This window comes from Embiotoca jacksoni, unplaced genomic scaffold (genome assembly GCF_022577435.1).
Source record: "Embiotoca jacksoni isolate LCO1_2020_lvr unplaced genomic scaffold, fEmbJac1.0.p SCAF_20, whole genome shotgun sequence".
Lineage (NCBI taxonomy): Eukaryota > Metazoa > Chordata > Actinopteri > Embiotocidae > Embiotoca > Embiotoca jacksoni.
The window spans coordinates 3336006-3474763 of record NW_027185341.1 but is presented as its reverse complement, the minus strand read 5'-3'; the positions used below and the strand labels follow the sequence as shown (position 1 = coordinate 3474763).

The window sequence follows — 138758 nt, the reverse complement described above, 5'->3', positions numbered from 1 at the left end:
AGCCCTCCCTCCTCCGCCTGTGAACTCTATACGTGTTCCCAGTTCTGTACAAGTGTTAAGTGCCGTGGCAGTGCAGCTGCACACGTTGCTGTCTTATGCAACTAAGTCTGTCTCTGCTGACTTGCACGCCGCAAGCAAAGTGAGAGGGAGAAGGCGACGGTTGTCACTTAAAGACGGGGAGCCAGGGAAGATTATTCCATAAGAAGGTTATTGCCATCAACACCACATCCTGTGGGCTGCACAGTGTGTGCTGGGATGAATGTCATCCATTTGTGGGGACATAATGAAGTGAAGGATTCCACATTTACAGCTATCAGCCGTGCAGTGTTTGGTAAAACAACCCGAGATGGTTCGTGGAACTGTTATGTTTAAATAACAGACTGTGAAGAGTATCGAAAAAAAAATCCTGCATGCAACAACAGAACGTTCAATACCACGTCTGGTATTGACAGTGAGGACGTAATTAGCACTGAGCAATAAGGCTATTGGTAAAGGAGCTACGGAGTTGGTGTTAGCTGGGTACTTGTTACAGCATTAGCTAATAGTAATAATAGAAGTGGCAGCTGAGTTTCTGAATCCTGAATTCCTCACGAGATATAAATAGAGCAGGTGGCACTGTGCTGCTGGGCACGGCACCACAACAGCTTCGCGGCCTTTTTTTATGTCAGAAAGCCGAACAAACAGGTCCGAGCTCCCGAGTTGAACTTTGAGGGAGAACAAGAAGGGATGTTGGGGGGAACGCACTGGACTCCGCAGTGTCATCAGTATCCAAGTGGTACATTGGGCCGAGGAGTCCCTGGTTGTTCACACCATTCCGCACACTTAGGACTGTACCATATGAGCCACGGGGGGAGCCGGCAGAAAAGTGAGCCTGTTGATCAAAATTTGACTGCAGTGTCCTTTACTTGGCTGGCTCTGCACTTTTTTTTTTTTTTTTTAAAGGTTGATGCTGTTAATTGAATGGCAAAGACGTTTTATTGGGGAAACTCGAGGCCTGCAGAATCCAGCACAGTGTCCCGTTAGACCAGACACATTCAGATATAATTTAGCTGCCACGGGTCAGTTGATGTACAGTGAGTTTAAAAAGAATTCATTGCTTGATAAAAAAAAAAAAAAAAATGTTGTAGGATGATTGAAAGAATCTCCACAAATTTGCACAACGTCCAACTCTGCTATACGGAAGTTCTATCTATTGTCGTGTGAACCGCTGGGTGGGTAGTAACAAGTTACATCCACTGCTACATCACTACCAGAGTTCAAATCTCGGTCTTTTGATGAATTTAATTTAATTCCGTCCAATGTGTTGTAATCCCGTCTGAGGTTATGCAGCACTTTGGTCAACCAATGTGGGGTTTACATGTGCTGACATAACTGACGGGCAAAATATTCTTTTCCTTTTGGTAAATTGTGCTTGTTGAAGAGGTTTTCACGCAGAACACTTCATTAAACAAAAATTGTACTCCAGTAAATTTAGTCTAATAATTACATGGGACTATTGTGATCAGGCTTGAGACTATGAATTTTACTCTGGTACATATTTAAGTAATTTTCTAATCAGGATATTAAGATGTGAAATTTCAAATTCAACAAATATATTTTACTTTTTTTTTTATATATATTTTTTATATATTATTTATAATAATATATATATTATTTATAATTATTATTATTATAATTATAATTTATAATTATAAATTTTATATATATATATATTATTTATAAGTTTCTCCAGTTCCGTTTTTTTGTTTTTCAGTAAATACTTTTGTACACTTAATTACGAATCATTTTGATAAATTCATATTTTTGGAGTTAGAAATACTTTTGGGTGCAATTTTTTCACGTCTGCTGAAGCCCTCAATCTGAGACCGTAGAGTCAGCCTCACAATAAATGTATTGAAACACATCCATCGATTAAGACAATTATATTTGACATCACTAACAGTACTTTAAACATATCTGTTTGAACAGGGTTTTATAGATGTCTCATGAACAAACTCCTTCTGGAGTTTCATAATAGCAACCGTAAATTAAACAGCTCAGTATTTCAGGCCAGCATAGCTGTATGTACGAGTATGTACAGTATTTGGTATCATCTGAAAGATGAGCTCTTGAATATATACTACATCTTCGATGTCTTGTCTATTTTGAGTAAGCTACTCTTATCTAACCGAGACACTATTTTAGGGTCGATTGCGGCAACTGATGTGAATGTCGCAGCCACGCACGAACTGGACGCTGTAATCTTCGATGCATGAAGTTCGATTTTTACACTTTTTCCTCTGTAACAGTATTTAATAGTAGTAAATTTACAACCACCGGGAAGGAACAAGGTCATGTTTCAGTCCTCACGACTCACTGACTAGCATAGTATTTAGAAATACAATCCGATAGAAGCGCCACAGTTAGAATCCGAGACCACGCAGCCCGTGGCAGATTGTGACGACCCAGGGTGACCTTAAGTCTCCACTGTGGTGCTCTGAATGGATTGTACTCCTGAAGAAGAATGAGCAAAGGTGGAGCAGCCAACACCCAACGTGCAGTTGGAAGGTACATAAACACATTTTAGTGTTAATGGAATTATCTTACACACAAAGGTTCAACCGTTTCTCAATCGGGACATTATGAGTTAAAACAACTGTCATGAATTCATTTTCTTCTGTCTGATTTCTTAAGACAACTCTGGAAATCAGGAAGTAGGGCTTTTCATCGCACATTACAGGACTGGGAATATTTCGATTTCCGTCAAAAAAAAGAAAAAAAGAAGTTCTCCTTATTTGAAGAGCAAACCCGACCCCCTCAGTTACCCCGTCTCACCTCGCCGGTCCTGTAATAGGAAGGCACTCTGATGGACAGGCTGTCTTGACGAGGGGTGTTAATAACAGGAAGATGAATGAAGCCCGAGAAATGCTTAAGAAAGAAACGAGATCCCTTTTTTTTGATAGATATAGAATGAGGGCCTGAAAAGAAAGACAAGAGTTTTCAGCACAGAACACGTGCAGGTGCAGAGGGACAACTTTACTCTTATTAAAACACCATTTGATACTCCCATAGGTTTTATACAAAACCTTGCAACTACAGCGGCAGTGGAGTACCATAGTTACTTTCTGCACGAGATACTGAAATAAAGGAGGAAAATATAAAACATTTGTGAGGTTTTGTCTCGTGGATCTGTGTGGAGTCAAAAGAACTTAACACTGCCTCCCTGTGGAGAACAGGCAACACATCCAGACAAACTGAGCACACAAACCATTGACAGCAGGAGTTTTTTGTCACTTCAGTGTTTAAGAAAGCAACATTGTTTTTGTGGGTATAAAAGGCAAATATGAAATTTCAATTTTTATTTCACAGCTGACCTTTGTGCATCACATCGCAGCACATTGCAAAGTATTTGGTTGACCTAAATGCAAAAAAAAACATTAATAAAACATTATCTGTAATTTCATTCTGCTTCTTTAAACAATGAGTTTATCACAGGTTTTGATTTCAGATTAAATAAAGGTGACCTTCGACTAACTGCCGCCTTAATAGATGCAGAATATTGCTTTTTGCATGTAATTGTTTTTTTGGTGTGTATTTGATATGGTCTTGTTGTGAACATCTGCAATCTTATTATTTTAGTTCAACCCTGTTTATACTGTTGACATGCTGCTGTAATCCAGGATAAAAAACAAAATTTAAACAATGTGATTTTAAGAATTGTTAAAACGACGCTTTTATTTTGATTGCATATTTCACAGTCTCTTTCACCGTTGAAACATCAAACACTTTGGGTCTTCGTACTACAAGTGCTCCACACGGGTAAAGTGAGGAGCTGCTCGTAATGTTACGAACCCTGTGACCCCGGCACACAAGTTATTTGTTGGGGATTCACCACAAAACCCCGTCTCGCATGCAGAAGATAATAAAAGACCGGGAGACACTGCAGCTCAGATTCTCGCTTTATTGGTCAACTTGATGAAAGACTACAAAACGAATTCACAAAAAATCTCTTTCAAGTAATCAAATCTGTACAAACCTAAACTGCATGGGGTTTTTACAGCTCTGGCTCATATGAATCTGAAGAGTCATATGCATGTGTGTTTGTGTGTGTGTGTGTGTGTGTGAGAATAAGTGTGTGCTCGCTCTGATAGGGTGACATACTCAAATAGGCAAGACACTGCATGCACACATATACACACACACACACACACACACATACACACACACACACGCACACACCTGTGGTTGAGATTTTACAGTACAGAGGACAGGAAAAACAAAACACCCCCCCCCCTCCCCTCCACAAGTACACGTACACACACACACACACACACACACACACACACACACACACACACACACACACACACACACACACACACACCACCTGCTGGCAGGGGCTCGCTGCTAAATTCATCGCGTCAGCAATCTCCCGCTGTCTCCCAAACCCTGCTTTTTCAGTCAAATTACTGTACAGACAGACACTGTGGTTTCAACCTTTCCACGGGAAGAGTGGTCAGAGAAAGGGGGAAAGTATAAATCTCTAATACTCTCACACAAAATGTACACGTGCACACATGATTTTTTTTTTTAATGCTCCCCTGCAGAAGAGACCGCGCTTGTAGTCCGCGCACGCACGCACTCACTCAGACAATTCGTAACATTAAATGTTTTAAGAAGTACAGATAAAAAAGGAAAAAAGCCCTGGGTATAGTAGGTTTGATTTCTGGCTGTTTGGTGAAAGAAAGGAGAAGAGAGGTAGAGAGGGCAGGAGGGATGGGTCGAAGGTCAAAGGGCAAACTACTGGTGTCATTTCTTAGCTTTCCTGGGAGGAGTGACCGGGCGGCCAGAGCCCATGCCTCCTCCGCCGCCGTAGAACAACTTCTTGTCTGCGGGTTTGAGAATCTGTAACAAAAAAACAAAAAAAAAGAACAGAGGCAAAGACAAAAGAGTGAGCAAAAACTCAACTTCGAAAGATGATGTAAATCTTCCAGATCGGTCGGTCTGGTTGTTGCCTTGTTCACCTGGAATGAGCACATGAGAGTCTCATCTACACTCATCATTGCGCCGGCGTTGTCGAACTCCCCGCAGTAGTTTGGGGCTGAGAACAGCGTCACCAGCTGCCTCTTTGCGAAGAACTCGTATCCGTCCTCGACCACCTGGAAACAAACACACACAAGAAACAACATTTGATGAATCCCACACCGTGAATCGGCCACACAAACCTAGAATTGACTTTGCCCGGACATGTGGCTTGCCTTGGCTATGGATGATGATGATGATGATGATGAAATATATCACAAACACACTTCTATTACTCGCACAGACGACTTGGTCGAAAAAGTATTTTCAAAAATGCACCTTTAAAAACAACTATTATGAAATGTATCACATTTTTCGATCAACAAATAAAACCCTAGAGGCAACGTGAACGATGGACAAATGAACTAATTGTTTTTATATAAAATGTTACTCAACAACCTGCATGCATCAGTTGAAAAACACACGGTAGCCTCCAGCCGATTCAAAAATACATCTTTTTCAAAAAAGAAGGTTAAACTTGTGTGAATCACGCGTTGCTCTGCAGTAGAGAACATCAGTGGCTGCAGAACTCCGAGGCGTTTCGGAAACGACAAGAAACAAGGTCAGATCCGAAGACAGCAAAGTAAATTAACACTTGATTATTGGTGCTGGGCTGAAATATAAACGTGCTTAAAGGGCTTAACGGGTTTTCGTCAGTAACTTCCACCTGCAGCACTTAAACATTACACATTTTCTTTAAATATACTAAATAACAGCTGTAAAATGTGTGTTCGGTGAACGTGCCCACATTACTGTAACTTTAAAAAAGATTCAAGATAAATAGCCAAAGAGACGCCACCCTCTTTGATTTACAGGTAAAACGGCTCGTCATCGTCCTAAACCACAAGAACACACTCCTGTCATTCCACAGAGATTAACCAGCGCTTCCACACCCAACTTCATTCAGTCCCTTGTTTTGACTGATCTTTACTTGCCTGTACTCCCAGAACAGAAACATTTCAACACCTTTGAAAGGAGTCCCGGTACTGACCTGATGGGCTCGACAAATGAGGTCCATGTCATGTTTGTGGAGGAACTTTGTGACCACGTCGGCACCGAAAGTGAAGGAGACGCCGCGGTCGTTCTCCCCCCAGCCCAGCACGTCCTTGTCCGGGTCGGCCCACAGCAGGTCGCAGAGGAGGCCCTGGTCAGGCACATCAGTGGGGCGCATGACCCTTCGCACCTGCTCCATAGATTGGAGATCCGGGGAGAGGCCTGGAAAAGAATTCATGTGCGAGAGTTGAACATTACACGGCGGATGAAGGAGAAATTACCACCTGCGATGTCGCATAGCTCAACAGCAGGTTTGTGATGCCGAGGTTCAGTTTTAAAGCTGGATTTTTTTTTTTTTTTATCTTTAAAAGTCAGAAAATCCAAAACTAAGCAAGGAGGGGGACGCGAGATCATGATAACGAGCGGGATGAAGCCGTAGTTACAGAACGCACTTTGATGACTGATGGAGCCGAACAATAATATTCAAAACGATACCATGATACGGAAACAATTCAGCAACGGTTTGAATCATTTTTAAGCAAAAACACTAAATGATTCCCCATTGACAGCTTTTCAAATGCAAAATGTGTTTTGTTGTCTGGTATAATTGTAAACTTAAAATATTTGGGTTTCATGATCAAACAAGACTCAGAGGAAGCTTTTACTGACGATTCTGGGAAATTGATGATTTTTAAGTATTTTTTTGACCGAATGTTTTACCAGAATTATAAACGTCAGAATAATCAACAATATAAAATATTCCTATCTTGCAGCTTTTTAAATTAGGCTCCACTGAAACATGAAGTTTCAGATATATGTTCTACACAACAGACTTTTAATTGTACATGTATATTTAATGTTCATGTGGTACAAAGGGTGTTTGGCACTTCAACTGCTATGTGCTACATAAATGAATGACTCCTCTCTCTGTGTTTTGTCTTATGTAACTTTATGTGTTTGGAGCAGGAGGTGGCATCTACCCTCATGATTATCAGTGCCTGTTTACGTACTTTGCATAGTGGTGCCTTAAAGACACCACATAGCTGTGACAGAACACCGAGGTCCATTTTCTTTAAAAGTAATTTTTTTTTGCTTCCAGAAAAACTGTGAAAAATAAAACGCCATCTGTTATTTACTTTTGTGTTCCTTTCATTTCTGCTTTTGCCCGTTTTTCAGCTGCCAAGAGAGCTGCAAGGCGAGATCTTCTCCTTAATTCGTCTCCCTTCTGTACTGACTGTTTTGTGCATGATTAGATAAATATATTACATTTTGTTCAGTTATTTAAAAACACTTCCAGCTCACATACAGAACATTAATTTGAGACATGCGGACAATGTTAAATCCTACGTGACCAGAAATGACTGAATGTATCTGCCAAAATGCCAATGACACATTTAGTCCTGCAATGTCAGTCACAGGGACAACCTGTGTGAGTTGAATCTGTATATCTATAGACACGTCTGCTGAAAGGGGATATAAATATGGTCAAAACAGAAATTAAGATCCCGCACGGTCCTGCAGGCCTTTGACCATTATGTTGACAGGAACAACAGAGCACGAGTATACCTCCATGGCAACAGAAGATCTTCTCATCAACAATGGCTGCAACAGGCAAACAGTTGAAGCAGTCGGTGAAGGTCTTCCACAGCTTTATGTTGTATCGCCTCTTACCTGGGGAAGGAAACCACAATTGCTTGGTCACAATCTAATCTAGGGAGGTATAAATCAGCTGCATGTATTGCATCACATTGGGAACACTCTACATAATCCTGGCTCTGTGAATAGGGGGAAAGGTATGCAATTAATCACTGCTCATACTGCCTGCTCATGCTCCTTAGCCTGAAGCTTGGAATACTGAGAGGTTATCTACGTGTGCTTCTGTTGCACCACCGGGTTAAAAAAAAAATTAAAAAAAATTAAAAACAACTCTGATTCACAATGCATTCGATGCTGTTAGTGTTTTGTATGCGTATACTAAAATAGTTAACAATCTGTTAAATATTCACAAATCAAGGGCATATTTTTGTCTGATAACGGCAATGATAACAACAGCTGATCCATAGAGGAAGATATAAAGAAACCTTTGCTCCACAATAACTTTGTGACTCTCTGTCTGCAGATGTAGAAGGGGGAAATAGATGCTATAGTTAAAAAGCAGGTGAGTTTTGGCCAGCGTGGGCTGAATAAAAACATCTGGATAATCACGATGAGACAATATGAAACAAGCATTATTGTTTAAAAGCAGACATGAGATTCCTAATAATAAAACCAGGATCTTAAAGATAATGCACCGTGCACAAGCAGATTATCCCAAAAAAGACATTGTATAAACAATTCACGAGGGAGATTAGAAAAAAAAAATACAAATAGTGTGGTTAATTATCCAAAACTTCACTAATAATACTAACATTAGTTTTTGTTTACTCTTGGCTCGCTCTTCTTTTCAGTCTCAGCACAAAAAAAAAAACCCTAAATGATAATCAATTTGTGTTTTGACTTAATAATCTGGACTACACCAAGGTCAACTGTATTTAGCTTTAACTCCTGGTAACCACTGATTGCAGAGGTATATTGTTTGGATTACTGTCTGTGATTACTGTCTGTGTGCACGTCACATGACTTACACTCATCATAGAAGCCGTATATTCTGTTAATAGAGGCGCACTCGTGGTTTCCTCTCAGCAGAAAAAAGTTTTCTGGGTATTTGATCTTGTAAGCCAGCAACAGGCAGATGGTCTCCAGCGACTGCTTGCCTCTGTCTACATAGTCGCCCAGGAACAGGTAGTTGCTCTCTGGTGGGAAGCCGCCGTATTCAAACAGCCGCAGCAGATCATAGTACTGCCCGTGAACATCACCTGGAGAGACGAGGAGCGTTAGAGTGGAAACAGTGACAACAGCATGATGTTGGTCAAAGGTGTGATTATCACACTGTGTGTATGTGCACAACAAACGATAAGGGACTTGGATAGAGGTACAACACTTGGCACCCTGCAAATTAACCACAATGCTACATACCACGATTCACCACGTATTATTTGAAAAGAAAATTGTTATTGCGGTGTTGCTTACCTTCACTTCTTTTTTCACGATTAATATGCGAGCTTGCATTAAGTGTCGCAAAGCTGGTGATTTTCTTTCAACCCTGCAACCTTGGCCTGTTCTTAAAATTGGCAGGCTGTTACTTTAAACTAACATTCAATGTTAAGTGGCATCAGCAGCGACACACAGGAGGGTAACTCCTCCGGGGAGACTTCAAGTGCAAAACAGCACAGCCACTATCAGTTTATCCCTTCAGCTCTTTGTGGCAAGGTCACAGCCACGTACTGTGACTCTGTCCTGCAACATTGAACATCCCTGTCTTGTATTTTGAAAGACAGTCTGTTTCAAATCGACTGTAACTTGAAATTCCTTTAACATCTGGTCATATTATGTGCAGCGTGATGTGAATGCAAGCCTTCTCGTAATATGCCAGCACTCTAAGCTACAACAGCAATGTAGAGTGTTTGTAAATGCGATGTGACCACACTTGAGAATTCCCTCGACTCCAAAGAACACAGCTAAGCCTCACCACAAATCTTGAGGGGCGCCTCAAGTTCGAGCAGGATTGGCTGGCTGAGGAAGATCTCCCGAGATTTGAGGCAGAGACCACGGATTTCATTCTCTGTCAGCTGAACATTTTTGCCAGGTCTGGAGCCTTTCACTGCGAGAGAGAGAGAGAGAGAGAGGGAAAAAAAAAAGAAAAAAGAACAAGAGTCATAAACAGTGCAGTGAAAACAACAGCCGACTAACGGCAGATTTGATATTCATTCTCATTTTAATAGGAAGTGTGAACAGTGCAATTTCAGTGGGAATGGTAGTGAGATGATTTCCAGTATTTTAGAGAAGGACACATTGCATTTTGTTCCTAATTGGGAAAATACATTCACACGATATGCGCAAAATAGGACAAACTACCATGAACAGTTATCACCTTAAGCTTGTAAAGACTACATTGTTTATTCAATCTTACCGACAGAGATGAATTTGTAGATTTAATATTTTACATAAAAGATGATTGCTCATTCACAACTACAATCTGCAAAATTTATTCATAAAAATGTAAGATGCTTTTGTTTTTAGTTGCATATTCATGTCCAATCAAAGATGGCATTAAACAAGAAATAGTCATTTTGAGACCAATCCTGGCGCTGACCTATAAATTAACATCAGAGCAATCATACAACTTTCTGATAACACAGAAAGAGCATTTTCATAATTACATCTCCAAGCGAGCCATACAAATATCAATGAATGTAAATATTAAGAAGAACTAAAAAAAAAAAAAAAGCTGCCACAAAGCATGCAGCAATAAATATAAGCTTTTTATTTTTTTTAATTTCCAGTTTATGATGAGTTCAGTGTACTTCTAACATAATTATTTTTTTGGTGCAAAAGCATCCAGATAGCAAGGAAAGTAAATCTTGTCCAATGATCCTTTCACACATGTTAATAACCTACAAGTTTAAAAAGATGTAAAGATTTAAGATAAAATGTTAAAAGACACCAACATACATTCTCATATATAAATATGGTTTAGCAGTACTTTTAGCTGGGAACAAAAAAAAACAAACAAACGTGGATTTGCTAATGAACAAGCTTAACTGACAATCAACACCAATTAAAATCCTGAGATGTACTTGTTTTGGTTTGTTTGATATTCATCGCTGGTTATCATTAAAAAAATAAAAAAAATAAAATAAAATAAAAAGTCATTTTCTAACAATGACATGGTATTTTAAAAACAACTTGGGTGTAAACATTTCAGATACGGTCAACCTTGTGATTATTTTTGTATAAATATTATCTCCACACCTTCCTTCAATGTATTTCTACACAACTTTAAGTCGCCAAAGTTAATGAATAAAATGAATAGGAGAAAAAAAAAAAAAAAAAAAAAAAAAAAAACATCTTTTTCCACCGCTATTATCTCGGTCCTCGCTCTTTTAAATGGATATCACATCGCTTTTTTGTTGTTGTTGTTTACTTTAACGACACCTCTTTAAATTGTTGCGTGTTTGTGTGGTTTTGATCCTTTTCCGTGTTTCGACACCTTTCTCGCTGAATTATTGTGTCATAACATCTCGAGTACGGTCGAAGTGTAAATTCTTCATCTTCACCGCTTTATGTGACGATAAAGTAAAAAAAAAATACCCAAGGACGATGTTAAAACCGTGAATTATATATAAAAAGAAATAAAAGAGAAGTGAGAGATGAACTCGGGGGTTTTTTTTTTTTTTACTCAACGTAGCATTTTGGCGGCTATCGTTGTCTAGCCTCGGTTAGCTAAGATGGCTACCTCGGTGAATAAACACTGGGTCTTACCTTCCAGCAGACGCTGTATAATGGAGTCGATGTTCAACTTATCGGCTTCTGCCATACTTCTTCCCTTCTATTCCGGTCGATTTAAAAATGCAAATTGAAGTTGAGTTTGAACTCCCCCCCCCAAAAAAAAAAATAAAAAATAAATAAATAAAAAAATAAAAAATCACCAAGTCGCCGTTAAGCTCAACTCGTTCAGCGTTAATCGGCTATCGTTAGCCCGCTAGCTCGCTAACCTTGGGGGGGGAGGGGAGGTGGTGGAGGAGGAGGAGGGGGGGGCAGAGTCGACAACCTCGAGATTTTGAGGCCAGGATCTGAATTATTTTTTTTTTTTAAAAGATGTAACGACCGATATGTACTTCAGAAATTCGCATCAGTCAGCTGTTTTCCATCAGATGCCCGAATTCAGTTTAAAATATTTTTCCCCCCCGAAAAAAAACCCGTCTCGTGACAGCGCTCTTTCTGCCGGAGCTGCTAGCACCACGCCATCGACCCGAAAAAAAAAGGGCTCGACGAGCGTTAGCTCAAAAGCGAGGCTGAACGGAAGTGGCCCGGCTGTTGTCGAATCCTCATTGGTTGGTTTGCTCCGTGGGCGGTGCTTAAGGGCGCCCGATCTTCGTTTGGATTGGCTGCTTTTAAACGTCCGTCAGCATTTTTTTTTTTTACTTATCTCAAAACCACAATGTAAAAAAAAAAAAAAAAAGGGCAAATCCGTTCTCGGTTATGTTTCACGTTTTGTTCGTTGTAAACTGAAGATTATTTTTTTTTTTATCGAACATCGCAAGATTAAACCGCAAATTTCCGTATTTCATCAAATATCCGCGTTTGTATCGCTTTGTATTTGTTGCGCAGTAAAAGCGACACCCACGGAAGTGACCATGACGGGAAGAAGTGATGACGTATTTTGGCATGACGTAATGTCCTAAGCGCCTGGCAACCCGCGGCGACTGATTCATTCTGAAGTTTAGAGCTTGCCTCGGCTAGTGTGCCTTTTCACTGAAAATTAAACATGCCTCTAACGCGTATACACTTTAACTTATCAGCTTTACACTAGTACTCCCGTGTACATCGTACGACCCGACCATGAAGCTGCTTCATAAAGATATTGAGAAAGATAATGCCGGGTGAGTGAGTGAGTGGCTAACAGGCTAACCAGCGTGCTAATTCGTAGGTGACTGTACATGTGTCAAACCAAGTCGTTGTAAATGTTTATATGTGATTTACATTCACCTAAATGTGTGTGTGTGGGGGACTTTGGGATTAGTAAATATGTAATGACACAAAACACGAAACGTTTCTAACCTATGTGAGCTCAGTTTGTGCCACTCAGACTCTTGCTTGTAGCTTTAGCTTTAATGGCTGAGCAGACTCACAGTGAGTAAACAAAACAAACCCCACAGATTTGATGTGATCTTCATAGTTATTGCAGCAGCATGGAAGCCCATGCGTAACTGCACCATCCGGGTCATTCCCCAGACGCAAACAATGGGTGGACATCTTAAAACTAGGAGCACAGCCACTGTTTATATTTTTTTTTGATAACCACGAATGACTCCAGTGCAGAGGCCGCCTAATTGATTGCAAATATTTCTTCAGCCAGGTGACTCTGATGCCCGATGAAGCGGAGGACATGTGGCACACTTACAACCTGCTCCAAGTGGGCGACAGCTTAAGAGCCTCGACTATCAGGTAACTTCTGACCTCTATCACACGAGGGTGACAGCTGAAGCCCCGTAGTGCACACAGTCGGACAGTTACCCAGCCTCACTGAGAAGGATGTTGGGATTAGTTCCTATCTACCTTTGTTACAGCCGCCATAAAACACCCCAATACACATCCATTGCAATTATTATGTTGCAACAGAAAGCTTTATTTAGGTTAGGTTAGGTTAGGTTAGGTAGTTACTTACTTTATTAATCCCCGAGGGGAATTTTTTTTGCTACAGCAGCATACAGAAGCAATAATAGAATAATAGAAAAGCAATAAAATAGCAGTATAAAATATAAAATGCACAGTGTATACAGTACAGTATATATCTATATATATTATATACAAACAACCAAGAAACACAGACAACAGTGTTATTGTACTGTGATGGATTTTGCCAGAGGTGAGTTATTTTACAGTCTTATTGCGGTCGGCAGGAATGATCTCCTGTCTCTGTCCTTGTGACAGCGGAGCTGGAGGAGTCTTTTCGAGAAAGTGCTCCGCTGTCCCTGCAGCAGGTGGTGGAGGGGGTGGTCAGGATTATCCAATATGGATAATAGTTTGCTCAGCGTCCTCCTCTCCACCACCTTTTCCAGACTATCCAGTTTGTAGCCGATGATGGAGCCGGCCTTCTTAACCAGTTTGTTCAGTCTGTTGGTGTCACCAAGATTTGTTGGTGTTACACAAGATTACTTTTGCTATAATGCTGTTTTTGCAAGGCTCCACTCTTCGCAGTGAATCTCCGCAGCTCTAAAAACAGTTCCAATCAAACTCAGGCATGTATCTTGATTATTATAGCAATGGCAACTATATTTAGCAGGGGTTGTAATGACATCGAGGAAAGACAATGACAGTATATATTTTTTTTGAATATTTGTTATTTACTATTTCTTTCAGTGTCTATGTTAAAAAAAAAAAATCTTGTAAACATTATAACCATAGACAGCATATTTTTGAAATACTAGCTACTCAGGAAGTCGTGAATTAACGTAGCTCAACTTAATGCCTTGCTGTTACAGTTTGAGTGAGTGTTTTGTTCTGGAATACACACACACACACACACACACACACACACAAACAACTTGTCATCAGAGTCCCCACTAAAGCCCGTGTCCCCTGCTCCCACAGAAAGGTGCAGACAGAGTCCCCTACCGGAAGCGTGGGCAGCTCGAGAGTTCGGACTACTCTGACTTTATCTGTGGAGACGATCGACTTTGACTCCCAGGCGTGCCAGCTGAGAGTAAAGGGCACTAACCTCGAGGAGAACCAGTATGTCAAGGTCTGAGATCTCCAACAAACCTCCGGGGCTGGGTGACATGGCCAATTAAATCTTTTTTTCCCAGTCTCTTAGATGAGTCACAATCATATGTTTCTGTCTCTCGACATAAACTAACTTGACACAGCACACCTTTTTCAACTCACTGGGCTGTATGTAGAAGACCAGCAAAACAAAGTCACCACTAGTGCCTTTTACTTACTGTAAACATTGTAAATGAGGACACGAGGAGCAGCTGTGCAACAAAAAAAATAGAAATGGGTCAATGTAACCTCGGCACAATAATTTGATGCGGATGGTTCATACTTGTTTCCAGCATCTTTGTGACGCCAGGCTGGTTCCACTGTGTAAATGGGTCTTTTCTGACATAACATGTCTGTAATTTCCTTCCACTCACTCAAAGTGGTTGTGACAATGTTGTGTCTTCCTGTCCTCAGATGGGGGCTTACCACACTATTGAGCTTGAGCTCAACAGGAAGTTCACTCTTGCCAAAAAGAGCTGGGACAGTGTTGTGCTGGATAGAATCGGTAAGCAGGTGCTAGTGTTTAACTCCACGATTTGTCTTGTTTGGTCTGAGCAATCACAGCAAAAGCATTCACTCCTCTCTTTCTAGGTTCGTTAAAGCAAGCACTTCCCAATTGTACGTCAAATAGGATCTGTAAACAGTAATCACATGGAGTCACAAGTATCTTGCTCATGGTCTTTAGCAACTGCTCTCTCAGCCGTAAACATGATTTATTTCCAAATAACTAAAAAGCTGCAAGATGAGGTCATTTCTGTATTAAACTCATGTTTGTTCACATTAAACAGACTGCCGACAGCTCTCTTGATAGAAGGATCACATATACTTGTCATTATTGATCTATTACTATTTGAAGAGCAGCCAAGCATGAACAGTATTTATCTTAACAGGCCAAATAAAACCAAACCATGGAAACAGACTCTGACAAAACATAAATGTTTGCCTCTTTCTGTTCAGAGTCAGCCAATGAGATCTCGTTTCCAGATGGCATTAATCATAAGTTAACTACATATAATCACAGAGCGCTGTAATAGGAACAACAATACAAGATGTTAGAAATGTTCCTCAGACACTGGTCCATAGCTGCATCTCACAACTTTTGCAGATTTGTCAGATTTCTGTAATTTTCACCTTTCACCTTGAAGAATAAAGTCATGTTGAAATTCTACAACAACTCAGTTCATTTACAAGCAATAATTATAAATTACTTGAACTGTAAAATGCAATCGTTTATAGTATTGGAGAACTTCCTGAAGAACCTACTAGCACGGATGATCTTTTTTATAATCTCACCTTCTTCTCTTTAGAGCAGGCATGCGATCCAGCACAGAAGGCAGATGTGGCTGCTGTGGTGATGCAGGAGGGTCTGGCCAACCTGGTGCTGGTGACCCCGGCCATGACTCTGTTACGCGCAAAAGTGGAAGTTACCATTCCTCGCAAGAGACGGGGAAGCTGCACTCAGCACGAGAAGGTAAGTCGTCTCTCGGGTAACCGCAGAGCTGCTGACGAACCTTCAGAGCAAAGAAATGGAAGCGGAATGCCGTTTTTAAAAGTGCAGATTGTTAGAAAGGATCGAAATATGAGAACAGACTTAAGGGATGGCAGAGAGACTGATGGGAGAATCAAGTTTGGTTCCGGTAGTCGGTCGACCCGGTGACGCTCCTTGTTTCGCAACAAGTGTTTTTGAAGGTTAGACCTTAAAAAGATGAATCTCTGTCGTTTGCAACTTAATTTTCGACAGACGACATACCGCACATGGTGGTCAATGCTGTTTGGTTCAAGGCTGCTCCAGTCATTTATTTATAAATTAACCCGAGGTCTATGCCTATTAGGACGTGCCTGAAAACAATCACTAATGGCGTATGAAAAGACCCATATATTAATAAAGTGAATTTGGGACTGGTAATACCAGGCTACTTTAGATGCATATGTTTAATGATGAGAGCTGGTGTTATTTTTGTAAAAAAACAAAGTGTATTAGTGCAAATACGAAAATTGGACGCCTGTTACCTCGTGACTGGGACAAGGTGTAATCGTCATGCATTCTGTTTGATGTCCAACTGTCCGTCTCTGTCTGCAGGCGCTGGAGAGGTTCTATGAGGCCGTGATGCAGGCCATTCTTCGCCACATCAATTTTGATGGTAAAGCTGCTGTGTACTCGCTGACACACCTACGCATGTTCCTGCTTTTGTCCCGTGCTTCCCCTTATAAAGTTCGTGTTACTAATCAATTTGTGTCTGTGCTGCGAACCTCCCTTTCACTCATCTCAATGATGCCTTTCGTTATTGTTGCTGCCACACACCTCTTCGCCTGTTTTCAGTTGTTGTTTTTCTGAGATCTGAAATCAAACTAGACACTGGAGGTGTTTCAATTTTGATTCCTCTTCCTTGCCTCCGACAAGTGGTGAAGTGCATGCTGGTGGCCAGTCCAGGGTTCGTGAAGGACCAGTTCATCACCTACCTCTTTAAAGAGGCAGTGCGACAGGACAACAAGGTCCTGCTGGAGAATCGGCCCAAATTCATGCTGGTGCACTCGTCATCAGGCCACAAGTATTCACTCAAAGGTAGGAGCTGCTGGAACAAAGAGTGACAGTTAAATCTCATGATAAGATAATGACTCAGTAAAAATGAACTTTGATTCGCAGAAATCCTCTCTGACCCCACTGTGACGAATCGGCTTTCTGATACAAAGGTGACTATGTGTCTTGTGATTTCTCACATCATCCTATAAACTAATGCTTTAAGTTAAAAAAAAAAAAAATGGAGGGTCATGTGGTGAGGACAAATACTTATGTGAAAATATACCGTACACACTCATTGGCAAATTCTTTCGGTTTAATTTAAATCCCCCGTTAAAAGTTCAGAACCTGTGCAACATGTAGAATCAGATAGATGCGATAGATATTAAATGATAAATTGTCAACATGGACTTTGTGGTAGCTGCTGACAGATTACACCCTCCTCACAGTTTGCATCCAGTGCCAGCAGGCTGAGTTATGGAAGCCACAAGGACAGTTTGCCAATTTTTGCTCACGGTTCAGCAATCCACTCCCACCGTTTATTAACCGGTGTGCAGGGTTTGTGAATCCTTTCACTCTGGATATTTATCCCTTCACATGGATTTTCACGTAAATATTATTCGACCCCAGTTGGGGGGGGAGGGGGGGGCCCTCCATATATTATCGTGTAAACTGGTGTTCATGTATAACTCTCAGGCAGCTGGGGAGGTGAAAGCCCTGGAAGACTTCTACAAGATGCTCCAGCACGAGCCCGACAGAGCCTTCTACGGGTGAGTGACGAAGGACCCGGACAGTAAACCAGCCGCGCGCCGCAGACGCCTCATTTTACTCCCACTGATCATCAACAACCTTTTGCGTCTTTGCATCCTCGCAGAGTGGCTCACGTGGAGAAAGCTGCTGACGCCCTCGCCGTCGACACCTTGCTGATAAGTGATAACTTGTTCAGGTAAATACAGAGAGATACGTTTTCTGGTCCCAGATCCTCGCAAACGAGAGTCATCGGCCAAACCGATTTGGTCGAATCGGTTCGCCGTTTTAATGCGGATTCTCTCCGTCTTGTCTGCGTGTGCGTCCAGGCATCAGGATGTCGCCACGAGGAGTCGTTATGTTCGATTGGTAGACAACGTGAGGGACAATGGTGGGAATGTCAGGTAAGTTCGCGGGGCGCCAAGGATCGGCAGATCAGGCAAAAGCCACGCGAGTCGATGAACGATTCGATTTTAGGATTTCAATTGGTCGTTAGTCTTCATCATGGGCTTCGCATCTAAAGCACGGGTTGCTTGTTTAAGAGGGACGGACGACCGAGCATCTGTTAGTTTGTTAAGGAGCGCAGATGCGGGGTGTCGTAGGATGAGACGTTATGAAGGACATGTTTGTCGTGTGCAGAACATCCAGCTGACGAGTTTTCTCTTCTTTCTTTTTTTTTTTCATGCAGAATATTCTCAAGCCTCCACGTATCCGGCGAACGTAAGTGATAAACTACTTTGATTTCAGCGAATTATATTTGATAAAAACACACCAGTAATAGTTGTTTTACAAAATTATGAATCAATGAATTGTCTTGTTTTCTTGTCTTTGTCCGTTGCTGTTTCGGTTCAGTCTCGCAGCTTTTGAAGTGCTTTTTTTTCTATCGTAGCAGGCAGCTCTAAAATTCACCGTGCATTACCTGTCCAGCGCAAAATGGCAGCTGGACACAGTTTAAAGGCGTTGGTAGAGACCAAAAACAGAGCTAAAAGCAGAGCGCATACTGGACTTACATCGGACTCCTAATGGTAGCGTTGCTCTGTGTTTGCTGACTGTGAAACTGTTTGCACAGCCACTCAACAGTTGTTATGTTAGTTTTGTTGTCATGGTTCGTTTCTGTTGCCCCCCAAGTGGTTTATAGGTGGTTAAAAATACTTCACTGAGTTTTATTGTGTTTACATTCAGTGCTTCTCACCAAAGCACATTGTGTGTTGGATTGACTTCTTTTTTTTTCAAGCACAGAAACACTTGCACGAACAATTCTATTAAAAGCTTTGAGGCCGTCATTGTTTACATCCATGTTTGCCTGTTAGTCGTCTTCTTCTCTGCTGACTTTATCGATGCATTGCTCCTCTACTCAGCACATTACTGCCGCCTCAATGAAACGATATACTGTACTGCGCACATGCATCCGTGTCTGTGTACAAAACGCCAACAAAATGGGGACCCTCTATTAAAAATGAACATGTGGAGTTCTCTGGAGGGTTTTGTTGCATCTCCTTCAGTAAAATAATGCCAACGTACATCACCCTACATGTTTCATAACTGTATAGTTGCGTTACTGATGCCACATCAGCACACTGAATTGATAACACTCAGCACTGCACATGAAGTGATGACTTGACAGATATTTTTTTTTTTTTTTTAATTGATACCATTCTCAGTTGAAGAAGTCAAGCACTCAGGCTACAATTGCACCGGCTGCCTCTGTACACTCAGACATAAACTCCTCCTGCAACACTCCCTGTGTACGGTCACCTATTGATTTATCCTCCACTCTTTCCTCAGAACTGACTCAGCTGAGTGGAGTAGCTGCGATTTTGCGGTTTCCCATTGCCGACCTATCGGAGGCCGAGGACGACAGCAGCTCAGATGAAGACTGATCCACCCAAACGGACCAAGTAGCTCTTACTGGGGGTAAAAAGAAGAGGAAGCTCGTTCACTGTTGCAGATAACACAAGAATGCTTTGATCCCGTGTCTTGTAAAGCAATAAAGCTGCTGGTTTATGGTTGTGGGATTCAAAGCCTGCAACTTCAACAACGTTCAAAACTTAACTTAACTCACCCTTTTTCCTAAAGTGGCCATAATTTCGCATAATTTGATGCAGTTTTCGGTTCTTCCATGCTTTTGTTTTGAAGGTGATAGTGTCTTTGAAAGGTGCAGTTTAAGTTAATGCCAGAAAGGGATCTATTCATAAGATGAAAGAAAATGTAACGTGTTGCCAAATCCAAATGAAAACAGATAACTCTTGGAGTGACATTTAGCAATAGCAATATCAGTGATTTCTTTTTCCAAGTGTATATACAACTTATCTTTCTTGCAATTAAACAACAGAAGCATTCAACTACTCCTCTTCTTTCACTCTGTCAGACACGTCATGTACATCATGCATGAATTAAATACAAGTTAGACCAAGATATAAAAATATATAATTTATTACAGTTATTTCATTTTTAGATTTAAAAACTATTTTGTTATGGGTAGCGTGACCCAAAACTACTGCATATCAACAAACTATGAATCAAGTATGCTCAGGATGTTTGATTTGATGTGTTGGTATTTGAGGTCCACAGCTACAACACTGCAAGTTCCTCTTGTTCGTCTCTGGCAAATAGTGAAATTTTAAACTTCCTTTTAAAGAATTTCAGCAGCTGTAGGACTAAAGTGCATTTTAAAACAGCCTCCCTTCTTTGCTCCATATTTGACTCCTCCCGCCTCACTGAATCCTACATCTCATTTCTATCAGAAGCCTCGAGCGTGAGCGTATGAGAACTAGATGCCCCATTGGCATCACTCAGTTGGACACTGGTAGGTCTTGATCCAGGCTAAATCCTCCAATGTGCCCCAGTGGAGGTAGATAATTGAGCAAATAACCATGACATGCATTATCTGGTGGCTGTTGCCCCAGTTGTCAAACAGGCCCGGGCTGAAGCGCTCAGGGATCTGGATGATGTTGACCAGCCCTCCAACGACAGCCAGAGAGTCCATGATGACAAAGAGGCGCAGGGACTTGGGGCTGCCCACCCCGCTGCCATAAACCCGGAACAGGAAGAGGCTGAAGCGGAACAAAGCCTGCCAGGCGAAAGCTCGCAGGCGCAGGACATTTGTGCGGGCCGTGGTGGCGGAGTAGATCCCGTAGGCTGACAGGAGGACGTAGGCCAGCAGGGCAGCCCGTTGCACGGTTGGGTAGCAAAAAAGCGTGATGTAAATGATGGGGAGTGCCCCTGGAGAGGAAAGGGAAGGAGTTTGCGTTATTGGCACTGTTTTTGTTAGGGTTATTTTTAGGATACAAAAAAAAAATTCCGCAGACTGGATATTTGAACTTCAGTTAGAAAAGTAATAAGCTTAAAACTTGTTTTGACTGCCAGGACACATAGTTAAGACTCACTGAAAACATTAGATAAGAGGCATCCTCTGAGGAACACTAATGTTTGTCCATAACAAACCATCTGATATTGTTGAGATATTTCAGTCTGGAGCGAAGGGGCCCATGCAGAGTGTAAATAAGGACTTGGAACCTGGTTCCCACTGTTGTTTGATGAGACCCGAGTCTTTAAAGACTTAATATAAACCTTTTGACCTTGAATAATGTCTTCTGAGGCTGTAGTCAAAAAGTTTTTGAATGTTAAACATCTTGAGTCTGGCTCAAGACAAAGTATTTGAAAGACACTTGAAACGATGACATTTAATTTTACAGGAGACAATAGGTCTCGTGAAGGACGTTGTTTAGTTGCATCATGGATAATGTAGGATCCAGGACATGTAGCACTGTTGTGACTGTTCTATTTTTAAACTGACTTTCACATCAGTGTGCACTCATTCTTCACTGGAATACCTAACTGTGCCCCCAAAAGACTTGATGGGCAGCTTGATGAGTTTAACGTACCTAGGGTGTTAACTAGACAGACGCCAAACATGTCCAGGGAGAGCAGGGAGTCGTACACGTGTTCTCCTCCCACATGGTTCATAAAAATATGATAGACCACTGAGCCTACGGTGGGGCAGAGGCAGGCCAGGTAGTGAACTGCACATATCCAGACGTTGTCCACCTCCATCCAAGGGATACTAAATGGCAGCAGCACCAAGAAAAGGAAGAAAGGAATACCTGTAACAAAAGGAAGATGAGTCAAATGGGGAAAGAAGAGACATTTGGTCAAGAAAGAAAGGTAATTGTTTCAAATCTGCTAGATTGTGAGGCGATAGTTACAAATTGAGATTTGTACATGGATATTGCTGCTGCAGGTTAACAACATCTTTGTTTCTAGTGATATTTTGGACCTGGTATCTAATCACAACAGTTGCAATGAAACATCCCCTGATGCAAAACAAAATGAGGAATTAAATGGCCATAAAGTGGTTCCTCTGTTTGTTTTTAAATCAGGAACAGCAGTAGTTTGGCTCCACGCATAGCGAAAACAAGGCATCAGTCTACTGCTAATACCCTGCACTTCCTCTCAGTAAGAGTGTTAGCCTTAATGAACTTGTGGGATAGTCAAGGAGAAAATGGAGCTCGAAGATGCATCGGAAGTTCAAGGCTGGACAGTGTTTAGTTCACGCACCACAGAATTTCCATCTAATTTTGCACAAGTCAAGTCACACTTTAATTCTTAAGTCTTACAAGTAGTCATTTTAAAGAACCTCATTAACATACTATGATTCTGCAACTGCTCAAAATCTACGCAAACCCCGGTGTCTCCTTAGGATGGTTTGCTAAAGATACAAATGAGCAACAGAGAAGTATCAGTCCCTTTAAAGCCCTAGTTAACCATTGGATATTTCCAGGACTGTGATTCCCAGGGAAGATTACAGCTAATACCCTAGATCCTCATTACACAGCCTTGTCAAGTACGCCTGAAACTGGCCATAAGTGAGAGTAGTTGACATGTGTGACCCATATTGTTTGTACAAACCCCATAAAGACTAATAGGATACAAGATGTGAAAAACTTGCTTTGGTGTGAGGATATATTCTAATGTTAATTCATTTTAACATTAAGTCCAGAATGACCCTTATTGGAGTGGATTCCTAAAGAAAGAGTAGCAGCTGAAAGCAAAAGGTATGCGGTTACATTCTGGACTTACCATGGGTGTAAATGTTCCCCAGCTCATTGTGCATGTAGAAGAGGCTCCTGAGGCATTCCTGAGCCGTGGACACCGGCCGGTAACCCGTTAGGACATACTTGTTGAACTGAAGGTGATGAGGGGTCTTTGTAAAGTCCAAGAGCCGTGGTCCTTTGTGAAGCAGCATCATGACTTCCTGTAGCCAGCGTCCTTACATTTAGATGATGGTCCAAGTTCCTCACCATTTACATCCTAAAAGAGATCCAAACTTTCTGGCGCGGCCGTGACCACAGCCAGCCGGAAACTCTCGCCCATGAAACCCATCATCGGACAGGTGTAATTCCGTGCAAGCTACCTGTTGAGCTGGTACATGGCATGGTTTCAGTGGAACCAATCAGCAGACAGCTTTCATTCCTAAGCTGGGGTAATCCTCACAAACTGACATGTGCACAGCCGCAGCTGCTCCTTGTCACGGCTTATAACTAACTCGCACCTCAAGTTCATGATTCATATAATGCAGAATAATAATACAGAAGTATTTCTTTTGTTGTACACTGCACGCACGCTCCTATTACCGGGGCTCGTCTACAACTATGCTGCAGTCAGGATGATCGGGGGATTATAACACTTTACAAGGAGTTTGTTTTCTTCATGACTTCACTGGCATTGATAATTCCTCATGTAAATTTTAACATAATAAATCGATTTTTATATTCTGTAACATAGTTTGAAACAGATGTTTAAAGAAAAATGTTGCACTGTTAGGATTATTTGATGGTTTTATTCAATCAAATACTGTACAATAATAAACACATTATTGCTACAAGTTGTACAAAAAAACATGTTCCCATTGAAAATAAATTAGACTGAATTCATATTTTTTGTAAAAATATTCTTATTACCCAACACAACTGACTGCTTTAATAAAAATAGTGACCAAATGCTGCAGACAAACTACATCCACCTACAACTTGTTTGGATACAGTGGACAGTAAGTGCAGGACAAAAAAAAGTGAAAATATACAGAAATGTTGAAATGTAATATATGCTATATACTTACAAACACAAAAATATGGCTACCACTACTATCTGACAGACTGAATAGAATAAAATAAAAAATAATATACAAATGGGAAACAATCAAACTTAACATTTAAAGAAAGGGATTATATCGGTCATCAGCAGAGTCAACCTTTAGAGAGAAAACAAAAAGTACAGTAGAAAGGTGAGAGAGGAAAATTAAGCACAGTGAAAAACATTTGACTGATTCTGTTCTTACCTTGATAGCCACTATTCCCCAAAAAACCATTCAAATCATATTTGCCATTCTTTGTTCCTGAAGGGGGAAAAAAAAAAAAAAATGCAGTGTTATATAAAAGTTTTGACGTATTGTTTTTGTATTATTTAAATTGATTACTTATTATTACAAAGTACATCCAGCTTCTGCCCGCACTCATCTGTTAGCATGTTAAACTAAAGTTGTCTAATCAAATATCCCTTTAAAGTAATAGTATAACATTCTTAATGTACGCTTCTTTGGCTTTATTTGATGAGGGCCAGAGAGGAAAAGTGACACCATTCCCATATGCTGAATATGAACGGGAGTCAGTTCGCGGTTAGTTTAGCACGGAAAGTTGAAAAGAGCCAGTCTGCTCTGTGAAACCACAGCTGAACATTTACATCTTTGGTTGTTGTATGGATTTAAACAAACAATATGTTATGAAACAAAAATAAATTTGCATGCAAAAATTTAATTTTGTGAACTTTAGAGTTACTGATAAGTGGAATTTGCTACACTGCGAGAGGCTAACTGTTTCCCCCGGTTTCCAGTCTTAATGCTAAGCTAAGCTACCACTTGCTGGTGGCAGCTTTGTATTTAATGTGACATGTAACACGAGAGTGGCATCATTCTTCTTCTGGGTAAGAAAATGAATAAGGACATCTCCAAAACAATTGCTTTAAGAAACTCAAATCGTTTAGAAAATAAGTTTCTTATGCTAGTTCTTGAGGTAGTGAGGCTGACACGTAAACAACAAAAAAATATATTTCAAGGAAAAACACTGGAAAAGCACCTCAGTCCAGCTTATAAATATTATTCTGGATACAATCTTCTTATTTCCCCCACACAGTACTACCGACACCTAAATGTTCAATCTGTCACCCGGCCAGGTAAACCAGACCAGCATTAAATGGGATATGCAACCTTCCTTAACAGTTCAGTCTCTCATTTTCATTAGAGCCTAGATGATCTATCTGGCACCGCTTTCAACCCCTCCAGGACTTGCCTTGGGGATGAAAATGCAGTTTGAGCTGCTGCTGAATGTGGATCTGACGGGGCAGCTGGTCATCGGGCTGCTCAGGCACCTCAGCCACACCCTGCGCTTCTGTAGCGGGTGAAGAATCGAAGCTGTCTGTGCCCACTTCGTCGGGCAGGTCCTGACCATCCACTCCAGGCTCATCAGGTGTGAAGGGCAACTCAGGGAAATAGGAGGGGGCAGATGGGTGGGCCAGGGTGGGGCTGGGAGTAGGAGCAGCAGGAAATGCAGCAACTAGGGAGGAGAGCAGAAATGTGGGGAGGGGGTGTGGGGGATGGATACGGGTAGTAGATTAAGTTACTTAGATTTCCAATATTTTCTTTCGACTATTTGTTCAATTTAGATTTTTGAATTACCTTCTGGCTGCACTTGTCCGTTTATGTAGCCCACATTTTCTGAAAGACAAATAAAAGCAAAACATTTAACTGAATGCAGTGGAGCCACAGCAGATGCAGAAATACAAATTATACTTACCATATCTGTCAGTGGACTTCCCCTCACCTTCAACTGCAAGTGTCCCAGTCGGCACCTCTCCTTTCACTAACAGATAAGATGAAACAAATATCAGATAAGATAACCAGGAGAAGTTTTGGGTCTATTTGTGTTGTGAATGTCTCAGGAAGAAACTTCTCTTTCCGACGCACCGTAGGATTTTCCTGCTGAATCTGGCAGTGGCTCATAACTTAAATCAGCTGTAGACAAAAAAAGGAGATAAATGTACAATTCATGGGTACATTTCCAACTCGACTGGTAATGAGTTGCAAGAATGACAGAATATCATGTTCTCCACCAATTATATCTTCAGCTGCAGACTCAAGAGGCTGCGGCTGGTAAGCTCCCTGGTTACCTGTTGAGAGATCGATATTAAACCATTCAATGAACATGTTAAAACAGATAAATGCGTTCAAACCAAAACACAAGTAATGATGTTCTGTACCGTATTTCCCAGAAGATTTTGCTTCACTCCCAAAACCAAGATTCTGTTGAGTATAGGGAACCTCACCTCCACCTAGCAGTGGGCAACCGCACAGAGATGACAAGTAAAACCAAATAAATAACAACACGACACATAAAAAGGTAGCCATCACGTTCGCTCGGTCTCACCATATTTTCCTGTTGATTTCCCATTATTTCCAAGTCCAAGAGATTCAGGCTGATATGGTGACCCAGAGAGACCTAAAACAAAGTGAATAAATTCAATAGAAAAAATAAAAAAACAAATGCATGCTGTGTACACTGGTTTGAGGGCGTCCTGCTGCACAGTGGTTTCATGGTTCGACCCATGTTTTTGTATTTTTGTCGACTAATTATAAAAGCAGGGTTCAACATTCTTTGATTTCTTGTTGCGGCTCAATCCAGTCAACAAAATCCATCTGCCAGCAACTGTAAAACTCAATAATAAATATATTGTCCTTACAAAAGCCAAGTTAGATCACTGTAGCTGGATCTTTGTGATGACTTATGCCTTATCTAATAATCCAATTTCACTAAACCAACTTTTATGCTTTTATTAACCCTTCAAGGTTTTTACCATAAAGGCCAGTGGATTTTGCTTCGGGGCTCAGTGCAGCTGGTTGAACTTCATAAGGCATTCTTCCATAACCTACAGAGGAAGAGGAGGAACAGAGTAAGAACAGGAACAATGAGAGCTTAGTGGGGAACCGGATCACAACTGAGATTTTAAGTGTAACCAAATCAGCTGAGCTTGTTGCTCACCATATTTGCCAGGTGTATTTCCATTCCTGCCAAGACCAAGAAGCTGCCCAGCGTCGGGGAACCCACCGTATCCTGAGGACAGATGGAGACGGAATAGTATAAAGTGACCACGACATCTTACTTTCTCACTGTCAATTGTAGATTCTGAATCTGTTTTCATAACTCCATCAGCGCCTGCTGCTTTTCTAGAAAGACAAGTGTTGGCGACACAAAAACCCTTTTTTTTGTCATCAAACTGACCGTATCTTACAGGCGCAGGATCCCTTCCCATACCGGCACCAAGACCACCTGCAGGTATGTTAAAACAATGTCATCTAAAGCAGGGTTCGAACTACACTGTGGTGCATTACTCTGTGCAGTACATTTATGTTCTCACCATATTTTCCAGATGATTTACCATCACCTGCAGACCCATACGGGCTACCTCCATAACCTTACAGTTAGAAAGCAGACAAAATATGGGTGTAAGCAAGAGTGATACTTTGACTACGCATTAAACACACACAAATCGAGCCAAATCACGCAACAATAACAGACTTACCATAATTCCCTGCGCCATTAATTCCTGTACTGGCGGGTTGTCCACCAAACTGCAACCCACCGATGCCTGTGAGTGGAGCGTAAGGATGGATAGAACTTCAATAATGAGAAATTAACTTACTTTTGGGAGTTTAAGATTCATGAGAGTTCCGTGCTTCAAGAAGCAGCAGAATAATTTAAGCTATATTTTTGGCTTTTGCTTTCCAAGCGACTCACCATACTTGCCGTTTGATTTCTCTGCACCCATTCCAAGTGTCTGGCCACCAAAAGGAAAGCCACCCATTCCTGTAACAATGGAAGAAGTTCTAGCGTTCTGCATTTAATGCTATTCAGGGTGCTATTCATTTTTGAGGTGACTTCATAAAAATGGTTCTTCAAAAAGTGACTGCCATTTCTTATTAAGTTTTATCTTAATTATAAAGATCTGAATGTCTAAACTGATACATACCTCCATACATGTCGCCAAATTGAGCCTGAGGCTCAAACTGACTCATTCCTACATGAATGCACAGAAGAAATGTGTACATCATATTTGTTCACTTTTACACCTTCACTGATGAAAACAGGGAGATGACTTAAGAGCAAGCAAACACAAAACATAACATAAAAGCTTAGTCTGAGGAATGAAAACAACTGTTACAAGTTAGAAAGCTCTTTGCACAAATGGCACACTCAATGAAATCAGTAGCATTTCATCAGTCAAACTCAAAAGTTTTACCAGAAGGAGTTTTCTGTTATTTCACTGTGAATTACAATGTAGATTATTTTGCCCACTATCACAATCCTGCAATTTACACATGCTTAAATCAGATTTCCGTATGATCTTACCATCTAGTCCAGCAGGAACCACAGGGGCACCATTGTAAGGGGTCTGTTTGGCGCCACCTGTAGAATCAGCATCGAAGGATTATTTTCACTGTTTCACTACCCATGTCGTGTTGATCTGACTTCACCTTTTTTGTTTTATTTAGCTTTAACTGTATCCTCATTTGTACCTGATTTGCCATCAGCAGTGGGCACACCTTGGCCGAGACCTGGCAAAAACAGAAAGGTAGACTTTTGCGGTAATTCAGACAAAATGGAAACAAATCTTCCGATCAAAATTTCCGGTAATGCCCTTACTCTCATAGTTGGGTTGTACACCAGCACCATAGCCATTTCCATAACCTGTGAAAAATGATAAACTGCCTCAGTGCTCAGAGCTAGTAGCAACAACAATTGGGATAAAGCATCAACTAAGTTATTGACTTGTGTTAAATCCATTTATGAATTCAGTAAACAATCAGCACTACCTGGTTTAGACTTGGCTGCTTGACTTGGATCCGCATTTCCTGACAAAAATGGCAGAATATCAGTAAAATCCTGAAGACAGGTTTTTTTTAAGGATTTTTTTTTTTAAGATACAGTAGGCCGAACTAATCACAAGTTTATAAATTGAATTAAAAGGACATTTTTAAAGCTTTTCTGTTTGAAAAAGCACCTCCATAAGAATTTCCATTTCCGTGTCCAGCTCCAAGGTAGGCTCCTTGTCCATAACCTGAGTGAACACAAGCAAATTAATTCCACTCTTCAAATGATAATTTTCCAATGCCTTATCAGACTGAATTAGTTTTAGTTGAGAACATAAAATAATTTACCTGGTTGCTGCATTTTGCCTGCATAAGGATACCCCAAGCCTGCACACATACATTTAATGTAAGAATCACATCTAAATTTCATTGGAAGTAAAAAAAAAAGAACCACGAAAATATCCAAACATTCTTCATGTCATTTTAGACTGAGAGCAAATATTACCTGCTCTGTATCCATTGCTGAGTCCAGGGAAGGTGTATCCTCCTGCTCTGGGACCTTTGGATTAAACAAATCTTCATTCATATATATAAAGACTTCACATGTATTCACTGAAAAAACAAACAAGGCAGTAAAAATGAAAAAGAAAATACATGATTATTTGAATGGGTGATTACTGAATTAGAGTACGATTTTACTTCAATGACACTCAAACAACAGATGAAAATTAAGTCCTTAAACGTGTGGCAGTACCAAGAAGTGTTTTTGAAGTCAATAAATTCCATCTAAAACGAGCATATTCCTTATTTAGCAGGCTCTTTACCTGGTTTGTTTGCTTTAGCTCCTCCATTTGAATATCCCCCTGCACTGGCACCGTTTCCTAATCAATAATACAGTATCACCAGGTCAACAGTAATTCTTTCATTTATATGATGATTAAACCAGCAGCAGGTTTCAGTATTCATCAGTGAATTCCTTCACTGGGAGGATTTCACGCATCCAGAATATTGAGAACAAAGAATAAAAACAGATTTACCTTTGGGTTTAGCACCGTATCCATTTTGAGCCCCAGCTCCTGCTCCATAACCTCAAAACAAATTATAGCATCATAGATAAATAAATAGATAAACAATACGTATTGTTTTATCTATGCAAAATCCCATGTTATCCCTTGAATTGAGTCATTAGCGTACACGTACCTTTTGTGTTTGTGCCAGCACCTGCACCTGCATTATAACCTGAAATGATAACAAAAAACGGTTCCATTAGAATTCGTTTTCAATACTTTTTTAATGTAAAATTTTGCTTCATAATATTTCACTGAAACCTTGAAAAACTATCCATTTTTATTATTAATGTGTGTGAAGTGTCTGTTACAACACGACAATTTACCTTTGGGATGAATACATTACTTAATCTATCTTTTTAGGATATATTGCATGCACTAAAATGGAAATGCAAGAAAAATTTGACCAATGGATTTACAGTAATAATTTTGGAGCACATCACCAGTCCTGGATTTACATTCCAATTAACAATGAACTCTGTTTACCAGGTCTTGGTATTTTCATCCATTGTCCATTTAGTCCGGATGGTCCACACTCTAAAACATCAATATTTAAACATGGATTACAAGCACACTCGAGAATTCAAAGTACAACAAACACACAAATACATACAAGCAGACTTTGTGTTATCGTAATGTTACTCTAACTTGGCTGCATTTGGAAAAGCAGCAGTACTCCCCTGATTTGGACTCTTTTGATGTCCCTATTATGTCTTTTTTGTTCATGCTAACAAATGGTTATTTTTACAAAACACAAAAGATGGCAATGGATTAGTTTTGTGTGTGTAAACCAAAGTATAAATTAAAACGGAGGGCTGAAGATGGCGCTAAGTGGAAAGCTAAAGGATCATTCACAGGTTGACGTGACTTTCTGGTACCTTCGTAGACTAAAGCAGGATTTCCCCTCTGTTTATTGTTCAAAGAAAGGAGACAAACATTTACCCGGTTTGGCTGCTTTAGCTCCCTGTCCGTTGGAAATCAAAGCTCCTCCATTCTCTGAAAGGAAGAGACTAAAAGGTCAGCGCCTGGTTGGAAATGATCCAACAACTATCCCTCGTTGAAGTGTTTTTACACTTGCTGCATCATTTATCAGCAATTATCTGGATTCAGTGGGTTAAAGTTATCACAACCCATGCACTGAATGCACCAGATGGAAACTTATAAGGATAAAACACAAAATGTATAAACAGGACCATAAAACAAAGAGATATTTCTCACCTTCAGTCTAGTGTCATATTGTAAATTGGTTAAATTCTGATGTCATGTATATCCTAAAATTTTGACAACAGTTTGACTTGTGTAATATGTCTATTTACTCTCATAGCTGTATGTGAAGTCTGTAATCTGGGGGCAGCAGCCGGTTATCTTATTTTAGCATAAAAGCCAGAAACAGTGGAGAAACAGCTGTCCAAAGGTAACAAAAAAATGCCTATCAACATTTCTAAAGCTCATGAACCCATTGTATCCACCTTATTTATTCTATGAAAAGCAGCCTATTAGAAGTCTATTAGATGTGCTTTTTCTGAGCTTTTGTTTCCATGTCTTCATGCTAAGCTAAGTGAACAGTTGGCTAGTTTCATTTTTAAAAGACAGATTTGCGAGCAGTAGCCTATCAATCTTCTTATTTGACTTTCAGCAAAAAAGCTACTGAAAAACTACTTTAAAAACCTTCCAGAGGCAATATATTAGTCAAGTACAAAGTCAAACTACAAAGTCCAAATCCAAAGCAAAATATTAGAAAACAAACCGGCACTTATGCAAACTTTGAGAGGCTACTTATCGACTGTGCACTTATCTTAGCCACAACACAACTTTCAGATGTACAAGCTTTTTCTTGTATCTCTAATCTATGTCAGTGCACAGCACTCACACAGTGGTAACAGTGTAATGGAAAATTCCACAGCAGAAATAGAGTGTTTTTACATCACTGTAAATGTTGTCCTCTCTCTGCATGTCGAACATGCATATAACAAACATTTTATATCGCTACTGTCCCTGCAATATAATCCTATTCTTTATTCTTTTCCCCTAACTTTCCTTGTCTGTGTGAAACAAAGTAAAAAAAAATGAAATGCACTACAGTATTTTCATTTAAGACAGTAAAAACTTCAACTTATAACAGCACATTAAGCAAGTGAGAGGGGGAGAAATTGAGTTGTAAGCAGCAAAGTACTGTAACCAGAGTGGATCTTTTCTTCTTGCACAATTAGTCACAATGGTAACTGAGAATGTGTTTCCCTAAATGCGTGCACAAAGTTAGAAAGAATGACTTTTGTGACCAACTTTTCCTGTCAGGTTTAAATACCATAAAGGACAGGCACAATATATTCATGGCTTTCTTTTTAAATACCATTACATCTACCTAAAGGGACGACCTAACGAGCCAAGCCAATGAGGAGACTAACTGTGGAGTTTTATCTGGTACAGTTTCAGGTTCAGGGTACTTGCCTTGAGGGAAGACTGATGCTGGTTCTGGTGCCGGGATACTCTGGGGACCCACTGATCCAGGTCCAGATGTGGCTGCTTTCTGACCCTTGCCCGTTGGACCCACGGGTCCAGGTTCAGGTGCGGGCTTTAGGTCTCTGGCTTCAGGAAGTGCTGGGACTGGTCCTGGTGTGGCCTGAGGGATCAGCGGTGTCTGTTTGTAGCTTTTTCCTTGAGGCACAGGTGCAGGCAGCTTCTGGTATTTCCCTTGTGTCAAGAGACCACTCGTCGGCTCAAGGGCAACAGGCACTGCACCCTCAGTTATTGCTTGTTGAGGTGCAACACCCTCTTCTGTTGCTGCACTCGGCTGCTCAAGAGAGAGAACTCCCCCTTTTAGGCCCTGTCCATTGGATTCACCTGCACCCTTTACAGCTAGACCTTTTCCATTTGGCGTCGTGCCGTAACCTGACAACCAAACAGATATGTGGGTGAAAACCAAATTGTTCTTTAATGGGAAACCTTTAAGAGCAAAGACTGAACGATACAAACAACTCTACAGTGAAACTGAAAACATGAAAAAAAAATTCACTTATACACATCACACATGTATCTGCAGAAAGTTGTCAGATCCAGTGTTGCAGTGTTATGTAATGACAATAATGTTATGACATAAAGCTGACAAAAAAACATCCATATAAAGAGGGCTTTACAAGCATTAGCAACTTTAGCCCACTGTCCATTAGGTACACCAGCAGGACCATTATAACCTGTGAAACACAACATTTTCATAAGCAAATTTATACATCCCAAACAAACAAAAGGATGCTTAACATACATATTTGGTTTTATGTGCTTGCTGATAACATCATTATTACCGTCTCTTCCTGAATGCCACTAATGAGATGACAGCTCAGGTTGGTTCAGTTTTAACATTATACATAAATACATACATATTTATACAAATTATGCAGAAATCGTACCAATATCGAGAGTTTTCACTCCCTCACCAGGTGACACCGCTCCAACTCCTTTGGTAGCTTGTAGAGGTTTTGAGCCTCTGTTTGGTCCTCCATATCCTACAAATAATGTTTTAAATAAATGACACAACGTAAATACAATGACACTGTTTCAGAAGATTGACTTTAACGAATTAAATTCAGAGCTCATCATCATCATCTTCAATTTAAAAAAATCTGTCAGCTGACACTTACCATTAGGTTTACCTCCATATCCACCCAGTGTAGGACCATTTCTGATTCCATGACCTTGTGAGAAAAACAAATTAAAAATAAAAATGGAAATACAATTCACAGCACAATATACATTTCCTTTTTATGTATACATCTCCCTTGGTCAAACATAATGTTACATAAATATACCCTCACAGTAAACCAAGAAACAAAAACCATAATAGAAAATATGATCAGTTACCATTGGGTTTGTTTCCATATCCATTGGGAACAGCTCCATTTCCATAACCTTAGTCAAACATAATGTTACATAAATACACCCTCACAGTAAACCAAGAAACAAAAAACCATAGTACAAAATATGATCAGTTACCATTGGGTTTGTTTCCATATCCATTGGGAACAGCTCCATTTCCATAACCTTGGTCAAACATAATGTTACATAAATATACCCTCACAGTACCAAGAAACAAAAAAACATAATACGAAATATGATCAGTTACCATTGGGTTTGTTTCCATATCCATTGGGAACAGCTCCATTTCCATAACCTTGGGATCATATACATTTTTACAGACAGCTCCAAACTTTACTTACATTTTGTGTTTACAACAGAAGTATTACCGAGTTGGGGTCTCCCTGCACCTCCTCTGGGGCCTCCATAACCTGTAAACCATTCATAAAAGAAAATTATGTTTAATTTGATTCAGATGAAAAATGAAAAAAGGTGCGTCTTGAATCATAAGTAGATTTGAAAAGGAAATGACAGTCTTACTGTTGGGTTTGGGGCCATACCCATTTGGAATATTACCAAATGCTTTAAAAAAAAAAAAAAAAAGAAGACATCAGAGCTTTTCTAACGTTGTCAGCTGTGCTTCACACAAAAAGATCCACAGATTCAATAATATGAACAAATGAAAATTGTTTGACCATGAGCTTCTTCACCACTGCTTCTAATTATGTAATGACAGTTATAGTAAACAAACGACCATTGTTTTTTTTTAAAATTTTTTTTTGTTTTTTTTAATAATGATAAATAATTCATCTGTTTAAGATTCTTGTGTTAGAAAAGTAAAACCATACTTAGATACAAAAATAATTACGAGTATTTAATTGTGGCTCTAGAATTACCTGGTTTTGCAGGCCTGTTAGCAGCATCATTTGGGTATCCATAACCTTAACAGATTCACAAACAGGAACATTTATATTAATTTTACACTCTAATTGTAATATTAATAATTAATTTATTGAATGTTGACCCACCATTTGGCATGGCTCCATTTCCATTAGGTACTCTGGCTCCAGCATAACCTTTATATTTTACAGCAGGTGATTTTATATTATTTTTAAACCTGTTATATATATATTACTGTATGTGGTATATCATTATTATACATATTATATATATATATATATATATATATATATATATATATATTAACAGTATATATAGACTATATTAATTATACTATTATATCTCATGCTTACCATTAGGTTTTGGACCTTGTCTGCTGGGCACACCAGCTGCGGCACCGTAGCCTAAAATTTTAAAATGACAACATGAGTTCAGGGACTTGTGCTTAGCAGTACATCTAGGGACATGAAAATAATAAAATCAGTGAGGTACAGGAGTTTCACTGGGCAATAAGGATTGTTTTACCCTGCATAGGTCCCTTCATTCCCCCGTTTCCAAACCGAGGTCTCAAACCCAAACCAGCACTGCCATAACCACCGTTGTAGCCTTTAAACACAGTTCAGCCATACATTAACAAACAGGGTTTATGTTTCATTTTTCATGGGATGCAGTAAGTGATAAGTCTCCTGTATGACTCACCTCCCATAGGCTGAGCTCCGTAACCATTAAAACCATTACTGCCGTATGCTGGAAGAACAAATAAAGACATTATTACTGATGTATCAGGTGGTGGCTTCAGCACTGAGAAGTGGCCTTCACTTACCCTTCTCTTGGTTCCTGGAAAGCTGAGGTACTCCCAGACCTCTGGAGGGTCCCATCCCCACACCTTGTCCTTAAAATCAAAGAGGTATAGATACATGAATGTTGTATCAAGGTGAGAGTTTTGATTTCCTGGAAAACAAACAGAAGATAATTTACCTGCCCCAAAAGGTGGTCGGCCATATCCCTTCATGGGTTTACTGCCAGCTCCCCCTTGGCCTGTTAAACACAGAGCCATACTTAAGATACAAAACAAACAGACACACAAAAAAAAAATTGTTTTAAAAAGTCAACGTATTTTATCGTAGAGCCCATTCCCATGACCTCTCTCCATCTCTAAACATTTGGTCTTGCTCCATTACCACTGGATGGGCCAGCAGCTGCTCCTTGGTCTAAAGCTAAAGATTATTATATGAAAAAATTTGACCAAATGAACATTTATTTCTCAATTAATGCTTTATTTATTTTTTCAGACATTACCATTGGTTTTAGCGCCATTTCCATTAGGTACACCAGATCTAGCACCATAACCTGGAAAATACATACGAGGATTTTAGGAACTCCATCAATCCATCATTTACATATAACCTGAATAGGGTCAAATTCTTTTTTTTTCTTCAACTCTGACTCTAAACCAGTTGAAAACTTTTTTGTGCTTTCATCATATGCAACCAGATTATTTTAAGAGTATCCAATTAATAAACATACATTGGAAACATGCTTTGAGTAATACCCTACCATTGCCTTTTGTTCCAAGTCCATTATTTGCAGCAGCTGCAGCACCGTTACCTGCAAACACATACAACAACAGTTTTTCCAATATTTTTATGACCCCAACAATTACAGTAGCCAAATAGCTTCAGTGAATGCACCACACTTCTAAACTTTTTTTTTGCAAGAAAATGAATTGAATCCAAAATGGTTTAAATAGCATCATCTATATTTTCTTTTTAAAACTCTAACACATACACTCACAATGCACTTTATTAGGAACACCTGTGCTAATAGTTCAGATTCAATTTTTTTTGCTATTTTGCTGGTTAATGAGGTAGAAAAATATTAAGAACTCAAATACACCACCTGCTAAACCCTCAACAATAAACATAAAGTATAATTATGACCTTTCTGACAATATAAACAAAAAACTGGATAAGCTTCATTAAAGTACGATTAATAGCAGAGCTCTTGTATTGGTTTGATTTAAATTGCGCATGTGTTCCTAATAAAGTGCTCTGTACATTGAACTCAACCCTAAATCTAGCACATCATCACATCTCAAATACCGTTGCCTTTCGTTCCTTGCCCACCGTATCCGCCAGCCTGAGCACCGTATCCTGCAACAAGAGGGAGCTTTTTAAACTGAACCATGTAGTTGTTCAGTGTGTGAACATCCTCAGTGCGAAGATATGTATAACAGCACCTTTAATTTGTTGTCCATTGGTTGGGTCAGCTTTAACATTATATCCTGAAACAAAGTTTACAGAATAATTATAGGAATTTATCAATAGAATCACAAAGAATGATCTCTAACATAAAGATAAAGACTGTAAAAATGTATTTATCTACCATTCGATTTAGCTCCGTTTCCGTTGGGTAAAACTGCTAGATTTCCTTCATTAGAAACACGTGGCAAGCGGAAATCAAAGTCAATGGAAAGCAGTGATTCTGATATTCTGATTTGAGAATTTCATTTGAAAGCTGATCAGCACAATCAAACTTTCATTGCAACAATTCCAGTCACCTCAAAATGTGTTTTTTTCAAGCTTAGCTGAGTCCACATTAGAATACCTACCCCGTGGTTGGCCACCGTGTCCATTTGTCACACCAGCTGCTGCTCCGTAGCCTTAAAATACAAGAAGTAAAACATTTTTTTTTTTTTAAATCAGTATATTATTACACTTTTAACCTAATTTTAAAGAGTGACACGGTGAACTTACCTTTTGTCCCTACTCCTTTGTTCATACCAGCAGCTGCACCATAGCCTGAAAAATAGTATACATGTGGTTACATATACAAATGTTGCATCCATTGAGATTTTGCTAAATCTTCACAATTTTGAAAAAAAAACTTACCGTTAGATTTGGCTTCATTTCCACCTGAAACACCAGCTGCTGGTCTGTAACCTGAGTGAAACATTATTAAAATTACACTCTGAAATCAGTTCAAATTTATTCAATGTTCACATTGTGTAATCACTGACCTACTCCTTTTGTAGGATATCCACCATATCCATTTTGCGGCCGAAATGCCTGACCCACACCTTACAAAAGAGTAAAAGTAATGAGTCTCCAATTCTTGAGCAGTTGAATTGCGAAGCTGGCTCATAATTTACCTTTTGACGGCATCAGCAGTGATCCTACACCTACACCATTCTGAGGTTTCCTCCCTAGAAAAACAAAAACAAAAACACAACAACTGTGAAAACAAGCTTCTGTGGAGCAAATCCACAAATTACAGAAAGTGCGCAGAATGTGATGATTCACCGTTTGGCTGTGGCCCTTGTCCATTGGATACTCCAGATGCAGCACCGTAACCTTTAACACAACACACGCAGTGTAAAATTTCTATCAGGTTACAACTTTCTAATCAAAAATAAATAAAACATTTGTCTTAGTGACATGTCGCATCAGTTACTGCTCAGATTTAGACTGATGGGCATCAATGAAACAACAAACTGTAAAGTTCAGCCTTTTTAAAATGTCACAGCAATTTATTCATCAGTGATATGTTGGACACATAAGCATGGTGATATGAACTGTTCCATAAGTTTTCTTCTGTCTGTGACCAATTTAAACTTGGAACAGTCTTTCATTCGTCCATAGTTAACTCAAATTGAAAGTAGTAACTTATTAATATTAAAACGTTAAGTCTTTGTTCGCAGCCTAAAAAAAAATGGCATAGATTCCCTAAACAGACAAGAAATACTGTGACTTCATTCCAGAAGTCTGGAAATGCTTTACATTAACCTTGTTCTCTTACAATTTTGTTCACTGCACGAGTGAAGACTTTACAGAAGTCAATGGAGTGACTGTGTAAAAGCAGTAAAACCATTCTCTTCCCTTCTCACAGAGGGGTGTTAAATTTAGACCGCTGCTGCCACTGAAGCCGAGCTGCCTTTGATGTCACAAACTGAGACCGCTGGTGAAGAGAAAAGGGTGCATATAGCTCCTTCGCATCATCAGTGTCAAGGATAGTTGGTCGAGGTCCGACCACATGCAAGAGCTTTACAGCTCGTGTCACTAACATTTCAGTTTAGCATGATTGTTTGAAATTTGACAGACAAACCCGACCACCTGAAAGATATTTGTCTCGTTTCTCCTTCATGTCATCAGGACACTCGGAGGGCCGTAGTGTTTCACTGCAGAAGAGTGACAGCTGGTTTGGTTGAGATGAATGAAACTAACAATGGATAATAATATAAAATATTATATTTTTTTTTATCTAATCAGGAAGAACTTCAATAATTGCTTTAAGTGATTTCTGTTTAAATAATTTAACTGTATCTTAAATTTATCCGTAATTAAGGTCCGTTATAGGAGTAGATGGTGACTTTTTTTTTTAATCTGTTCAATTAAATTTGACTTATATTGCCCTAAATCACAAAAGTTATTTCAAGGCACTTGACCCTTAAAACATTAGAGAAACCCAACAGTTCAACAATTGCCATGTGAGTGTGGTCACTAGATCTCAATAATATCTAACAGCCATCCTTTTTTTAAGTGATGATACAGAAGCCGAGACAAAAAAACAAGTATTTCTTCGAGCAAAATCACCACCATTAAAGAAGGGGTCTAGTACAGGTATATTGAAACAATGCACGGTTCAATAATTGACAAGTGCACGATTGATTTAAATGCTGCAATTTGCTGTTGAATTTAAGATTTCTCGCTATGTCATGGCATTAACAACAGATTCTAGTTGTTAGAAGGAAATAATTCAATTAAAGCTAAATGTGAGGAATAAATATTCCGATTATTTGGTTTATTTTCTGATATAATCCTCTTTTAGGATATTGGTAAGGTTTGCGTCAAGTGCAGCAGCAGAGGAAAAGAAGAAATAATGTGTTGCTCAACTGGTCTGACTGTGAGACCTTAAATCATGTCTGATGTCGATACATAAAGCAGCTCCTCAGAGCCAACAGCAGCATCATCATCCTCCTTAGCTGCATGTCAGCTCACAATTCAAGCCATATTTTACCTTCCCTCTACAATAGACCAGAGACACATAACTGACTCCACTAAACATAAAGGAAACGCACTTCAAGCTGAAGCAATAAACTACACAGCTGAAAGTTTTCCAATAACTGTGACTATAAGGTATAATTTCCCCCTGACTTCATCACCCAGCGAACACAAGGCAGTTACTGTATCTTGAATTGATACGACTGATCAATGACTTCAGTTCTGAAGGCAGTTCACGTATCTAGTTCATTTAGAAACTAAATCTGACGAACGTGAACGTAAAAAGACACTCACCCCCCGTGTGTGCCGTCTCCACCAGCCAAAGAATCACTGCACTCTGAAGTAGTAGTTGTCCTGCCATCGTGGACCTGAGAAGCAGCGGCAAAATGTTTTTAGCCCCTGCGGGAAAATAAGGAAGCTGGAGCAGATGTGCTGGAGTGGGCAACTTACCCGAATTATGAGGGTCTCATATACACTCCGGTCAGGAGGCGCCCCTCCTCTCACCTCCTCTGCTTATCGAGGTTTCTGCTCCCCAGATCCTCCCCCGCTTGATGGGAGACACACTCGAGGTGTACTTGGACTAACTGAATAATTGGCCACTTAAAGTACATTAACACTTAAGGGAGAGACAGAAGCAAAGAGAGGGAGTCTAAATTGGACATTGACTGATGAACAGTGGAAGGTGTCTCCTACAGGCTGGATTATAGGCAAACAGAGTTGCTTTGTGTTGATTTGTGATCACTTTTATGGTTTAAAATGCACGTACAGACTATAAATCAAGTTTCTAACATTTCTAGCATGTTCTTATGTTTCAAACCGGTGGGGCACAATGAGAATACGATTAGAGGAGGGAGACAAGAAGGATTTTGATGAGTTTTTCACAAGAAAGTATGGGGTTTATGGGATACATCACTATTTACAGTAGTAAATAAGATCAATATATCAATTTGAGAAACTAAATAGACATGGAGCTCATTAGAAATTGAGCATTAAATCTCTCTTTTTCACCACCGATAGCCTTTATGACCTCTACTTTATTCTTAATCTTAGCAGAAAACTGAACAACTATGAAGTTACGTGTGTCCAAAAACACTGACAGTCAGACCTCATGTTTAAAAAAAAAAAAAAGAAGCACTTTTGGTCAGTAATATTAGGGGAAATTGTCCCATTTCAAGTGTTGATATTTTTGAGACAATATGGATTAGCTGTAAATTTCCATTTTGAAATGGCCTGCAGTGAAGTCAAAATAGCACGTAGAAGATGACAGACGTCTGTCTCACAAAACAAATGTGCAGTAAAGCATAAAAACAACCCTGAACAGGAACAGAGTCTGACATGGAAAAGTTGCTTAATTTAAATATAAGCTAAATAAGCAGTATAATAAATCATCTAAATTACTGCACCACTGTGAAAGAACACTACAAAACTTAAACTGTACATGCAATGACATGAACAGGAAGCAGTCCAGTTTTTACAAGCCCTTTGGCAAATATTTCCACAGACTGAAACGAATAAGAAACATTCATCACGAGTGGTAAAGACTAAAAAGGAATTCACAGAGAGCTCGACATCCTGGAGTTTACACTGCCTTGTTTTTGAATGGCCTTTATGACAATGATGACATCATTTAAAGATGCAGAGTAGCAGAGCAAATGCTGGAAACAGTGAGCGAGCTTCATCTTCCGTTTACACCTCTTTCAGCCCATCGTGTCTCCATGGTCCCAGCCAACACACACACACACACACACACACACTGTCGGTGGGTGAGAGCGGCGCCCTGTATATTTAAAGAAAAAGTGAGTAAAAAGAGAAAGATATCTCACCGTTCACATAGATTCCTCACCTAAAGTCCAAATCCTCCTCTTATGGGGTCAAGGAGAGGTTAATGTCTCACTTACCCGGCCCACCCAGACCTCTCACATACTTGGCTCCTCAACAAACTCAGCCACCACTGACAAACTATCGGTTCAGCTTTTCACCGCCTGCTAATGAATGTGTCTTTCGATTCACCGCCGATCACGCAGCCTCCGATCTCTTTGGGAAATGTTTGAGTATTCATGGTTTAGATCAACAAACATTCAGGAGATCGACACGTGTTGATTTTTTTTTAATAAAAGTGTAATTATGCAGGATGAGTAACTGTCAAAGTAAGCAAATCGACAATAATTTACATCAGCTATGATTCTACATCTCCCATCGTGTTTGTTCCAAAATTATGGCGCTGGAGGGGTAACGTTACGGGAAAAAACATAGAATTTCCTAGATTAAAATTGTAAATTTTCTGAGAAGAAAAATAAAAAATTTACAAAAAATATCAAATTTATAAGACAAAATTGAATCGTCATCAGTATAAAACTAAAATACCGTTGAAAACACACAGATGATAACTGATATACTACCAAACTGTGTCCATTCATGTCACAGTTCACGCTTAAACTGACTTCACTGCACTCTCGTGGGGGGCTTTGGTTTGACTGTGGTGGTCAGGATGTTGGCGTGTCGCTCCGTGTACCGTGAAAGAAAATGGAGACCACAGTGCAACCACTGTTTGACAGGGATTGTCTGACTCCACACAGCCATGTCTGCCATGTGTATTCCTGCCCAGATGTGTGCAGCTGTGAGAGGGGAGGCTCAGTGTCCGTGTTTAATTCACCGCCAACAATTTAGTGTCTGCCACAAACTGGCCCCTGAAATACAACCTCACCTGACAGCATTGCTGACAGCTGAGAGACCACAGAGAGGTCTGAGGAGTAGGTTTTTTTTTTAATATAATGGAGATGAAATGTTAAATATCAAATAAAAATAATTTCATGCTCCCAAATAATTTTTTTTTTTTTAAATCTCAGATTTCTATGCAAAACCCTCGTAAATGTTACTTCAAGTGACATGTCAGGTCTAAGTACTTGCGGTAAACAGTTTCTACTTTTGCTAAATTATCCCCTAAACGGGGATATATTAACATCGCTTTCTCTTAACACCCTTTCGAGTCAGACGTCCTGGGACAGAATGCAGAAATGGACGTATTACAGCGGTCAATAAACCCAGACATGCAGAGAACAATAATTTGAAGACCTCAGATGAACTAATCTGCATTTAAATTGAAGTACTTCAGGCTTGAATAATGTTTATACAGATATTGCACCTTGATACTGTATTACTGCTGTGCTACAGAGCAACTAAACGCTCACGTTTTCAGGTATGTAAAACAATATCTAAATTGTTAATGGCAGCAATGTTCGGAATAATATTTTGTTCCCATGACATCAAAACTATATCATCCAGTACAGTATTACTGGTCCTTTCCTAAAACACACTGCAGCTGCAGGAGATCCTTCTCAAGCCACATTTCATTTCTCTGGCATTTCTGTCTTCAGTAAACCAGTCTTCTTTTTTTTTTTTAATCCATCCCACCTTCAGTCCAAATATTTGATGAGTCGAGTATCTCACCCAAAACTACACAGATCTTCTAAAAGGGGTTAACTTTTACAGTAATTTTTTGAGGGGTTAAGTACATTACAGACCACCTATGCTATAAGATAGAAAATATCCAAGTTTACACGTTCATGGCTTTACTCATTTTCATTACGCCCAGTAATTTTTGACATTATATATTGGAAACAAACCATTTATCAGCCCCTACTTTCAGTCCACTCCAAAGAAATAAAGAATATTGAATGTCTGACAATGCTCTGCACAACAGATACATGTTTTCTGCTACTTTATTCTGAACTCCTTCCTCTCCAACACAAGACCAGTGTCATCTAGAGGCTCTAGACCTGTACAGCCATTTCTCCCTTCAGGAATCTCACACACTGGCGTTTCAGCACAGAACAGGATTATTAGTTTGGTTAAAACTCAACTGCTTTCAGTGAAAAACAGAGAAAATCTGGAGAACAGATTTGTTTGCATCTAGAGTCCAATCCCAGTGTAGCAATGAGAGACAGTCATGACATTGCGTAGCCGTCTTTGTGATTCGTCAACATTGGCTTTACTTCCACACCGTTTCAGATTCCACAGACCTCATTTAAAACTGCATTTTCTTCTGTCCCCAATGGACACGTGACAGTTTCTGTAACATGTCAAAAGAATTCTTATACGATTAGAAAAAACCACAAAGCATTAACGTGATAAAACAATGTAACGGGCACTACGTAATATCGCCCCCCCACCCAAAAAGAAGATAACAGTGAAACGGCTGCTCAATCAAACCTGACTGGAGGAAAACTTCATCCAAGAGTTTGACTGTTCAAAGCTCTCAAGAGCAAATGTTGTCCTCCAACGCTAGAGATGTGATGCATTTTCAGCAGACTTGATCAAGTTGTTGAGCAATTTCAAAGATTTTTTTTTATTTATATTGCTAGTGCTTTACAAGGGTGCATTTTAAATTATTTCTGTTTCCAAACAAATATAATAAATTAAAATCTCTTCACAACTGAAACTTTTAAGATGGAAAATTACATCAAATACATCCTATTTAGTATCACTACACATTTATACACAATGCATGCCTTTTTACAAAAAAACCCAAAACTGCATGCCGTTTGTTGGGCCATGCTATGACAATATCCTGAAATGGTTATTACTATCATAATCAACAGATAGGTTCAGCTGTACAATAAATTATACAATCCTCAACCTGGTCACCATATCTCATCCAACACACTTCAATTTCTGGTCCTAAATGTAACTGGAATTTCAAGAGCACATTTGGAGATAAATGAATGTAAATGTGGTGGGATGGAAGCCAGATGGCAATCTGACCAAATGATATGATTGTTTTCAAAAGGTTTAAAATAAAGCAACAGGTTTCTGATTTCAGAGTAACTTACACAGATGCAGCCTACTGGAGACCAAAGGGAGGAAAGTAAAAAAGTCAGATAAAGAAAAAAAGAAGAAAAAAAAAAAAAAAAAGGGAAACAGTTTGAGAGTGCAAAAATGTGAAGGGGAGGGGGAGGGGACAGAATAAGAATCAAAAGGTCAGAGGACATTATTTAGCTTCTGTTATAACGAGCACTGAGGAGTTTTTGTGCTTCTGGTCCTTTCACTGAAGTGCTCACCACAACCTGGTCATTCGCTGAACATCTCATTAGCTGCCGTCCACCTTAAGATGGAAGAGCCAGGAATCCAGTCGCAGACCTAAACAAAGATATTTGTTAATTCGATTTTGGTCTATGCTCACCAAATAAACGTACGTTTTCTGCGTAAAAATCTTTCATCTAAAAGAAGAACCTACTCCATGTTGCTTTTCAGCTGATGCACTGTACGCTTATCCAGGTAACGGCAGAAGAGAGTGAGCAGGTTTGATGGCAAGAGGAGCGGCTCCACCAGTGAACACTTGGAAAGCTGCCCCGCCACCTGGAATATTGTGTCGGTCCTAAAAGAAAACAGGAACGTCAAAAAGAAGAAAGAATGTTGAACTGATCGCACTTTGTTGAGCGTTAGTTTTCAGATTCCCACCAGGTCTCAAAGTCGCCAATGCTGGGCTCTAGAGGAACACCTGAGGATAGCAGCTTTTCTCCTTGGGACAGGAGAGCGTACAACAAGGACAGCCCAAACTGAAAGGAAAAGAAATGCGTGAGAAGACCTGAAACTTTAGACAAAATAGTGCCGACAAGTAAAAGCCGAACAGCAGCATAAAGCACAGACCTTGTTCTGACACGCCAGCGTCAGACACTCGTGTGTCGTTAGAGACTCTGATGATGTCAGATCTTTGAGGACGCCAATGAGCTGACTGAATGTCAGGCCACCAATCACATGTCGAAGAGATGGGTAGAGCACTGGAAGGGCCTTAAAAACATGACATGAGGGTGATGGTCATACTCGTATCGTTAATTTTACACAGAAAAAAAATATATATATATTAGAAATGACGCAATGAGGCCATTCTCGAGTTACACATCCATTCATCTACATCCCAAAATAAAAATATCCCAATTTTAATGGGAGGATATTAAGGACAAGTAATAATCTATAATACAAAAACAAGTAAGAACCAATAATAAAATAATATAGGGATAGAAAACAAAACGATTAAAAAAAAATTTAACCATCAGTTTCTAACTACACCTTTTAGGTTCCATATTTTGTTACAAAGGAAGTTTGCTTGAGGAATGTAGGGGGAAGAAAAAGGACCATTCAAAACTGCTCTACCTCTTCTGTATCTCTGCTCATCAGTGTCGGTAGGTTGGAGGTCACAATGCGCAAGATTGTCAGTGCAGAATCACGATTCAGGAACATGAGCAGCCGGGCGAGAAGCTTTTTGCCTTTAGAGACCAGCAGGAAAGGAAGAAACTCCTCTCCTGAATCTCTACAACAATTTTGAGGGGAGTTATTGTTAAAATTCAAATATTAAATTGTTAACTATGGTATAGCTTTATGAAAACGGCAAAAATCAATTCAATTTTTCTGCAATCAATATTTGAAACAACACACACTCACGTGGAGATGTGGTGTTGCAGCTGAGAGTAGATGTGCTCAACTTTCCTCTGGATCTTCTCCATCAGCCTTCTTTCTTCTGCTTCAGACAACACTGTGGTTTTCGTCCTCTCCGTTTCCTCCACCTCCAGCAGAACTATGAACAACTGCAGGAAAAACAGAGATAACCGTGAGTTGGAGAAGGAAAAAATAAGTAAAAGTCACACTGCATCACCTTTTCTATTTTGCCGAGGACCTCTAAACGTTGTTGTCGGGTGTCATTTTGTTCCTGCAACAAGAGAAATAAGTGTCGTGTCAGGGAAAGCAGATTAATATCATTTTAAAGGTACCAGAAGTGGTCTCACAAAGTCACCTCGAGCGGACCCTGAACTTGGACTGCATTAACTGCACTGATGGCACGGCGAGGAGAGTAACATGTGGACACAGCAACTTGACCCAACGAGCCTTCAATGTGCACCACTGGAAGAAAAGATGGAAAAGAAACCAATAATTACCACCTATGCCAACTTTTTTCTTTTTTTAGCCCTGAATGGTGTCTGCAGGTATTCTTCAGCCAACCCTCAACACTAAAAGGTAAGGCAGCCTGTATACAGCCCTCAAGGAAAAACAAAGTTGGCACAGCACCTGCTGCTTCATGTTAGACTGACTGTTCTAAGCGAACATTAATAACTGACTCAGGTGAGTCCAGCAATTTTTTTTTTTTAATTATTTTTTTTAAATCAACTCAGATCTTCTCTTTGCACTGCAGCAGCTAGACAAACACTTTCACATATTTCAGTAAGTCTGAAACAATAACAGCAAAGAGGTTCATCAGTGGAAATGATATCCTTCCTTTAATAACAGCAGTACAGGCCATATTAAAGAAGAAGTATGGCTGGGCAATTCTCAGCAACAGCAAACGTCAAATAACATCGTTTAGTAGCATGAAAAGGTGAGATGTGCTCACCTGGTGTGTAGGCATCAGTTTTTGTGATGTACGGTGTGGTGAGCTTGGGCGGCTCCCTCTTGCTCCTGATGCCCAGCTCTTCGTCAGCCATCTTGGCTTCTAGTCGACGATAGTACTCCTACGACAAGGTTTAAGCACATCAGCAATTCACTTTTGGTTAAGCTTATGTGTTTCAGGGAAAAACTAAAAAAGAGCAGAGGTGAATTATTCAGTTCACAGTCAACACAAAAAAAAAAAAAAAATTAAGACACGAGAGCAAAGCTACCTGGTAATAGTAGTCCTCAAGGTATGGATTCTCACTTTGCAGCTGAATCATCTGTAGCCGGGTGATCCACTCCTTCTCTTTAGGAGTCATGAAATTGCAGTAAGGATCCCAGCCCTCCAACTTTCTATAAGCAGGTCAGATTTTTCTATATTTAAAACGGGTTATTTTTCTTAACATAATAAATAAGAATTTAAATCAGCACCAACCGTTGGAATATACGTTGCTTTTGACTCAGCAGTCGTTTGTGTTGGGGGTGGAGCTGCGTGACCGGACCGGGGTACCTGCTCGTCACAGAGGGGCTTCGCATTCAAAAGAAACCTCATCAGCTTCCATAAAATTTGAAGGTGTGCTTTGATACATTTACATAGACATAGTGTAATGATGCAGTTTTATCTTTATGCCAAATGAACACTTTCACTCAGAGCAAACAGTTTGATAATATAGAACTTGCACCACATAATGTTACATTTTCTCTATTTGGCATCCTTTATTCTCCAGTGGGTAGATTCATCCATTACTTCTACTTCCCATTAATGGCACCGGCTGTATGAACTGTATCTCTTGCAGGTCAGTGAGAAGAGTTTTATATACTAACTTCCAGGTGATGGATATGATTGATACTCAAATATTTCAGGCTACAAACAAAAAGTGGAAAACCTTTGTGATATACATGAGATTCTCACACACCTGAAAGGCTGTACTAGATTAGATGAGGGGCTGTAAAAGGGAGACGGTCTTGGTGAGTTGGCACCAAAGCGAAGTTGCATCATCTTGGGAGCCAGTGACTGAGGAGTGGAGGGGCAAGGCCGGTTCAGAGGAAACATGAACCCTCTTGTCTGATTTAGGGGAAAATAACACCTCAAGTCAAACAAATTCAAGCAAACACATGTGTTGTGCATGCGTGTTGTTTTAAAGGGATAGCTCGGACTGTTTCAAGTGGGGTTGTGGGAGATACTTGGAGTGTTACCTGCGGTAGATGGTGATTGGCATGTCCCCAGTTTAGAGAAGCAGGCAGCTGCACCAGCACAGAAGCTGATATACATACTGCTGTGGACAAGTTCAGCAACACAATATTTGAACACTTAAACTGATCTAAACAATAGCAGTTAAAGTATACGCTACACGTACAACACTTTCATCGCTTTTCACCTTGACATCAGGCAGCCCTTTCTAATGGGGAACTGAAGCCGTTACATCAACCTCTTTAAAGCCACCAGGCTCCTATGACTTGGTTAGTTTGGATCCAAATTAATATTCTAAATATAGCATACACCAAAACTGAAATGGTTTTTTTAGGTGACTAAAATACCTTTTGTTGCCAACCATGTCTGCAGCAGTACATAGCTTTGCTTCTGCGCCAGTAAAGCTGTCTGCCTCTCCAAATCTATTGCACACCGACTGTGGACAGGTACCTCTTACAAACCCACATAAAGCAGTCCCAACTGTCCCTTTAATATATCAGTAAAGGTCTAACTAATTATAGAAAAAACCTGATTGTAATGCTGGCGTGGCGTCAGCGGTTGGCGTGAGAAGATAGGGGATGCGGGTAACATGGGCGCAAGCACCTGCAAAAAAAAAAAAAAAAAAAGTAATGCTAAAGCCAAGATTCAGGGGGGAAGTTAACAGGCAACTTCCATGCAAAGTGCTTGTCTGAAGTAATTTTTCCACATTTTGGGAAACTCATTCACTTTTTTTTACAGAGTTTTGATGAGAAGACTGAGACCATTTATGCCTTCGTCCAAATTATTTTGTTCCATCCCTTTTAATAGTTTTGGTCTGGATTAAACAAACTTTTTGTGATCTGTGTTGTGTCCACTAGCTACACCTTCATCACAGATGTGTGGTCTGAATCCTCTCATCCAATTCTGCAAAAAAAAATAAAAATATTCCTTTCAAATTAAGCTGTGAAGTGGTAAAACTGAGATTTCCACCCGAGAGGGCCCTCTTTGGCCAAACTGTCTTCTGGAGTAGGATCCTCTGGGCTCCCCTCTCCGGAAACCGAAGGATGAGACAGGATACGGTGAATCCAAGAAGCTGGAGTTCAGTTGCTGACCTTTTTCTCTGTGACCAATCACACACACTATAGCATTGTCCTACGAAACACAATAAAATAAGACAGCATAAAATACACCTGTTTAACTAACACACATAATAAAATACATGCTCTTAACCTGAAGTATGGATCCTGAGATTCTTCTGGTCTTGCTGTAAGAGGGTGTCATCCTCTGGAGATGAAAACAAATCGGGTAAAGAAACATAGCAGCAATAAGTGTGGTTAAAAATAAATAAATAATAATATATACAGCTTTCAAAGTTGACACTTACATCATCGTCAAAGATATGCTGGTACATGGCATTCCCACAGTCCACTATGGCACTGTCAAGACTCTTAAGAAAAAACAAAAACAGACCAAAATGAGGACCAGCTGCTGTTTAACTGCAATTTTCAGACGATAAACTGATCTTCGTCACCTTGATGCTCTGTCGCCCCTCCACTGTCCTCATCACAGCTGGGTCTTCAAACATCTGCCCCCTGCCCAGTCCTGCCCTCCATACCCTCCCTCTGCCACGATGCCCTGGGGGGAGTCGGGGCAGATACTGTGGTATTTGCTTGGGTGGGAAGGGAGCACTGCGGGGGCATGAAGGTTTGGGGTCTGGAGGTGGTTTTGTTGGAGGTGGTTTTGTTGGAGGCGGCGGGACTCCAAACTGAAGGCTGCTGCTGCTGCTGCTGCTGCGATTGTCTGGAATCACACTTGTGTCCAGATCTACAATACAGACACAGTGGAGCTTTCATTTTTTCACGCTGTTAAAAACAGCAACTTAAACACTGTGACATAAAGATTATAAGATCTTAGAATATATAGATTATCAGCATTTAATGTAAAAAAACAAAAACAAAAAAAATTAAAAAACAAAAAAAAAAAAAAAAAGGCAACATACTCTTTGCCTTCATTACAAAGTGACGAACTTTCATGAAAAAAAATTATATTGCTGAACTTAGATGTTCGGAGTGTCCTGCCTTGTTCTTTGCAATAAACTCTTCTACTCTGTCAGAAATAATAATTTGATATTAAATGAACTGATCAGTTTCAGGTTGAGTCAACTTAAATTACCAATCATCACTTTCAGAACTTAAACCACCTGATAACATTTAAAGTTCAGTCTTGCCAAACTGACCATTTACTACCACCAGATGCATGTTAAGCATTTGGGGTTAAAATCCTCCAAGAAGCTTGTATTTCAATAATCTGACACATGGTGGCGATGGTGTCTTTGTGTCAGATGAGTCACACAATCTTGTCTTGATCAAATTAAAACAGGTGATGAAAAATAAGTTTGAACCACTGCTGATTGTGTTCGCTATGATTATGTCCAGTGTTACACTCCAAATACTGAAGCATTTATCAATACAATGTGATTCATCAATGCGCAGCACAGTTAGGCTACTGATAATTCAGATGTGTAGTTTATAACATCCACAAACCTCAGTCAGACTATAGACTCTGACTTTGAGTTACTTTGAATTAAATGAATGAAAATAGAAATAAAAACACTGAACAAACACAAAGCCAAAATTTAAGAAAATTCATTTTAACTACCCGACTCAACATTTGTATTTAGGTTTATTGTCTTAAAAAAAAATAAAAAAATGGTTTGAGCTTTTTCGCCAAGAGTTTCAGCCTGGCTCTGTCCAAAACTAACGGGATCAGTTGTCTGGCATCTTCCTTCCTATTTAGCCTACTTTAACAAACACGAAAATACGTTTTCTAATGCAACTCTCAGAAAGGAAGTACTTGAGCATATTTCCAGAAATGTCAGACCGTTGCTTTCTTTCCAGGAGAGTTTTCTCAACTCGATATCTTCTAGAAAGCAGGAACATGAGCACACCTGCTTTGAACAGGACTGTTCATCGGCAGACGCGAGGAACTATATTTTGCGAGATAAAAAAAAAAAAAAAAATTAAAAAAAAAAGATAATTGAAGACGCATGTACACACCCATCCCAAACGTCTCCACATTGTAGACGTTTATCTCCTCGTCCTCCTCGGCCATGGCCTGCAGGAGCCCACAGTCCATACCGGTCCCGTCCTCTCCATCACTCCACTCATCTCCTTTCTCCGGCCACTGAGGCTCTGCCTCCTGGGGTTCACGGAGACAATGTAACATTGTGCTATTGGGTACAAAGTGATGCAAGGCTTTTTTTTTTTGTTTTGTTTTGTTTTTTTCTTCCCCGAAGCCAGGTGATATCTTCACAACAGGAAATAGTAGCACGCTGGCCGAAAACTGCGTAAATCCGTTTATATTCCAGTGAAAAAATGTTCGCGGCAAGTAAACCGAAGACTGTCGACTTAGAATAACAATATTTACGCGATTAAAAGCCGCACGCGTGCTGCTGACTTACTTGTTGCTGTCCCGAATCGCTCATTGTGTATTTTTTTGGAAAAATATTTCTACACTTGAAGACGACGGTTCGCGGTGACTTTCCTCGCGAGGTTCCCTGCTTTCACTCGTCAGACGGCGAGAGACGCTCATTAACTTTTAAATGAACTCACCTGCGAGGTGCAGCGCGCGTGGACACGTCACCGGGCGGGTTCCGGCAGCAAAGCCGTCCTCGTGCCTCTTACTGTATGCTTCATACTTCGGTTCGGTTTGCTGAAGACAGCTTTTATTCTTTGCACCTGTTCCTTTTCCAAACCTGCACATATATATTGACCTTAAAATTGTGACGCGCTTTGTTCTTCTGGAAAAGCAGCGTGTGAACACTGACCTCAGGTGGCCAATATTAGCCGAGCACTTTCCTTTTTGGGGGGGGTATATTTTGAAAACCTATTTACAGTGTCTCCGACCTGTGAAGATTCGCGTTTCAAATGTGTTTAAAATGACCAAAATTTGAATTTATTCAACCCTTGCTCCTCTTAATGATCCAAAACATAATTACAACCCGGACAGTTAACTCAAAGCAACCACCTCCACCTTCTCTTGGACAGACATTTTTAGATGACTAAAATGTTTATTAATGGAAGCGACCACAAAACAAATATGCTTGAAAAATCTTTGCCAATGTCTGTTCATTAAATGTGTATTTTGCATTATCTTAAAGTCATGACGCACCCATTATTCCCCCCTGTATTTCTCACACAGGAGGTCCAAAAGAGAGAGGTCCGGCTTCACGTCATGAATTCATTTATCATAAATAATAGCTTGCCCTATAACCTTTTGGAATATATTTTCATAGATGCTATTGTTCATCTAACAATAGCAACCTATATTTCTTTCTTCACCCGTTTTACATCTGTTCACTCAGATGTTGTTGTTTCTACTTTCTTTAGAGATTTATTTCAAAAGCGTCACTGTTTTTTGAGTTTTTAGGAATGTATAGACTTCAAATTACTACCAATGGGTTCCGATGTCGATTTTTTTTTTTTAAGTTCATTTTAAGAAGTACATTTTTTACTTATTAGAACAAAGATATTTTCTATTTTCAAAGTTTTTCCAGTCCAGTTTCATGGATCCTTCGAGTCATTTACCATCAAACCAACAAAACAAGTTGTGTTCACCTGTATTTTATTCATTTTTTAATTATGTTTTTGGCAATTTGCATAGAGCAATAGTGAATGAATAATGCAAAATATCTGACTTTAAACACATGATACTTTAGTTTGCTACACATAAACATATATAGCAGTCAGCATAAAATATAGAGATGCAATTGCAGTGACATGTATACTTTTTGCAATATAAAGCAAATATATTAAAGGGGATTTCCTTGCACAGCATTACAAATTCTTAATGGAATCAAAAAATTTGCTCTTAATACAACGTTTTACTCTACCTTTGGCAAAAGATCTAAATTTTCAATATTCAATTTGAATCAATACAGTATTTAAAAGATTTACATACATGAAAAATCCTTTTGTGTCTGTCTAACCACAGCTACAGTTCTCTTTCACACTGCTTGTCGAAATGTAGTCCACTTTTTAGTCAAATAAACAGAAATGAGTTGGCTTGGATGATTCTCTCTTTTTCCCTTCCTCTATTGAATCACATATTCTTAAAACTGACAAAGAGACCAGCTCCACCCTCACTCCCGTCGTAAATAGAAAAACAAACTGAGAACTCGGGGGGGTCCTGCTGTGTCCTCAACCAAAGAGTTTGATGAAGCAGGGGTGGCAGTAGGGCTTGTTCTCCTGCTCCTTGAAGCAGCCTTTGCTCAGGGGCTTCTGGCAGAAGTGACACACCAGGTGGTGCGGGTGGAATTTGGCCCCCATGGCGGTGACGCAGCGGCCTAGGATCGGCTGCTGACAGGCCTGGCACATGCTGCCACGGGACTGGTGGTAGTGGGCCTCGCACAGCGGCTTACCCTCGTGTTCAAAGAAGCTGCCGTTGACGAAGGGGCAGTAGCACTCCTGGAGACGAGAGGAAAAGAGATTCAGTCAATGTACTTTTCACATGTCAATTTTTGTATTACTTCCGCCAAGGAGTTTATTTTTTCTGTGCAGTTTGTTTGTCTGTTTGTCAGCAGGATTACAGGAAACCTACGTGCCTGATTTTTATGAAACTTAGTAGAAAGGTGTAGCATGGGCCAAGGAGGAAGTCATTACATTTTGAAGTTGACCCTGAATCACAGGGCGAATTATTTTTGACATACGTCAACATTACAAGATCTGGCATACTAAATGTCATACACCTTGAAATCCAATAAATGATGGTAAAGATTGCCACACTCACCCTACATACGAAGCATTGTGGGTGCCAGAGAGAGCTAAGAGCTGAGATGTAGTTTTCCAGAATGGGCTGGGAGCAGCCTTGACAGCGGGAGGCAAACAGAGTCAAGAAGCATTGCTGGCAGTACTGCTGGCCCTCACGGTCATGGAAACCTGCGGAAGATATCGTCACAGTTTTACGCAGTTCAAGATGACTTCCTCTGATAAATGTAAAATTTACTGTACAACGCCTATTGATTAAAACTGTCTGACTCTTTTCCTCCATGTGACTCTGGTTTGTGGAACATTGACTTTCAATCTGATTGTAATGTTTTAAGGTTTTATTGATCTGAATATTAATGGTTGAGAGTACTTTTATTTATTTAGTCTTAAAGCGTGTACTAATTTAAATTTGGCCGTTTTCAAGCCAAGAAAATACAAAGATGTAATGTTTCCCCGACCATCTTGGCAGGGAGGAACTGCCTTCGCATCACAAGGTAGGCTGAGACATTAAAGTCTTATTTTGAAAACTATACAAATGTCATTTTAAGGAGGTCATGTGGCACAAAAAATACTGTTAAAACTAATGTGAACAGATTGCTAGTTATTACAAACACAGGACAGGCATGATGTTAAAATCAATAATTAATCTACACAACAAACCTTTCACTTCACATCATGTAATGTCATCTCAGTGATTATATGAAATATTAATAGAATTTTTTATAAATATTTGATAGGTTTTCGGAGGATTTCATGTGAAGTGGGACCTCACTGAAGGTCAGCATTAACAGCGGTGTGTTGGATCCAGACAGGATATAGTGCCACCCATTACCTTCCTCTCCAAAGGCGCGGCTGCACTTTACGCAGCAGAAGCACTCTGGGTGCCAGTTCTTGTCCAGAGCGGTGACCATTTTCTAAACAACGAGAGGAAGAAAGAGCCAAACGGTATTGATTCGTGCTGATCATGTCAAAAGAAGTTATATAACAGAGACACATTCAGGTGTAAGCGTCTCACATTTAGTATGGGTTTGTTGCAGTGTGCACAGTGAGGGGAGAAGAGAGTGAAGTAGTCCGACTCGCAATACGGCCGTCCATCCTTCTCAAAGAAGTTGCGACTGCCCAACTCTGTCTCACACTCAGTGCACACAAAATGCTCCGGGTGCCACACCTTCCCCAGAGCTGTCACCACCTGCACAAACAAACAAACAAACAAACAAACAAACAAACAGACGATTAGAGTAGAACATTCTCTTTATGAAAGGGGAAATCATTGTTATTGATATTGTTGGCAGAAATAATGATGAACTCAAACTGGAAAGTTCTATCTAAGTTTGTGGATAGAGCATGTGGAGACTGTCCCGCCAAAATCACTCACACGGTTCTTGTATGCAAGCAGCTGATTATGAAAACATAGTGGTATCCCCAATAAGTGACAAAGTTCAAATGATGTCTATATAATGTGAGTTTTTCCTTGGGTGCAGGAGGGGGGGTTGGGTGCAGGAAACCAGCGTTCACGTTTCATTTTCAACTACTCTGGACAGGTTTTGAAAACGTACGTAACTTCAAGAAAGTAATAACTTCAACACAACATGGCCATCATTTTAACAAAAGCCATCATCTTTTCTTGACCCCAAACCAAGCATTTTTTTTGTCCCTGAACCTAACCAGTGGTGTTAATTTAGGAAACACTCCCGTGGATCGTAGTTGAGGGTATGAACAAACGACCTATAAGATCGTATGGGTTGGAGGACTCGTCATGTGTCACAGCTATCATATCGTATGAATAAGGATTAATATACTTCAGTGCCTATCTGACCAGATTTATTCTGATAACTTACCTGTCCGACTACTGGCTTTTGACAAGCTGAACAGTTTCCCTTCGAGGATGTTTGAACTCCTTGCCGGCTCAGGTCTGATTGGAGGAGCCCCAGCATGCTGTCCAATGAGCCTCCAGATGAGGGCTGCGGGGGGGCGATGGGCTGCGGCTGCTGCTGCTGCGGTGCTGTAACCACTGGAGTGACAGATGCAGCTGGCTGGGAGAAGACAAAGCACAGAGACGGCACATATGGCATGTCTTTGGGGTTTAAATTCTTCGGGAGTTTATCATTGCACTGGAAAAATCTTGAAATCACTGAGATAAAAAAAAAAATGTTGTTGGGAAGCCAGAAAAGTAAAAACTCAGAATACAGACAATAAGGGGATCACTAAAATCTCGAGGCTTCATCCTCCGAAGAGCATGGAAGTGTAGACTAAACATAATGACAATCCCTCATGACATCGTGTGATAATGGAGGCAGGAGTATCCAGTAGAAAGATGTCCCTTGTAAAACGGTTCCCATAGTCCTGTGCAGCTTTGTTTATAAAACACAGCTGGACTGCACACTGCAACCAAACTATATCCTAATGACAGAAGAGCTTCCTCTGCTCACATGACGGCTGCTGACTCACTGAGAAGGGGAACAACTACAGTACACTTATCCAACTGTGGCTCTATAAGTCTGAGCTGTTTTTGAAGCTGGAAAATGTTTCCACCAAGACAAATTTTCATCTACAAACCATTTCTGGTGACTGATTTGTACCAGGAGCCACGAGCTGTGGCCAAGCCGCACAGTAACAGGGCAGTCATTATGAAGTCTTCCTGAATCCTCCGTGAATCAGAGCAAGCTGTGTTAAAGCTCAGAACAGATGGGGATGAACAGCTGAAAAAAATGCACGTGTCTTGTTCATGCTGTTTTGTGGACTCTTACTGTGCTCTGGACTCTGAAGTCGGACAGAGACGCCATCAATTTGTCCAGTTCCAGTGTGGCTGATGTTGCTGAAGGCTTCGCAGAGCTGGAATACAAAAGATAAACCCACAACATACAACAGTTATTCTGATCTACCCCCAAAATGCTTCTTCAAACTGAGTCATTGCAGCGGTTATTGTTAGTAGCTGTCAATTCAAAACTGAAATTTTAATATAGGATTTTCTTGTTTACATTCAGCGTTTCTAACCAAAATGCATCGTGTGTCTCATCTGCATATCACTTTTTAAAAACAATTTTTAATTCTGCATTCAAGTTTTCTAGTACAATCTTCGCCACACTGGTACAATAACGCCCCCGACTGCCCATCAAAGTAAGACTAAGTCAGACTGATAGCAGCACTCCTGTAGTGTAAAAAAAATATGTTTTTTATTGGTGGTAAAAAAACCTCACAATGTACCTTTGAGAAAGACCCTCTTTAGAAACAGTGTTTGGTTTGTCCATTCTGGGCTACTGTAGAAATGGAACAATGAAGGAGGACTCGCTCCTTATGTAGTTATGAAGGGCTCTTTCTAATGTGGTGAAAACACAATGATTCTTAGTTTCAGGCGATTACACACTAATGAAAACATATTTATGAATATGATAGTCCATCTGCCAGCGGATCCCCCTAAATCCGACACAATGAACCTTTCAAGTAACTTCAACAAGCTGTCTATCTTTTAATATGTAACGACTGCAAAAAAACAGACCCAAATGTACCACTAGTTCTGATGTTTTTTCACCCATATACTGCTGTAATGACATGAATAGACATACTAAAACCCCTACTGTAATAGGTTTCTGGCAGATCAGTATGTCCCTGTATGATGCAAAACTACTTCACAATGCAAGTTATTATAAAACTTTTGTCAAACTGTGCACACCTCTCAGAAGTCTTTGTATAACTCTGTCTTTCTTTCTGTGGACCTTTGAGTAGTTGTCAGTGCAGAAGCTTCACTAGAAAAGCAGTGCCTAAATACAATATGGACTCTTTAGATATGACTAAACTGATTGGATTTGGTACCTGGACGAGGGGGTTGTAGCCTTGTCCTTGATCTTGTCCCGCTCATCTTTCTTAGAAGACGGAAACTGGGCCAGGATTTCATCTAATACAAAAATAAAGTCATACAGAAGAACAAGATTCACCTCAGAGATATAAAAACACACATTCACTCACTAACCTGTGATGTTAAACTGGGTGGCGTTGAGTTCCTGTAACAGATGGTCCAGTTCACTCAGACCGCCGCCCAACAGCGAGGAGGAAGAAAAGGCTGGAGGAGGATCTGCTGCGCGGGGAGACCGCGGTTTACACACTGTGCTGTAGGAGACACAAGACAGATGGCGTTCGATATCAACATCATTAAAATTATCCTAATCCCACTAATGTGCTTGGATTCATGACAATCACTTTGTCATGAATCACTGGTGACTATTGAACTCTGTCCATTCAGAAATGAGTTATTAGGGAGCAGAATACTCTCTTTGTCTGATACAGAGGTTTCACGATCCAAACACACTCATTAGCAAAGTGATTGCTAACTAGCTGAGGGCAGATATTTACTCTCGTTTTCTCTCTGATGTTAAATGTGAAAAATAGTCGGTATTATTCACAGAAATGTTCAGCTGAATGATCTGACTGAATTGGTTTGAGTTCATGGATTTTATGACAACATATTCTAAAGTTCCTTTTCCCGGCGGTGCACAATATTCTTTGTAGCCTGTCAAAACTCGACATGTTGGCCAAACACCGCCACGGCAGCTGCGCATAAAAACCCTAGACTACATCCCGAGTGGCTGCCCCGAGGTATTATGAGAGGAGCGATACTGTTGGCACCATGATCAGGTCCTCAGGGTCACTGCTGAAGCCATCAGTGCCGGAGTCTTTCCCCTCAGCGCAGGACATCACTTTCCTCTGAGCTGGAAAGCAGCCAGGACCATCAGCCAACACTTCTGCACGAATCTTGGCTCCCGCCAGGGCCCGGCAGCTAGTGGTGGACTTGGACAAACAGCTCAAGTCCCTCAGCACTTCCAAGTTGCCACCTTGAGACCAGCTATCATATTCAAATCCTCATGGCAATTCATCATGTGAGGAGCTAACAGCCCCCCTGAGAGGATTTCTTGGACGAAACCCTGAAGAGGAACCTCACCAAGAACAAAGGGCCTGTAGGTGAATGCAGGCAAGGTGGCTCCCAGTGGAGGTTGGATGTAAGAGGCTTTGCAGGGCGATGCTTGGCCAGAGCCAGGAAGAAACAAGGAAACAAGACAGGAGAACAATGGGGCGAGAAGGAAGCTAGTCACAAACTGAAGTCTGATCAGCCTCAGTTGAGTTGTCTGAAGGAGTGTGTATGGCTTTGAAAGACCCAAAACACTGATGAGGTGTTCACTCGTGATATTCTGAACCAAATTGAGGCCTCTAACTAGGCAAAAAAAAATTATTTAGTCAGGGATTACAAATTTAAGAAATTAAAAAAAAAAAAAGTCTGTGAAGGAGTTCATTACCTGTATAATTTATCTGGGGTGGAATTCTGCGTGGATTTCATTGCAGCAGAAACCGTCTGAGAGAAAAAACAGATGGAGAATCAATCAAAGTTGTAGTAAAGAAGACATTTTTAGGTCAAGTTTAAAAACTTATTAGCAACAAAGGATCAGCACAATGAGAACACTCGTTGAGTGCTTCCCTGATTCTCCACCTGCTGCGGTGTGTAGGCGGGTGGTGGCGGCCGGTCCTGGCTTGTGTCCTGGGTGGCATGATCAGCATTTTGTGGAGGATCAGAGGTGAGCAGGACGGGACACCGAGGTAGAGGAGAGCCGGTGTTCTCCAGATCAGCAAGGAGAGCATCTGCAAGGAAGAGAGCACGAAGTGATCGAAGTTTGGTTCCACGGCCAAGTTTCGCTTAACTTTGATTTGTGATGTGAATTAAAGACAGTTCACGATCCGGCGGTCCATCTCTACTGTTATGGTTGTACATGATGGTGTTATCAGGTCGTTTGTGAGGCATTAAAGATGAATGAAGATACGGAACATGCAACGTAGCATGCTGGATGACAGACAAGTTAAATGAAGGATATAATACTGACGGATGACGCGTACAGACGCATGCACAGATAGTTACGTACCAAACACAACAATACGAGGACTGAGAGGGTAGTTAGGTGGCTCAGGCACTCCTAAGGAGAGACAGACAGCCTGCGTGACAAATCAGCCCACACAGCACACTGAGGACAACGAGCGTCCTCGGCCACTGATCGGCCAGACGACAGGGGGACAGTCAGAGCTGGCACCACCCAGAGATAATCAACTGTGAAGTTATTAGGACACACAAACATTTCTGCATTCATATCCAAGACATGCCAGTGTGGAAAAGGAAGCAGAGGAGGAAGAGTGTTTGGCAACTGATATCTAAATCCACTCCACCACCACCCCATCCCCCCCTCCCCCCCCCCGCACACACACACTCACGCTGAAGTGGAGGCTGTCCAGAAACTAAACTCTCTCAAGCGTTATTGTCTGCAGCTGTATGACATAATTTAGCGGTGACAAGTCGCTGTATACGTGCGAGGGGAGGCCAAAGCAGAGTACGTTAAAGGAAGACTTAACATGAGTGATCACAAACTCCCAGCCGTAGCAGAGAGGCTGCTGTTTTGGATGAAGTTTTTACCAGGAGAATACTCCCAGTTGACTCTCGCAGTGCACATATAAAGCAAAATAATACACCCGCTATTCATTTACGGTCAGTAGATTGCAGATCAGGTCATTCTATCAACGGTATAAATAACCCTTTATTCAAACAAAATAACACTATTAAAAGAGCAGTTTGGTGATTTTGTATTTCACTTCCTTAAAGTTGTTAGACTTACAAGAGGCACATTAAAAAAAAAAAAAAAAAAAAAAAAAAAAAAAAAAAGTCAAGAGACCAAAATATGCGGACTTAATCCTGACGTGTCTACAGACTTCCCTGTGTAATGCAGCCTTATCATCATACAAACCTTATAGCTCTAATTGGCAATGCAGGCCGTCTGTAATAAAACTGGAGTCTAGACCAAGCTGAAATAACCATGACATCATCAAGGGTTTTTTCAAACCTAACAGAGCATTCATGTCACATGGGACAGATGGTAGAGATAGGCATTATGTAATTGGAGACTTGGTAAAATGTGGTCAAAATACTGTTCACTGACAATAAAACACCACATCTATTATATGCGTGTAATTAATAACAACTTTGGGTGATGTGAGGCACCCATACTTGTTTGGGTTTTTCTGGCTTTTCTGTGTTATTAAGTCCTTAGTCATACACATCAGAGCTTTCAGAAAAAGTTTCCCCGTCTTAATTACAACTGGACAATAGAGGTAAAACACTCTTTACAAGTCTGTAAGTCGTCATTAAGATAAATTCAAAGAAGTGAACGTGAGATGAGAAAGCCACCGGGGATAACGGTTTTCAAAGGCCGAGGAGGTCGCTTTAATGAATAGTAAAATTAGCGTTAGGTAAAAAGCCTAATGCTGAAAGTGGCACTAGACCCTTTAATAAAATAAAAGTGAAAGTTTTTAATAAATGACGGAAGTTTAAGAATTATTAAAGTGTCGTTTTGTCGAAGTTTTCACGTTAACTTAAGAGAGGCACAAACTGAATGGTTGAAGCATGTATCCAAATGGATTTTTGAATTTTCTGCCTGCATGAGAACCAGTTTTCTTCTAAGTTGAACTCAAGTTAACACGTATGACAGCTTCTATTTTCTAACATAGAATAAACATACACCCTGTCAATGGCAGACAAAGTACCTCTGGTTAGAAAACCCCTGATGTAGTTAGGGTCCATCCCTCATCACTTCAGATAAACCAGTTTACTTTGCTCTGGTTTGCGACTTCTGGAAACATGGAGTGGGAAAAGTAAAGTCACCAAAAGGTCCATTTAGTGGCTTTCAGTCACTTCACATGATCCTCTTTGTCAGATGGAGTTGTAGCTGTTGAAATTTCTAAGTTTCTCTGAGCATTTTAAGCAGTTCTTGTTCATGCTGACTTGCAAGCTGGGGGTCAAAGTTCACCCTTTGAAAACAGCAGTCGAGACACTACAAGATTAATGTAGTCGCATTTATTTGATTTAAAGCAGCACCATAAAGGAACTTCTCTGACTCCTCCTGCCTTTTTTTTTTTTTTTTTTTAAACGATTAAACTCGTGAATGTTTGAAGCACGTTTTGTATTCTGGTGGGTGAAGTCCTCTTTTCGACTTTATCTGTGCTGATACGTTCTGTGAAACGATGGACTTCAACATAACCAGTTAACCCAGCGTTAGCTCATCCCTGCGGCCACTTCTGTCCAAGATGATTCACACTTGTGGTACGACCATGTGGTGAGAATCTTGTGCATATACTACTTGCCCTCCTCCCGCCTGCTGTGTCTCTCTGTCTCTAACACACACACACACACACACACACACACACACACACACACACACACACACACACCGTCTAACAGACTGAACTGCACATATAAGGAGTTGAACTTCTCTCAATGGGAATTATGACCATATTTAGAGTTGCCTGCTGACTTGTTTGTCTTGGCCGAATGCCTCTCTAACAAGCGGTCGCTCTCACCGAAAGCCTCGCCAGATCCAATACATAAACTTACAACATTGTTGGACAACAGCATAAACCGAGAGTCTCAAACATGGCCACGGCCTGACTAACACTCGCCCCAGTCACTCTCTCGTCTCACTGCGTGCAATCCGATCCAGATGTGCCCAGATGTGCTCGCCTACATCTCGCCATTCCTCCTCGTAACTGCTTGAAAAGCACAAATGCCTGACTTCTGAGGTGGACTTCAAGAAAAAAGAGAAGTTTCTCAGAGAGAGAGAGAGAGAGAGAGAGAGAGAGAGCTAATGGGCAGCTGAGGCAAAAAGCTCTTTCTATTTTCTCTGAACTCTGTGGGTTTTCCAAATAGCTGCGCTGCCCTGGGCTATTTCAGGGCCTCTCCGACAGCTATTCTCAAACACAAAGACCCAGCTTCTCATAATGTTTAAGTTTTCCCTCTGCATCAATCAAAGATGCTCCCTGATGCTGGACACATGCTGTAGTACTCGTTGACGTTCGAAATGGGAGACACTCTGTTGGAGATCATGTGGCTTTCCCTCCATCCCCGACTTGTTAATGTTAATGGATGGGAAGGCCGGCTGTGGATCCCTTTTAATCTAATTTACAAAGAATTTATTGAATTTGCTGGCTGTGCATGAAAAAAACTCAGCAAGCGGTGAGGCTGATGTAGAATAATGTTGTTCGTGTGTTACCTGGATGTGTGCATGTGTGGCCCGTGGGGGTAAAAATACTATTTTCTAACACAGTAAGGAGACAAAAAGCTGCATCATAATAACACATCACAACAGAAAACCCATGTTCTGACAGAGGTCCGTCATATTTGTTGCTTTTCTCTGCAATAAAATGTTATTACCCAAAAGGATATATTTAAAAAAAAAAAAAACAACAACACATAAAAACTTCATATTAGAGCCTCCTAGATGTGCTTGTGAGAAAGGAACTGTACTCTGTGACCGCCAGAATCAACAGAGAGCTTATTTCCTCTGTTTGGGCGCACCACCCCTTCCCACAGATCCCCTCCAGATATCTCAACATGTTGTTTCAGAGCATAAAACGAGGAGCAGCACTCTTACTTACCCAAATCGTCCATGATGTGATCTCAGCCGACTGGTTTCCTCTTTGGGACTCAAGACGGGCAGCATTAATAAGAAGTGATGGCCGTGTATCAAAGCTGGATGGACAGTCTCGGCGCTATTGTCTGTGTCGGTCCTGAATAACTTCTTGGACACCGTTATCCGCCAAGAGAAGAGGAGGAGGAGGAGGAGGAGGCGGAGGAGGAAGAGGAGGAGGAGGAGGGCGTCCCGTTTCTTTTTTTTTTTCCTACACGACTCTCTTCCTGTGTAATGCCTACCAGGACCTCAGACTGGAGAAGGCGTAGTTAAATAAGTGGTTACAAACCCGCATTCCCCGGACACGAGACGTCATCCTGGACATTCCTGCTCCATATTTGGGAGAGAAAATTAAGGATTTAGTGGCGACTGGACGCGCTCGCCCTGCTGCCGCTGCAACGATGCTCTCGTGAACTTCGAAAAATACTATTAGGGTGTCCTTCACAGGACAGCGACGCAAAGGGCGGGCCGACACCTCGATTTAAAAAGCGGAGAACATTTGGATTTCCACTTTCTTTTAATACATCCCATATAAACGTATCAACAGGGTCGTGGACGGGAATTTATTGTTATAAAATATTAGTTTAAATTCGTGTAATTATATTTAAATGATGACTGGGCTTTTTCGCGTTTAATTCATTCAGGTCTTCCATTATTCTTTTAAATTGATTTGAATAAACATACATGACCGATTTAACAATTTTCTCATGGTTTTCTCAACCTCGTGGCAATATTAAAGGATAAGTTCTATTTTTTTTTTTCTTCTCACATTGCCCATACATAAATCCGACTTAAAGAGTCATTGGTACTTAACCCCTGTCTGCAGAAATCCCTAAAGCTAAGTCATATTTGCTTTTAAGGTCTTGAGCTTTGGAAATTATTATCATATATGATGAGGATAGTGGATTTTCTAACCCATCATCATTACATTGAATTTGCTGAACGTGAGGAACAGCTACATACAACAAAAATCAATGATACCAATATACGATATTAACAACCAAATATGAATCTATTATTTCCTCTTACCTCTCAAGTTCCAATCAAATACAGCAAACACAGCCGAGGGTATATTCTACACAGGGCCCTAGATGGACTGGATTACACCCTATAGCCCCAAATTTTCTGTATGCCAGATAATTCTGGATTTTTTTTGGGATGAAACACATTTATTTATCTAGAAAATCCCCCGTGTGAGTACCACAATAAACGTGTTCAAAATATTCTGTATATCTTCACACAGGGCCATCACTCTAAATACTACTGCAGGGCTGAGTTGATGCCATTTGTTGAGAGTAGTGATTCAAATTCACAAACACATTCACAAGTAACCTAATGGGTCTTTTTCACTGCAGACATTTTGTCATATCAATGCAAGAAAAGCACAAGTCTATTAGTAATGTCTGCATTCCACATGGAGGAAGTCCTGCCATTGTGCATGCTGGTTCACTGTCATGGAGGACTAAATGAAACCCAGTCATCGTTGGTGTTATTAATTCCACCTGTGGATTTTCCTGTTGTACAAGGCAAAATGTCTGCAGTGCAAAAACAACTGCTGTGGGTGAACCTGGGATTTTTGCGACTCCGAGAGATGTGGGGATGGTGGGAAACATTGTTGATTTGTTGTTTGTATTTTGTAACTTGCCACAAAATCTAAAACAATATGGCATCTCCCTTTCCAAAAAACAAAGTGTGAAACTTTTAATTAGAAAAGAAAAGCTGCACCTCAACTTCTAAAATTCCCAGCAAAAATACCATTTTCCACTGTAGACCTTTTTTGGACATTTCAAAGTAAAAAAAACAAAAACAAAGACATAAATCAGTGAGAATTCCATTGAGCTTACTGTCACTTAACTGGGACCCCTGCAGTGGACAGTGCCACTGTAAATCTTATTAGTGACACCTTTTTACCCCAATTTTCCTAATATGTCCCTTTAAAATGTCTGCTCTGACAAAATGCCCATATTTTTTTAACACTTTAAATTCTGTTTCATCATTAAATATTGACAAAAACTTGTGTTTCGAATAAAAAAAATAGTCAGCGGAGTAAAAAAACAAAACAGGAAAAACTTTTAATTAAGCAAGCTCACAGTTACAGGCTATGTTTGTGTGACTACGGGAAAGTGCCACATTAATGTTGGTGACGTGATATATGCATTTAACACAAGAAAAACGCTCCTCCTGTGTTCACTGTATGTCACAGACAGAACGTCCTTTGACCAAGAAATGCCTCTGCTGTCCGAGAGGTACCTGCCTTTGGTCTCAGTGCATGAAACACAACAAAGGACTGACAAGTAAAACATACTGAAGAGACAAAATGACAACAACAACAACAACAAAAGTTATGATAAAGAAGTTTTTTCCTGGGATGAAATCAAATCAGAAATGTACAACGAAACGGGGAGAACCAGACCATGGGAACTTATCAGTGGTAGGTCTATCTGCTGCTGTGAAAATAAAGCCTTTTGTTTTGAATTTGTTCATGCAGTTTGCTGATTCAGACACTGGACTCTTACCCATGCATGTTACTTCTAGAGCACTGTGACACACAACTATGCCTCCACTTTTTCCAAAATATTAATGATAATAATTATAACTCACACACATACACTCGCACACGCACACTTATCATACTTTCCAAACCAACTTCTTCACTCAAAAGTTTGAGCCAGTTGGTGCTTAAGAGCAAATTCAAGGAGCAGAACCGCATGTGATGTGGAAATCAGAGAGTTTGAACACAAATAGTGAAGTAAATTGGGGGGGATGCCGAGATGATAGCATGAAGGTAACATGGACAGGCTTGGTTACCTATAATGTCCCCATCCATCAACTGAAGTTATATTACATATCCTCCACCCCGCTATTTCTTCACTGCAGTTAATCCACACACACCCACTTCCATCCTGCCCTCCATTGCTCCTTTCCTCTCCCTGCTATCACTGCACTGACTGCTCATTGGCAGTGCTACCAGAGTCCTGAGGCTTCATCACATCAGGGAGTTCTGGGGGGCTGGAGAAGGCCTCAATGTGCAGCTGCTCGAACATCTCATCTGGAGGGCACAGGAGACGGGAAAACATGAGCTCCATCATGACAGCAGAGTTTAAGGTGGCTACATAACTCATGTCACAAAGGTTGCAGCAGTGAACATTTACTGTGGAGAGTGTATCTTGGTGAATGTGCATCAACTCCAGTTGTTCCTCAAGTAAATTAAGGACCTAAAGTGAACTAGTCTGGCTCATGTACTCGACCTCGGAGTAATAGAGCTTTAAGGCAAGAGGGACTTTGGTCACAGCGTCAACATGTTTTTAACACTAGTAAGAGTCTTGTGTGCATGTTCGTTAAACGTGATCGTTGGCATCAGAGTGAAACCCACAAGAGATCTAATCTTTGTGGGTCATATTTAAACTACATTCGTAGATGCAGTTTAAAATCCATCTTTACACTAATTTCTCAAATTGTTTCAGGCTGAAATTGCATTTAACCTGTCCTTCAAGTCGCTCACAAAGCACTTCATTGAGTGATGCCATAACAGAGTATGGTCAGCCAGTACAAACAATGGCAGGATATATTCAATTTCTCTGTTCTCTCAAACAACATGACATCAAGCCGAGAAATATACCTACATTGAGATTTTGTTAGTGAATGATTTAAATTGCATAGTTGTAGCACAGCAACAATTTTGTAAGGTGGTACAGAAATAAATCATTGAATGAGAGGCAGCAATAACACTTTTTCAGGATTCTGTGATGAATTTTGAGAAACGGGCACAATCCCAAGTAGGTAAAACTCTTTCTGTTGTACTTAAGGCTTCTATCTTGGTTATTTCCTAAGAGCACTCTAAAAAATTAGCCAGCCAAAGCTGAACTCGGTCATGTTGTCTGGAGACTATTAAATTCTGCAAAATGTAGGTATATCACTGAATGAAGCAGACACACCAGACTGAAGTACAGTCAATACAGAAATTACATGATTTCATTACAAAAGACATAATGGCACTGAAGATCACAGACTAATATCTAACAGTGCAAAAGAATGGATGAGGTACAGTTGTTAATAATGATGATAATAATAATAATAATAATAATAATAATAATAATAATAATAATAATAGGCACTGCAGCAGCAAATAATTACAAATCTTGAGTGTCTAAGAGACCAATACAGATTAACCTGCACAAAGTACAAGTGTTTTCCATCAATCAGGCCAATAATTTACTGTCATTAAAAGAAGAAAGCCTCGAAATGAGACTTGTGTGATACTTTCCCAACCAGAAAAGCCAGAAGGGGTTGAAAAGAAGCAGACAGACAGGTAATACTTGCTGTTGCACAGAGTCACCTTCTATCAAGGGTTAAACATGTCTCTGATCCCGAGAAGCAAGCAAATAGCATACCATTTACACGGAAGGCCAGACCCACTGTAGCTGGGGCTTGAGGTCTGGCAGTCTGGTTGGTGAATCCAGAGTCACCCAGAGTTTTGCTGTCCTCTAGCAACTGATCATCCTGTGGGACAAGAGTGAAAATGTCAACAACAACAACAACAAAAATCCCCTAATCAGGGTTTACAAGGTTTCTGAGGATCTGGAAAGGTGGGCAGTTATTTGACTTAAACTGTGAATTTTAATGTAATTTTGGGTTATCATCATTACAAAATGTATTTAAAATGCATTAGTCTGCCACTAAAAAGTTAATCACCAAACATCGGTAAAACAAAAAGGTTATAGTGAAGCTATAGTGGCTAGATGCTGCGCCCGAGTGCTGCGGGAGCAAACATGTGTAAGTCTGCTTCAACACATACAAAGACAGTGTGTTGGATCTTCAAAGAATATTTGAATCGCCCCGATAACAAACAAGTAATGCACAACCACTATAAATGTGAATGCCAAGATCCATTGCAGGTATTCCAACAAAACAAAATCGCATTCGTCTCTCCGGCGCCATAAAACACGGCGGTGAACTCACTTTGTAAAGCCGCTGGTCCTCGGGTGGTCTTTTAAGTATTCCTTCAACAATACGCTTCAGCTCGTAGACGGTGGTGGACTCCTTGGCATCTGTGAAGATCGTGGTCTTGTGACGCCGGATCATTAAGAACACGTCCTGAAAGAAAGTGGTCGCACAATCACAGGTCAAATACGTCATCAGTGGCATCTGGGTTTGTTTTCACTTTCAAGATCAGGACTTTTGGCATTTGGTCAAACACGGTTTCCTGTCCTGTGGTGGACCAGGTCACCCGGTCCTCATCCTACAGACCATCTCAGGAGGCCGGTTTTTTTTTGCTGGCAAGAGACATCTCACACGCTACAAGCTCTCGCGTTAGTTTGTTTTTTCACCCGTGTGTTTCTCCCGGATACCAGACGTATGAAGAAGGGATGCTGCCAATTCATTGATTCGCGTGAATCACAATGAACCAGCGGGCGGAGCTCCGAGCTAACGCGAAATTAACCAACACGAAAAGCATCCCTGAAACCTCCAAGTCCCCAAAAAACAAACAAACAAACAAACAAATGTTTAGGCCTTAACAGTTAAAACTACGAGACGTCGACGGTCTGACGATAACAACGTGACATCATCTCCAAGGTTAGCCGAGCTAAAGATAAGTTAGCTCCCAACCTCCCCGTTGCAGATGAGAAGGCGAAGCTAACGTAGCAAACTTAGCTTTAGCCAGCTGGTTTAAAAAAAAAAAAAAACAACAAAGTGAAACCAACATCTCGTGTAACCGACATGAGTCGTTTTGTTATTATACCGTTAGTACTCGTGAACGAACGTTAAATCCGCGTTTGTATCCGAGCACAAATCTCACAAAAAGAATCGATAATAATGACGAAGTTTTACCATCCTCAAGTGGTCAGCTAGCTAAGCCAGTTCCGCCAGCACCTCTGTTTGTGCAGCAGAAAAGCCCCAGACTGCACCGCTCGCTTTTGCGGATATTGCGCAACGTGGATGCGCAGCGCCCGATTCACTGAAGGCGGGTACGCACGTCCTACGTCACCGCTTCAGAATTTGGCGCGAGGTAGTTTACACGTTGGAAGGGTGTGGAGCCGCAGGTTGTTTTTATTTTTGGGGTGGTGGGGGGACACAGAAGACGGTCCGAGACCCCCGCTGTCCGGGACCCTGTCGTTGAAACCGTCCCTCCGACAATGGTCAGTGTGAAGGCGTTCATGTCTCCTACTTTATTTAACAGGAAACTGTCCGTTGCTGTAAGTTAGTTGGAAAGCTTGGAGCAGCTGGTTTGTGTTTGTTGTTGGTTAACGTTAGACGGAGTTTGTTCCGAGGAGGTGACAGTTGTTGGTGTTCAGTGTTAATTGACGACGTTAAACTGTGACAGCAACGTGTTACAGCTGAAGACTTTAGTAGAGACAAATCAAAGTGTGACCAGATGGACAGAAAAGAGAGCCTTTAACCATTTCTGGTTCGCTGGTAACACAGATGTTTTTTTTTTTTTTTTTGCCTGAACAGATTTCATACATTTTAATATGAAAAATGAGTTCTCCATAATCTTAGACCAGCAGGGTTATGCAAGAGGGCAGAAATATTCAGTGATGTGTCAATATGAACTATCATCCGAGATTGCTCGTGTTTTAAAGGTTTTCTTTTGAACTTTGCAGTCGCTGTCCTCATAGGAGAGAAACTGGAAAAAGTCCCTTCGCTATGTCCGTCGCAGTGGAAACTACAGTGTCCAGGGTGACTCTCCCTCTTCCGACCCACTTCTCCCACGCGGAGCAGTCCTTCTCCCTCAAAAAGCGCCGTCTCCCGTTTTCCTCGTCGTCTACGTCCAACTCGTCCTACTCTTCCCCTGCCGGACTCTCGCACTCTCTGCCCCCACTGCCACCGTCTAAGGGATGTCCCCCTCTGAGCCGGATGTTCCCCCAGCATCCATCCCCCTGGACACCCCTGTCTCTTTCCCTTTGTAAGTCCCCCACACCAAGTTCTGTGTATGATCCCAGCAAACACCAGTCCTATTTCAGCCAGTGCTTTAATAATTTGGGCCTGCTGGGGAGAGGATCCTTTGGAGAGGTCTACAAGGTGAGCAAAACAAAGATTTATGGATATATATATATATATATATATATATATATATATATATGTATATATTAAAATGACATGTAAAGTAAGCCCTTTTCTGGATTTTTCTAGGTGCAAAGCAACAAGGACGACCGGCAGTATGCAGTCAAGCGCTCCGCTCAACGCTTCAGGGGTAACAGTGAGAGGAACAGGAGTGTGAAGGAAGCCCGGAACCACGAGCGCCTGTGTCCTCACCCTCACATCCTTAATTTTGTGGCAGCCTGGGAGGAGTGTGGGCGACTGTACATTCAGACAGAGCTGTGCAGCACCAGCTTGCTGCTCTATGCTGAAAACCAGCCGCCTGGCCCAGGTCTGTCCAAAAAAATAAGGAAATGTAATATTATGTTAGCTGTGATGTTTTAATACAATTAATGGATGTACTCAGAAAATTCTCACATCCTGAGACGTACTAACTTGGCTTTTGTTTGAAACACGTCAAACCAGACGAGCCCGCAGCCTGGGCCTACCTGTGCGACCTCCTCTCAGCACTGCAACACCTGCACTCTCATGGTTTTGTTCATCTGGACCTCAAGCCGGCCAATGTCCTCATCACTGAGTCTGGCCGTCTGAAGCTGGGCGACTTCGGGCTGCTGCTTGAGCTCAAACACACGAGTACGGAGCCTGCAGAGGGCAAAGCGAAGGAGGATGGCCAGGAGGGAGATCCCAGGTATATGGCTCCCGAGCTGCTCCACGGGGAGTACGGACCTGCTGCAGATGTTTTCAGGTACACCCTCCCTAAATGAGAAAAGTAAATGATACTCTAAATTAAGTATGCGATTTATCTGATTTAAATTAGTGTCTAAATATCATTCAATCCTTTTTCTTCAGTTTGGGTGTTTCTATCCTGGAGCTCGCCTGTAACATTGAGGTTCCAAACGGTGGCGATGGATGGCAGCAGCTCAGACAAGGCCATCTCCCCTCCGAGTTCACCAATGGTAAGATCCACTTTTATTTTAATCTTCCTATTTTCTGTATTCAAATGATTTATGTTTTTACTGTTTCCATTCTGTACTTGCAGGCCTGTCAGCTGAGCTGCAGACAGTCCTACGGATGATGTTGGCCCCAGACCCGTCTGAGAGACCGACCGTCTCTGAGCTTCTAGCCCTCCCCTCTGTTAGGAAACACAGGTGGAAGAGGCGCGTTTACCTCATGGTTGCTGAAACTCTGCTGACTCTGGCCTCCATGTGCCAGGTAACGTTTACAAAAAAACATTTAAACAATAATTTAGTGTAAATAATTGAATGTATTAAACATGCCGGCTCGCAAAGAAACATTTAACAGTATAATATAGTATAAAGCGTCTTTGTCTAAAAAAAAGGGCTCTCAAGATTTAGACTGGCTTTAAAGAAAATATACACTGTGTAATGCAAACTTGACACATAGAAGTGTTAAAAAAATGTATGTTTATGTTTTTCTTTTTGTCGTAGTTGGTGGTGAGCTTTGGCTGCAGACTGTTCTCCTCCTTTCAATCGTACTTCCTCCCCCGTTGCACTAAGCCAGTGCCCTGCACCCCTCCCAAGGACAGCTGGGACAGGGATTTAACCCTGCCCCTCACAGACTCAGGGAGCCCAGAGGATGACGCATTGTTTCTGTATCCCACAGACCCACAGCTTTCCCCCACCTTCTCAAACAGGTAGAGACTCACTGCGTTGATTTGATGATGTTCTTGTCAACCTCGTTTCCTCTGCTCTTTATCCTGAAGGCATAAAAGAGAATTTCTCACTTTGAATTACTAGAGCATATAAATATGTTTTATTTTTTATTTTTTTGGCTTTATGTTATGTCTTGAAAACGTCTGTCTTGTACCAATACCCACAGAAATAGCTGTTGGGCTGCTTCCTCTGCCTTTGCCTACAGCTAAATGTGTTCTTTCTGTTAGATTTCCTCCTTAATATTTTATTTCCCCCCGACAGGATCAGATCCAGACTGTCTGTAGAAAGCACATCCACTCCTCTCCCGGGTTCACCCATACACAATTATCAAAGTCCTGCCCACACTCCCACTCACTCCAATCTGGGTGACTGGTTCTCCTGTAAGGGAGCTCAGACGCCCTCCAGCATCCATTCAAATGGTTCCTGCCACAAACTGACACCAAACGCGAGCCCCATACACACCGAGCTCCACACGGGCTCCCCCACCAGCCTGCACCCTTCACCCGCCAAATCCTCAGTGCAACGTGGTCGCAACTGGGTCCGAACAGAGGAGGTGTTACCCCGACCCGGCTTTGAACCAAAGAATCTGCTCAGTATGTTCGAAGAAACAACAACTCTGGAGGGACAGCCATGAGTACACAACTGCCATTTTACATTCATGGACAAAGTTTGTTGTTCTTTAAAACGCCAGGGGAAGAGGACCCCAATTGTACCAAGTTCACTGTTCAGTTTGTATAAACTGTGTTTTGCCTCAATTTTTGTAACAGTCTGTGTGTATTTGAAAAGGAGTTATTTAGGGGAAAAGGGTTGACTGTGTAATCAGACCTTAAAGCACTTTTTAAATGTTTGTGTAAAAGTAATGCGTTGCCAAAATGACAAGTCATGATTTATTGTTAAGTAAGTTATCAGTAGCCTGTTGTATTCTTGAGTAATGTACCTCATGAGTTACAAAAGCAAATAAACAGACATGCTATGACCATAAAATACAAAAAACAAGTTTGAACGGTACTTTGTTGTCGTGCGAGTTAGTTTTTTTTCCCCAACAGTGACTTGACGATAAAGGTTCCATTTTCACATGGAGGAATCTAGTTTCACACAGTCAGACAGTAAGGCATTGAAAACAGCAGAGTGCAAGGCGATTTTTAGAGATTAATCCTTTTTAGGATAGTCTGTTTCGTGTTTTTACCAGCAGATGTCAGCAACGCACCGCATGCTGAATACCAGGAACCGGAACACCCAGGAAGTGGATAATTGTGACGTTTCGAGCACACGGCCGCATCCATAAATTGTACAATTAGCGGTTTTGAGAGCAGAGTCCGTTTTCAGAGAGAAAACCTGGAAATAAAGATGCCAACCGCGCATCTGTTTTGCTATTACTCGATTTACCCAAAACAATGATTGCATTTAAATGCGATTCTCTGTAGGTGTGATTATTGGACAGTTTGTGGTTCGTTTGAACAGCGTCACATAATCTGGGATTCATCAAAGCCCTCCTTATTCACTGTTTTGTATAGTCAAGGTATGCTGCTCTTCCTTTTATTAATAATCGTATTACAAAAAATACACCTGTCTTGTGCAGTTTGTCTGTGATGACCTTTTAAAAGAGAAATATAAAGCTTTGACGTGTCATTTAACTTTTTTTTGTATATATAGCTTTAATATAAATATCCGACAGCCTGTGTGACATCTGTCTGCTATAGAATTGTATAAATATGTGAAGGCAAACGGAAGTTTAGTAGACCTTTGCTCCTGCACATGTTTATTAAAGACATACAGACTAATTAAAACCTCTTATTCTTTTCTATTACAGATGTCCAAACTTGTGCGTCTGAATGCCCGAGTGGAAAAGCTGCTGTCTCAAGCAATGCAGGAGGTTCTGGAGGCTGTGAGAGAAACTGTGTCTGAGTTCCAAGAGAAAACCGCCAGAACCCAGAGAGAGAACCAGACTCTGAAGAGGAGGCTGCAGGAGCTCCAAGATAAGATAAACGTGGGGAGCAATGGTAAAAAAAAACAACAACATCCCAAAACATCCTTGTCCAGAAATGTTGAAAGTATTTGATAAAAAAAAAAAAAAGATGCTTTATGTGTCTTCGACGTCCGTGTTGTTCTGCAGGAATGGTGCCACAATTGTCTTCCGCATCCAAGCAGGCTGAGGTGGAACCGAAGCAGAATGAAGAGCTGGGAGAGGACATTGAACTTGTCCCTTCTGATGAGCACACTGCAGCACTGTGTCCCACTGATCATGATCATGACCATGACACATCAATTACATTATTAGAAAACTCCCCTGGAGATGCAACAGGACCACATAATAGCAACCCAACAAATCTTAAGACGAAGACTGATAATGGACTGACAGCACTAGTTTTAAACCATGCTGACTCTGTTATTGCACATCCAATTTCTGACAGAGATCAGACAATGACAGTAGAATCTGCCTTAGAAGAAGACAGCTTGCGCATTGGGAATTATTTATATTGTGATGCATCGACGAGCACTACATTCTTTAACAGACTTGACCTAGAACCTCCTCAAACCCTCTCGGGACTCTACAGGGAGTCTACTAGGAGAAGACAGGTTGTCTTCAGTCTGGATCAAAATGGCCTGGAAGAGCCAGAGTCCCAAAGACGCAACGGTGCCAGCAGCGTTGAGGCAGAAAAACAACACACCACTCAAACAAACATAAAAGTGGCCAGTTCAGGCTTGACGGTATTCCAGACAGACGTCCGAAAACACTACTACTGCTCTGTCTGCGGCCGCACCTTCAGGCACGCCGGCGACTACAAGAAGCACAACAGAGTGCACACGGGGGAGAAGCCGTACTGCTGCTCGATGTGCGGCAAGCGCTTCAGTCAGTCGGGCTACCTGACGGTGCACCTACGCTACCACACAGGGGAGAAGCCGTTTTGCTGCAGTTTCTGTGGCAAAAGTTTCAGTCACTCAAGTAACATGAAGAAACACGAGCAAACTCACCTGTAGCGCTACTGTTAAACTGCACAGTATAGCTGACGAAGCCAGACTTTTTCATGATTGATATTTAGGTATGGACATTAAACTGAAGGGTAACTCAATGTTCAAATTCTATGTAAAGCTTATCTTCTTACAGCATCTTTTTGGAGGCCCAGCCGAGTGAAAATGTGCCTTTTAGAAAGTCAGTCCTTCTGTTCCTGCCTTGCTATTGTTTGTCAGATTCGTCTACTTTGGTACTTACCGGATCATTGAGTTTCTAGTGTGGCTCTACACATTCTGATTTTGAAATTAAAATAAATGCATTTAGTGCTTCTGTATTACCAGATTATTTTACATTCTGCACGCAATCTGAAGCTCAAAAACAAAATAAAGTAATTTGCTGTCATCTTAAATCCCCCACAAAGTATTGAGCAACTTGTGGCCTGCTGGATAAAACATCAGTTTGAAACATTGAAAAGTACTGAGCTAACTGTCCCACCGGTATTTTTTAAAGTTAATCAGTCACTGGACAACTGAGCAGTAAAGAATTGGCTCTGCATGTTGTATGTGTCACAGTTGGTGCTGGGAAAGCCTCAAGGAAGAATCAAATGAAAGCAAATTGGCTAGACGGGAACACATTCAAATGGTTTCCTGGCAAACAAAAAAACAGAAGCTTACTGGCAGGTTAGCAGGAAAACAAATCCAGAAGGAAAATAAAAAAACAGCCAAGAAAAAAAAAACAACTTGAGAGATGGACAAGAGCACTAAACAGTTCAGCAAAGAGGCGATTCCGAGAACTGGTTTATATACAGAGGAGTTCTTTGGAAAATTGGGAGCAGGTGAGGTGGGCGCTTCATAGTCAACAGGACTCAGGACTCAGAGCTGAGTTGTGACAGCACAATCCTCAGTGGTGTGGTTAGAGCGTCCTGCAGCATGAATAGTGTATAAATCATGACTTTTACTTGGCTGACAGTAGGCCTATATACAAATACATCCAATTGGAACAGTGAGTTGAACAAAAAAAAAAGTTTGTCTTTATCTGCTCAAACCTCTTCAGGGCAACTGCCTGTTTAATTGAGAGCATAACTCTTCCTGCTCATGTGTTCACCTTGTTGCATGTATTAGTATTGACATTAACTAAACTAACTAAATTAACATTTACTTGAGCTAATTCTTGCTCCGTCTCTGAACAGTTTACTGCTCTTGGCCTTTTCCGATAGTGTGAGTAACATTTCAGCACGTCATTATTTCGTTTTCAGAGTGGATGACAAAATGTATTTACCAAAACTTTGAAGGTATTTCCCAATTCCCAAATTTCAAGCAATGACTCACTGTTGCTTCTCAACAGGATGTAACTTGTTTAAACTTGATATGGGGTTTAAAAGACTGCCTGCTTACCTAACCAGATATGTCACGTTTTTTACATTTTTACTCTGGCAACCTGCAAGATACTCAACCACAACACTGATGCAACTGAGCTGAGAGCTAAGTTTGATTTTATTAACATGTCCTTTACAATCATATAAGGTCATAAATGTCAATTTTGATGGTTATCTATAGTATGGGACGGTATTGCATTTTTAAAAGAAAAGAAATATGGTATCTATGACCTCCTATCTCATAATTACGAGATAGTGTCTTTATTCTTTTGTCAATGCGATGCACTTCTGACTAACTAATTATTTGAGTTTGTATTTCCGTTTGAGCCTGAAAAAACGAAACCTCTAACCTAGGTTGACCGTTATGTTGAATAGACACTACAATATTAGCTGATAATAACGGTCCGGTTTTGAAGTGTTAAATAAAAAGGTATGGACAAAATCCATTACATCTGAAAACATTTGTGTTGTGATTTATGATAATGTGGAAAGTAAGTGTTGTGGTTATGTCTCAGAACTTCTCGGGGCGAAGTTTTTATCATGCGAAGAGTCAAGTGACCACAAGTCGATGTGGTCATCATCTCCTTCTCCGTTGCCAGCCCAGCATCCTGTGACAATGTAAAGCCAGAATGACTCCCAGAGGTGAAACACCATTGACCCAATGCTCCTATTCTCCTTGTGGGAACAAGGACTGACCTGCCTGATGATCAGGAGATCCTGGAGAAACGGAAGGGACAGAATTAGACCACAGTCACCCAGCAGCAGGGAGGCACCATGGAAACTCTCATTTTAAACCATTTGAATTAGGTTATTGTTACGGGTTTTTTTCTGTAACGACTTGGCTTCAAATAAAGCATTTGATAGATTTGGCCGTAACATTGTCTGGCTGTATCATGTCACAAGACAATAGGGAGTTAAAGTTGACTGATGTTACCAACGAATTCATGTAGAATATGAAAGCAACTACTCGAGGTCAGCTGTTTAATTAATAATAAATCATTCCCATTAAACATTAACGTTAAGTGTTTAATATTTGAACTCGGACTTTTATTTTGAAAAAAAAAAATAAAAAATCCCCCTCAGAGCGGATGTGATTTGGGTTGTACTTCCGGAGGTTGCGGATTGTTTTGTTCCGGTCCGAGTTGTGTCTCTGGTTGTGTCTTGTGATATTGTGTCCATTTTGAAAATAGTTATTGAAAGTTAAATTGATCAGAAGTCATTAAAAAGCAAGAATTTCGCGTACATAGTAACCGCATATGGCCGCCTTCTCGGACCTCAGGGATGTTTACAGGGGAAACAATAACGTGCGGAGTTAGCTGACGTAGCTAACGTTAGCTATCCACGTTACAGTGACGTTAAAGAAGCTTAACTCGCAGGTACTCATGCAATTTAAAACCTACTTAGCCAGGAAACTTTGAAACATCTCTTCCTGAGATTAATATAACATAAACAGTTAAAAGAAACCAGTACCTTACAGTGGAAATGCTTACCGGTTGGTGTTTTAACTTGGATGTATTTCATCTCAACGTATTGCGTCATTACAAATAAACATGAAGAGACTTCAAAAGCACGAAAAACAAAACAATTATTACAGCATCAAAATATGGTACGAGATTATTCACGTGGGATATTTTAAAACTCAGACCAAGATTAGAGCTAAGTGACGTTTTTAGATGTGTATGAAGTGAAGAAAATGTATAATTGCATTTTCATAACAACACTGGTTGTCTATTTTTTTCGACTTGTGACCAGCTAATCAAAAACCACAGTTTTTCTACCCCAAGTTGCTGTTATGTAATAACACATCAGTGTCACCCAACAGCAATGTTTATCAGACGTCTCCTATTAATTATAGTGTAATGACAGTTGTCTTAATTGAAGGTAATGTTGCAGAGGATCACATTATTATTTAGTCATTCGCCCGCGGTACTTTCTTTACCGTGAGTGGGTTTTCGTTTCAGGATGTCCAAACTTGATCGTTTGAATGCCCGTGTGGCCAAACTACTGACTGTAGCAGTGCAGGAGGTTCTGGAGGTGGTGAAGGAGACCGTGTCGGAGTACCAGGAGAAAACTGCCAGAACCCAGAGAGAGAATGAGAGTCTGAAGAGAAGACTGCAGGAGCTCCAGGACAGGATATCCAAAGGAAGCACACGTGGGTATAAGCGTAATTATCTTCATCATCACAGATCATGAGATATCTTCATTCTGGTGAATGTATCTTAAATAAAAGTGACCCCCCCCCCAACACACTTATGTTTGGTGTTTATTTCACAGCTTCTCTCCCTACAAGCGGGCCGTTGCATGAAGGAAAAGACAACACAAAGAATCACAATCAGGATTTAACCCTCATTCAGAGGCATAATTCAGATGTCACTGTCACAGAAGAAAAGCTGATAAATAGCCACGAACCTGATGATGGCATGAAGCAGGAGTCCAAAGAACAGGAGAGCCACAGTCATGCTCAGTCACAAGCTGAGTGTGGTTTGGCGCAAACATCGACAGAACATGACACAGCACAGTCAGAGGAAGTCACACATATCACTGAGGATGCAGCGGCTGCCCAGATATCAAACAGGGACACCAGTGCAGTGTCATCAAATGACGTGGGCAACTCCTCCACCAGCACCTTGTTTGGGGTAGACCTGACTGCCATCAAAATAGAGCCAGTGCCAACAGACCGCAGCGCAGCATCCGAACCGTCTATTGAACAACAGTTTGCTGGATGTGTGGATTTAAGCTGCAACTCTTCTCGCCAGACCTCTGCTGAGACACACCGGACACAAGTTAGCGCTGAACCGTACGGTCTTGTCTTTGTCCATTCAAACCACGGCACGCATAGGAGGCACGGATTTGCGAAAGCCAACAAGGCTGCCTTCGACGTGAGACAAATCCGGATGGAGCACCTCGGGAGAGACGACGTACACTTGTGTGTCGTATGTGGAAAGTCATTCAGCAGGGTCGGGAACTTGAGAATCCACCAGCGCTGTCACACGGGAGAGAAGCCGTATGGCTGCGTGCAGTGCGGGAGGCGTTTCAGTCAGGCAGGAGACTTGAAAAAACACAAGAGGGTCCACACGGGGGAGAAACCGTACTACTGCAACCAGTGTGGAAAGAGCTTCAGTCGAGGGGAGAACCTCAAAAGACACCAGAGGATCCACATTGGAGAGACTTTGCAGTTACAGCAAGCATGGGGCGAGCAGCAGCAGTGATTACCATACGAAATCAATCCGTTTTGATATGAGCCCTTAATTTAAGAAACAGTTGCAGTGTCTTTAAATTGTACGCTAGAGAAAAGGCTGGTCTCTTGTAACTCATTGGGAATTGTTACAAGGATTTACTTTGCCGTTCTGATAGGGAACTGATTTTGGAAGCGAGCTGTTTGATAAATGTCTTTTGTGTCCTTCCTAACAAGATGAACCAGGGCTGCCGACGTCAATCCCTCAAGCAAAGAGGCCGGTGCTTTACAGATAGAGATGTACTCATATATAGACATACTACCAGTATCTAATTTGCTATCTGTGCAATATTATTTTTGCTGAAAAACTGGAATTTCACCTAATAGACAGTTTAATTAGCAGAAAAAAAAACACTGTGTTCACTGACCCACACCAGTGATTTCAATAATTTGCCAGATAAGACTTGATCTCAGGACTGTGTGCTGCAGACTAGTTGGTTGACATGACCGTCAGTTTCGTCTTAGCTTTGTTGCACCTGTTAAAATGGGAAAACCTTTAACACTTTAATTGTCCTATTTGTACATGATTTTTTTCTTTCCAGAGGCATGTGACCTGCTTACAAAAGCCATATTTGTGCATCTCTTCTTGATTTTGGTCAAAACAGATTCCCACGAGCCTTCGGTCTAAAAGGCAGGTTCAGCAGTCAAAGGCAGGATGATGATGATGTGCTATAAAGTGTGTCACCCCTTGTGGCCTCATACAGAATGTGTTGTCATTTTAAATTTCAGATAATGACAGAAACCTTTTAAAATCGCATGATTGTCTTTAAAACTGCCTGATTTGATTTCACGATTGCTGTTTGTTGGATATATTTATTGCAAATTGAAGTGAGGCTCGCACAGCAGCAAGAGCAATACAGTTATTTATTACCACCACTAACGGCTCAGTGAGTGACATTTCAAGCAAACTGTTCTTCAGCAGACGGGTTAACATCCCTTCAAAATCACCTGACACCCTTCTGCGGGAGTGTGTAGTACCTCGTGAGTTCTTTGGGTCGAGGAATATTATTACAGCCGAATGTGTAAGAAATTATCACATGCAGCCACTCGACTTTACACAACAGATGTCAGGGATTTTCACTGAGTAAGCAACAAACACAGCTGAGTGCAACAGCCTCAACACGGCCGCAGCCAAAAACTGCCCTGCAGCAGTATTCTATTAAAACAGTAGTTCACAGTTTACGACAGACATTTCAAAATCTTGAAACTGTAGTCGCAATTTTAGGTACTTGTACTTTACTTTCATTTGTACTTTATACTTCCACTCTTGTTACATTTCAGAGGGAAATATTGTACTTTCTACTCAACTACATTTATTTGACAGCTTTAGTTACTTTTGAGATGATGATTTGACACAATGAGTAATACAACAAGCTTTTAAAATTCATCAATTGTAAAGTTTAAACCAGTGGTTTCCAAATTTGTATTCTTCTGACCTACAAACGGCACTGTGTAGTCAGGTCGTATTTCAGATGACTACGAGTTGTTAACGGGTCCACTACGTAGTGATTTTCCCCCTCTAAACTTCTCTCCTGGTTTTATTTAAACAAATGTTCAAATGACATAATATCAACAAAAAAAAAAAGATTTATGGATCAGAACTTTGTTTTTTCTTCTTTCCTCTCCCAGTAATCATCAGTCATCATCTGACGACCCCTCACATTTATCACATTTTTCTAGCTCTACCTACTGCTACAACAGTAACATACTGCTAAACACAATGGTGATTCACTAGTAATAGTTTATTGGTGTCATATATATATATATATAATAACATCAGTCAAACCAGTACTTTGTTTTAATATGTTATCTACATTTTGCTGCTTATACTTAACCAGGTAGGACTTTCTGTGCAGGACTTTTACTTAAGTTCTATTTATAAAGCGCCAGCATTCATACTTAATATTGCACATTATCTCATAACACGAAAGTAAATGAAAGTGAAACACTGGAATAGTGGTATGTGTGGCCAGGTTTTAAGTTTTTCAAGTAGTTTGTGATTTTTTTTTTTTTTCCAACAATACATAAAAGGCTATAAAAAAAACAAAACAAAAAAAAACAAAAACACATTAACCATCAGTGAGCACAAAACTTTATTTTGAAACAGGATACCGCAGAATGACACCAACGCAATATATTTGCCCAACAACGAAGCGTCAGAAACATAATTTTAAAATGGTTTTACGTAGAAACAGCTGGACTGAAACGCGGAATCATCTTTAATAGTTGAACGAGGCTGACGTCGAGCTGCCCCGCTCACCGAAACCAGGAAGCGACTGACACACCACACACACACACACACACACACACACACACACCCGCGGAGGAAACTGCAACACGTTTTTCACATACTTCAAAAAAGTGAGTAAGCAAGAACCATGTGGATGTGAGAATTTGCCTGGCTTCGTAATTTATCAGGTTGTAGGAATATTAAAAATGGAAACCGATACCGAGTCGGTTTTTTTTTTTATTGTGAAGAGGAAGTTATGCATTACCGCCCTTTAAAACAGTTGTTATTAATGGCGGTCAGTCTGGCTCGTGTCCAGCAAAAAAAAAAAAAAAAAAAACTATATTAAAGTGTTTAACTTCCTGTAAGAAGGAACCAGACTGACTTTAGGGGTATTAAACTCAGTATTTGGAGCAATTCCTCATAGCAACACGGAAACGAGCTTATTTTGTCTCCAGACACGAGTGTCATCAACAACATTACCAATACAACTTCTCTATCAACACATTAATAAATGAGGAAGTCGGCTTAACTTTTATGTTTTTGGTGTGTGTTTTGCAGATTCTGTTTCGCGCATTCTGTAATGTTGAAATGAAGATTCATGAAAAAATTTTCACCTATTTTGAATCTTGCAACTCACCTGTGGACAAAGAAGGATACCTCTACAAGAAGGTACGACAGGCTGGATCGACGAAGAATAAACAATGTTCTCATTTAAAGGGGAATTAGACCCTATGTTTTTTACCTTTTGTCATAACATCATTTTAAAAGTGTATTTACATGGGGAAAACATGACAATTTCATTTGAAGTAAATTAGGGGAGAAGTAAAGTGCATAAATGTGACCTTTTGCATTTAAAAAAAAACAACAACCAATGTTTTCTTCTTTTAACTGCTTTCATTTCATCAAAGCAGTTATATTTTTTTGGAATAGATAGATAGACACTTATAATACACTTAAGTCTAAAAAAAAAAAAAAAAAACGACAAAGTCCTGGACACAGAGATTGTCAATGAAGTACACCCCACAGTGCAAAGTTTCATTGCAGTAAATAAAGTGACTTAAAGTGCATGAATCTCAACACATCGAAACAAATGTTCTGCCTCACGCTTTGGTGTTCTGTGACTTTTAACCTCTCAGCGAGCTTCTAATTTTATCAAAGCAGTTGTGTAAGCTATTTGAGGAATTTGTAAATGAGCCAGTGAACCACAGCCTGCACAATGTGTCAGACAGGGTGACATAAAGACTTCCTATCAAAAGCGCTGGTTCCAGCTGAAGGGGAACCTCCTCTTCTACAAGGACCGGCCGGCCGACCGCGACCTGATAGGAGTGATTGTTCTGGAGGGCTGCACCATCCAGCTGTGCGAGTCCGAGGAGCAGTTCGCCTTCTCGCTGGTGTGGAGCGAGCCGGGGCTGCGGACGTACAAGTTGGCCGCCGAGGACGAGGGGAGCCAGGAGACGTGGATCAAAGCCCTGCTGTCGGCCAACCACAGCTACCTGGCCCTGCTGGTGATGGACCTGGAGAAGAAGTACAGAGGTGAGAGATGGCGGTTGGGTGTCCTTATCTCCGCAGGGGGGAAGAGAGCAACCTTTGTTGTGGAGAGCGGCTGTGACTTCACCGTTTATAGCCTCTGTACACCGTGGTGCAGGGGAAACCGACATGAGCTCACAACATCTATCTGTCAGTTTCAGCGACCACATCATAATATATTTTTAGCCAATTAAACTGGACAGTAGCTGTTCGAGAACCAAATTTGTGGTTTTGTTGGAGTAGATTGAAATCAAGCCCACAACTTACTTTTTTCAAAATCTTGGATTATTCTGTTTTTGTCTAAAAAATTGTGAATAATGTCAGCTGTAATTTCCCGCAGCAACAAGGTGACGTCCTGTTTTGTCTGACCATCAGTCCAAAACCCAAAGTGACAATTCGACTGTCATGTAAGACAAGCTAAAGCTCAGTTTAACGCAAACTATAGCTTCAAAATTTGAAAGGGGTGAATCGGCTCCCCTCTGATGATGAGACAGGAAAGACTTGAAATAGACTCAAATGTTTCACTGTTTAGTGTAATAATTTGTTTTTAGGGAAGGTAGTAGTCTCAGTAAACGACACAAAAATTGTGGAGATCTGGCCCCTTGTGGGAAGTTTGAGAAGAGTTTTAACACCGATTTGCAGCTTAATAAAACAAAACTGACTTTTTAATTTTTATTAAATATTGTGAAAATTTCTAGATTTGAAGAATGTAGGTGTAACACATCCTTCGTGCTCCACAGTCAGTGTGGCGGTAGTTGGTCGTCCATTGATTGTAGTATTGATGGTTTGATCAGCGGCTCCTCCTGTCACATTAGCAAGTCTATGATACAACAAGAATATATCTGCCAAACATGCAATGTAAGCAGCTTTGTTCTTTCTATGAGTGTAACTCCAGCTGTTTGATTATGCGTTGTTCCATCTTTCTTTACACTCTCCGCAGAGACACTAGCTGCCCTCTCCAACGAACCGGGAAAACCTTTCATCATGCCAAATTTCAACACAGCAGGGGCGCAACATCCGGCATCCTGTCTGAGCACACGCTCTTCAACCCTGACTGAATATCCAGCAGCAGCTGTGGGATCAGCACCCAACCTCAGCGCCAGTCAGATGCTTCAAGCGCCGACCATCTCGACCAAAACAGCCAGCAAGAGATCGCCCAAACTGTGGCCCAAGAGAAATGCAAACGTGGTGCCCGTAAACACTCCTGCTCTGCCCATGGGGGAGTGGTCAGGCTTATGTTTGGGCATCAAGGAGGATTTCAGTAAACTGCATGAAGACTTCGGAAAGGAAGTAAAGGAACTGATTGCTGACTGGTCAAAGAGAGGACCCGGCGGTGAAGCTGTTCAGGAAGAAAACTTGATCGATTTTGGATGATAAATTTGAACCCTATTCAGGTTCTAAACATTAATTTAAATAATGGTCATGTTCCAAAGTTAGTGTAAATAGAAATTACATTGTTAAGATATACTTGTTGTTTTTTTTTTTTTTACTTATTATTCCATAGATTCATCAATAAATGATCTATAATCTACAGTGAACTGTTTTCCTCGTGACATTTTTTTGAGGACGCACACCGTAGACACAAACACCAACTTGAATTTGGTCTCTTGAATTATCACTCTGCATTACTCTGCTACAGTGGATGTGCTGTACCAAATCCATCTGAATCATTTCATTTACTGTTTTCCTTGGATGATTTCCCTTACAGCAGGTTTTACATGAAAATGATTATTATATATATAAAAAAAAAGAATTGTGACGTGAAATTAAATATTTAAATACTGCCAAATTAATGTAGAACTGCAAACAAATACCTCTACCAAAAATTAATCCATACCCGTCATCGAATCAGAATTGATCATTTAGCGGGTTAGACACAAAATTCTGTACGAGACACCTGCCTGAATGAGAGTCCGAAATTTGGTCCATTTTGATTTTAATAGTTTTTGTTTTAATATGAAATAAATAAAGAAGTCTTCAGCTGAAATTACCACAGTACTTTAATACAGGTTTTTATTACATCGTTGATGTTTGGTAATGGCCCTATTAATCAGAAATCAAATGTTATTGATGACTTGATGCATTAAGTTTGTCTATTTACCAGTGAATTAAAGCTCAAAACCCTTTTACATTATAAATCTGATTAATGACTGTGGGTAAAAAAAAAAGGCAGTTGCACAGGGGGGGCGAAGCAGGCCAAGAGGGGGCGAAGTCTGTTGAATTTTAGAAGAGAGTCAAAATGGCTGAGAAAGAGAATGGTGGGGGGCAGCAGAGCTATTTCAGTCTGTACAGCTGTCTTATTTTTATAGTCTTTGACTGTGCTTAGTCTTTCTCCCTCTTGTGTCTCTCTCTTTTCACCTTCAAGCCCACACAGTAGCACAAGTGGCCGCTCTTCGATCTGTTTGCAGCCCTCTTTACACAGATTCAAAAAACATTTTTTTTCGCTGCAAATAGTTCTCCCAGTTTTCATTTATTAGTGAGCAGATGTTGGATGAATTCAAATCAATTAAAATAAAAAAAAAAAAAAAAAAAATCAATAATCAGAGAAACTTCAGCCCCTTTTAGAAAAATTAGGTCATATGAAATGCAAAGTCTACAAACTAGCACAAGACACAGTATCAGTTCACGCCGATGTTGGATCCCAATACATACTTTAGCTGTATAGTGGTGTGATTGATGGCACCCTAAAGAGCTCATATATGGAGTTTGGTGGGTGGGTCACTGTCCTCCGGGTCTAAAGAAACTATACTGGGAGCCTCCAGGAGCAACCCAAAATTAGTGCATCCATGGTGGGAATGATGCTCATCATCATTTGCTGTATCCCATCACAGATGTGACCAATTGTCGCAGAGGAAGACAAGGAAAGACAGACGTGAAAAACAGTTCTTAGAAACCTCTAATATCTTATTTTTGTTCTTTCTAATGACGCCAATCATTGAGTCAATATGACAAAGAAATAGGCTGTGTTTCCATGTTTGAATGTCTGTTTCTATGGTGCTTTCTATAGTGTCTGTTTTCTTTCTGTATAAAATGTGGTTCACATTTATTTTTTATTCTTCGAATCATAATTTAAATGTTAAAAATACATTGTTTTCACAAAGTGTTTCCTCTTCTCTGAGTCAGTGTTAAAAGACTGTTTACATGTGTCACTGATGCATCGTCACTGTTTTTAGTGGCCAAGTAGTCGTGTGTCATTACTGGAACTAAACCAATGTCCACCAGCCAACTGTTTTCAGGTTTCACGACTGTTTATAAACCCTGATGGCCACGACTGATTACCTCGTGGGCACTAGCATCTCATCAGACCTATCATTCAGACAGGTGATGACTTCAGGATATGTTAACTACAAATACACGCTGGGATACAGAGCAGCTCAAGGGTATTAATTGATAGAAGGCAGTGGTCATGTTGACTGTAGGATGACTGTCCCATCTGTGCTTCTGTTAAAGCAGCATTAAGCTGTCATCATGCGCTGAGCTTTGTTCTCTCACAGTGGCTGTACAGTTCACAGAAATAGCCACAACAAAGACTCTCACTATGTCAAGAAGAAGAAAAAGGGTATGGGGCGGTTCAGTTGTCCCCCAGCGTCCATTTGGCCATATTAGTCCACGGATGACACCAAAGTCAGGCCTGTGTGTTGGCATTGAATTCACCTCATTCCAAGACTCCTGCGGCCTATTTTGGAGCATCAGTAAGCTGATCCGCTCAGCCGCCACCTCGCTCCTCCCTCTTTCTCTTACTTTCCCTCAGCTCTGTTTTCCTGCCAAACCTGATGGTGTGGCTAAAGTTAGCCCCCCGTGGGCTAGTATATAAGGCCCCTCGAGTCCAAAACCTACATGTCAGTCACATCGGCTTGGCGTAGGCTTCTCTTCTTGACCACCAACAACCCCACAAACTTGAGAGATGGTGAGTGTGGCCACCTTCCTTGGAAGAACGGTCTCTAGGGTCCTCTCTACACTAAACTGATAAGACGAGCGCATCACTGATACATTTTGCTATCTGGATTACCAACATCCCATCATGTGAATTTGGAGGAGTCTCTTAAGTCAAGCCTCCCAGCGCTAACTTTTATCTGCTGGCTATAGCTAAAGTTTGACTAACACAAAAACCTTAACCATGATGAAATACTCAAATACAATCTGTTTGGGGATCATTGCCTTCTCATTATATTCCCCAAAGCCATTGCTTAGTCTTTTATCCTAAATTGATTAATACTGTAGGTTCAACATGGACGGTTTTTCAAGGAAAAAAAAAAAAAATCACCTCTTCACTTTATAGTGTGTTTCTGTTGGCAAATTGGCACAAGCCACCAGTTACAGCTCTTTATTTTGGTTTATTCAGTTTAGGTTTATTTAGTTTTATTTATTTGGGAATGTTTATGGAACAGTACAGATGTTTCGCTGGCTGAAACCAGCTATTTAGGACACCTTTGGGTTCTTTTGTTTTTGAGCTCACGTTGTGATTTTTTTTTCAGCACCGTTAGTTAATTAGTTAGCTGTTTGTTTGGTGAATGTTTGTGCGTCTGAAGTGTATTTGACCTTTGTATCATTTCCCAGGCACCCAAGAAGGCCAAGAGGAGGCAGCAGCAGGGTGAGGGTGGATCCTCCAATGTGTTCTCCATGTTTGAGCAGAGCCAGATCCAGGAGTACAAAGAGGTAACATTTTCTTCATCTCACAGATTTCACAAGCCAAAGTTTTCCCAGAAGTCAAATCTGAGGTCCCTTGTGGTGCTCGTATAGCTGATGATGGTGTATAACGGTTGACCTCGGAGGTAATGCGAGAATGCACACGAAACATCTTGACCTGATCAGTTTGGCATTATGACAGGAAAAATTTACTCACCAGCATGACAGGACAGTAAATCTAGGTGTTTTCAATGACAGCAGCTACCGCTCCCCTGGGCTCGCTCAGTAATTCTCCTTGGAGACATTTGTTCTGTGACTCCACTGGAATGCAGCCCAACAGCTGGTGGACAGTAATATTAATCAAAGCAGGGAAGAGGGTCTCAAAGTAGAAAGAACAAGATGACATTCGAGGTCACTTGACCTTAAATTGAGGCTTCACTTAAGGACGAATAAGGGCGAAACAACAATTTGTTTCCCCTTATTAAATAAAGCTTTTTATAACAATTGAAGTCGTAAAATTTGCTCAATTAGGAAATTCATGTTGTTTTTAGGAGATTGCAAAAATCAGGATTCATTTCTGGAGTTTTCCCTTAGTATACAGGTAGAGATCAAAGAGAATACAATAGCTACAGTAGCTTTACTGTCCCTATAGAGACCTCAAAAAGAAAGAAAGAAAGAACATTGGTGGCAGGGTCAGAGGATTTAGTCACAAGGCAAAAGGATGACAGCTGTAATCAATACCTTCTCCTTAAATGTCACAAGGGGGTTGTCTCACATTCCAAAACCACTTTAACACCTTAGAAAGACAAGTGGCCGACCAGCTGCCAAGTCCCAAAAGGTTTGCAATGCCATCTTTGGTTTCACAGGGTGCTGCGCCAGCTATGTGGAAAGAGAAGCGACTAACAGCTCCACATTTACATGTTTATGTTGACACACAATCTTATGCAAATAACTCAGATTAACAAGTCTTATAATAAAGACTTGTGAGAATCTCAGTTTTCAGTTTTACTACTTGTATTTTAGTTAAAGTCTCAGAAAGCAAAGGCTTTTCAATTTCCTCTTCTCAGTCACTTTCTCCAACAGAAAACAACTGTTTAGTTTTTATAATATTTGATTTATCTTACCAATCTTTCTCCCGTAGGCTTTCACAATCATCGACCAGAACAGAGATGGCATCATCAGCAAGGACGACCTCCGAGACGTGCTGGCTACCATGGGCCAACTGAATGTGAAGAATGAGGAGCTGGAGGCCATGGTGAAGGAGGCCAGCGGCCCCATCAACTTCACCGTCTTCCTGACCATGTTCGGCGAGAAGCTGAAGGGTGCGTTGATACATAAACTTAAACTATTCAATCCTCCCTTTTAGGTCACTTTCTGTTGTATTTCATGAAATATTTATTTTTCTTTTATTTACTGAAACAATTCCCTTCATTATTGTAAATTCGTTTGTAAAACTTTTTTTCTCTTTATAATCGAGACTAATGGGTCTTCTTCTACTCTAAGGTGCTGACCCCGAGGACGTTATCGTGAGCGCTTTCAAGGTCCTGGACCCCGAGGCCACCGGCTCCATCAAGAAGGAATTGTAAGTGCTTTTACCTTTAACTTACTAACTTAACTTCTATCAAACCTCTCAATGGCTCTCATTTATTTTTCTGCATTTTTCCTCCCCAGCATTGATGAGCTCCTGACTACCCAGTGCGACAGGTTCACCCCCGAGGAGGTGAGCTGATCAGTCTTTGTCTCGCGCGGATTCTCTTCCCAAAACCGCCCTCACTTGTTCAGGGTTATAATCAATTTATTTAATACCTCCTTTGCAGATGACCAACCTGTGGGCTGCCTTCCCCCCTGATGTGGCTGGCAACGTTGACTACAAGAACATCTGCTACGTCATCACACACGGAGAGGACAAGGAGGAATAAATCTCTTTCTCTCTAGCTCTCTACCTCCGGTCAAACCCATACTCGTGCCACCATTTACTCACCCCCCCCTTCTCCAACGCCATGGCTTCCTTGCACACACTCGCGCCCAGGCCCACTGTTTCCGCTCGCCAGCTCAACATGAAAAGACTTGTCTCCTTTATCGAGATACTCAGCGAGAGGACATAAGGCTGTGGGGGTGTTTGTGTGTGAGTACCAACAGGGGAACATGGGATTATTTTCAATAAAAAATAATCTTGTGACACTGAAACACTTTCTCTATCTCTGTCCCTGCCTCTTGTTCCTCCTCCTTTTCCTCCATCACTCATTCTGTCCTTCTGCGTTGAGGCCAACAGTGCATGCATCATACTGACATATAGCGTGTATGCATATGCAGTTCAGTGTATACAGTGGTGGGTCAAAATGTCTCTTGGGTGTTGTGGTGCATGCACAGTCAGTTGCTTGAAACAAGTGAGCAGTCTGACCAATGTGGTCTGTTAGTCTCAACCTGGACTGGAGTGTTGAATGGCCTCCTCCCTGGGTTTGTATTGGAGAGGAGTGCACAGAAAAAGCGTTGGAGTACTGTACTATAATAGTTTGCCTACCCCCTCTCTTTTTAATCACTCTCTCGCTCCAATATGAAAGGAAACGTTGCAGTGAAAACAGGAAAGCATGATTATTACAATTTTTAATCTTGTTAATAGAGAAAGAGATGGTGAAAAATGGTGATTGGGAGGCAGGAAAGAAATAAACAAAAGCAAAATGTCTTTGTTTTAGACTCTCCTTCAGCCCTCTCACTGCTGTTTCTCTCCTGTTGTTGTGACTGTGTCTGTGTCTCAACTGTAACAAAAGAAGAAGTACAAATAAAATCTGCTATCTTTCGTATGACACTGTCTGTTGGTTTAAGTGGGGGCACGGGTGAAAGCACTGCTGTGGACGGCCCTGTAAAACGCTGACTGCATTGTAATATGCATATAGTGAAGCATTTTCAAGGTTTGGAGGGTGGTTTTCTTTTTAATAAGGTGATTTAAACTGTGAATAAGTCCTGGTAAAAAATGCTGAACTATAAAGTCTAACCATCCTCCCAAAATCAAAGGTTCAATAATATTCTGGTGATTGTAAGATTAAATGAGATAAATAAATAATAATTATAGTTGTAATCATAATAATAATTATAATAATAATGAGCGGTCAAAAAAAAAACCTATAAATGTATACGTAAATACAAAATCAATAGATCAATGTGACGTGACCAAGTGACCTTGCCATCCAAAACAAGATGTTAAATTTACTATGGCAAAACCTTCTGCCTTCAAAATAAAAGCATCAAATATGCAACTTTAAAATACCAACAGTCAATCTAATTGATAAGCATTCTTATTAAACATATATATATATATTTTTTTTAGAAACAAGTCAGGGTAACAATACTGACGTATGAAGTATGCACAGCTAAAGAGGATCGCTGCAACTCGATGGTATGCCACTCATAATAAATGCCTCCGTAAGCCTTATTTTATTTTGGAGAACCCGGCAGGAAACGCTCTGTGAGTGTCGAACTTGACCCGGACCAGAGCGCAGGGGGAACAGTGGGCACCCAGCGCTGGAAACCGTGAAGCATTTCAAGACCTGGTTTGTCACCACAAACTGGGAAATGGCCCCGTGGTGATGCGGACCCCGAGGCCGCCCCGCCGTGCCTTCGCGAGTACCGACGGGCCGAGAGTCGCCGCCATGGCCTCGGTGTTACCCCGCGGCACATCTGTCGGACTCCCCGCTCTGGCCGCCACCGCCGTCCTGCTCCTGATGTCGGCGACCGCCGTGCAGTCCTCTCAGGGCGACAAGGAGCCGGTGTACCAGGACTGCGTGAAGCAGTGCGTCCGGGCCAACTGCACCGGAGCTCGGCTGCGGGGCTTTCAGTCCGCCCAGCCGCAGTACATGGCGATGACAGGTGGGTGGTTGTTGTCGGCAGGGAAGTTCAGCTAGCTTAGCTCGCTTAGCAACAGATGTCTCCAGCAACATCCCTGCGTACTTGTGTTTGTTTACTACACAACATGGAAGTTCACTCATCCATGCGACGGCTTTCTGTCGCCTTCGTGTGTCATGACTGCGGACTGACATGTCATCTTCATGTCATGAAATATGTTCCTTGACTTAGCAACCTGAAAACAGGCTTGTAAATTGAAAGCCAGTTATTCTGGCTGAGCAAGGTTGTCCCTATAGTCCTGTTGTAAGTCCACCATCATTTACATTTGTGTGGTGTGTCTGCCTGAGATTTAAAAAAAACAACAACACACACAACCAGTTGGCCTGCTTTTCTAAAGCTGCAAACACAAAGAACATTTTCATGGCTGCCACTAACCATGATTGTTATTATTCATTAATCTGAGGTGCAATAATAATAATAATAATAATAATAATAATATAAGGTGCAAATAGTGTGAAGATATGAATAAAAAAAACAAGGTGGGCAAGCGGCTCCAAATTGCAGCAATGCCGTGATATGAAGTACAAGTAAATGATATCTCAGTCTCAGCTCATAAGCCCGATGGTCCAGGCCCTGATGCCGCATCGCCTCCTGCACCCTCCTTGGCGTCATTCTCTAAAAAGTTGAATGCTGAAATATTATATGTCATTGTCGGCAATTCGTGCTTATTATGTACAGTATAAGGCAAACTGAAGTCGACCCTCTGACCCGTGCCAGACCTCAGCTCCCTTTCTCTTTGTTCCTGTGTCGTAGGTTGGACGTGCCGAGATGACTGTCGCTATCAGTGCATGTGGACCACGGTGGGCCTTTACCAGGCTGAGGGGTACAGAGTGCCACAGTTCCACGGCAAGGTTTGTTCCTCTTTAACGGGCCACGATGAGCATCCCAAAGTTGGACCCCAAAATCATATCTTAATTTCTTTCATACTGAAGAAGACGCTGGAGTCCCCCCCCCCCCAATAAATATATTAATATATTCCGTGATTTTAATGTTTTTTTTTTTTACCAAAACTTTACCTTTAACCTTTAAACCTTTTAATAATGAGTGTGTATTATTTCTCCCCAGTGGCCGTTTGCACGCTTCCTGTGTTTTGAGGAGCCGGCCTCCGCGCTGGCCTCTCTACTTAACGGCCTAGCTTGCCTTCTCATGCTGCTGCGCTATCGGAGCACAGTGCCACGCCAGAGCCCCATGTACCACACCATCAACGCCTTCTCCCTGGTGAGTTGATAAGAACAAAACAAATACACCAGTTCCACCACGTCCGCTGTGTCTTTACACTAATTTCATCACCAAAGCTACTGCTCGTTTTTAATGTCTGTGTGTGTGTGTGTTTAGGTATCTCTTAATGCCTGGTTCTGGTCCACAGTGTTTCACACCCGGGACACCTATCTCACTGAGGTAATGGTTGTTAAGAGCTCTAGACACTTGTATTAAAACCATTCATGTCCACCAAATGACAGAAAACAAAATCCACTGTAAAAAGACAAATTGGCTTATGACATTTTTCTGACATAAACTTAATAATTTCTCACCTTTCATTCCCTTTTTGGTCCACTTACTTGGAAAGCACCTTCCTACCCTGTGTGAAATCTCTGTTCAGTCAGTTTGTTAGCTGGCAGCAGCTGACCGCTGTTTATACGGAGAGTTGGGGAGAGCCGTTGTGACTCAGTACACAGACCCAAAACAATGAGCAGAGCGCTGCTAAAAGCAACCTTTTCAGATTACAGGAAGTCAGGTGGTTCAGCGTTAATTAAAAAAAAGAATACCACTTTGTTGTTTGCTGAGTGAAAAACACCTTTCCGGCGGCCAGACCACCTGCTGAGACTAGTGCTCCTCTGTTTTAATGGCTAATGAGCTTATTGAATCAGTAACATCCTAATGTCATTACTGACCAGCTTTCCAGCAGGGTGCAGTATAATTTCTGGAAAGAGCAACAGACACAACACTTTGTGTTGATCCTGATGTTGGCTTGTGTTGACAGTAAAAGAAAAATGTGTTTCCGTTTGGTTTTTCTCTTTCAGAAAATGGACTATTTCTGTGCGACAGCAGTCATTCTTTACTCAATCTACCTGTGTTGTGTCAGGTACGTGTGCTATAAAACCATGTTTCCTACAAATGTGTTCGCAGGAGATCTAAAACCGCACTCAGACTTGGTAATCATTGACCGTGGTTTGAATATATGTCTGCTATTTCCTGGATTAAGTTTTAATATTTACAGTATTAAATAGCAAATATAACAGAAGCCAGAAATGATGTCAAGCAGGGTGAAAACTTTGGACTTTCAACTCGTGGTAAAAGTCTCTGTTACAACACTTTCTGCCATCACATTATATCTCTTCCCTGTTTCCGTCCTCTCTTTGCCAGAACTTTGGGTCTGAGGCGACCGGGGGTGTCCAGCATGGTGGGCGTCCTGCTCATCTTGACCTTCACCTCCCATGTGTCCTACTTGACCTTCGTCAGTTTTGACTACGGCTACAACATGGCTGCGAACGCCACCATCGGTACGGCGAATGCTCAGAATCCCCATCGGCGCTCATATTTGGTTGTCAGCTGTTTTGTGTGCTGCTGTGTGATGGTTGGTCCACTTTCATGCGCAGGGTGACAGTGGACAATGTTGAATTGCAATTATTGCTGTTGATCTGAGCTGGTGTCTCGTCTTTTTTGTTTTTGTCTTTGAAGGCATGGTGAACCTCCTGTGGTGGCTGTGCTGGTGCTGGCAGAACCGGCGGACCATGCCGTACTGGTGGAAGTGCGGCCTGGTGGTGCTGCTTCTTCACGGCCTGGCCCTGCTCGAGCTGCTGGACTTCCCCCCGCTGCTCTGGGTCTTCGACGCTCACGCTGTCTGGCACCTCAGCACCATCCCAGTGCACTTCCTTTTCTACAGGTCTGTCCTGCCTTTGTTTCGTACTTGTACTGAAGAGAAGCATCTCAAAGGACAAAAAAAAAAAAAAAAATGTTTTGACTAGAGCCCGACTGATACTGGTTGTTTGGGGCCGATACCGATATAAGGAAGTAAAAAAAAATAAAATTAAAAAAAAAAAAATCCAATATCGCGGTATCGGATGCGATGTGGTTAGCAAACAAAGATGGAGGCAGGATGTTTAACAGTACTGTCCAAACTAACATCACTTCACATAACTTAATTGAATTTAATCATTGTAAATAATTATAATTTTATAAAAAAAACAAAGAGGCCAATTTCTAAATCGTGACTAAGCATGATTTAATAAAAAGCCGGTTTCATTCGTGAAGGCCCACAGTAGATATACTAATCAACTTTTTATATTTCAATGACTATTCGAAAATTCAAAAGTCAGGACCCGTCCCTAGTTTTCATACCGGACAGCACATATGATGATACCGACACACCTGTGAAAGGCTGATAAAATCGGCTCTAGTTTTGGCCGCACAATGTCAATAAAATGGGAGAGAAGGGTTATTGTTAGCTGTGCCTTTAAAAAAAGGATGAATCTAGATCATTTACCTGACGGTGACTGACCCTCACTTCGCTCTGCCTCCAGTTTTCTGATAGACGACAGCCTCTACTTACTAAACACAGAGAAGATGGGTGTTAAAGTCGAGTAGGAGGAGCGCATCGCCTCGTCACCATGCCTCCACCCGCGCACCTCTCCAATCAGGGCCGCCGGACGCCCGAACCCTGACGGAGCTCATCCTCCCAGATGACATGCATGATGACACGACGAGGACTTTCATCGAAGTACACTTTGTTTTACATTTTTCTTTTGAACTTTTTAATTTCTCTCTTTCAAAAAAAAAAAAAGGTTGATGCTTGCTCTACTTTGCCTTGTACTTTTGCCACTCATCATAACTGTAAGACAGGATGAAGGTGGAAAAACATCACTTCTACCCACAGCAGCTCCCGTTTTTGACTCCCAGCTGTGACGGGAGTTTGTGTCCGGTTTCTTGCGTACTTCTGAAATTGACCCCCCTGAACCCATCTGCTCAAACTGACTCTCGCCAGCCTCCTGGACGTCCCAACAGGCTTTTAGCTCTGCGCCGATGGCATTTTGCTGCGGCTGACAATAGAGGTCGTAACCTCCTCTGTGTGGATGCAACATGTGTCCGTGGCAAAAGTGGACTGGCAGACACGGAGCGGTGCCCCTTGTGAAGGGGTCTGCCAGCTGATGGTTCCAGAGAGAGAGAGAGAGTGGGGAGGAGGGGTTTCATGTTGGAGGCCATTCTCGCTGACTGTGATTTTTTTTTTTTTTTTCCTCTTTTTTCACCTTTATTTTTGTGCCTCTCTTGTTTCCACTGCTGCTTTTGTTTCTTTGTTTTGCGTTATTCGTTATCTCTGAGATTTTTTTCTTTTCATTTCAATCATCTGCCTTAGTTGTTTTTAAGTCTGTTGTTGTGGTTTTTGTTGACCAATTTGTGCTTTATTTGTCAACAATTTTACTTTGGTTGCTTGATTTGGAATTTCGGTGGGTCGTGCGATGGAAATATGATTTTTGTATTCACCTGGATTGCCTTTTAGTGTGAGGAATGATTGAGATAGGAATAATAAGCAATGCAACAGGAAGCTGCAGTCACTATGTTTTGTTTTGTTTTGTTACATAAGGAGTGTTTAATAAATTCTGGGGTTAGGTGGTGCGTGCGTGCGTGTGTGTGTGTGCGTGTGTGTGTGTGTGCGCGTGTGTGTGTGTGTGCGTGTGCGTGCGTGTGTGTGTGTGTTTCATGCCTATTACTTTGAGTTGGTTTCATTTCTTCCGGGAATATTTTCCCAAAATGACACACTCACACTCACACACACACACACACACACACACACAGAGAACACCAGCTGCTCCATCATGTGAAAAACCACTTCCCTCCACGTTTGCCTTACACACTGTATCATAACCTGATTGTCAGTGAACATGAATTTTTTTTAAATTTTTTTATAGCAAATCTTTTATTTTCTTCTGGAAGTTGACACCAAAAGTCTCCATTTCATCCCACGTGCGTCTTCATCCCTCAGAGCTTCCCTGCCATATGTGCACTTTACGACTGTGTACATTTACATGTGTTTTTGTTGGAAATTCAGCCCATGCCTTTTGTACTTCTGTATGAGAATGTGAACAATGATCAGTATGTGTGTACACGTTGCCTTGATTCGACATTGTGTTGTTTTTGCCATCACAGACTGAATCAGTGTGTGTATGTGTGTGTGTGGGAGAGGGAGAGGAAGCTAGATTGTGCTCGATCCTTTTGTAAAAGAACTGATGTGTGAGACAATGTGTGTGTGTGTGTGTGTGTGTGTATATGTTGGAGGCTTGCTACATGAATGTGTGTGAGACGATGGTAAATTTAGCTTTGCTGACAGCCTGAAATGGGGGTGGGGGAAGATAGAGGATGGAAGACATGGAGCGGTTTGAGTGGCAGAACGATTCTTGAAGTCATGGCAGAGATACTGGATTTTTTTAATTACAAAAAATAAATCTATATATATGTATATATAAAATATGCATAGTAATTGTTATTGGCCAAAATAATTTGTGTTGTCAGATACAGAAATCTTTAATAAGTAAGGACATTCATGAAATGGTGTATTGGGCCCAATAAAGACAATATACACCCTCCTAAAAGCATTAAAAAAAACAACCAAACAATCTTTTCAAATCAAATCCTGTTCAAAACTAAAAGTTCTTCACCCACAGATTAGAAAATAACTCCAACAGTTTCACTGGTATTTGTATCTGTTGTAAAAGATTTCCTGGACAATTAACATAAAACAAACTCCAGTTTTTGCTCTGTAAATCATTCCATTGGTAGGTTTCCTTCCTCTTGGCCAGTAACCGCATCATCTGCTGCCCCCTGCCTGCTGCCCTGTGCACCTTCACCTCTCATACTCTGCACTTTTCTCCACCTTACATCTGATATTTGACCAAAAAAAAAAAAGAATTTCTGAAATGGAATAAATAAAAGTGTACTTTGTTCATAAGGAACTGAGCTCAGATGTTTTTTTCTCCACTTACACAAGACTTGGACTTTGTTCTGTAAATGTTATTCTCTCTTTCTGTAAGTTACTGTTGCACAAACTTGTCCTTACTTATTATCCAAACTCTTAACCAAGGATATCTGGTGTGTTAATTGTGCATCTGGAGATGATCTCCACTGAGGATTACAGGACTAAAAGGTACAACTTTTGCGTTTAAGAACCTCAGTGGGATGTGATAGTTTATTGAATACAACAAACACCTATCAACAGCTGCATGCTTTCCAGGAGCTGCCACCGTACTTCATGGATGCGTGTTGTCTGTGGTTCGTCCCTCCACTCTGACGGGCCTGCTGACCTTGTACCATTTGTAAACTTCATGCACAGATTCTTTGCAGGCTGTCGTGTCTCTGATAAGACGGATTCCTTCAGGTCTGTATTTGGACTCACGAGACCCAGCGGTGTAGGACAGCGTGGCCTTCTTGTCCTTGAAGATCCCCTGACTGTGTCGCTCCTCCTGTGAGTCAGTCTGAACAGTTGAACCACAACACGAGGGCAGTAAGACATGATGAGATCTGCTTCAGTGAGTTTATGTTGCTCTTTGGTAATGACTTCCTCATACCTCCTTTCTCATACTTGATTATCAAAGTGAGCTGTAATACTGGTGATCCAAAACAAGCCCTTTTACACTCAGAAACCTGGACGTCTTACTATATATTTCTGCAGATTGAGTTCTTGTCCTTGGACTGTCTCACTTGCACACAGTATCTCTCACCCACTTGCGGGCCTCCTCACCTTTCAAATCACGCAGCCCACAACTTATCTTTGTTTTATGTGTTCCAGATAATTACTGACACTTTTTTCACCTCTTTCCACATGCATATTCTTTGTCATGTTATGAATTTTGTTTGTTTTTTATTTACTCTCCAATCAGTTTTATCATCTAATTTAAAGAGATCTGACTGATGTGCAAGACTGTGCTTTTGAAGAGCTGGCTTCTAAACACAAACCTAAATTGCAAATATGAGGATTTGCGTTCACAGACAGCAAAACTTATTCAAGACTTTATGCTTGAGAACTTCTCATAAAACTCAATTTATTCATTTAACAGAGGAAAATATTCCAACCAGAATGCTGAATTGGCTTCATCCTCCAGTGGCAAATTACTTTTTTATTTGTGGGAACCAAACATTTAAGTCTGACCAGAACCACTTAACCTTGTAAAAAGTCCAGGACTTGTGTTCTCGTCTGGCTCAGTGAGTAGCTTTTTGTTGTTTTCAGATAGCTCTGTGCAGGAGGTTGGACTCTGACCCCGGCTGCTGTGGGTGGGGAAAGTGGATAGATGGGGATGAATAGAGTTTATTCTTCCTCCTTCAACTCCTGATTTCAGACCGTGAATGAAGAGCATGAGAAAAGCCAAAGAAATATGAAGATGCTTGGAGATGGTATAATGCAAAAAAAAAAAAAAAAGAAAAAAGAATCTCCTTTTAAATTTAGTGGCTCAGAAGAATTCTTTAGTTTAAAGGTTGATTGAGCATATTTGGTAATTATGTTTGAGGTATAAACGTTAATCAAACTGCTTCACTTAAATCTTTGATGAATTTATGCAGGTCTTATTGCGGATTTGCAACACATCAAAGAATGATCAGTTAGCTTAAAATACATAAAATCAGTCATAAAATACAGATTTATAAGTCCCCCCTGCAGGTGAATCATTAATTTTTGGTAGGATACAAATAATCTCTTGTTTATATCGATGATAAACTAAACTAGCTCAGTTCAGGCAGAATGTGTTTTGGTTTCTCCTATGATTACCTTGAATTTATTGTTGAACAGTGGTAAAATGTACCTTAGTTACTATAACCCTCAAATAAGGCATGATTTTTACTTGTCTTTTACTTTCCGTCATGTATCTTGCAACTTTTTCTTAGCTCGCTGAATACTACTCAGTTACTATATTTGATAACTTAATCATTTCCTTTTTTGAAACGACTTTGAAAAAGAATGACTGAAGAGGCACTTTTATGGGTACCAAATAGTCAAACGTTTTTTTTTTTTCTCTTCATTGAACATATAACCTATGGACATACATACTGACTTTCAGCTGGTAGGCATAGTTGGACATTTTTATGCAACTCGTGACTCCGATGTGTAAAAAAAATAACCAAATATCAGTCGTAGGAGATGTCAGAAAGTAAACACTTAAAAGAACTACAAAAAGTATCTGTATCTAAACATAACCAAGAAACAACAATAAAGAACAAATCAACTTAATTAGTAGCTATTGTTCTTTAGTTGAAGATCACTTATTTGTTTGACATAAGGTTAAATGTACAAATTTAATTCAGCAAGAAAATATTCATGTTTAGGGAAGACTTAGAGAGTCTGGCCTTGAAGATTTTTCATAAAACTCAATGGTTTATTTTTACATAAAATGTCTTCAGGCATGACTGGTGTAGAATGTCTTCTGTCCTTCCAAAATGCTGATGAGACTAAATAATTGTGTGACCGCTTCTTGCTCTGTGCCACAAGATTTGCATTGCATATCTATAAATTTGAAAATGATTGTCGCCTAAATGTTATGTAAGAATTTAAAATTATTTTCCTGATCTCATTCGAAACACAAAATTAGAAGGGACATAATGATGCTTTATATCATCGAACTATAAACGACAAAATAGTTTATTTTTTTTACCAGAGTCTTAAGTGGTACTTTTAATGAAGTATTTTTGACACTGCTGTTTTGGTATTCTTATTTAAGTAAAGAAAGCTAAATACTGATGACATGAACTGGTGTTAGGCCAGCACTGCCCTGCAGACATAAACGAGATTGAAGTGAGGGCGGGCTGAGTCAACCTGCCACTCCCCACTCAGGCCTGCACGGGAGCGCGCATCTGCTCCTGCGCACTGTCACGCTTTTACTACCAACAGGCACGGAATTCACGGGAGGAAGTCACTGAGATTGGGAAGCCAACGAACAACAATTCCACACACGGTGCAAAAAACTGACCCGGGGAGGGAGAAAGGTCCAAACAGAGAAACTCCTCATCGGGAAAAGTAAAAACATCAAACTTTGCAATATGGACTAGAGACGCTGCGTCTCAGCAGATGGAGGCGGCGAGAAGTTTGGTGTTTGTCGGGGCCGTGCTGCTCGGAGTGACGGGCGCGTTGGGCAGAGAAGGTGGGTCAACTTTGAGAGCTTTTCTCGTCTTTAATTCCCCCCCCCCTCCTGCTGTCTGCAAAATAGGCACACCACTTATCAGGGTTATGTCAGAGTGGTCTGCGGTTATATTTAAGTTAATGTTCGAGGCTCTTCTTTGTGGTCAGGACTACATTCCTCCGTGACTCCGCAGCCCGCTTCCTCTCGGTCTCTGCTGAGTTCTCCTGGGATTTCCGAAGCGCTAATAGGGGGGGGGAAATCACACCTGTCACAAAGTAGCCTCACACGAGATAAGCTGTGTGGACAAAAACTCCAAACTGTAGCAATCTGAAGCACGTTTTGTTGCACGTATAAACACCGCTGGATCACAGTAGTTACACATACAGGTAAGAAATATGAGAACCTGATTTATGCGTCACAGGCGGACCTCTCGCTGCTTTGCCGTGTGCGTAAACAAAAACAAACCAACAACTACAGGCACTGCATTGTGCGCCACGGATCACGACGATGTCAATTATTCACTTCTGGCTCTAAAGAGGACTTTGTCTGCTAGAGGGCCACTTGTCACACTTGGAGCTTGAGCGCATGCCAGTAAAAGAAGAGCTAACTGAAAGTGCAAACAAGTGCAGATCTGCAAGAAATAAATCAACATATTCTGTCCTATTTGGTTTTAAAACTATCAATAATCTGAAATAGACACGTTTATTCCACGTTTGATCTAATGTTATCAGAAGAAAGTTGCATTGTTTGACATTAGTTTCTATTTTCTTTATTTTAAAGCTGAAACCATTGAACCATTTGATGCTCAATTAAGTGTTAAAGTTATTCTCAAGCAAAAATGACCAACATTGGATCGTTATGCTGCTCAGGACTGAAATGTTCTGCTTATTCTGACATAAAACCAAATATTAATTTGACTTTGGGATTGTAAATCAGACAAAATAAATACTCAAGACTTAAAAGAAAGATAGACGACAGTCTATTAATTAAGAAAATAAACCTAAAGGTTGCATCCATAATGGTGGTTGCATATGGGCTTCACTACCGCTAGAGATCGATTCTAGATGGAATCAAAAATATCAACAAGCCTGCTCAACTAGTTTTAAAAGCCTCAGTATGAACACAAGCTAATGGCATAAGCTGCTGACATCAATAACTGAGAATTTCATCGACAAGTCCAACTTTACATGTCAGTTTTTTTTTTTATTGACGTGCGCTTTTTAAAAATCAAAAGCCTGAAAGGAGTCACAACACAAATATGTACCATGTTTTGGCTTTGGGGGAAATTTCCACAAGTTATAATTCATTCATGTCCTCTTCACTACCAAAATATGAGAACAAACTGTTTCCTGCCGCCACCACCACTACTACACACACACACACACACACACAAACACACACATAAACACACATAAACAAAGCCGATAGTCACTGCTGACGTGATTGCCAAATACGACTGCTTTGTTGGTGGGAACTGGTTGGTGCACTTTCCTCCAGTGTGTTGATCTGAAGCATCAGTTCAGTGCGAGCGCTCGGACAGGTTCGTAACCCCGACGTTAAGCAACGCATCACGTAATACTGGCAGAACGATAGTTCAGAACTGAAAGTAAGACTGTTGACATTTTGTTTGTCTATGCGTGCGCGCACACACACACACACACACACACACACACACACACACACACACACACACACACACTCTGTCTGTGGCCCTCCCCTGTGTTTGTATGTGTGTGTTCGATGACCTTAGTACCCGAAGAGTTCTTGTCCACGTCGCACTCCAGTGCATCCATTGAGTGGAACTCTCTCTGTGCAGTGATTAAGTTCTGCTGAATCGGCCTCGGTGGCAGGTTAACTCTCAGCCAGCCGTGACTCACCAGTCTAGACTGCATGTTAGTGATCTAACTCGCTCTGAGTCGATCGAAGGACCACCAACCATCCTCAGAGGAAACTTTCAACACCTTCCTCTGTGCTTCGACAGCTTCAGCCTGCATTTAGAGTATATTGACACAAACTGGTAAAGAAATGATGGTGTTAAAATAATTTACAGCAGCAAGTTGAGAATAAACAAGATATCCAGAGACCAAATTTCTACTCAGGAGTTGTGCTTCGGTGGAAGAACTTGTTGGTTGTGTTTACATCCTATATCAATGTCACATGCTCTGGTAGTTGGAACTGGACAGTAATTCATAAATATAGGTTCAATTATCATTTGAGGAGCATCTTGGTGGTTTAAACATTTAAAAGGTTGAAGATGTAATGACATTGTCGGGTTTAGCTGGTACCTTTTGTTACCTGTCATCCGACCAGTCTCTCATATATGCTTTCACTCAACTCCCACATGAAAAAATGAAGGTTAAAACGAGATATGATTTCAGTAATCCTTTATCATATTAGTAGCTCAACATCATGGTGAAATAATTAGGCCATTAACTAATTAATTTACAGATTTTTTTTTTCTTCTCTTAATCAATCGATGCTCTATAGGATGTCAGTAAAAAGTAATTAGTGCCTCTTACAAACCTCAATACTTCTCGTTTAGCTGAACCAGCTGTTCAAACATTTGAGAAGTATTGTCGAAGATAAAAACAGAAAAGATTAACATTTGAGAAACTGGAACCAGAAATATTTGCCCTTTTTTTTCTCCTATAAAATACAACGTAAATGATTAACTGATGATCAAAATAGTTGCCAATTAATTTTCTATCTGTTAGCTAATAACAGGTTACTGAGATTGATCATTTTATTGTGTTGTATAAAATAACAAATCTGAGCAAGCTACATAAATTCTGTCACAAAATTGTTAACCGCAACCCTAAAACAAAATCAGATGCATTATTTTAGTGTTTTTGATGATATTTTGCATCACTATATATTTCATTCTGATAAAGATCAACTCCATGATTCATAGTATGGTAGTCATACTTATGTAAATAAACATATTCTAATTAGAAGTGTAAATATCCAGCTTCAACCGGGACAGTGTACCTGGATTTTAATCTACCAATCAAACAGCTTTTTTTTCTTTCTTTTTTATATATATATATATATATATATATATAAATAACCTAAATATTGGCAATAAAACCGCTCACAGTCAATCTGATTTCTCCCAGAAAAACATCTTGAATTTAAGAAGAAAAACTGAAAACTGAAAATGATTTCACCTTATAATATATTGGATCAGTGGGATGAGCAGAAACACATCACACATAAACTAAGTTTTTTGATATTATAAGAAATTATTTTTTTTTATCCACTTTATTGTCGTGTCCTGATCCAGACTCTTGTGTCGGCACTCTTTATAAAATCCTTTTAAAGACAACACAATCCACATTTGAATTCAGCTGCAGATGCTTTCAAACTGTGGTAAATGTGAAGAAGAGCATGGTTTTCGGATGTTTGTGATTGTAGTCTGTGCACGACGGCGAATGAGCGAGGACTTCGTGTCCGCAGCTCCTGAACAGCACAGATCCTGTTCTGCTTGTCTGTTGAGCAATACCCGTTTTGTCTTCCTCGGGTGCAGAGTGAAGACAGAGTAAAGAATGTGTTCAGGGTGGTTGGGGGGAAATGTGAAGTTTATGCAAGACGGGCTGCAAGGATTAGGACAGCAGCAGACTCTGGGCTGACATGTTAAAGCCGAGGACTAATAAACTGTCAGGGAAAGTCCTGTTGGATCAGCTTGTTCTGTTTGCGTTGAGCTTTGAAGGGATCTAATCCATTAGAGGAGAGCGGGGCGCCGGAGGTTCTCGTCAATTGTCCTAGTGTGTCACACCGCAGGCTCCTCCACCAGGATTCAGTCGTACTCCTGCAGTAGCCTTGCGTTTGCGTCGCTTACCGTATACGCACACACAGGTAAACGCACACATGCACACTCCCTGTGCTGACTGGCCCGCTGCCACACACAGGTGTGGCTTCAAGCTGGCTTTCAGTTTCCATTGTTCAGTCTCAAGCAGCACATTAGTACAACACAGTCAGCACACTGTCAGTTTACAGTCGCCACATCTTCTCTGCAAGCCAGATTAACATCAAATCGGTCACCTTTCGTTCTAAGAAGATACCACGCGTAATCAATACGTAATCAGCCACGTCAAGGATTTAACGTTGACTCAAAGTTTGTCCCACCGTCACTTCACACTGTTTCCAAATTAAAAAAAAAATAGCCTCAACCATAAATATACATCAGAAAGTTCCATTTCAGTGAACAAACCAATACTTTTGTGCAATTAAGATGAGCGAAAACAGCGGTATTGTTTTTTTTTAACTTTTTCAATATGGCCTTCAGGGAAAAAAGGATCAGGCAAGCTAAAGCAATTTGATGGTTTTAATATCCAACTTCTTAAATGTGCAAATTTTCTATTTTCCTTTTTTTTTTTTTACCTTTGTAATATCTTTGGATTTTGTATTGTTTGTCAGAACAAACAAACAAATTCAACATTTCACTTGGTATTTTTCAGTATTGTCTGACAAGTTTTACAAGAAATGATTAATCAAAAACATTGAGATCGATTAATAATGACTAGCAGTTAGTTGCAGTTAAAGTTTCAGCTCTCACTAAAGAAAGTCCCCATAATCATCTTTAAGGAATTTAATATTGATGTCCATATTGACTCACTGTCAGTCCCAGTGTCTGATTACATGTTAGATATTAGTGCCTTAGTTGATGCTACTCTCCACAGAGAGCAGGTGCAAATTTTACTGTCTTTAACAGCAGTGACACGTTCAGTTTGTTGTAACACGGACTGGATGATCAAATTCCTGTACGATTACTTTTCCTCAGCTGATAGTTACCAAATAATGTGGATGAAATTGTGATGTTAGATCACCTTCTCGATGTCATGAATGAGTGAACTCGGTTGAGTCATGTAACTTCAGCAGAATCCAACACTCAGTCCCACATCGCACAGTGAATGTTCAGGTGTGTGAAGGTTAAACAGGAAGCAGAGTTTTCTATTCTTACTCAAGCGCTCGCTTTATTGTCTTTACACAATTATTTCCATCAGCTGTACCTGTTTAAATGACATCACTTTTGAAGCCAGCAGAGATTGTCCTGCACCCGTTTGTACGACAGTTGTTTTTACATACTGACACGGTTGTTTCTCACTTAACAACACCTAAACTGTCATACACGTCTGCAGCTCGATGTTGGAAATGTGCGTGTCATAATAATTTCATTAGTGTATAATCACCTGAAACCAGGAATTGTTGTGTTTTCGTTACCGTACAATGAGCCGTTCATATCTACAGAGTGCGCCATGTTGCTCTGACATGTTTCTACAGTAGCCTACAAGGGACAAACAGGCACTGGCTCTAGAAAGAGCCTTAAGGATGTTTCATGTACACCAAATATTCTCTTATATGCTTAAAAGAGGAGGGTGAGGTAAGGTGTGTTCAGTTGGCTGCAACCTCACCAATAAATGCCACTACATTTTACACAATGCTCCTTCAATGATGCTATGTATTTAATTTCATGTGCAAAATGGCAGTCACACACACCAATAAACACTTAATACTAAACCTATATGAATAGTGGCCTTGCTTCAAATTAGCGAGGGTCATGTTACGGTTAAATTGTTTTAGACCAGGGCTCAAATGAAAATAAATCAATATTTGTGAAATCTGAATAAAACTCTTTGTTTTGTCTCCATACTTATGTCAGAACACTTAATGTGAACACAATAAATTCATGTTGATTAGAAGAAAAAAAATATTCAGAGATTAAATATTAAAAGAATCAAATGCAGGGAAGAGGCTTTAGTTATCCACAGAAACACTTGAGCACTGGAAGTTTCCAGAGATAAAATTAGATTATATGCGGTGCAGAAGCCAGCAGTACTACGTTTGTGTGTGCGTGTGTGCATGCATATATACATGCTTGTATGACAGTGGTGGTCATCAGTGTTTCGTGGGCGATCTGTCTGACCCGGCGATCATGAACTGGAAGGTCACGGGTCACCGATGTGTCTTTGAACTGGACACATACCCCTTCCCCTCCCCTCCCCCTCCCGCACACCCCACCTCCTCTCACTGTAGAAATACAAAAGTGAGTGTCATCTTTTAGATATGCAATGAAACACGTGTCTATGAAAGGACACTTTCCAAAGGCAACAACTCCCAGACTTTGAGAGAACGTAACATGAAGAGGCGAGCAGAGAGGAAGAGGGGGGACATTTTTAGATAAGTCAACCCAGAAAGATGTAGTGTGTGAATATGGAAGAAGAAGGCCGGGGTAGTTACATGACAGTGGGCAGACTGAGCGAAGTGAGTGATAAAAGAGAGAGTATTTTAGGCTGCGGGGATGGAGGGGTGGGCAGCTCCTCACAAGGACACACACACACACACACACACACACACACACACACACGTTGCTGAGAGACTTTTGGAGAGCAAACAATGAGGGAATAAAAGGAGGAAGCTGAGGACTGGCTTTACGCACACTTTGTAGAAATGGAAAATGTGCTCTGTTCTGCTTTCTGTTACGGTACATTTACCTAATCCCCGGAGTTTGAGATGTCTGTGTTGCCTGTGCGCAGTAGTTTGTGTGACTTTCTGGGAGTCTATCTCCGTTTAGATATTGCGACTTATTAAGGTTGATTGAAATGTTGGAGAATACGAGCGCAGCTTTGCTCTTGGCTTGACATGTAAAACTATTTTCCATGATGACATCACTGAAGGATTCAGTGATTAGTCATTTGATTTGTTATTTGACACAAGCTGCAGTGACTGGGTGTGTATTTTTGGCAGCCACACCGTTAATCACAGACCCATTTGCTACAGTAGCTGGCTGTCACATTTTAATGCGGTCTTTATTTACGCATTATCATCCAATACTTCTCCGCTGAGCTGCAGGAGCCTTAATATGGTTCAAGTTGTGAGTGCTCTGCCATCACCGGGAAACTTTACACGTGGCAGAAGCACACACTCAATAAGAACACACACCTCCTGAACCTCAGTGTAATCATGAAAATCACCCTGCCAGGAGTTCCTGTTCATCCGATGATGCATCAGAGTCCATCCGGCCGGCTGTCTTCTCCAAAAGGAGGGGACAGAGATTATCACGGGGAGGGTGAGGGGCTTTAATCAAGAAAACTGGGTTGACTATTGAAGGGCTGCTGGAAGGAAGCCAGAGGAAGTCATTTATAACCTCCGAAGAGGAGGGACCGTCCACTGTGTGACTGCCTGTGAAAGCATGACAGCTATGCGTCTGCAAAAGCCCCTGTGAATTGTAATGCTGCATGACCCTGAATGTAATGCTGTGTGTGACCCGCAGTGGGGAATCTGCGCTCTCTGCTGCCAGTGGAAAATATATCATATATGCTCGGAGACAGACAGAGGCGGTGCGTGTGGCTTGTGTTTCAGAGTGCCCACTCAAGGTTGCTTGCAAACAGTTACACAAGTCAAACTATGTGGAGACTAAATCCAATCCTCACATTTGTCATCACTTGCTGGACAACCGAGGAGCTGCTGACAGTGACTTTAAATGGACTTTGATCTTATTTACAAAGTAAAAAAAATAAAAATCCCCTAATGAGGTTGTCCCTTTCATAAATTAAACTTACAGGATTGTTTTATTGAGCCTTTGTTGGTATGTTCTAGTTTTATCACTTGTTATAAAGCTTACCAAGTGAGCGTGTCACTTTTATATTTTCACATTGATTTTAAGGTTGCAACCGAAGATAATTTATGTGTTGATTATTTTGAATAAGGCTTTTGGAAGGAATTATTTAACCTTAGAATTGATGAAATTGCTTGAATGTTTACTGTTTAAAAGGTTTCAGTCTATGTGCGCTTAGATAAAGTTGTATTCATGTTATCCGTGTTGCAGTCTGCCTCGGTACGGACATGAAGCTGGCCCTGCCCTCCAGCCTGGAAAAACACTACGAGACCCTGAGACTGCTCTACACAGGCTGCCAGGTTGTCCATGGCAACCTGGAGATTACACACCTCCATGGAAACCCTGACCTCTCCTTCCTGCAGGTATAGTTTGAATGGAAACCAAGTCGTCACACAGATAAAACAAAGAAAGTGCAGACAAATAAAGACCGAAATGACATTCAGTTAATTAGCTCGGTTAGTTGCACTGTTTTTACTCACAGGTTTCTCAGACTGATCCCTTTTTTTGTGTGCGTGTCTTCATATCTTCTCTACTAGGAGATCGTGGAGGTGCAGGGTTATGTGCTTGTTGCCCATGTGTCAGTGAGTCTGGTGCCTTTGGACAACCTCCGGATCATCAGAGGCAGTCAGCTCTACAACTCCAGCTTTGCGCTGGCTGTGCTCGATAACACTCTGGCCGGTCAGGGACTCAGGACGCTCCGGCTTCGTAGCCTCACAGGTCAGATCACAGTAAAACAGGGCTTAGAGATTTTGCTTCAACCCAGTCTGACCTGACTGCTCTGGCCTGGGGTTTGGACTGGATGTATGACTTATTTTGGTTCATTAATTTGATCAGTATCACCTATCAGCTTAAAAACATTGAAGCTTTTAAGTGAAATCAAACATGCTCACGTTCACTGGATGCTTCCAGAGCCCCTATAAGAGTGTTTCTGAACTGCTCTCATATTGTCTCCTCTGCAGAGATCCTGCTGGGTGCGGTGTGTTTTTTGGGGAACCCCCATCTGTGCTTCCCAGACCCCCACAACATAAATTGGAGGGACACGTTGGACGAGCAGAACATCCATGCCAAACAGCACCGACTGCAGTCTCGGGCCCCTAATTGTGAGCAGTTGATTGAAATAGTGAACATCCCACTGGGTTTGTGCAGAAGAACAGCTTTTACTTGTTTCCAGTGTGACATCGTGCATACAAAACAAGAGGCCAGCAAGAAAAAGCACTGCAGTGTGTGTATTGTGCATTCAAGGAAGAAGAATTCAAATCCTTTACTTAAATAAAAGCACCAACTCCACAATAAGTAAAAACTCCTCTACAAGTAAAGTACTGAATTCAAAACCGTAGTTTAGTAAAGACAGGTAAGTTTTATCAGCAAAAATGTAAGAAGTTTTAAAAGTGAAAGCGTAAAAGTAAAAGCTCCCTGTTTTATCACGTTATGTTTTTGGATTTGACCTGAAGGTAGAATGAAAAGCCGTCCATCATGAAGTATGGGAGATCATTTAGGGCTTATCATAAAGGTCACACATTTTCAGGCAGTGTCCTCTGGGGTATGTTATTGATAGCCAGAAAGAGTAATTGATATTTTTGCACTTGGTCATCCAAACACAAAAAGTCCCAGAAATAGGTGTGTAACTAAAGAAGAATTTAAGTTTAAAACCTGCTTTTTTTTCTCTCACCTTTGCACACCTGGCAAATCTCTACATAAAGTGGCGTAAATGTCTTTTTTTTTTTTTTTTAATTTCAAAAGTTACAGAATTGTTGGGAGGCAGCTCCCCCATCTCGGTGTTCAATCATCCAACAATCAGTTCTGGTGGTGCCTTATAGAACCGCAGAGATGGTAGCATAGCTGTAAACTCTTGAGTCGTGTTTCTCTCTTGTTAAATTGTAACACTGTGGGATAAATGCTCAGCTTTCCTTACTTGTCGTTGCTGGGTTTCGTCTGGAACAGGTCCGAATTGTTCCTCTGTATGTGGAAAAAACTGCTGGGGAGAAACTGCACAGGACTGCCAAAGCTGTGAGTTAAAGTCATGTGCACAACATGGCAGTGACACTATTTCCTTGTAAAAAGTTCAGAACAAGAAAATGTTGACTTTTGACATTTTCATTCAAAGTGACCAGAATTAAATGTGCGTCTGGCTGCCAGCGATGTAAAGGCCCTCTGCCCAACGACTGCTGCCACATGCAGTGTGCTGCTGGATGCACCGGACCCAAAGACTCCGACTGTTTGGTAACGGACACATTTATCCGATACTTGCTGTGTTATCTGTAATCTTCAATGTGATATCATGTTGTCAGTCTTTTAGTCCTCAACATCTTTCCTCCTTTCTGTTTTCTCCAGGCGTGTCGTCACTTCAACGACAGCGGTGTGTGTAAGGAGAACTGTCCTCCACCAACCATCTACGACCCCGTCACCTTTCAGACCAAACCCAACCCCAACAAAAAGTTCAACTTCGGAGCCACTTGTGTCAAGACGTGTCCCTGTAAGAACTTTAAAGAAAATGACTGTATAGCCAAGAAAACTACAACACAGTGCTCAGCTTGTGGCCGTTGTGCAGCTTTAGGACACCTTACCTCGATTTCCACAAACACTCCAGAGATTCAGGGATTTCAGAATGCCAAATTAATTTTTCTTTTTCCTACTCCTCCCCCGCCGCCCACCACTCTCTGTAGATAACTATCTGGCTATGGAGGTGGCTTGTACTTTGGTTTGTCCCCGAGCCAACCAGGAAGTTATCATCACCCAACCTGACGGAGTCGAGACACAGAAGTGTGAAAAGTGTGAAGGAGACTGTCCCAAAGGTGAGGGGTCTGTGTGTGTTATATATATGTGCGTTTTCTGCGTGGGCACATTTGCATTTGGACACAGTACATTGCTTAGATACTGTAAACTCAGTGCTGGCTGAATTAGGTTTGAAAAAAAAAAAAAGGAGAGCGTACAGTCACTCAGAGATCAATACATTCCAGTGTATTGTGGGCAAAAAAAATTATGTTTTTCAGGTGTAAGCCATTATCAGCGTTATCAAAACACACGGAAATTACTGCTGGAGGACAAAATGTCAAATCAATAGCTTTATTAAGTTTACCTGTGCACCTGCTTATTAATGCAGACACCTCATCAAATATTTTTGTGGCAGCAACTCGTTGTATAAAAGCACGTAGAACATGGTCAGGAAGTGTACTCGTTGTTATATGATAGGGGTCAGAGGAGAATGGCTGACATTTAAGGCGAGTGAACCGTGACATGGATGTGCTAGAGCAGTAAAGAACCACACCAGGTTTTACTCCTGTCATGAGGGTCAACAACATGAATCCACAGTGCTTTGTGTCAGGCTGGTTGTAGCGGTGTAACGGTGTGGGGAAGATTTTCTTCACACACTTTGGACCTTTTGATACCAGCTGAATGACAGTTTAATGCCACAGCCTACCTGAGTGTCTGTGCAGATCATGTGCACAGTCCAGTCCACCTGTCCTCTGCGCCATGTCCCAAAACACACGTCCTATCGGGCGGCTTCCACCAGCACAACAGTGACTTCAGTGTCTCCACAGTCACCAGATCTGGATCTAATAAAGTCCCGTTGGGATGTGATGGGCTATTGTACATGGAAATAAACATATTGAAAGGAGCTCTACTGGCTCCTTAAACAACACCTCACGAGGGCAGTGGAAAAGCAGACAGTCACTGCCTCTGCAGACGTCCCCCACCTGAGCAACAGATTGCACTTTCTGGATCACTTGCATACATCCCAGCCCACTGAACCTGCACCTCCTCCTCGTTGTCCTCATGCTTTAACTGCCCCTCCACAGCCGGGGACCCTGTTGCCTCCACTCCTGCTCTGGCATCTTGTGTTTCTTTTTTAGGATAGATAAAAAAAAAAAAAAAAAAAAAAAAAATGGTGCTATTTTTATGGGGCTATGAGGTTTCTACCTAGCGTTAGAAAGGGGTACCTAATAAACTGACCACCAATTGTATTCTGTAGCTATCTAGAAGTCCAACAGGGGAAAAGCAATTACACAATATGTTGCTATGTGACAATATGTAACAAATGTTCTGGAGGGATTTACGTTTTGCATCCTGCTCATGTAGACATGGTGTCCCAGCGTGGATGATTGTAGTTCCAGATGCACGTACTGATGACGTGATGTGTTGACAGTGGTGCAGAGTGAACCAACCTGTTCCTTCATTTATAAGGATTTGTAAGATAACTTGGAATCATTCAGGCTTTGTTGGAAGTGGATCTTTTTTTTTTTTTTTACTTTTGTTCTGGATTTGAGGTGGTCCAGATTTTACTTAGAGTAGTTACTAAGAATAACTAGTGTTAGGTTTATTGATCCATTATAATTCTCGGCCACTTTCTACCATCGTTGTTAAATGTGATGCACCACTCTATATTCCTGTTCATGTGAGGGGATGCTGATCCTCTTTTGTAAATACAGTTTAATCTCTGGATTTAAGATAAACTGGTTAAAATGTGTTGTCATTTTTGTGATTGTAGTGTGTTACGGTTTGGGTATGCACAACCTGGGTGTCATGGACAACCATGGCGTCACCATGGTAACATCTTCTAATGTGGAGCAGTTCAACAAGTGCAAGAAGATTTTTGGTAGTTTGGCCTTCCTTCCGCAGAGCTTTGCAAGGTAAGAGACAAGTATAGAAACTATACAAGAAAATATAGAAACTACAGTACATTTATTCGAGACATATTGTTTTTAAAATCATTAACAATGACTGAATAAAATAGTTAATTCGGTTTAAACCCAACAAGCCAGCGAACTTTAATAAACGCAACAAGCAGCTTGATACCCAAGACTTAGAGTTGCCACAGAACCACATCCGTCCCATTCAGCACTTCAATATTTGAGTTTACAGCAACATTATGTTCACACATCTTTGTGAAAGTGGAGCAACAAGTTGTTACCAAAACTTAAACCCCGTCGATGCACTCAAATGTGCTTAAAACCCAGAATGTATTTTTTTTTTTTAACGAGGTTTTAGTGTCAACAGAGAAAAACTAATTTGTGTTATTACCATAAAGACAATCTAATTTAAATGTTTTAGAGAAATATTTACACATAATGCATCCACAGTGAAGAGTTAATAACTGTATCCCAGATCCACCAATGTAATACTGTCAGTTAGTGGCTCCGTCAACTTAATCTGAGATGACAAATCTTGATCAGTTATTTTCTACAGTTTGTGCCAACTGCTCACAGTGAGTGTCGGATTTTGTTTGTGTTGTGAAATATGAGAAAAATAACTCTTGGCTAACCTGCATCACAGGAGATTTTGGGAGAGATTACAGATTTTATCAATAATGTTGTTTGAGGACATGAAAATGAAGTTCCACACACTTGAATCTGCACATTTTGTTTACATGTTTAGACATTTTTTCTTAGAGTTTGTTCACAAAGACTTGCAAACAGTATGAAAACGTACAGACAGTTGTTTATAGTAACTAGCTCCAGAGGAAAGTATCTGTGTATTCTTGACACAAGATCAGACGGACAGTTTTTTGTGTGGACACATACATGGAGACAATTCTTACAACATCCCAGCAAAAATGATAAAATATATCAATATAGAGTATAACACTGAAATCAAACTCTTCAGTCAAGTAATTGTCAACAATAATCAAACCGACTTTTCATCTCTTCATACGTTTTACTCAAATATTGCATTATCATTGTCCAGGGACTCCGTGACCAACACATCTGGCTTGACTTTGGAGCAGCTGAGTGCCTTCAAGAATCTGGAGGAGATTACAGGTACTGAGGTGTTTGTTAAACCTGCTGTAAGCTTTAACCAGGAAAACTATTTTTTTGATGCAAATAAATTTCGCCTATTCAGTATAATTCTCCATTTTACCACCACACAGAAGTCTGCTTCGCTTGGGTGTTTTCTGTATCCGATTGTCTGAATTGGATTTGCAGGTTATTTGTACATGGAGGCCTGGCCAGAGGAGTGGACTGACGTCAGTGTGTTTGAGAACCTGAAGGTGATCAGAGGCAGGATGCTCTACAAGTAAGAGTTTTAAAGTGTCGGTTTGCATGTCTGTTGATCACCAGTATTTATCTTGTGTGCATATTAACCTTCCTGTCTTGTAGCATTGTGGTTTTTAACTAGAACCAGACTCGCTGTACTTTTCCATAATGGTTTACATTGTTTGTGATTTTATTATCACCTTTATCATCAATCAAGCTATAAACTAGCAGGAAACAAACATTAAACCTATATTTTTCTTCACATAACATAACTGTGCCCCAAGAACTCGTGTCGGGGAAAAAAAAAGGACAGATAAATAAATTCTATAATTACTCAGAAAATCATTTAGAGAAAAATTGATAATAAGATCATTATTAAAAAAAAAAGAAGTAAGTTTTATATACCAACTAGACTGTCTACATATTCATGTGGTTCACACCTTGAAAAGCTTTCCTTCATGCGGTGCAAAATATATCTATATTCATATAAATAAAATAAACACGTTCCAAGTATTGTATCGTTTTCTTTCTGCGCGGTGCGTCACCGCATGCCACTGTGTTGATGTCCGTCCACCAACACTGGGTCTTTGTTTGTGCTCAGTGTCTCTGGTTCAGTTGAAACACTCTGTTCACTTTCATGGTAATAAATGCTAATTATTAGCCAGCGCTGCTGCTTCGACCTGCAGCTCATGTCAGCCACAGTCTATGAGAGTTACGCGAGTATTGTAGCTGAAACTAGGTCACAGTGACGAGTGTGAGATTGTTTTACGATGATGTCTGACATTATTGTTTGTGTAATTAGAGCAGTGTCAGTTCTTTTTTTTTTTTAATTTAAGTGTTTATCTTGCTGTTTTTGTTTCATTCTTGTTGCTTGTATTGTTATTTATTTTTAAAGCTTCATTTGTATCTTTTTACATCTTAAGAAGATGAAAATAACAATCATAAATGGACACAATCAGGAAAATAACCACAACCTCTCTCCTCCTTTGTTTTAGGGGTGTGTTTTCTCTGGCCATCCAGAACCTACACATCCAGTCTCTCGGGTTGCGTTCACTACGCAGCGTCAGTGGAGGTTTGGTCTTGTTGTACAACAATTCCCAGTTGTGCTACACCAGTTCACTGCCCTGGGAGACTCTCCTCCATCCCACACAGGGTCCCCACCGCATCGTCAGCCACAACCAGGACCCCCAATTCTGTGGTAAGTTAACACACCACATAATGTATGCAGAACAGAGCAATGACAAGACACATTAATGTTACTGAGCTGCACTTTAAACTGGAACTTGTCACATTGCGGATTGAAATCCAGCTGCAGGGACACTGCAGGAAACACTTTTTTAATCAACATCCATGGGTGTTACTGCATCATAAATATTTGCAATGGATGATAAAAGTGCTTGTCTGCACGGTTTCTTTGTGCTTTTGAGATTTTCAAACATTTGTCAGTGAAAGACATTCAAACTTTAGCAGCTTTAGCGCTCACAAATTGATATGTAAAATGAAGTCAAGAACACGATTGTCTTAAATGTTAGTGAGTCCTGTTAGCTGTTCACAGAGAAGCAGACATCAGAAAATAGTGTACTTCATGCTCCGTTGCGTCTGTATGTGTTTTCAGAGGCAGAGGGGAGTGTTTGTCACTTGCTGTGTGAGGGGGGCTGTTGGGGTCCGGGGCCCAACCAGTGCGTGTCCTGCAAACATTTCCAGCGTGGCACAGAGTGTGTAGAGCAGTGTGACATTGATCAGGGGTAAGATGGTGTGCTTGTTTGTGTTGGACTTGCCTCAGTAAATCAATAAAAAAAACTAAAAAAAACCTGATAATGTCCCTAATTATACGGTATACTGCATGTGATAATCCCCAAACAAGTTCTCCAGAAAATAAAGTGGGCTGACTGGACCAGCAGTCACTGTCAAAGTATTCCCAACATTGATTCCCAAGTCAATCAATCGGAAAGCTTTTAAATTGAAGTGTGCCCTAAAGGAATGGCAGATTACTGACAAATCAAATACGCGTGATGATTTTCTCTGCTCATAAATATGTATGTTAAAATAACATATAACGCAGATGTATTTAAAATCACAATAATCAAGTTGATGTTCAGTGCAATAAACTGTGTCCCTCCTGTCTTAAATTGCATGAAACAAAGTGCATACGATAACATGTTATATATATATATATATATATATACACAGTTAGCATGCTAACTTTAGTAGCAGTCAATGGAGCGCAATACAGATGTCTTATTAACTTTTGATTGTTCACATTCTTTTGATGATTTAAGTTCATTTTTTTTAGTGGTTTAAATAAGAAATCTTGCATTTTGCTAATAACAAAATGTATACCATAATAACATTTAAAAAGAATACATATGCTGACAGATGACAAACAATACCATACGTTGTTGTCCTGCCCTGTGTGGTGCAGAGAACAAGTTATCCTTTGGAGCTCATCGGGTTATTTACAGTTGAGGCCCCGTTTCTAAAAACGTGTCTCCTTCTGGCAGCGTCAGGTGCTTCAGATAAATGCACCCAACAAATGCCAGACTGCGTTATGGGATGTTATGTTACGTGCGCCTTGTGTTTGTGTTGCAGTGATGTGCGTGAATACACAGATGGAGCTGTGTGCGTTGCCTGTCACGCAGAGTGTCGACCTCTCAATGGCTCTGCTTCCTGCCATGGACCGGTAAGCCTCGCTGGCATATTAAAGTGTTTCTGAACATTATTATTTGGAGGGTTTTATTTCACATAAAGTCTGAAAATGCCTCATTTAACAAGTTGTATTTAAAAAGGTGACACTGCACTTTTAGGACAAATGGATTCGTCCAAAATCAGCATCAGTATTTCAACATCACCTGTACACTCAGTTCATACAATATTACTCCTCATTCATTGGTAATCATTACAGAAATGATTATAAAGGTTCCTAACCTAAAATCAACTCCTCGAGTGACAGAAAATCAATCAACACTAATCATTATTTATCAACTAAACAGCCATGTCTCGCATTTGTCTGTTTAATATTGCAAAATTTAATTCCTTTAGGTGTTGTAGTTTTGGTTCAATAAAATTTAGATTCACGCAGGGCTGTCGCAAATTGCGACTGGCATTTTATGATGTTTCATTCATCAAATACATTGATTAAAAGCCAGAAATAGTGAGCCGGGGTCGTCCCTGTGCTCTCGTGCTTTAGTGGCTGAAGACATTTACATGTCATCCTCCATTGTGTTTCTCCACACTTCCTGCCTGTCTGTGGTATAAAAACTATCAAATGAACTCTAAATCATATTCCTGTAGTCTTCAATGTGTGAATGTGTGACAAAGGTTTTGTCTAAATACCCTTAAATATTCCTCTCTGCGTGTCTCCAGGGTGCAGACGATTGCACAGAGTGTCGTAACTTCCAGGACGGCGAGTTTTGCGTGGATCACTGTCCAAGTGGTGTGAAGGAGGACCAGCACACTGTGTGGAAATACAGCAATGCCACGGGACACTGTCTGCCCTGCAACACCAACTGCACACTGTCGTGAGTGAAGCCACATGTCCGAATCCACAAACACAAGCACACTGATTAAGAACGATTTGACAAGCAGTGCTTCTCTGTTTCAGCTGCACTGTGATGGATGAGAGAGGCTGCCCCATCGATACCAGGACGGGGTGAGCCCCTTCAACTGTTTAGGCACAAAAAATAAAGCAGTGTTTGTCTGCGCGAGTTATTTTGTTTTCAGTTACAATTTCCTTTCCAGAAGCTGCTTCAAATTCAACCAGGATTCTGGGAGTTGAGCTGAACTGTTTCTTTCTGTGCAGACCGGGTACGACCATCGCGGCTGCTGTGGGTGGAGTGGTCCTCTTCTTCATCCTGCTGGCTCTGCTCGTCTTCTACCTGAGGAGACAGAAAAAGCTGAAGAGGAAGGAGACAATGAGGAGGATCCTGCAGGAGCACGAGGTGAGCGCTGGCAATGATGAGGAATTCGAGTAGCAGCTTTGGTTGTGTGTCGATCTGCGATGTAGTCTACGAGGAAGTAATCTGTCAACTGCCTCCTTCATGTGTGCAGCTGGTGGAGCCTTTAACACCGAGCGGCGCTTCACCCAATCAAGCTCAGATGAGAATCCTGAAAGAGACGGAGTTGAAAAAACTCCGGGTTCTTGGGGCAGGCGCCTTCGGTACTGTTTACAAGGTGCGCCAGACAGAATCTAGAAAACTGATCGTGACAAAGATGTTCTACTACTGTGTTTGTTATGACTGAAACATCTAAATGTAGGAGTTTGGTGAGATTTTAATAGTTTTGATCACTGCTTTAGGGAGTGTGGGCTCCTGATGGAGAAAATGTGAAAATACCAGTGGCCATTAAGGTATTGCGAGAGAACACATCACCAAAGGCCAATAAAGAAATCCTTGATGTGAGTACAAACCAGACACACAAACCAACAAACACTATTGTAGTGCACATAAATAGAGTTCACGGTTTACAGCTCTCTCATCATCTCCCCCCCCCTCATCCTCTCCCAGGAGGCCTATGTGATGGCGGGAGTTGCCAGCCCCTATGTGTGCCGTCTCCTGGGGATTTGTCTGACCTCCACAGTGCAGCTTGTCACTCAGCTGATGCCGTACGGTTGCCTCCTGGACTACGTCAGGGAGAACAAGGACCGCATCGGCTCGCAGTTCCTCCTCAACTGGTGTGTCCAGATTGCCAAGGTACATAAAAAAAAAAAAACATAAACATACTATTTTTTTGTTGCTTTTGATACTGTTCGCAGGCGTAGAGGTGTCATTTTTTTCTCGCAGCAGTGTCTTAAAGTTGCTGTTGATTCCTCTCTCATCTTATTTTCTTGATGGGGCGCCAGTTTGTATATTTGTGGGTGATGGATCTGTGTGTGTGTGTCTTGGTGTAGGGGATGAGTTATCTGGAGGAGGTCCGGCTGGTCCACAGAGATTTAGCCGCCCGCAACGTTCTGGTGAAGAACCCGAACCACGTGAAGATCACTGACTTTGGTCTGGCTCGGCTGCTTGACATAGACGAGACTGAGTATCACGCTGACGGAGGGAAGGTGAGATGAGGCTCTGGATGTAGAAGCCTCTGGTCTGGAGAGTTCACCATGATTTATTTACCTAAAAAAGAAAATCTGTATTTCTAGGTGCCGATTAAATGGATGGCCCTGGAGTCTATTCTGCACAGGAGGTTCACTCATCAGAGTGACGTCTGGAGCTACGGTCAGTATCACTGAGCACTGGAAATTATATAAATATGAATTGAACTAATAGTAAAAAAAAAAAATTGGTGTTTAATTTTGAATGCTGACTCACTGATTTTCTCTATTGCATTGTTTTATTCCAGTCATCTTTACATTAATTGTTGGCTGTAGTGTGATAGACATCTTATTTTAGGGTAAACCTTGTGCTGTTGTCATTTCACTCTCAGGCGTGACGGTTTGGGAGCTGATGACATTCGGTTTAAAGCCGTACGACACGATCCCAGCAAGGGAAATCCCAGACGTTCTGGAAGGAGGCGAAAGGCTTCCCCAGCCTCTCATCTGTACCCTCGATGTCTACCTGATCATGGTCAAATGTCAGTGGTTCTCACTGCAGCACTCATTTTACATTTTGTCTCAAGGTTTAGGAAATTCAATAACAGTGGTAGAAGGAGTATTCAGATCTTTTACTCAAGTTAAAGGAGACATACTACCATGCCATTTTTTTTAATTACAAGTAAAAGTCTGGCAAATGGCTATAACTGAAGCTGTGATCTGAATACAATGGAGTAAAAAGTACAATATTTCTCTCTGAAATGTAGTAGAGGGGAAGTATAAAGTTGCAGAAAATGTAAATACTCAAGTAAAGTGCAAGTAAATTGTACTTAAGTACCATACTTGAGTAAATGTACTTAGTTACATCCCACTACTGTTCACTAATTTACTTTTCTGGTGAATATGCAAACTGCACATGAAGTTGACTATTATTCGTGTGGTGTCTTCTTTGGTGAATGTCTCTGAAATGTTGCATAGTTGCATTGAAATAAAAGTTCAGGCGACAAAGTCCTTAAACAGGGTATGGTAGTAGGGGTTTGTGTTATATATGCTTGATTGACATTTTGATTTTATGTTTGGCTTCAGGTTGGCAGATTGATCCAGAGAACAGGCCAAAATTCAAAGATCTGGTCTGCGATTTTAGTGCCATGGCCAGAGACCCGCCTCGCTATGTAGTTATTCAGGTATGTGTACGTATGATTCATACTGCAAATGTTTTCCTTTTGTGTGACTGTGCTTACAGGGTTATAATATTTGTCTTAAACTGCTACTTTTACACTTATAAAAGAGCAACATTACAGCCATCAGGATAAATACAGACTTGATACATTCTTACTTTGTTTTTTGATCCATGTTGTTCTCTCGCTGTCCATCAGGATGATGACCAGATGAGCCTGTGCAGCCCAGTGGACAGCAGGTTTTACCGCATGCTTCTGGAGGAGGGGGACAACGTCGGGGAAATGATGGACGCTGAGGAGTATCTGGTGCCTCAGCCAAACCTCTTCCCCAGGACTAAGGAAGACGAACCCCAGGCCAACGGGCCGTCCAGACACCAGTCATACAGGGTCAGTGAGGGGGGGACAGTGGCTTTCTTATTTATCTCCTTCTGCATAATTCATTTTTACTCTGACTGATTATCTGTGTTGAAAGGCCCTCTGATTGATCTTTTTTTCAGGGTATGCGATCTTTCAACTGTTAATTTATAGCAATATTATAACTGTTTATTATGCAACATAACTTTTTTAATAGTAACCCCACAGACTTCTGCAGTGATACATGCAATTGATTATGGGTACATGTTATGGGTAATATAATTTCTGATGTCAGTTTTAACAAAAAGCCATTTCTGTCATCCTCTGTGTCTGAAAAATGTTAATGTCATCTTTCTGTCCAGCAGAGCAGAGACCTGGGTTTAGATATTGACCCCTCCATCGCTGGTGGCCCTCGGAGCATCTACTCCTCCCTGAGTACTCTCGGTCGCAGCCAATACCCCACCTTACCGTTAGGAGCCAGCACCTCTAACGGTCTGTGGCCTCAGTACCCAACGCTGGCTCGCAGCCCCTCAGCTGGAGGCCAGTCGGACTCGGTCTTCCTGGATGGAGCTCCAGACGACCACTCGCTGCCCCCGGCCAGCCCCGGGCGATACTGCAAAGACCCCACTTACTCCAACGGGAGCCAAGGTGACCTGGAGACTGACGGGCCGAATGGCTTTCATCATCCTCATCACCTTCATAACTCACTGCCCAGGCGGAATCACGGCTACAATCATAATCATGCCTTGCCAGGTGAGTGGGTGACTTCCTCTATATTTGTAGAGAGGAACTACATCTCAGAGAGTTTTGTTCTGACAGTCTTTCTTTGTCCTTCCTCTCAGAGTACGTCAACCAGGAGATTCGGGATCTCAGGCCAGGGATCGCCGAGCGGCCCAGCACGCTGCCTCGTAAAGGCTCCAGGGTGGACCGACGGCTCCCTAACGGCCTGAGCTCTGGGCACAGCGTGGAAAACCCGGGATACTTGGTCCCTGTGAGCGCCGCGAGCTCCACCTCTCCAGCTTTTGACAACCCGTACTACCTGGACCTTGTGGCCAAAGCCAAGGTCGCGACCGGGGCCGCGGCGGTGGACGGCCTTGCAGGACTGGAGAGCGACGGAGGAGTTACGAGGCACGTGAACGGGTTCGTGACCTCCACTGCAGAAAACCCAGAGTATCTGGGACTCGCAGACACCTGGAGTGGGCATACCTGAGGAGAGCGACAAGGAACTGAAGAGGGGTCACAGATTGTGCTCTCCTGAGGGAAATGAGAGAAAGGGAAGATGAAGATTGATGTGACAGGAATGAGCTGGGTGTTTGTGGTACTGAATTCTCTCTCTCGAGTCCAAACCGTTCGAGATTGTCCGTCATAAGTCACCATATCACCCAGCCGTGACGCGCAGAGACTCAACACAGTGTAGCATTAATGTGGTGTCAGTGGCATCATTTGTATTCAGGTCTTCCTCTCAACAATCTGTGACTGTTAAGTGCCAAAAAGAAGTTTACTCAGTCTCTGTAAATAACTCCGTAGGAAGCAAAGGAGCTCACATTTGTCAACAACCCATCGCGGTACAAGCAGAGTCTGATTACCAGAATTATTTGACTGGAATAATGAATGCTGATTTTTTATTTTTATGTCATTTTCTTTTGTTCAGTTTCTGTGGTTGTTTTCCTATACATGTGAAGCTTCTTCTTTTTTTTTTTTTTTTTTTTTTTTTTTTGGGGCGGTATTTCCTTCAGTGTCTGCATGGAGATGCCACTCAACCCAGTTAAAATAAGAAAAAAACACAACTAGTACTTGGACGAAGTGAGCCATGATATGCAATGAAGAGAAGACGGTGTTTAGTATTCTGGTCACTTTCTCCCGGACCTGATGGGGGTCTTCAGTCCTCTCAAAGCCATTTTGTTTTGGACAGAGGAGGCCCTGCAGCCCATCTGGCCAGTCGACATGCTCCCTGAAAGAAAGGCATCCTGTATGGAGAAGACAGCGGCATTGTGCCGCACTGATGTATGTGGTCCTTAGTGTCTGTGGCTGCGGCTGCTTTGTGGTACAAGAAATCAGTAAAAAAAAAAAAAAAGGTACTAGTTGACCTTTTAAGCTGCAAAAATATTTAAAAAAAAATATTTTTGCTGTAAAAAAAAATAGTGAAAAAGTTAATGCAAACCTTTCGGGGATTGTCAGGTTTTCCTCATAAGTAGGGAGAATTACTTGCGTTTAAATCATGCACAATGCACTACATGTTAGGATACTGTATATGGCCTCCAAACTTGTGTTATCACTGAGCCTTTTGAGTTTGGTGGCTTTTCAGTGTGCAAGAAAGCACTTCAAGCTAATAGTAAATATATTCCACGAGAAGTGAAGAATTTGCAGGTATGTGTATACAGACAAAGATTTCTCTATGAAACAAGAAGCAGCTCTGCTGTTTGTGTTTTTGTGTAAAAATGAGCAATCCACTGGACACTGGAGCTGAGTGTGATTCTTCGCTCTGCTCCGTTTGGATAATCAATGCATGGCTCAAATTCCACTCGGCGAGAACACACTGGCATCCCAGTTAATAATCAACAGCGGTTTTTTTTTGTAGGCCGTTTTTTTCATGTTAACTGGTGTTGGGCCGGGGGAGGTCAAAACTGAGTCAATGGAGCCATTGTCTGACCCCCATGTCCTCGTTGGAAAATCAGCACTCTCCCAGCTCACGCATCCCCATCGACGATGTTGTAACAGGTTTGAGAAGAAACCTCGCCGCAGCTTGTAATCCTGGACAGGTCTTGAAAAGAGTCGGTGACACGATTTTCTCGTGTCCTCTTGTGCATCTTGTCATCCAGCTGCATAAAGCTACTACTGAGTTTCAACATGGAGCATTTTTAAAGACAAACCTCTCTGAGTTGTATAAATTGTCCAAGGAGTGTGTCATCAGTGGGAGAGCTCAGATGTTTGTTTAAATGTGTACAACTCCCCCGCCCCAGTGAATTTTACTTTGAAAGTCTTCTGTTTTGATGTTCTCATACGGGTTTTGAAGAGTTTTGTTCCCAAATAAGATCTAAAAAAAAATATATGCCTAATTTTAGATTACAATTTCTTGCGTAAAAGATGTGTTTTTGTTTTTTATAAAAACATGTCAGGATTTTATTTTAATACTTTCGTACACTAACATTATTTAGAATGAAAATGTTTTGAAGTTTTGAGTGATAAAATTCCTATAACTTTTTTTTATATGTTAATATTACAATGGATGTAGAGTACATAAAATATAGTGTTTTTGAATGAAACCCTTCCTAAGTATTGTTGCTGTCAGGTGAAGACCTTGTATCTCCCCAAAGACCAATTATTAGGAAAAACAGCTCAAATTCATTTTTACATTGATCCTGTTGTATTTTGAAAAAGTTTGACAACATTTATATATGTATAATTTTGTCAACCTGTGGAAGAGTTTGTAATTCATCAATTGAACTGTAAAGTTGCAACAATAATTTCTTTATATTACCCAATAGCTTCACTGAATCCTAAAAATGTCCAAAAGTTACATCGCATTAGTTGTCAGAATTTATGCATTCAGGGTTGATATCAGCCATTTCGGAAATAAACAACAACAGCAACTTCAACATGAGTTCTGCTGGAGATACTGCATATTTTTACCAGACCATAACAATGTTATAGCAGAACTCACAGATGTTCCCTCTTCATGTAAGAATGTGATGTATTTGCGGTCATTATAAAACCACAACATAGACCCGATATGCAATCATAAAAAAATGTTCTGGTGTTTACACTGTTGTGATTTTATGAATCGTTAATTTTAGATGTCTCATGTAACCTGCACACTACTGACGTGCTGACCCACCTGCCGTCCTCCTTTTGAAACCGTATGTCCTTTCTCTTGTTGGTTTTTGTTCTTTGACACTGTTATTTTGATAGAAAACCATTCAGTCGTACTAAAACCAGTACTGAGTACCGACATTGGTCGGGGTCTGGTGGTTTATGGCGGCGTGTTTAATCTCCTACGTCAAATTGTTTTTGAAATCGTATTCAACTTTTTGACTGGAAACAGCTCAATGGTGAAAAAGTAAATGGATGTTTGGTTCTTTTAAACTGTCTTTTAAAGACACTGAGCAGAGGAATCATAAACCAAAAGAAAATGGGGCCTGTGGCTTATAAACATCTACACAAAGCGTGTCCATGAGCCTTCAAATGTCGCTGAAGCAAGACTCTGTTTTTATCTAGAAGTTAAGGTGACGACAACGAAGGAACTGCTAACTAACAAGAGTGTGCTGAAGGGTTTGGAAAATTAAACATTGTAATTTACATTTTGAAGCAAATGTATCTTTTGTACTTTTCATGTGAATATTTTTTAAACCTTTCACAGTTTTTGTGACAGGGTATTAATATTAACCAGTTTGTTGGGAGTTTTTTTCAAGCATTGTGTCCTCTTTGGTCAGTACGTCCCATCATGTAAATGTGTAAAATATATATAAATATATAAATAAAAACAATCAATTTGGTAGCTAATTGGATCAAATACATTGTGACTAGTTGCCTTACTGTGGGGGAGCAGAGTGCGGATACACATAGTATTTCATGAAGACATTTTTATGGAATTGTTTACATATATTGTGTGTCATTAAATTCATATAAAACATGTAAACCTGTTCTAAAACTTTACACAGATTGAAAGCCTAGATTCTTCTATTTACTGTTATTTTTTTCATTCATGGAAATTAAATTTTGAAATCTGCACTGACTCATGTCATGCATTAAAAGTAGCCCGTTATATAGAAAAGGTTTATTTGACCTAATGATCCTGTTGGCGTTTATTTTCTTGCAACCATCAGAATTTAGATCTGCCATTAATGTTGCTTTTACTCGAATACCATCTTGTAAATTAAAACTGCAAGCAGTGATATGCTCATATGATCCAGCGGGTCGGGGGCCGCCGGCTTCCCGACGTGCAGCATATTCCCGATCTCAATCTCGTTCCTTAATTCTTCTTTTAAAAAAAAGGAGCCTTTTTTCGACGGTTTTAACAACTTCAAAAACTCATGAAAGTTGGTGCCTGACGCATGTGCAAAGTTTCATGAGGTTTGGAGCATCGTTTGACCTTAAACATCAACTTCTTGTGTCACGGCGAAACATCAAACTTAGCCGCATCGCCCTGGCTATACACTATACTAAAATGAGTTTTGGGTCACTTTTTGGACAACATGCATTATGCAGTCATGCAGTATGACTTTTTTTTTCTTTTTTTTTTTTGTCATATTTTGGACAACATACTTTGGATATTTTGGATGACTTTTTTTTTTTTGATCACTTTTTAGAGTATGACCTTTTTCTGAACTGACATGCGGGCCTCAAGTTACTTCTCACTCAGCAGGCAACTGCTCTAACCAGTGCACAATGAAATTGACTTTTTGTTTGGGGGGTCGGCGTCGTAGACTGCTGGACTATCTTTGGCGCCGGATAACGAGTTGTGGCAGGAGAAAGAGTTTCACGGAGTTCACTCAGAGCCTTAGGGTAAGGGTTAGGGTTACTGACAGTCTGGTTAACTCAACAGGTAAAAGAGTCTATTTCACCAAGGTTGCTATTAAGGGTTCAAATTCCACTTTGGCCTGTTGATGGTGATTCAACTTTTAGTGAAGTTGAAACATTTGAAGAAATTGAAAAAGTTTTGCATACACTACACATTACAGGAAGATGGACGGTGGAGTTATAGGTTGCAGTGAGCCAAAGATTTGTCACAATGCTGATTGTGACAAATCTTTGGCTTTCATTCTGGTTAAAATCCAAATCTGTAGTTAATGCTCATCATTACCTCCAGAAATGTGAAAACTCAGACTCTTCCACTGCAGGTTGAAGTGCACAACAAACTGTTCCTGCCACCTAGTGATGGTGAGTAGAACTACAACCGCTGTGTTTCTAAAGATAAGAGACCCATGTAGGGGTCTGAATTCTTTGAATAACTTTATCACTTGTTTTTGTTTTTGTTTTTTCTTCCCCTGATATGAGAAGTAGTTCTCATCTTCCACTATTCTTTTTACTTCCTGCTGATTCAGTAAATACATGTATACAGTAAATTTCGTAGGAATATGTAATACTTTGAAATCAGAACGTGATCCTGCTTTAGTGTCATGCAGAAGCAGTTCCATTTTTGTTGCATGCTCAAATACAAATACATTTGCAACTTGATATTTTATGTAAATTAACCTCAAGATATGTCTGAAAGAAAAAGTGGAATCCATCATATGTTTAATGTGAATGTGAATACTGTAGTTGAGGTTTATCTTGTGCATTTTTGGACTGTTATAGTTGAGCTTGCCACAACAACTCTAAACTAAATGCAATTCAAGATGTTTTGGTATGACATGCAGTTATTGTCTCGCGTAGCAACCCAATATCCTAGAAATTGCATGTATGTACTGTACAAGTAATTTGCAAATGCAAATACGCTTTGAAGGAAAATTAGTGCTGCGCAGATATGGTTTTCTAGCAACATAATGAGGAACGTTGTGAATTAACATGACTGGCAAGTTACAAAAATGTTGATACTGAACATATCAGTAAAATGTTTGTTGGCAATGTTTCTTTCCTGCCAAAATATTCAATCTTGCAATGTAATATCCACTCATAGTTGTTATTTAACTTTGGCCAGTCTACTAATCGTGTCAGCTGTTGTATGTTTGAGTTTAGCTGATGACAAAGCATCAGTTTTTGAAAGTCTTAATTTGTCATATAGAAAAGAGTATATACGTGGCAGTAGACATACCTCATATTTGTGTTTGAGTAGCCTACAGCTGAATGAGCTGCCGGTCACACTTCTTGACCTCTGACCTTTAACTTTACTGTGGCAAAGAAAGCTTTATTTTAATGTAACATAAGGAGATATCTCTTCCTGTTGTAAACCAGTTCTTCTGTCAAAATCAAATCTCTTGTACCCGGAATTAACTTTATTCATTGTAAAAGAAAACAAAACAGTCCAGTCCAAGACTGGAAGATGATCCTCACTGTCAATTGCATATTCAAATCAGTATGTTCATAAAAGAAACAAATTGGCCGCATCATCAACATAACCAAAAACAGGGTCAGACCTTCGAGGTAAGATGACAATTTAACTGATCGTGAAATTATCAAACCACGTTGCATTTTTCTTTCCTCATGTAATCTTTCTCTTTTCTTTTAGACAGTCACTGATCATTCTTGGACTCTCCGACGTGTCACTTCAGGATGTTTCTCCATCCTCGCTCTCAGAATCTAACCTCCAACTTCAGCGACCCATCGGAGGAGATGCACGGACACTGTGGTGACATGATGGCAGGTGTTATGTTCTGGGCTTCTCTTAGCAGTCTCTGCTCTCTGGTTGGATGTCCTGCATGTGTTGCTGTTCTCTGGGAGCTGTTTCATCGACACAAAGCAGGAACTCCCGTCACCCCCAACGACGTTTTCATGCTCAACCTCACCATCATGGACTTGCTTTTCCTGTTTTTTGTCCCTTTTGGGTTGTGTAACTTCTTCCTCTGGGAAATCCAGTCCTTTCAGATGTTCAGTAACTTCCTGTCTGCGTTAAACTTGGCCGGAAGACCTCTTCTGACAGCATGTATCTGTCTGGACTGCTACCTGGCGGTGGTCCATCCCGTTACCTACCTCACCAAGAAGAGCCTGACTCCCCGGGTCCTCATGGCTGCTGCTGTGTGGACTGTCACCATGGCTCAGGGGTCTGCGTCCACAGTCATTGAAGAGCTGAATCACAGCGCCTGGGCCATGTTTGTGTATGTCATAGCGCTCCCCGTGATTGTCCTCTGCGATGCCTCCATCCTCTGGACTCTGAAGAAGTCCTACCGTGGAGGGAAAGACCTCCACCCCAAGAAGAAGAAGGCTCTCCAGATCATCACCAACAGCATGGTCATGACCGTCACCGCGTACGTCCCTCCAGTGCTCGTATACGTCCTCGGGCATCTGATTATCAGTGATGACAAAGAGTATGAATGCTTTTTAGCAATCCCCATCCTGGTTACCCCGACTGCAGGTAGTGCAATCATGCCTCTGCTCTATTTGGGCAACCTTGGGAGTTTGAAGAGGCTCTCCTGTTTGAAATGTTAAGGTTTGAAATGGTGAACCTTCTGTTTCTATGTTTCTCCCTTCATGTTTCATTGGCTCGCCATGGGATGGAAGGGAGAATCGCAAATAGCCTACTCTGTGTTTTTGGACAGTTATAGGCGTATTCAAAGAAAATAAATATGGAAACACATTGGGATAATAAGATGAAACAAACAAACAAATTTGGCCATATCATTTGATCATCCTTTGTTACCCAATGGGAGTATATTTATAGTCATCAATCTCAGGAGCCTCAGATTTCAACCCATTTTTAAGTTAGGGGTGTTTTGCATGCAGCCTTTAGAATCTGCAATATATACGATAGTTCATTGCACAAATACTGACAGACGCTTCTTAGCTGATGATTGAAATAATTTAATGTAGACGTAGTTCTTTGCACACAAAAGAGATTAACGGTGGTGAGAGTTGTTCCGTCTTGGACAGCATTGGTGTCAAGCAGCTGTCAGGATGCATAGAACTTAAAATCTGAAGCATCCAGATGTTTTTGTAGAAAGTAATTATTTTATTGAAACCCATGTATGTAACGCATTTCCCCAACACACATGTAACCACATATATATCACATACTAATATTCATGTATCTTGTTATGTTATGTTTGTTGTTATGTTTTGTTTTGTTTTGTTTTACACATTGTGTCTCATTACGTTATATTCCTTTTACAAACACACAAATCTGTATATAGATCTGGATCAATGTATAAAAATGGACTCCAACTATACTGCATATACCTGGATTATTAGAAAACTGCACTGCTTTTGCTAAAAAAAAAAAATCTGTGAAATAGGTGAACATACTACATATAACTTTCATATACGTTTTTTGTTGTTGTTGTTTTGTAGTCCGTATATGTATATTTAACAGACAGACCTGACAACACACCCTGTTGTATAAGGCTTCTTTAGACAAAATAATTTTATTATACTAAATACTCACTGAGTCGTATGTTGGAAACTACTGTATTTTTCCATCACACGTTATAGTTTTTCCGACATACATCTTCTGTAGCATGTTATGTAAATGATGTTTGCTTAGTCCTGCACACCTGTGTGAGTACAACTGTCATGAAAGATGATCTGCCTGCCTTCATCATTTACATTTGTAACATGATCACACACGGAGCCCCGTGTAATCTATTATGGAACAAGGTTTGGATTTTATGAAGTTAACCAGTAGATAAGCTTATAGACAGCAGAAAGACTCTTTTACCTGTTTATTGGAATTTTAATTTGACGTATAATATGTCAGATAAAAGGTGTAGTTGAAATGGTAGAAAGTTATGGAAGCCTTTTTTTTTCGATACTGCAATGCTGAGAGGTTATTTTACTCTGATGTATTTATTGTGTGCATTAAAAAAGCCAATAAAGATTTCATGGCACCAAAGATTACAGATGTTTTTGAAAATGAAAGATTATGTTGTCCATAACTAAGTCAGTACTATTACAGCATGATCAGGTTCAAATGAAAGCCTGTACACTTCTTTCTATTGATGCTGATCAAAGCTCCAGTGATTATCATGTATACAAAGCAGCCCAGAAGTAATTTTCCTCCCGTGTGCTCCACATCTTTGTTTGCTGGTCTTCATTATCATTTCATTTTATTTTGACTCCTTTAGTTGGTTTTAACTCGTGTGTTTTATTACTTTACTTCAACTATTGGTCTTATTTGTATTTTTTATGTACAATGGTGTTTATGCCTATTATTTCATCTTAACAGAATCCACATATTTTTTTGTGGCTGCAGCTTCCTCGATAGTTCATACTCTGTGCACCACAGTTCTTCCACCTGTAATTAAATGTACTATGTCCATAAAATCTACTTGTTTGATTTCATTTCCCTCTATTTTTCCTATCTTATTAGCATGTTGGGAGATGATGTATGCGGTGAGCCTCTTGAATGACCTTACTGGGATCATCAGTGTTCACCTGTTGGGGAGGAGCTGCAGTTTACCATCAGGGATCACAAATAAAGCACCTTAGATCAACAACTTTATTGTATGTTTTACACAACTTTTCATCCCTAATCATAAAAAATAACATTCAACTACATACATAGGTCCCAAAAAGTACAAGCAAAGTAAGACTACATATTTCTTGATTGGTTTTCACACATTAATCATTTTAACTTTCTTTTCATAAGTGAAAAACAAATAACAAAACATTAAATAAACATTTCAACTTTTTAACATATCCGTTCTGTTAAGTCTTTTCTCTCTTCTACAGCACTGATTTGACTGTATGGGGAGAAGCTGAAGTGGAGGTGGCATAAACTATGACCTGCAGTATCCAGCCCTGAAACAGTCTAGTTTCCCAGCATTATACAGGTAGAGTAAAGGCAAGAAAGCAGATCCTGATGATGAGGTGATGGTAATTGGAATAGCAACAGTGCAAATGAAAGTAATGAAACTGGGGATCAGAGGCCTCCCAATTGTAAATAGAAAAACTGGTGGGAGGTAAGAGAAGACTGTCATGGCCAGGCTGTAGATGAGGGTATGGATGGCTCTTTGCTTCTGGGGGTGAATTTTTTTTCTGCCACGGTCAGATTTTATAAGTGTACGGACAATGAAACAATCACAGACTCCTATTATTACAATAGCAATCAGAAATATCACAGTGGGAAATAAGCTGTAGAATAAGTTGTAGACAAAACCGTATGCAATCCCAGAAGCAATTGTCAGAGCCCAAATGGTGGTAACCATCACAATCCTGGGAGCCAGGCTTTTCATCTTATGGTAAGTGATTGGATGAACCACAGCCAGGTAACAGTCGATACAGGCACAAGCCATCAGAAGGGGTCTCCCACATGTGCTGAAGGCATACAAGCTGTTCCAAATGGCTTCAATCGTCCATATCTGCCAGATGAAGTGGTTTAACAATCCAAGTGGGATGAAGACCAAGAAGGCAGCATCCATGGTGGCGAGGTTCAGAATGAAAAAATCATTTTGTGTAAAGGAAGTTCCTCTTCTGTATGTCTTAAACATCTCCCATAGGATGGCAATACATGAAGGAAAACCGATAACGAAACACAGCATTGTGCAAGTCGCCCAAACATACGTACTTTCTCCGTAACCCTCACAGTTGGGGAAAAATTGTTCCCAAACAGATCCAGATGTGGCAGAGTTGTTGGACAGACTCTTGGCTCGAAGATGTATCTCAAGCAACATCATTGATGAGAGCAGTGGAGAAAATACCTGAGAGACAAAAGTAAAGGCTAATACTTAAGAGCATAACCTCACAAACGATACACAAAATGCAAGAACCTTGCATGTTTAAATACAAAATGTAAAGAACAGTTTTAGAAGAAACTGAAGAATACTTTAACATTTGTCTGCAATGTTTTTTTGTTCAGTTTATCATTTGGAAATCATGAAATCTGCGAGTTGGTTGGTAAATCCCAAATGCAGACACTTACCTTTTTATGAGGTTTTGTATTGGTGTTAGTTCAGAGGTCCGAGTGCTGCCTCAACAAAAGTGATGAACATATGCAGGAAGTTCTACTTATATTTATATTAAACAGTCATCAAATTTTTGAACTAATGTCATGTGTCAGTTTTGCAAATCATATTATTTATGGAAAAGAGAAGACCCACAGAGCACAGGACACCCATGGCGACACAATCTAATATCCAAAACAGGGTTTTGTTTGTTCACGCTGTTTCCACTTCTGACTTGACAGCCGGTGAGGTGTGTGATTGATCTTTATTCCACTCCTGACAAAAGAGCAGGTGCTGGTGGCTCTGTGAAGCTGTACTTTGGTGCAGCAGCTCACCCTCTTTGTTCAACATGTTAGCGCATTAATATTTGCACCTAAGTAGCCAACAGTTAATCAACTTCCAAAGTAATGAACAAGTTAAAATGTTGATGTAATGCTGGAAACTCAGAGGTCTTCAAAGTTAATACAATTCATCCCAAGGAGACCATGACAATCTGAGCCAAACCTCACCGCAATCTACTCAGTGGTTCTAAATACCATGGACTCTTGAGATCACAATTGAGTCTTTATAAGTAATCACCTAGTGACTATGAACAAAATCTTGCGGCAAATCATCAAGTAGATGTTGAGGTATTCCACAAGATATGTTTCAATAAACATTTTGACTTGCTGGGGGCAGTAACAATGTCAAAGTCAGCCCGTCAGGTTCACCCACTGGGCACCATGAATAGGCCTGTCTGCACTATGTATGAAGCATTGGAGGACATTTTACTACAAACAAAAAATGTCAACCTGCTGAATCAAAGATAGGAAATCCCCAAAGTCAGAGGGATGTATCCTCTGAGGACCATGAGTATCTGTAAAATAAAACACATCATTAATACATCTAGAGGCATACATACAAAAAAAGTGATAATGATATTACCATAGGGTTAATAGGTGCCCTCAGAGAGCCAAAATCAAAACTGTAGGTCTGCCACATATCTGTCACAAAATCCAACCTTTAAATGAGTCAATAATTAAATGCCAAATTTATTTAAAAGTAAAGTAAATATTAAAACTGCAAGCAGTGATATGCGGGCCCTCACACGCTGCACGTCGGGGATCCAGCGGGTCGGGGCCACCAGCTCCCCGACCTGCAGCACGCGAGGGTCGGCATATTTCTGCTTGCCCTTTTAATTTTTTTTCTCGATCTCGTTCCTTATTCTTCTTTTAAAAAAAAATTGCCTTTTTTGGGCTGCTTTAGCATCTTCAAAAAGTCATGAAAGTTGGTGCCTGACGCATGTGCAAAGTTTCGTGAGCTTTGGAGCATCGTTTGACCTTAAACATTAACTTCCTATGTCACGGCGAAACGTCAAACTTAGCCGCATCGCCCTGGCTATAGTCTTTTTTTTTTTTTTTTAATCACTTTTTGGACGACATGTTGTAGTATGAGTTTTTTTTTTTTTTATATTTCAGGTGACATACTATAGTATGATTTTTTTTTAATCACTTTTTGGAGAATGACCTTTTTCTGAACTGACATGCATACCTCAATTGGGGATCGAACCCAGTTACTTCTCAGGCAGCTCTTTGTTAGACTTTTCATACAGATTCTCAGGTTAGAAATAGTCCCCGCTGCACTGCTGCCTTCAAAGGCTTCTTGTAAACTACCCCTTTAAATCTGTTTTGCAGGTGGAAAAAAACGTAGCTTTAAAAAACAAAATAGCCTATTTTTTTTTTATAATGGATGAAAGAAGAACATAAATACCGTGGCATAAATGAAAGCACGTGAGTAAAATTGAATTTAACTGCCATTTTATAGTTATTACTCTTATTTTTATTTATTTTTTTACTATTTCGAGGTTAAAATAAAACAGCTGAATGATAAGTCTACACAAACTGAAGAGATTTCAAACAGTCAGCAGCACTATGTATGGCGGAAATTTCTCAGAAATTCAGGTATCAAAACTCTCTTTTCTCCAAAGACTACTTGGTGGGCTGTTTTTCATAGAGTGATCATTATGATATTACTGTTTCCCCATGAAGGCAGCACCAGCAGTCTCTGACGTTTATCATCGTTGATTTATTCTCCTAGGATGGCGAAGGTATATCCCGCCCTACTCTGTGTCTTATTGACTTACCCTGACGTTGTAACCTTACATCTATCCAATCATCACTCGTTACGCCTAAACCTAACCAATCCAACCAATAATAAAAAAAAAACGAAGGCAATGAGTACTAGCCAATCACAGGTGGAGTAGGGCGGGTCATGCCGTTGCCGTCCTAGGAAAACATTCATCCTGCTGTCGCAGCCATTGCAGAGACAGGACGTTATTTAAAAGTAGGCGATTGCTGTGACGCGTTCACGGTCCTCTTTTGCTGCTGGTAATTAGTCAGCATCCCGGTTCCGCCTGGCGCTCGGTAGCTTTGTGGAGCAGTACAATGACAAGGTAACTTCAAGGAACACATCCTGCCCTTGATGCTGCTTCGTGGCAGTGATGGTGACACTCTGGTGCACCTACTGTATTTTACATTTAACAGATGTAAGGAGTTTGACTTTATATATCAGGAGCGGGTTCTTAGCCCTCCTCCTCCAGGTCTCCTGTCAGAGTAACTGAAAGTGATGGTTCACATCATCATAATATACTGGCCAATTTAATGTGGGTAATATCTGAAAATATATGGGATGTTTAAATTGGTATACATGAGTGCATGTAAAGCTGTGAACATATGACTGTTCAAAATGTGTCAGTAATATCAAACTGCATTTATTGAATATTTTGTGATGATTGGAGGGAGCAGTTTGGCTTCATTTGAAACATTCTTTGTAGTAAGCAAAGATAGCATCTTATATATAGATATAGAGTACTTATAAATAGATAATCAATATATTAATCAATTATAAAGTATTTTTACTAATACCTAATTATATTATAAAAAGATATATTTCCTTAAATGTTTGATTTAGAAAACCAAACATGTTTTTTTAAAAACTGAGTGTTGAAGATCATTTTTACTTCATATGGAGCCTCTCTTTTTCCAGTTTATTTCCTGTCAGTTAATGTCTGTATATTTCTTATTGTGAATCCTCAGGTGGTGATCTTAGACGTGCGGGTGCCATGAACTCCGGTGGCCAGACTCAACAACCACAGGGCCTGGACGCCGCACTCCTGCTGTCACGTCTGTACGGCAGGTGAGCAGCTTTTGCTGAAAACACAGCAACAAGTTTGATTGCAGTCTGACAGCTTCACCCGAAAAAAGTATTATCTCAAGCATAAACACCATTGCAGTAGCTGACAATAAGCACCAGAGGGAGCCATTTTAAAAAAAAAAAAAATTCTGCATGAGAATTTAGTGTGTATCAGTACATACACAAGTTGGGGTAAAAAAAATGGTAGGGATTGATTTCTCTTTTAATACTCAGTCTGAAATTTCCAAAGTCTACACATGGAGCTTTAAATACTTGATGAAGGTCATCTTTTCTTTGGTTAATTATCAAGTTCAGTGTTTCATGAAGTGTGTTACAGTTGAAGCGCCCAGCCTCACCTGAAACAAAGACCAGTTACACATTCGAGGAGATTATTACACGTCAATGAAATGAACCTGCGGGGAAAAATAATCACTCAATAAAGGCCATACATACAAAGACAAAAGAATCTGTTAAGGCTATCTTCTAAAAACAGAATTGATCACAACATGTATCAGGATCTGATACGATTGTGATGGCAGATGATCAGTTACATTGGATGTTTATTTTGAAGGTAATTCATGACAGCAGAATGCGTAAAGTTGAGGAGAAAAGAGCAGAGTGGTCGAGGTTTGCACCTTTGCCGACCAATCTCTTGTGAGGAATATAGTGTTCCTTTCTTTTTTCATCTTTTCCCAGATCTTAAAGTTCTTGTAGGCAGTATTTAAAAAAAAAAGTTGTGTCATTGGTCAAAAATTCCAATAACTTTTCAGCGTACTGTATTTTAAGTGGTCTGAGAGAACAATCACTGGTCATTTCAGAGAGGGAGCATCTGTTCTATAAATACAGATGCGCTCACGTTTTGTCAGATGTCAAATAATTCAATGGTGGAAATTCCTGGAGACAAAGTTGCTATTCCAGCTCTGCCTACAGCTAGGAAACACTGCCCAGGGGTAGGTGGGCAGATAAAGGACAGTTGAATTGCGTGCAGATATTAAATGCACACTAAGTCTGTGCTTGTCTGGTGGGAGGAGCTTCAGGCAGAGAGGAGAGGGAGGAGTTCTGCAGGAGGACTTCATTTTTTTAAATGATGGTGTTTAATTTGATGTTTTTCTGTCTTACTGAATCAGATAACCTGGTTAAACATAGTTACCAGAATCAGACCAGTAAAAGGTAGTGTTTAGACACTTTACTTTCTTCCTGTCTAAATAAGTTAAATCGATTCAGATCGAACTCCCTCCCTTCCTCTCCGTCTAGCGGACGACCACCAGGCTCTAATCTGGGACATCCAATAGTTGCCACGGGCCATCGAGGACCCTATACTGGCCTACACAGCCGAGGGAGAGATCAATAATATCCAGTGGGATCCATCCAGCCGGACTGGATCGGTATATGTTCCAACAATTGCCTGGAAATCCTCAGAGTCTGAGCTGCAGTCGACAGAATTGAGGCATAAAACAACTCAAACACATTCTGAGTGGGATTTACAAGATGACATGACTTTGTTGTGAGAAAGTCTTTGTTTGTGAAGGACGGAGGAACATTCAGTTTGTGCTCCTACTGGCTTCATGTTTATGCAGATGATGTGTGTAAAGCTTTTCTTTAACTTAGTGAGGATGTACATTACAACTTTTACAATGTGGAAAGCAACACTCGACTTTGTGGTACAAGATACCCAGAGTAAGAAAACTGCAAAAAACGAACAAAAACAAGTATAAGTCTCAAGAAACCGAAAGACTTTTCCTTGTCAAATCTGTTGTCGTGTAGAGACATGAGAGTTCATAACCTTCAAGCTATTTGCACGTCTGACAGACAAATAAGCTGGTCAGTTACTCTTGTTTTTATACGCTACATAGTGCATTTTGTATTGTAGCTTAAGCCATTATGTCATTTTTCGATATACATTTTTCTAATGCAGTTTAACCGTATTTAAATCTGGATCGAATGTGGTTAATGTGGATTCAACTGGTTTTTTTTTTTACTTTTTTAACTGAATATTATTTGTGAAGTGAAAAACATTTCTGCTGTGATACTCATCAGTCCAACAGTTTACTGTAGTTTGCTATTATTAATTGTCCATATTACAGATTTCGTGGTCATTTCAGAACCAGCAATTTTATTCGTAGCAACATTAGTTTATTTTATACAGAAATAAACATCCCCTCACAGGAAATACTAGATTAAAAATTTAAACAGGAAATACAAGACGCAGAAATGAAAAGGAGTCATATTTGGAGCAATTGTTTCACTTTGGGGCCATCATAAATTCAGAAAATCAATTGTTCAAAGACCCATCTTCACAAAGTGGAAACAGATCAGGGAGGTCCGGTGAAGTGGCACCTAAAGTACTGTATCAGTAGCAAATATTATAGAAATGCCTGAGATATGTTTGTGGGAATTTTGAAAAATGTTATTGCGTAATTTGTTGACCAGAAAGCACAACCAAAAATGCCACACTATATACATGTTTTGATCACAATTCTCCAATGACCAAGCTCAATGGATATTCATGAAAATGTTTGAGTAATCTGTTTTTGTAAAATAACAACAAAAGAGATCTGCTCATATATTGTCATTAGATTGTGGGATACAGACTTATTTGCTTAGAAGTGAATGGTTGATACCACCCATCTCTGCATCCTAAAAATGTATTTAAAACCAGCAGCTAGGATGGATTATGGAGGATTATGTGCCAGTCAAGACAAAAGCTTGATCAAAAATCATGCCTTTATTCAATCAATCTCTGTGAAACAGACACTCAATAGTTTATCAGCATTTTGTATCATCAAAGACGGGTGTAGAATCACTCGTATATAAAATGGAACACAATGTATTGTGGGATTGTTTGTGAACTACCATTATGAAGGCTCGCGTTCAGAAATTGCCGATCGCCATCTTGCTAGCTCGGAGCCAGAAGTGACCATATTTGGACGAGCTGAGAGAAGCAAGTATGGATCTGACTCCATTTGATTGGAAACCCGATGACACTACGTCCCTCTCACCAACAGTGAAAT

At 40.7% G+C, this 138758-nt stretch overlaps 14 protein-coding genes and 1 long non-coding RNA gene across 18 annotated transcripts; 8 read left to right on the top strand and 7 right to left on the bottom strand.

Moving 5' to 3' along the window:
* Window positions 1–3926: 3926 nt before the first annotated feature.
* ppp1cab (protein phosphatase 1, catalytic subunit, alpha isozyme b) lies at window positions 3927–11939 on the bottom strand. The gene is made up of 7 exons (XM_069155638.1): window positions 11416–11939; window positions 9623–9754; window positions 8679–8909; window positions 7621–7725; window positions 6053–6276; window positions 5004–5138; window positions 3927–4884 (listed from the first exon to the last, which is right to left on the bottom strand). Exons 1-7 carry the CDS (start codon window positions 11468–11470, stop codon window positions 4789–4791), a joined length of 978 nt encoding a protein of 325 aa, XP_069011739.1. The 5' UTR covers window positions 11471–11939; the 3' UTR covers window positions 3927–4788.
* Window positions 11940–12201: 262 nt separating this feature from the next.
* Window positions 12202–20025, top strand: pelo (pelota mRNA surveillance and ribosome rescue factor). Its single transcript, XM_069155630.1, has 13 exons — window positions 12202–12536; window positions 13009–13101; window positions 14248–14398; window positions 14833–14923; window positions 15726–15889; window positions 16499–16559; window positions 16820–16981; window positions 17063–17109; window positions 17633–17706; window positions 17811–17882; window positions 18013–18087; window positions 18372–18403; window positions 19469–20025. Exons 1-13 carry the CDS (start codon window positions 12496–12498, stop codon window positions 19561–19563), a joined length of 1158 nt encoding a protein of 385 aa, XP_069011731.1. The 5' UTR covers window positions 12202–12495; the 3' UTR covers window positions 19564–20025.
* Window positions 20026–20216: 191 nt separating this feature from the next.
* Window positions 20217–22931, bottom strand: LOC138202004 (progestin and adipoQ receptor family member 4-like). The gene is made up of 3 exons (XM_069155648.1): window positions 22763–22931; window positions 21568–21786; window positions 20217–20905 (listed from the first exon to the last, which is right to left on the bottom strand). The coding sequence occupies exons 1-3, from the start codon at window positions 22929–22931 to the stop codon at window positions 20472–20474; spliced, it is 822 nt and encodes a 273-aa protein (XP_069011749.1). The 3' UTR covers window positions 20217–20471.
* Window positions 22932–25205: 2274 nt separating this feature from the next.
* On the bottom strand, window positions 25206–25749 carry LOC138202010 (uncharacterized). Its single transcript, XR_011178620.1, has 4 exons — window positions 25701–25749; window positions 25531–25596; window positions 25413–25451; window positions 25206–25290 (listed from the first exon to the last, which is right to left on the bottom strand). It is a non-coding gene; the product is annotated as an uncharacterized lncRNA (long non-coding RNA).
* Window positions 25750–26722: 973 nt separating this feature from the next.
* cmn (calymmin) lies at window positions 26723–36831 on the bottom strand. Its single transcript, XM_069156284.1, has 29 exons — window positions 36803–36831; window positions 36657–36701; window positions 36520–36570; window positions 35975–36025; window positions 35717–35767; window positions 35396–35455; window positions 35241–35309; window positions 35117–35164; window positions 34943–35023; window positions 34771–34821; window positions 34546–34593; window positions 34414–34458; window positions 34058–34099; window positions 33907–33948; window positions 33304–33357; window positions 32117–32557; window positions 29107–29160; window positions 28950–28988; window positions 28793–28849; window positions 28605–28643; window positions 28435–28479; window positions 28308–28346; window positions 28141–28197; window positions 27761–27808; window positions 27529–27597; window positions 27314–27379; window positions 27149–27205; window positions 27013–27060; window positions 26723–26844 (listed from the first exon to the last, which is right to left on the bottom strand). Exons 6-29 carry the CDS (start codon window positions 35427–35429, stop codon window positions 26723–26725), a joined length of 1695 nt encoding a protein of 564 aa, XP_069012385.1. The 5' UTR covers window positions 35430–35455; window positions 35717–35767; window positions 35975–36025; window positions 36520–36570; window positions 36657–36701; window positions 36803–36831.
* A 6987-nt stretch (window positions 36832–43818) lies between these two features.
* On the bottom strand, window positions 43819–51502 carry patl2 (PAT1 homolog 2). The gene is made up of 19 exons (XM_069155618.1): window positions 51465–51502; window positions 51061–51202; window positions 49536–49828; window positions 49389–49451; window positions 49235–49288; window positions 48995–49156; window positions 48554–48628; window positions 47751–47899; window positions 47270–47362; window positions 47064–47187; window positions 46799–46916; window positions 46205–46311; window positions 46067–46120; window positions 45856–45998; window positions 45568–45724; window positions 45064–45204; window positions 44875–44972; window positions 44651–44791; window positions 43819–44553 (listed from the first exon to the last, which is right to left on the bottom strand). Exons 1-19 carry the CDS (start codon window positions 51486–51488, stop codon window positions 44520–44522), a joined length of 2172 nt encoding a protein of 723 aa, XP_069011719.1. The 5' UTR covers window positions 51489–51502; the 3' UTR covers window positions 43819–44519.
* Window positions 51503–52700: 1198 nt separating this feature from the next.
* LOC138201993 (transforming growth factor beta-1-induced transcript 1 protein-like) lies at window positions 52701–65207 on the bottom strand. Of its 2 annotated transcripts, XM_069155627.1 has the most exons (12): window positions 63226–65207; window positions 59673–59723; window positions 59246–59394; window positions 59055–59110; window positions 57737–57873; window positions 57580–57661; window positions 56517–56601; window positions 55608–55802; window positions 54785–54958; window positions 54602–54683; window positions 53792–53940; window positions 52701–53469 (listed from the first exon to the last, which is right to left on the bottom strand). In XM_069155627.1, exons 1-12 carry the CDS (start codon window positions 63236–63238, stop codon window positions 53203–53205), a joined length of 1440 nt encoding a protein of 479 aa, XP_069011728.1. In that variant the 5' UTR covers window positions 63239–65207; the 3' UTR covers window positions 52701–53202. The 2 variants fall into 2 exon arrangements, with proteins under 2 accessions (XP_069011728.1, XP_069011729.1); XM_069155628.1 differs by lacking the exon at window positions 59673–59723.
* Window positions 65208–65304: 97 nt separating this feature from the next.
* On the bottom strand, window positions 65305–69181 carry LOC138202008 (elongin-B-like). The gene is made up of 4 exons (XM_069155654.1): window positions 69087–69181; window positions 68217–68351; window positions 67649–67757; window positions 65305–66306 (listed from the first exon to the last, which is right to left on the bottom strand). The coding sequence occupies exons 1-4, from the start codon at window positions 69087–69089 to the stop codon at window positions 66194–66196; spliced, it is 360 nt and encodes a 119-aa protein (XP_069011755.1). The 5' UTR covers window positions 69090–69181; the 3' UTR covers window positions 65305–66193.
* Window positions 69170–72946, top strand: pkmyt1 (protein kinase, membrane associated tyrosine/threonine 1). Its single transcript, XM_069155620.1, has 8 exons — window positions 69170–69394; window positions 69860–70277; window positions 70389–70626; window positions 70761–71040; window positions 71145–71251; window positions 71335–71507; window positions 71744–71949; window positions 72230–72946. Exons 1-8 carry the CDS (start codon window positions 69195–69197, stop codon window positions 72600–72602), a joined length of 1995 nt encoding a protein of 664 aa, XP_069011721.1. The 5' UTR covers window positions 69170–69194; the 3' UTR covers window positions 72603–72946.
* Window positions 72947–73260: 314 nt separating this feature from the next.
* LOC138201999 (uncharacterized) lies at window positions 73261–77049 on the top strand. Its single transcript, XM_069155637.1, has 3 exons — window positions 73261–73487; window positions 73779–73968; window positions 74082–77049. The coding sequence occupies exons 2-3, from the start codon at window positions 73779–73781 to the stop codon at window positions 74945–74947; spliced, it is 1056 nt and encodes a 351-aa protein (XP_069011738.1). The 5' UTR covers window positions 73261–73487; the 3' UTR covers window positions 74948–77049.
* Window positions 77050–77421: 372 nt separating this feature from the next.
* On the top strand, window positions 77422–80407 carry LOC138201996 (zinc finger and SCAN domain-containing protein 21-like). Of its 3 annotated transcripts, XM_069155634.1 has the most exons (4): window positions 77422–77672; window positions 78119–78177; window positions 78258–78448; window positions 78571–80407. In XM_069155634.1, exons 3-4 carry the CDS (start codon window positions 78259–78261, stop codon window positions 79503–79505), a joined length of 1125 nt encoding a protein of 374 aa, XP_069011735.1. In that variant the 5' UTR covers window positions 77422–77672; window positions 78119–78177; window position 78258; the 3' UTR covers window positions 79506–80407. The 3 variants fall into 3 exon arrangements, with proteins under 3 accessions (XP_069011735.1, XP_069011733.1, XP_069011734.1); XM_069155632.1 differs by lacking the exon at window positions 78119–78177; XM_069155633.1 differs by having other exon boundaries at window positions 77422–78177.
* An 81-nt stretch (window positions 80408–80488) lies between these two features.
* LOC138202005 (sesquipedalian-1-like) lies at window positions 80489–84826 on the top strand. The gene is made up of 4 exons (XM_069155650.1): window positions 80489–81892; window positions 82320–82430; window positions 82991–83294; window positions 84229–84826. Exons 2-4 carry the CDS (start codon window positions 82350–82352, stop codon window positions 84660–84662), a joined length of 819 nt encoding a protein of 272 aa, XP_069011751.1. The 5' UTR covers window positions 80489–81892; window positions 82320–82349; the 3' UTR covers window positions 84663–84826.
* Window positions 84827–87102: 2276 nt separating this feature from the next.
* LOC138201983 (myosin regulatory light chain 2, skeletal muscle) lies at window positions 87103–90718 on the top strand. The gene is made up of 6 exons (XM_069155612.1): window positions 87103–87195; window positions 87846–87944; window positions 89056–89236; window positions 89418–89496; window positions 89586–89634; window positions 89732–90718. Exons 1-6 carry the CDS (start codon window positions 87193–87195, stop codon window positions 89831–89833), a joined length of 513 nt encoding a protein of 170 aa, XP_069011713.1. The 5' UTR covers window positions 87103–87192; the 3' UTR covers window positions 89834–90718.
* A 676-nt stretch (window positions 90719–91394) lies between these two features.
* pgap3 (post-GPI attachment to proteins phospholipase 3) lies at window positions 91395–97755 on the top strand. The gene is made up of 8 exons (XM_069155611.1): window positions 91395–91778; window positions 92568–92665; window positions 92880–93032; window positions 93150–93212; window positions 93836–93897; window positions 94179–94315; window positions 94494–94698; window positions 95336–97755. The coding sequence occupies exons 1-8, from the start codon at window positions 91499–91501 to the stop codon at window positions 95397–95399; spliced, it is 1062 nt and encodes a 353-aa protein (XP_069011712.1). The 5' UTR covers window positions 91395–91498; the 3' UTR covers window positions 95400–97755.
* A 2904-nt stretch (window positions 97756–100659) lies between these two features.
* Window positions 100660–125771, top strand: erbb2 (erb-b2 receptor tyrosine kinase 2). Its single transcript, XM_069155610.1, has 27 exons — window positions 100660–100930; window positions 108735–108886; window positions 109061–109241; window positions 109484–109624; window positions 110466–110531; window positions 110629–110744; window positions 110856–110997; window positions 111188–111316; window positions 113011–113152; window positions 114207–114280; window positions 114446–114536; window positions 115492–115694; window positions 116112–116241; window positions 117086–117176; window positions 117860–118014; window positions 118098–118145; window positions 118296–118434; window positions 118544–118666; window positions 118791–118889; window positions 118999–119184; window positions 119382–119537; window positions 119625–119700; window positions 119909–120055; window positions 120600–120697; window positions 120890–121078; window positions 121411–121798; window positions 121888–125771. The coding sequence occupies exons 1-27, from the start codon at window positions 100858–100860 to the stop codon at window positions 122253–122255; spliced, it is 3903 nt and encodes a 1300-aa protein (XP_069011711.1). The 5' UTR covers window positions 100660–100857; the 3' UTR covers window positions 122256–125771.
* The last annotated feature ends 12987 nt before the right edge of the window (window positions 125772–138758 follow it).

Coding starts and splice junctions, on each gene's coding strand:
- LOC138201983 (XM_069155612.1), top strand. Junction 89,237..89,417: donor GTTCGGCGAGAAGCTGAAGG/GTGCGTTGATAC, acceptor TTCTACTCTAAG/GTGCTGACCCCGAGGACGTT. Junction 89,635..89,731: donor ACAGGTTCACCCCCGAGGAG/GTGAGCTGATCA, acceptor CCTCCTTTGCAG/ATGACCAACCTGTGGGCTGC.
- pkmyt1 (XM_069155620.1), top strand. CDS start 69,195: ATGCGCAGCGCCCGATTCACTGAAGGCGGGTACGCACGTCCTACGTCA. Junction 70,278..70,388: donor CCTTTGGAGAGGTCTACAAG/GTGAGCAAAACA, acceptor GGATTTTTCTAG/GTGCAAAGCAACAAGGACGA. Junction 71,041..71,144: donor CCTGCTGCAGATGTTTTCAG/GTACACCCTCCC, acceptor CTTTTTCTTCAG/TTTGGGTGTTTCTATCCTGG.
- LOC138201999 (XM_069155637.1), top strand. CDS start 73,779: ATGTCCAAACTTGTGCGTCTGAATGCCCGAGTGGAAAAGCTGCTGTCT. Junction 73,969..74,081: donor GATAAACGTGGGGAGCAATG/GTAAAAAAAAAC, acceptor GTTGTTCTGCAG/GAATGGTGCCACAATTGTCT.
- LOC138201993 (XM_069155627.1), bottom strand. Junction 57,874..59,054: donor ACCCCAGATAAATTATACAG/GTAATGAACTCC, acceptor TGTCTCCTACAG/CACAGTGTGTAAACCGCGGT. Junction 54,959..55,607: donor AAAAGCCAGTAGTCGGACAG/GTAAGTTATCAG, acceptor TTGTTTGTGCAG/GTGGTGACAGCTCTGGGGAA.
- LOC138201996 (XM_069155632.1), top strand. CDS start 78,259: ATGTCCAAACTTGATCGTTTGAATGCCCGTGTGGCCAAACTACTGACT. Junction 78,449..78,570: donor GATATCCAAAGGAAGCACAC/GTGGGTATAAGC, acceptor TTTATTTCACAG/CTTCTCTCCCTACAAGCGGG.
- pgap3 (XM_069155611.1), top strand. CDS start 91,499: ATGCGGACCCCGAGGCCGCCCCGCCGTGCCTTCGCGAGTACCGACGGG. Junction 91,779..92,567: donor GCAGTACATGGCGATGACAG/GTGGGTGGTTGT, acceptor CCTGTGTCGTAG/GTTGGACGTGCCGAGATGAC. Junction 94,699..95,335: donor GTGCACTTCCTTTTCTACAG/GTCTGTCCTGCC, acceptor CTCTGCCTCCAG/TTTTCTGATAGACGACAGCC.
- LOC138202004 (XM_069155648.1), bottom strand. CDS start 22,931: ATGATGCTGCTTCACAAAGGACCACGGCTCTTGGACTTTACAAAGACC. Junction 21,787..22,762: donor GGGGAACATTTACACCCATG/GTAAGTCCAGAA, acceptor CTTTTGTTACAG/GTATTCCTTTCTTCCTTTTC. Junction 20,906..21,567: donor CTGTCTAGTTAACACCCTAG/GTACGTTAAACT, acceptor TTTCCTCTCCAG/GGGCACTCCCCATCATTTAC.
- patl2 (XM_069155618.1), bottom strand. CDS start 51,488: ATGAGCGATTCGGGACAGCAACAA. Junction 49,157..49,234: donor TCTCAGGATCCATACTTCAG/GTTAAGAGCATG, acceptor TGTGTTTCGTAG/GACAATGCTATAGTGTGTGT. Junction 46,917..47,063: donor TTGAGGACTACTATTACCAG/GTAGCTTTGCTC, acceptor ACCTTGTCGTAG/GAGTACTATCGTCGACTAGA.
- erbb2 (XM_069155610.1), top strand. CDS start 100,858: ATGGAGGCGGCGAGAAGTTTGGTGTTTGTCGGGGCCGTGCTGCTCGGA. Junction 111,317..113,010: donor TGAAGGAGACTGTCCCAAAG/GTGAGGGGTCTG, acceptor TTGTGATTGTAG/TGTGTTACGGTTTGGGTATG. Junction 118,890..118,998: donor CCAATAAAGAAATCCTTGAT/GTGAGTACAAAC, acceptor ATCCTCTCCCAG/GAGGCCTATGTGATGGCGGG.
- pelo (XM_069155630.1), top strand. CDS start 12,496: ATGAAGCTGCTTCATAAAGATATTGAGAAAGATAATGCCGG. Junction 13,102..14,247: donor TTAAGAGCCTCGACTATCAG/GTAACTTCTGAC, acceptor CTGCTCCCACAG/AAAGGTGCAGACAGAGTCCC. Junction 17,707..17,810: donor CCCGACAGAGCCTTCTACGG/GTGAGTGACGAA, acceptor GCATCCTCGCAG/AGTGGCTCACGTGGAGAAAG.
- ppp1cab (XM_069155638.1), bottom strand. CDS start 11,470: ATGGCAGAAGCCGATAAGTTGAACATCGACTCCATTATACAGCGTCTG. Junction 7,726..8,678: donor ATACGGCTTCTATGATGAGT/GTAAGTCATGTG, acceptor TTCCTTCCCCAG/GTAAGAGGCGATACAACATA. Junction 5,139..6,052: donor TCATTTGTCGAGCCCATCAG/GTCAGTACCGGG, acceptor GTTTGTTTCCAG/GTGGTCGAGGACGGATACGA.
- LOC138202005 (XM_069155650.1), top strand. CDS start 82,350: ATGAAGATTCATGAAAAAATTTTCACCTATTTTGAATCTTGCAACTCA. Junction 82,431..82,990: donor AAGGATACCTCTACAAGAAG/GTACGACAGGCT, acceptor TGTGTCAGACAG/GGTGACATAAAGACTTCCTA. Junction 83,295..84,228: donor CCTGGAGAAGAAGTACAGAG/GTGAGAGATGGC, acceptor CACTCTCCGCAG/AGACACTAGCTGCCCTCTCC.
- LOC138202008 (XM_069155654.1), bottom strand. Junction 67,758..68,216: donor AGGACCAGCGGCTTTACAAA/GTGAGTTCACCG, acceptor CTTGTCCCACAG/GATGATCAGTTGCTAGAGGA. Junction 66,307..67,648: donor TCTGGCCTTCCGTGTAAATG/GTATGCTATTTG, acceptor TGTGCCCTCCAG/ATGAGATGTTCGAGCAGCTG.
- cmn (XM_069156284.1), bottom strand. CDS start 35,429: ATGAAGGGATATGGCCGACCACCTTTTGGGGCAG. Junction 34,822..34,942: donor AATGAAGGGACCTATGCAGG/GTAAAACAATCC, acceptor TTAAAATTTTAG/GCTACGGTGCCGCAGCTGGT. Junction 34,100..34,413: donor TAACAGGCCTGCAAAACCAG/GTAATTCTAGAG, acceptor TTTTTTTTAAAG/CATTTGGTAATATTCCAAAT.